We start from the raw sequence: 141,422 nt of genomic DNA, 5'->3' as shown, positions 1-141,422 counted from the left end.
GCTTTGAGTCATTTAAAAAAAAAAATTTTTTTTTTTAAGATTTTATTTATTTATTTGTCAGAGAGAGAGACAGAACACAAGCAGGGGGAGAGGCAGGCAGAGGGAGAAGCAGACTCCCTGCCGAGCAAGGAGCCCGATGTGGGACTCGATCCCAGGACCCTGGGATCATGACCTGAGCCGAAGGCAGCCGCTTAACCGACTGAGCCACCCAGGCGTCCCTAAAAAAAAATTTTTTAATACAGTTTATTTTTTAGAATAGTTTTAGATTCACAGCCAAATTAAGGCGGGTAATTTCTCATGTAGCCTCTGTCCCCACACATGCACAGCCGCTGCCGTTATCCACACCCCCCACCAGAGGGTACATTTGTGACAACTGATGAGCCTCCATGGACATATCATCATCACCCAAGTCCATGGTTTACGCTAGAGTTCCCTTTGGTGGTGTACATTCTGCGGGTGTGGACAAATAAACGTATGATGACACGCACCCCCCATTACAGTATCATACAGAATAGTTTCACTGCCCTAAAAATCCTCTGTGCCATTCATTTTTTATCCCTCCCTCCAAACCCCTGATAACCATTGATTTTTTTCACTGTCTCTATCGTTTTTCCTTTTCCAGAATGTCACATAGTTGGAATCCTACAATATATAGCCTTTTCAGATTGACTTCTTTCACTTAGTAATATGCATTTGTAGGGGAAGAAAAAGTTATTCCTTGACCCCCGTTAGGGTCCCTGACTGGGTCTGACAATTACACCGACAAAGACAGGTTAACAGGAGAAAGGTAAACAAACTGATTTAAGGTGAGTGTTACCTGACATATGAGCCTTCATCAGGAGATGAAAACTTGTGTGTTTCTATGCTAGGTTTGACGAAAAGTAGGCAGTGAAGTATGCTAGGTTAGGAGTATAAGCTAATTGTAGTAAACTGGGGGAACTCTGCAGGTACTGTTTGTTAGGATACTTCTTGGCACCCTTTGTCTTCAGAGATAAGGATGCTCCTTCCCTCCAGGTATAGGGAGGGCACCTCTCACATGACTGTTTTATGATGTGTTTCAAGGAAGAAGAGCAAGGGACTGTGGAGGTCACAGAGACTTTTCTTGTTTCTGCCATTTTCTCAAACTCCTTCAGCTTAAAATATTCAACATCCCAAGGTGTGCCATATTTTTGGGATAGCATATCCTGAACCCCAAACACATTTAAGTTTCTTCCATGTCTTTTCATGACTGGATAGCTCGTTCCTTTTTAGTGCTGAATAATATCCCATTATCTGGATATACTGTAGTTTATTTATCCGTTCACCCAGTGAAGGACATCTTGGTTGCTTCCAGGTTTTGGCGATTATGAACAAAGCTGCTATAGACATCCCTGCTCTGGAGTTTTGAGGACATAAGTTTTCAACTCTTTCGGGGAAAGACCAAAGAGCACAATTACTGGATCATACGATGAGAGTATTTTTATTTTTGTAAGAAACTGCCAGCTATCTTCCAAAGGGAGTGCATTATGTTGCATTCCCACCAGCAATAATGAGAATTCCTGTTGCTCCCCAGCATTTGGTGTTGTCGCTATTACGGATTTTGGCTGTTCTAACAGATGTGTGTAGCAGTATCTCATTGTTATCTTACCAGAGTAAGACATTTCCTTGATGACGAGAATCTTTTCATGGGCTTATTTACTATCTGTATATCTTCTTTGGTGAAGTGCCGGTTAAGGTTTTGGACCTAGGGGCGCCTGGGTGGCTCAGTCGTTGGGTGTCTGCCTTCGGCTCAGGTCATGATCCCGGAGTCCTGGGATCGAGCCCCGCATCGGGCTCCCTGCTCCGCGGGAGGCCTGCTTCTCCCTCTCCCACTCCCCCTGCTTGTGTTCCCTCTCTCGCTGTGTCTCTCTCTGTCAAATAAATAAATAAATAAATAAATAAATAAATAAATAAATAAAAAAGGTTTTGGACCTATTTTTAAATCGGGTTGTTTGTTTCCTTATCATTGAGTTTTAAGAGCTCTTTGTATATTTTGGACAACAGTCTTTTATCAGATGTGCTTTCAAAAATACTGTCTCCCAGTCTGTGGCTTGTCTTCTCATTCTCTTGACATTGTCTTTCACAGAGTCATTTTATATAGTTTTGTGTTTTACACTTAGGTCCGTGATCAATTTGAGTTAATTTTTATGGAAGGCATAAAGTCTGTGTCTACATTCACTTTTTTGCATGTACATGTCCAGTTGTTCCTGCACCATTTGTTGAAATTGTATCTTGCTCCATTGCATCATCTTTATTCCTTTGTCAAAGATCAGTTGACTAGATTTATGTGGGTCTGTTTATGGGCTCTCTATTCTATTCCATTGATATATATTCACCAATACCACATGATCTTGGGTACTGGAACCTATGGGGACTCCCTTGTATGTGACAGGTCACTTTCCTCTTCTGATTTCCAAATTCTCTCTCTGTCTTTGACTTTTACCTTTTAATTTAAGGGAGTCCCTTAGGCTAATGGTAATGCCTTGTGTCACGTGTCCTCCTTATAATGTGATCTTTCCATAGGTACCAATATGATATTTGTTTTGAATGAGAGCTCTCTAAAAATCCATTTATGTATAAAAATGTTTTCAAATCAAAAGGTCTATTGCCTGGACATCAATACATAGGATCTCCCAAAGGCATACTCATTCCAAATGCAGCACAAACAAGAAAACCTTTTTTTTTTTTTTTTTTTTTTTTAAGATTTTTACTTTTAAGTAATCTCTATACCCAACATGGGGCTCGAACTCACAATCCCAAGATCAGGAGTCACACACTCCACTGACTGAGCCAGGTGTCCAGAAAGCCTTTTCAAGGGAAGACCCAGAAACAACTCTCTAGGTCTAGAGGACATTTTTCCCATGGATGCAGGTAATGTCCCCAGAGCAGTACAGACGATGCAGCCCATGTGATCCAAAAAGGTCACTCCCAGAGACTGTCAAAGAAAGCAAAGAACTTCGTTGTCACACGCAGTAAGGAAACGCCAGTGTCCAACAAAAGTTAGATGTCTTTAAATGCAGACACACTAATCTGCAGTACAGGGAGGCAACGCGAGGATGGGATTTTCCCAGCACTGCCCAGGCAGCGAGGGTTAAAGACAACAAAGGCTTCTTATGGGCTGTGACCCTTTCTCCAGACAAATTCCCTGATTGCTGGCACAGTTGGTGAGGAAGTGTCTCAGATTCCCAGCCTGATAGCTCGTCACCTATGGATGCAGACCCCAACAATCTGCATGCCTGGGGAGGCAGAGGAAACAAGGAAAATATACATTCATGGGATCCAAGCCAAACTCTCAAGACATGAAGTGAGACAGAAAGAGAATTTCATCTCGGTTTTTCCGTTTTTGTTTTTGTTTTTTTTTTTTATTGGTGACCCACAGCAAAGTTTGTCCAAATAGATATCAGTCCGGGGAGAAGTCAACTCACCAATCTGTGAGGCCAACACAAACAAGGGGCTTATAGGACCTGTGTTTATGTTTTATCTTATGATTCTCCCCACTATGACAAATGACACAAAAGACAAAGACAAAGAAAAATTATGTCTGCCCTTGGGAGAGAATCAGATCAATAACAAATAGCAAAAACAGCACAAACCCAAAGAACTATCTCACACAAATATTTTCTCCTATTAATCTAAATTTTGGGTGGGGGAAGGACAAGGAGGAATTCTTACCTTCCTCTCTCAACCAGCCGCCACAAACAGACATGCAGGAGGTTGACATGACAAACGAATTCTTAACCTCTTGCCAGCTTTTATCCATCATTCCAGGATTTCATCTGTAGGTTCCAGAGCCAGTGGGGCATCCCAGGCTTTTACTGGCCCTTCACAGTTGCCAAAACTGTAGGAGAGGAAGAAGGTTTTTCCTCTACCCATCTTAGGTTCACTCGTTGGGACCCTGAAAATGAGACTGAAAAAACAACAACAAAAACAACAAATTAACAAGAGAAAACAAGGGTGCCTGGGTGGCTTAGTTGTTTGAGCATCCAACTCTTGATTTCGGCTCAGGTCATGATCTCAGGGTTGTGAAATCGAGCCCCACATCAGGTTCTGCACTAGGCGTGGAACCTGCTTAAGATTTTCTCTCTCTCGGGCCACCTGAGTAGCTCAGTCAGTTAAGCATCTGCTTTTGGCTCATGTCATGATCCCAGGGTCCTGGGATTGAGCCCTGCATTCGGCTCCCTGCTCTTCGGGGAGTCTGCTTCTCCTTCTCCCTCGGTCCCTCCCTCCCCGCTCCCCTTGTTCTCTCTCTCTCTCTCTTTCAAATAAATAAATAAAATCTTTAAAAAAAAAGATTCTCTCTCTCTCTCTCCCCCTCTGCCCATGTCCCTCCTCCTCCGCTCACACATGTGCTCTCTTTCTCTAAAAATAAACAAATACAATATTTTTAAAAAACAAAAACAAGAGGAAAACAGACAGAAGTTGGTTAACACCTGCATCACACATGCATATAGGTCTTAACAATGAATAACTCAAAGGGCTGGTTAGAACTTGGGCTTCCAAAGCATCTCTACAAAAGAGCGATAAATTATACAGAAGTGACAAAACAAAAGAAAGGGACTTTGAGCTTCTAGAACAGCAAATTATGGGAAAGTAAGCATGTAGGGGAGTAAGATTGGTTATGTAGACTCCTCTGGCCCCATCTCCAGACTGAAAAGACTCTATAGAGTTGTTTGTGTTGGTTACCAATCATCCTGTCCTTCCTGGTGGAGGTGACTGGGGGAAGAGTTTTTCTTGTGTTTGTTTCTTCTCAATTGCCTTTAGCTCAAAATCATCCTTATGCTGGAGTGGCATATTTTGGAGTGGCATACTCTGCTGCCTCTCATCTGTAACTGAAAATGATTAAAAATCCATAAGAATTCAGAAGATTAGGACATTATTAGCAAATCTGACTTAACTGACATATATAGGACACTGCATCCAACGACCACAGAATCTGTATTATTTTCAAGTGCAAATTAAATGTTTACTAAAATCGGTGACAAACTGGGCCATAAAGCAAGTCTCAACATATTTCAAAGTACTGAGATCATATAATATATGTTCTGACTGCAGTGGAATTAAGCTAGAAATCAGTTACACAAGGTAGCTAGAAAAGGCACAAATGTGCAAAAATTAAGCAATATACTTCTAAGTAACTCAAGAGTAAAAGATGAAATCACAAAGAAAAATAAAAAAATCGTTTGAACTGAAGGATAATAAAAATATGACATCAAAATTGTGAGATGCAGCAAAAACTATGAATAGAGTGCAATTTATGGCTTTAAATGCAGGTGCTAGGAAAGAAAAAAAATCCATTATCTAAATATCTTTCCTTAAAAAGCTAGAAAAGAATAACAAATAAAACTCAAAGAAAGGAGAAAAAAGGATAAAGAGAAAAACTAATAAAATAAAAGACAAATTTTGTTTTCTTTGGGAAAAAATAATAAAATGTATGAGCTTTGTTCCAGAGAGAAAGAGAATGCAAATAACCAGTATCAGGATTTGGAAAGAGAATATCATTATAGCATCAACAGACTTCAAGAAAATAGTAAGAGGAAACTATGGAACACCATGCCAACAAATCCAAAACTGGACTAATTCCTAGAAAAGCATTTTACCAAAAAGAGATATAAGAAGAAATAGAAAATCTGAATAGTCTTATAACTAGCTAGGAATTGAATCTGATCTCCGATGCTTCCAAATACTTACTGGAAAAATAATTCTAATCTTTCACAAACTCTCTCAGAGAATAGAAAAGAAAAGAATACTTTTATAACCCACTTTATGAAGTCTACGTAACCTTGATATCAAAAGGACACTACCAGAAAGAAAAATTACAGATAAATCTTTCTCGTGATTATAAATGCAAAATTCTAAGTTTTTAAAATTTTTTACTTTTTGAAAGATTTTATTTATTTATTTGACAGAGAGAGATACAGCGAGAGAGGGAACACAAGAGGGGGGAGTGGGAGAGGGAGAAGCAGACTCCCTGCTGAGCAGGGAGCCCAATTCGGGGCTCAGTCCCAGGACCCTAGGATCATGACGTGAGCCGAAGGCAGATGCTTATAGACTGAGCCACCCAGGCGCCCCCTAATTTTTTTTTAAATAAAATTCTAGCAAACTAATTGGCCAACTGGTATATGTACAACTTCTCAATGTCACTCATCATCAGGGAAACCCAAATCAAAACCACAATGAGATATTCCCTCATACCTGTTAGAATGGTTAAAATCAAAAAGACAAAAGATGTGCTGGCAAGGATGTGGAGAAAAGGGAACTCTTATAAACTGTCAGTGGAATATAAATTGGTGCAGCCACTATGGAAAACAGTATGGCAGTTTCTCAAAAAATTAAAAATAGCACTACCCTACGATGCAGCAATCCCACTTCTGGAGGCATATCCAAAAGAAATGAAATCAGTATCTCAAGGAGGTAACTTCACTTCCACGTTCCTTAAAGCAATATTCACAATTGCCAAAGGATGAAGACAATCTAAATATCTGTCAACAGATGAATGGATAAAGAAAATGTGATATATTAGAATATGATATATTACAATATTATTCAGTCTCAAAAAAGAAGGAAATCTGCCATTTGCTACAATATGAATGAATTTGTAGGATATTATGCTAAATGAAGTAAGCCAGACACAGAAAGAGAAATACTGCATGATCTGACATATATGTGGAATCTAAAATAGTCAAATTAGTAGAAGCAGAGAGGGGCACCTGGCTGGCTCAGTCAGAAGGGCATGCGACTCTTGACCTCAGGGTTGTGAGTTCAAGTCCCATGTTGGGTGTAGAGATTACTTAAAAATAAAAAATCTTGGGGCTCCTGGATGGCTCAGTTTGTTAAGCATCCAACTCTTGACTTTGGTTCAGGTCATGATCTCAAGGTAGTGAGATGGAGCCCTATGTAGGGCTCAGTGCTCAGAGTGGAGTCTGCTTAGGATTCTCTCTCCCTCTGCTCTTCTCCCCACCCCTCTCAAAATAAATAAAATAATTTTTAAAAAATAAAAAATCTTTTTAAAAAGCTTGGAAACAATCCAAATGTGCACAGAAAGTAGAATTATAAATAGGGGCGCCTGGGTGGCTCAGTGGGTTGACCGTCTGCCTTCGGCTCAGGTCATGATCCCAGGGTCCTGGGATCGAGCCCCACATTGGGCTCCCTGCTCTGCAGGAAGCCTGCTTCTCCCTCTCCCACTCCCCCTGCTTGTGTTCCCTCTCTCGCTGTGTCTCTCTCTGTCAAAAGAATAAATAAAATCTTAAAAAAAAAAAGAATTATAAGTAAGTTGTGGTGTAGTCCTCTAATGAAGTAAGGCAGCCATAAAAGTGAAAGAACCTTTGCTACACCAACATGGAAGGTTGTTGTAAATACAACGCTGAGTGAAAGAAGCCAGTCACAGAAAAAAACTCAGGGAGTGTGTAATTCAATTTCTACAGAGTTCAAAATTTGGCAAGATTAATTATATTGTTTAGGGATAAAAGCTCATGTGGTAAAATTCCAAAAGAAAATCAAGGAAGCTCTCCTTGTGGGAAGAAGTAGGGAAATGACATTGTGTAAGATGGGCTTCCGGGGTCCTGACATATGGTATTTCCCGGCTTGAGTTGTGGTTACATGGGTGTTCACTTTGTGATAAATCACTGAGTTAAATGTGTGTGTTTTGTGTACTTTTCTGCATGCATGTTATACTTTTCAATAAAAATGTTTTAAGAAGAGTATTTATTAGGGGGCACCTGGGTGGCTTAGTCAGTTAAGTGTCCAACTCTTGATTTCGGCTCAGGTCATGATCTCAGGGTGGTGAGATCAAGCCCCACATCAGGCTCCACGCTCAGGACAGAGTCTGCTTGAGATTCTCACTCTCTCCCTCTCCCTCTGCTCCTCCCCCCCGCTTGCGCATTCTCTCTCTCTCTCTCAAAAGAAAAAGAAAAGAGTATTTATTAGCAAGGAAACATTCTTGAAGTATCAGACAGTGAAAAAAGTTTACAAAACTATACAGCATCGTCTTAATTTTACTATATGAATATATATTTACACATGTTTATATAAATGAAATGATCTGGAATGATAGACACCATAGTAAAATGGTAGTTATCCCAGGATACAATGATGAGTGTTTTTTGTTTCTGTCTGTGTATTTTCTAATCTTTCTGTAATAAGCCTTTATTGCTTTTATAATAAGAAATAAAGTCATTTTGTAGTATCAGCCCGGGAATAAACTAACAGATCAATAGAACAGAACACAAAACTGAGGAGGAGATTCACTAGATATAAGAATTCGATGTGTGATAAAGGTACGATGTTGAATCAGTGGGGAAAAGATGGGTAACTCAATACATTACATTAGTTCAACTGGCTAACAGTTTGGAAGATAAAGTTGAGTCCTCATACCAGATGCTAAAAAAACCCCTACGTTACTTAAGTGCAAACAAAACACTTTTAATCATACGAAGTAAAAACATGAAAATTTTAGAAGAAAATCTAAGCAAATGGCTCCATAATCTTGGAGTGGAGAAGACCTTTCTAGGCTAGTATCAAAGTTGGCAGGTGTTGAGGAAAAGGTGGGCAGATTTGACAGTATAAAAATATACAAACACTATATATATATACACATGTATGTATATGCTTTAAAACACCCTAAGTTCAAAATAATAACAGCTGCAAAATACCTAGGAATAAACTTAACAAGAAATGTGAAATTCCTATGTGACAAAAACTATACAACTTTACTGGAGGACATAAAAGCAGCTCAGGGAAAATGAAAGCTCGGTAGAAGGAGTGGGATTTATTCACGGAGCTTTGTTCATGTTTAGAGAGGGAGCGAGCATCTAAATGTTCGTGAATAGATTAAGCCTTTTGACGACATGGTGTGTGGTGGTTAAAAAGAATGTGTCAGCTCTGCGGGTACTTTTCCGTGCAGGGCAGATTACTCTGCCACTTCCTCTCCACACACCCCAAGCCTGGAGGAGGAGTTGCTACGCTTTGATCAGATCCTGTCTAGCAGGGGATGAGGTCACTGTGTTAAATGGACACGGCCATGCGTGCTATTCCCTAGGCTGCCCTCCATGCTCACCGACCTCGTGGGCTGGTAGCATCACAGAACTAGAACTAGAACTAGAACAGCATCACAGTTAGGAACACAGATTTGAGACTGTCCACGTTCAAATCCAGATTCTACATCTAGCCAGCTGTGTGACCGTTGATGAGTTACTTAACCACTCTGTTCCTCAGTTTTCTTCTCTGGAAAACATTATCATCCTAAAATACAATCATGTCGTGTTTGCTTTCCAGAGCTCTCGGGAGGATTAAGAGTTAGTATATAAGAAGCAGGCTCAAAGCTGTGCCTGGCGCAGGGTAACTCTGTGAGTTGCTATCATCATTACAATGGAATCCAAGAGACTCCGAAAAACCCCTGCTCAGGCAGAGCTCCAGCCTGGACAGCCGGCTACGCTACCACCTCTTCTGAGAGGGAACCAGGAAACTGGAGAAGCCCCCTCTCACACCCCCAGCCTGTGGCCGCCGAGCAACGCTGGCTAACTGGCCTCCTGCTCACTAATTGCAGGAACACGGACCTGCTCGAAGATGGAAGCACCAGGATGCGCGTTGGGTGCCGGTTTTCAAACCCAGGCCTCTCCAGTTTCAGGCATTTGCTCAGCCAGTAATGAAATGAATGGTGCTTTGATCCCCATCTGGCTGCTAAGCCACATACATGAGCTCCCTTGGGAACCTCTCTGGTGATGGATGGGCAAGTGCGGCCTTCCGGGGTTTCCTGGCTCAGGGCCATGAACCCCACCTTGCCTGTGGGGCCTTCACAACCCCACCTCCACCCCACTCGGGGCTCACGCGGAAAGACACCCATCACGTTGTTAGAACCATGTGTCTAATACAATTCTTGCTTAAAACATACATAAAAATGCATTTTCAAACTCTAGGGGGGTGTATGTCGAACAGCTCCCAGTCATGCTGTTGGGCTGGTCTTCTGAAGCGGGCGTGTGGGTGCGGAGGAAGGGGCGCGAGCAGTGTTTGCTGTAATCATTCGTGTTGCTGGGGTTAGAGCAAGTAAAGGCAACTCTCGCTATGAGGACATAGAGATGTTTTCTCAACAAACATCAACTATTTACAATACAAGTGGCGGACAAAGGGTTACAGCAGTATCTGTAAGTGTGTGTGAATAGAAGTAGTTGAAGAGACTAGAATAAAGCAACAGTGCTTATCCCTAGAGGAGAGCTTAATGGGGTAGTTTAATTTTCTTCTTTATACCCTTTTCCTATATTTTCCAAACATTTAGCAATAAAAATGCATTACACTTTCGAGTCAGAAAAATATGATTTTTTAAATCGGAGGGAAATACCACAATAAAAACAGATAATTAAAGAGGAGCTCAACCAGAAGGCTTAAAAGGTTTGAAAGGACAGAAGGTAAAATGAGGCCATTTAAAGGGGAAAAATAATTGGGAGCCATACAAGTCCAAATAATAAAATAGATGCATTCAAATAATAATAATAATAAAAAAAGAATGAGCTAGGATATTAGAAATCAGTAGTCAGACAGGTGGAAAAGAAACCACGAGAAAGCGGACCAGTGGTGAGTCCCCAGGCAGGGCCTGCAGGGAGGAGACCCTAGCCGAGCATCCCACAGGCTCCCTGGGAGAGAGGCCCCAGGCCCTTGGCATTTTGTGGCCATCTAGCAGCTAGGGCTCCACCTTCTGCGATCCTCCATCCTACCTCAGAGTCATGTGGGCATTTGTCCTAACACTCCCAGGGCTGCAAACCCCGTGAGGGCCGGTGCTGGGCTCCACCTGCTTCAGTCTCCCCGGGACCCATAACTCCCTCGTTGCTTGCCCTGCCCACCCCACGGCTGCCAGGCCCCGCGCCCTTGGCTTTCTCAGGGCCGGCCTGCAGGGGAGCCCACCGGGCAGCCTGGCCCAGTCACCTCACAAGGCTGAGCCTCGGCTCCCAACCACTCCTTGGGAGATATTGGGGCACGGATTAATCAGATGTTGGCAAAGTACCTAGCACACAGTGGGTGCTTAGCAAATGCTTAGGGAGTAAGTGATTGAGTGGCATCCCAACCCCCAGGTGGTAAGACAGAAAATCAAAATTACAGCCTGCCCAGGGTCCCTGCAGACGCCGCTCTCCCCTCCCCAAAGACAGACCCCTCATAGCAGCAGCGTCCTCGGCCTGCCCGTTGAAGAAGGCCCCATGCTGCTCCATGCCAATCCCAGGTCCACCAAGGAGACTCATGGTGCAAGATAGAATGGGCTTCTGCGGGTACAGGAGGGTGCCCTGAGGCTGTCAGGGAGTCCTCAGCAGTCCCCTTCCTCACCCAGACCGTGGTCCCCCTGCCTGAGCGTACCCCACGAGCTTCTGTACAGCCCACAGCCTCTAACCAGCCCCACGGGGGCCCAGAGTTGCTGGCTGGGGATGCATGTGTGGTCATCAGCTAATGATGAGCCTACGTCACAAATAAGCCCTTAAGCTGAGAGCTGTGGTCAGCCCAGGGCAGGCCACTGCTGGTGAGAGCAATGGAGGCTGTCAGGGCACAAGGACAGCACTTCTCAAGCTGTCCTGTGTACGTGAATCACTTGTGAAAATGCAAATTCTGATTCCTAGGGCTGGGGGGGGGGGGGGCAGAGCCTGAGATCCGCATTTCTAACAAGTTCCCAGCCAGTGCTGCTGGGCCAGGAATCACACTGTGAGTGGCAGGCCTCTGGACAGTGCCTTCATGGCCATGAAATCATTAAACACGGAGGGACCCCAGAGACCATGCTTTCCTGTTTCCCATTAAGGCCAGAAATCCTTCCTGCCGCAGGTCCGATGGCGGGACGGTGCCCAGCATGTACCAGGTGCTAAATGAATGTTAGTTGGCCTGAAATAAAATTATGTCCAGGAACAGGAAGCTCTTCTGGTGGAGCAGCTCTCTCGTGGGTAGAAAGCTCCTTCTCTGGATGCAGCGGGGCTCCCCGAAACTGCCACCCCCTGGCCTCAGCGCACCCCAGGTCACTTCACACAGTGCTGAGGCTGAGCAAAATGTTTGCAAGCTACAAAGCGACCAACGAGCAAACAAAAGAGATTGACTCCAAAGACTAAAAATAGCACGATCACAATAAATGTTTGCCTGCAAAATGTAACCTTCGTCAAACAGGCAAGTGTAATGTGACTCTCATGTAGTTAGATTTAAGGGATATTGAATTGTGGGTGCAGGTGCATTTTATTATGTTTCATGTGACCTGGGGTGGCATGTTTCTGACCCTCAAAGATCTTAGGTGGCCCTGTACCAACTTCCTCAAGCTCTCTCCCCCCTTAGAAGTCAGCAGTGGGGGCCTCTCTGCATTACTGCCCCTCCAAGCTAAGTCAATCCCACAGGCTGCATGAGGGGGAACACACCTCAAAAGCAGCTCAGAATGCTTCTAATCTTCTGTCAAAAATAACAGTGGAATCAACATCTTTTTTTTTTTTTTTTTTTTTTTGCATAAAGGCTTTTTAATAGTTAGGATGATTTCACTGGCATAAAGACTCAGAGAAGATGAGCATCACTAAAATCTCTTTCACCTAGACCAATCAGCTACCAATCCCATCAATCCTTTCTTTTTACTGTCTCTTGAATCCATCTAATCTTTCGAGTTCACTGGTTATTTATTTGTGAAGATTTATCCATTTACTTTAGCAAAAGAGAACAAGAGTAGGGGGAGGGGCAGAGAGAGAGCTCCACACTGAGCGTGGAGCCTACATGGGACTCAGTCCCTGAAATCAAAGTCGGACACTCAACCGACTGAGCCTCCCAGGTGACCCTCAGGTTCACTATTTAAATTTATGTTGTCAGGATTTCTTGGTCAGATTTAGGCCATTGCCTCCTACCTGGCCTCCTTTATGCTTGGATTGCCTTCCTCCAGTTTACCTTCCATGTTTCTGCTAGAGTATTCTTCCTAAGATTAAATTAGAGGGAATCACTCTCTCATAGAAAATCTTCAATGCCTTCTCATTGCCTCTGGAGCAGAGCCCTAATTCCTTAGACTGGCTCACAAGGCCCTTAATGCCTGGACCCTACCTTCCCATCCGGTGCCCAGGGCACATTGCCTAATCTCCCCATCCTACTTATGCTGAGCCAGTTATGGCCCCTCCCCCACAAAGAGAGGCCATGCTATTTCTTGCCTCCATGTATTCGTGCACACACTAATCCCTCTGCCTGGGATCCCCTTTCCAGATGCTCTTCGCAGAAAATACAACTCTCACTTCAAGCTCAGTACACATCTGAGGAGGGAGGGAGGGAATGATGAATATGGATGCAAACATTCTGAAACACTGACAAGCACATGGATGGGTTATGGGAAAGCAGAGGCTTGGAATCCCCTAATGTAAGAGCTGCAGGGAAGGTGGCTCTGGAGACTATCTTGTCCAGTCTCTTCACTTCATGGGTAGGAAACCTAGGACAGAGAAGGGCACTGACTAGTGTCCAACATCCCCAAAAACTGGTGGCAAATCTGGGACGAGAACCCAGGACTCCTAATTCCAGACCAGCCATTTCTCCACACCACTGCCCAGCTGCAAAATGCTCTTTTTGATGGCCTTTTATTCTTTGAAAATTTCTGTTCCTCAATTATCTACCCTGAGTAGCCTATCCCACTCAGTGCCTTAGTCCTTTTCAATAAAATGCCTGAGCCACATGTTCATTTATGTAAAAGATGATTAGAGCTGTAATCCTCAAATCTGGAGCAACAGAATCACCTTGTGTGGAGGCTTACTAAAAGTACAGTTTTCCAGAACCCTACCCAGATCTACTATATCAAAAACTCTAGGAAGAGCCCCAGAAATATGTATTTTGTTTAAAGCTTCCAAAAGAGCCAAGAAACTGATAACACTGGGTGCCTCTGGAGAGGAGAACTGGAGAGTGGGAGACAAAAATGGAAGGACCTCATGTACTTTTAAAATTCTGAACCATGTGAATGTATTTCTTTCAATATATTGTATAATTTTTTAAAGGAAAGAAATAGAATAACCAGACAGAAGATCAATAAGTAAATGCATGACCTGAATGATACTACAGACTAATTGGACCTAACAGATATATGCAGAACACCCAACAACAACAGAATGTATATTCTTCTCAAGTACGTACAAAACAAGATAAACCACATTTTAGGCCACAAAACAGTCTTAACAAATTTAAATGATTGAAATCATAGAAGGTATCTTTTCCCAATAACAATGGAAGGCACTAGAAATCAATAGCAGAAGGAAAATGAAAATCCACAAATTCATGGAAATTAAAGAACATGGCCGTTAAATCACCTATGAGCCAAAGAATAAATTATAAGAGAAATTAGAAAATACCTTAAGACAAATGAAAACAAAAACACAGCATACCAAATCTTATGAGATGCAGCGAAAGCAGGGGGAACGTTATAGCTGTAAACGCTTATATTTAAAAAAAAAAAAAAAAGAAAAGAAAAAAGAAAGGTCTCAAATCAACAACCTAACTTCATACCTCAAGCAACTAGAAAAAGAAGAACGAACTAAAACCAAGCTAGCAGAGGAAGGAAATAATAAGATTAGAGCAGAGATAAACAAAATAGAGAATAGAAAAAAACAATAGAAAAAAATCAACAAAATTAAAAGTTGGTTTTTGAAAAGATAAACAAAGTTGACAAACACTTAGCTGGATTAACTAAGAAAAAAAGAGAGAAGACTCAAATAATTAAAATCAGAAATGGAAGAGGAGAGCTTAAACTGATTTTACAGACATAAAAACTATTGTAAGAGAATATTGTGAACAATTGTACATCAACAAATTGGTTAACCTAGAGGAAATGGATAAATTTCTAAAAATACACACCTATCAACACTGGATCATGAACATCTGGTCTGACTACAGGCCCCACCCACCAAAGAAAGCTTCTCAGGGGATGGGGCACCTGGTTGGCTCAGTCAGTTTGGCGTCTGGCTGTTGATTTTGGCTCAGGTCATGATCTCAGGGTCATGGGACTGAGCCCCACATCAGGCTTTGTGCCCAGAACAGAGTCTGCTTGAGATTCTCTCTCCCTTTGCCCCTCCCCCCACAAGCACAAGCATATGCTCTCTTGCTCTCTCTCTCTCTCAAATAAATAGATAAATCTTTGAAAGCTTCTCAGGGGACAACAAAGGGAGAGTGCCTTGCAGTTTGGTGCCACCCAGCTCGGGCAAATGCCTGTTCTGACCCAACATAAGCTCAAGGCAGACCCAGACTGACCTATTAACAACATGGGGACCAAACACTGTCCAAAACAGGCAAAAAGAACCACTGCAGGTGACTGGACTGAAGGCAAATGTGGCTCAGCCACAAAGGTAGGGTGCACATAACACAACTAGGAGACACGCCTGAAGAACGAGGGTCTAGTGAACAGGGGACATTGCACTTCAGGGCACTATAGGACCTCTTCTTTATAAGGCCACCACTTTCAAGAGCAGGAGATGTAGCTGACTTTCCTATTGCACAGAAACAGACACTGAGAGTTAGACAAAATGAGGGGACAGAGGAATATGTCCCAAATGAAAGAACAAGACAAAATCACAGCAAGAGAGCTAAATAAAACAGAGACAAGTAATTTGCCTGATAGAGAATTTTAAGTAATGATCATCCAGATACTCACTGGACTTGAGAAAAGAGTGAAGGATTTCAGTGAGATCCTGAACAAAGAAATAGAAAACATTTTTAAAAATTAGAGATGAAGAACTCAATAACTAAAATTAAGTTAGGCTAGAGGAAGCATAAGAATGGATCAGTGACCTGGAAGACAGAGTAATGGAAAGCAATCAAGCTGAACAGGAGAAAAAAAAAAAAAAAAAAAAAACGATAAAAAATAAGAATAGATTTAGGGAACTCAGTGACACTATCAAGTGTAATAACATTCCCCTTATAGGCATCCCAGAAGGAGAAGAGAGAGAAAAGGGGGCAGAAAATTCATTTGAAGAAATAATAACAGAAAACTTTCTGAACTAGGGAAGAAAACAGAAATCCAGATCCAGGAGGCACAGAGACCCTCCCCCACCCCCAACAAAATCAACCCAAGAAGATCCACACCAAGACACGTAGTAATTAAAATGGCAAAAAGTAGTGTAAAGAGAGAATTTTAAAAGGAGTAACAGAAAACAGTTACACACAAGGGAAATCCCATGAGGCTAACAGTTGATTTTTCACCAGAAATTTTGCAGGCCAGAAGACAGTGGCATGACATATTCACAGTACTGAAAGGAAAAAACAAAAACAAAAACAAAAACAAAACAAAACAAAACAAAAACCCTGCAATCAAAAATTCTCTATTCAGTAAGACTATCATTCAGATAAAGAGAAGAGAAAAAGAGTTTCCCAGATGAACAAAAGTTAAAGGAATTCTTCACCACTAAACCAGCCTTACAGGAAATGTTAAAGGGGACCCTTGGAGTGGAAAGGAAAGACCATAAACAGGAGTAAGAAGAGTAGGGAGCACAAAAGCAGTAAAATTAAGTATATCTATAAAAATCAATCAAGAGACTCACAGAATAAAAAGATGTAAACTATCACACCATATATGTAAAACATGAAGGGGAGAGGAGTAGAAATTTAGTGCTTTTAGAATGGGTTCAAGCTGAAGCGACCATCCACTTAATATGGATGGCTATATGCAGAAGATGTTACATACAAACCTAATGCTAACTACAAATCAAAAACGTGATAGATATGCAAAACATAAAGAGAAAGGAATCCAAGTCTATCACTAAGGAAAGCCAGCAAACCATGAGAGAAGAGAGCAAGAGAAGAAAGGAACAGAGAAGAACTCCAAAAAATGATTAACAAAAGTAACAAAATGGCAATAAATACATATCTATTAAAAATTATTAGGAATATAAATGGACTAGGGCGCCTGGGTGGCTCAGTTGGTTGAGTGACTGCCTTTGGCTCAGGTCATGATCCTGGAGTCCCGGGATCGAGTCCCACATCGGGGTCCCTGCTCGGCGGGGAGTCTGGTTCTCCCTCTGCCCTTCCCCCCTCTCATGCTCTCTCTCTCTCTAATAAATAAATAAATAAATCTTAAAAAAAAAAAAAAAGGAATATAAATGGACTAAACACTCCAATCAAAACACATAGAGTTACAAAATGAAGAAAAAAAGCAAGAGTCACTGCCAGGAAGCTGGCACGGTAGTAGGACCCTAAACTCACCTCCTCCCATGGATACAACTAGATAACACTCACATCAGTGCAAATAACCCAGAAAATGACCTGAAGACTGGCAAAACAAACTCCACAACTAAATGTAGAAAAGAGGCCACATTGAAGAAGGTAGGCAGGGCAGGGATGCGGTGAAGAGAGCTAAGCCCTGTGGGTCTGACCAGAGGAGAGAAGGAGCCATGGGTGCAGAGAGGGGTGAGAAACTATCACACCAGGGAGCTTGTACAGGGAAGACAAATCCACATAGCATTTAGTGCTGAAAATCAGAGGGGCCAAATTTGGTTAAGTTCTTTCAGCCAGTGAGACATAAAGCCTGGAACTTCAAAAATGAGCAGGTTTGGCTCTGGGAGAGCCCAGAGAGAGATAGGAAGCTGAGTCCCCACCCTTAAAGAGAAAGCACAACAAACAGCCTGCAGAGATACGGCATAGAAGCAGCAGTTTGAAAAATGCCTGGAGCATACAGGAGAGAGAGTTGGTTACTAATCTCAGAGTTCCCTGAGGGACTTCAGGGACAAAGGAGTTGGCAGGCGCCATTTCCCCTGCCTCTCAGCATAAACACACAACCACCTCCAGGAAACAGTGCAGCCAGGCATTCACCACCTAACTTGCTGACACTGTGCCCCTACCCCTTTAACCAGACCTGCCTCAGTCCCAGGTCGGCAGGTCTCCTTCTCTGAAAGGCAGGTGCAAACCTTGCCAACACTGCATCTCCCAACCTCCTGAGGAAGACAACCGCATCTTGTTAAAACTACACCACCCACCCTCCCATGAGCAATTCAAGGAGCAACCATGGCCACCCTGGACTCCCCAGTGGCTTTGCATCCCCTGTGGAAAAGAACCAGTGCCACCTTATTAAAAATGCCTGCTCCGCCATTACTTGTAAGAGCAAGAGATGTAGCTGACTTTCCTAACACAGAGAAACAGACACAGAGAGTTAGGCAAAATGAGGAGACACAGGACTATGTCCCAAATGAAAGAACGGGACAAAAATGACAGCCAGAGACTTAAGCAAAATGGAGATAAATAATATGCCTGAAAGAGAATTTAAAGTAATGATCATAGGGGCACCTGGATGGGTCAGTCAGTTAAGGGTCTGCCTTCAGCTCAAGTCATGATCCCGGGGTCCTGGGATCAAGCCCTGCATCAGGCATCAGGCTCCCTGCTCAGCAGGAAGTCTGCTTCTCCTTCTCTCTCTCTGCCCCTCTCCCCTCTGGTGTGCTCTCTCTCTCTCTCTCGAATAAATCAGTAACGCAGCACTGGTCCACATTTAGTTGTGGAGTTTGTTCTGCCCGCCTGAAGTAGAACTCCGAACAAAATCAATCCAAGGAGGCCCACACCAAGACACATAGTAATTAAAATGGCAAAAAGTAAGAGACCCGGCTGGCTCAGTCCATAGAACATGGAACTCTTGATCTTCGGGTTGTGAGTTTGAGCCCCATGTTGGGTGTACAGATTACGTAAAAATAAATTTTTTAAAAAAGAAAGGGAAAAGTAGTGCTAAAGAAAAAGAAAACAATTACATACAAGGGAAACCCCATAAGGGCATCAGCAGATGTTTCAGCAGAAACTTCACAGGCCAGAAGGGAGTGGCATGATACATTCACAGCGCTGAAAGGGAAAAATCTGCAGCCAAGGAAACTATGCAGCAAGGCTACCATTCAGAGTAGGAGAGATATGGGGTTTCTCAGACAAACAAAAACTAAAGGAGTCCATGACCACTAAACCAGCCCTGCAAAAATATTAAAGAGGGCTCTTTGAGTGGGAAGAAAAACCGTAAGTGAGAGTAAAAAAGTTGGAAGCACAAAAGCAGCAAAAAAAAAAAGTATATCTGTAAAAATGTCAAGGGACTCACAAAAGGATGTAAAGTATGTCACCACATGCCTCAAATGTAGAAGGGGAGGTGAGGAGTAAAGAATGTGTTCAAACTTAAGTGACCATCAACTTAATATAGACAGCTACATGCAGAAGAGCTTATATACAAACCTAATGGTAACCACAAATCAAAAACCAGAAATAGATATGCAAAGAATAAAGAGAAAGGAATCTAAATATATCACTGGAGAAAGCCAATAAACCATGAAAGAGCAAGAGAAGAAAGGATCAGAGAAAATCTACAAAAACAACCAAAAAATAAGTAATAAAATAGCAATAAATACATATCTATCAATAATTACTTTGAACGTAAATGGACTAAACACTCCAATCAAAAGACATAGGGTGAAAATGAATGAATGAATGAATGAATGAATGAATGAATAAATAAATAAATAAATAAGACATAGGGTGACAGAGTGCATAAAAAAATAAGACCCATCTATATACTGCCTACAAGAGACTCATTTCAGACTGAAAGACACCTGCAGATTGAAAGTGAGGGGATGGAGAAACATTTACCATGCAAATAGATGTCAAAAGAAAGCTGGGTTAGCAGTACTGATATAGAACAAAAGAGACTTTTTTTTATTAACATATAATGTCTTATTTGTATCAGGGGTACAGGTCTGTGATTCATCAGTCTTACACAATTCACAGCACACACCATAGCACATACCCTCCCCAGTGTCCATCACCCAGCCACATCATCCCTCCCAAGCCCCTCCACTCCAGCAACCCTCGGTTTGTTTCCTGAGATTAAGAGTCTCTTATGGTTTGTCTCCCTCTCTGGTTTCATCTTGTTTCATTTTTCCCTCCCTTCCCCTATGATCCTCTGTCTTGTTTCTCAAATTCCTCATATCAGTGAGATCATATGATAATTGTCTTTCTCTGATTGACTTATTTCACTTAGCATAATACCCTCTAGTTCCATCCATGTCATTGCAAATGGCAAGATTTCATTTTTGATGACTGCATAGTATTCCATTGTGTATATATACCATAGTATTCCATTGTATATATATACATCTTCTTTATCCATTCATCTCTTGATGGACATCTTGGCTCTTTCCATAGTTTGGCTATTGTGGACATTGCTGCTATAAACATTGGGGGGTACATGCCCCTTCAGATCACTACATTTGTATCTTTGGGGTAAATACCCAGTAGTGTAATTGCTGGGTCATAGGGTAGCCCTATTTTCAACTTTTTGAGGAACCTCCATACCGTTTTCCAGAGTGGCTGCACCAGCTTGCATTCCCACCAACAGTGTAGGAGGGTTCCCCTTTCTCCACATCCCTGCCAACATCTGTCATTTCCTGACTTGTTAATTTTAGCCATTCTGACTGGTGTGAAGTGGTATCTCATTGAGGTTTTGATTTGGATTTCCCTGATGCCGAGTGATGCTGAGCACTTTCTCATGTATCTGTTGGCCATTTGGATTTCTTCTTTGCAGAAATGTCTGTTCATGCCGTCTGCCCATTTCTTGATTGGATTAGTTGTTATTTGGGTGTTGAGTTTGATAAGTTCTTTATAGATTTTGGATACTAGCCCTTTATCTGGTATGCCATTTGCAAATATCTTCTCCCATTCTGTCAGTTGTCTTTTGGTTTTGTTGACTGTTTCCTTTGCTGTGCAGAAGATTTTTATCATGATGAAGTCCCAATAGTTCATTTTTGCCCTTGCTTCCCTCGCCTTTGGCGATGTTTCTAGGAAGATGTTGCTGCGGCTAAGGTCGAAGAGGTTGCTTCCTGTGTTCTCCTCTAGGATTTTGATGGATTCCTGTCTCACATTTAGGTCTTTCATCCATTTTGAGTCTATTTTTGTGTGTGGTGTAAGGAAATGGTCCAGTTTCATTCTTCTGCATGTGGCTGTCCAATTTTCCCAACACCATTTGTTGAAGAGACTGTCTTTTTTCCATTGGACATTCTTTCCTGCTTTGTTGAAGATTAGTTGACCATAGAGTTGAGGGTCCATTTCTGGGCTCTCTATTCTGTTCCATTAATCTTTGTGTCTGTTTTTGTGCCAGTACCATACTGTCTTGATGATGACAGCTTTGTAATAGAGCTTGAAGTCCGGAGTTGTGATGCCACCAGCTTTGCTTTGCTTTTTCAACATTCCTCTGGCTATCCAGGGTCTTTTCTGGTTCCATACAAATTTTAGGATTATTTGTTCCATTTCTTTGAAAAAAGTGGATGGTATTTTGATAGGGATTGCATTAAATGTATAGATTTCTCTAGGTAGCATAGACATTTTCACAATATTTGTTCTTCCAATCCATGAGCATGGAACGTTTTTCCATTTCTTTGTGTCTTCCTCATTTCTTTCATGAGTATTCTGTAGTTTTCTGAGTACAGATTCTTTGCCTCTTTCGTTAGATTTATTCCTAGGGATCTTATGGTTTTGGGTGCAATTGTAAATGGGATTGACTCCTTAATTTCTCTTTCTTCTGTCTTGTTGTTGGTGTATAGAAATGCCACTGATTTCTGTGCACTGATTTTATATCCTGCCACTTTACTGAATTCCTGTATGAGTTCTAGCAGTTTGGGGGTGGAGTCTTTGGGTTTTCCACAGAGAGTATCATGTCATCTGCAAAGAGTGAGAGTTTGACTTATTCTTTGCCAATTCAGATGCCTTTTATTTGTTTGTTGTCTGATTGTTGAGGCTAGGACTTCTAGTACTATGTTGAACCACAGTGGTGATAGTGGACATCCCTTCCGTGTTACTGACCTTAGGGTCAGTAACTCAGTTTTTAAGTTTAAGCCTTACAGACTTAGGGTCACTTTCTCAGTTTTTCCCCCATTGAGAATGATATTTGCTGTGGGTTTTTCATAGATGGCTTTTATGATACTGAGATATGTACCCTCTATCCCTACACTCTGAAGAGTTTTAATCAAGAAAGGATGCTGTACTTTGTCAAACGCTTTTTCTGCATCTATTGAGAGGATCATATGGTTCTTGTTCTCTCTTTTATTAATGTATTATATCAAATTGATTGATTTGCGGATATTGAACCAAACTTGCAGCCCAGGATTAAATCCCACTTGGTCATGGTGAATAATTCTTTTAATGTGCTGTTGGATCCTACTGGCTAGTATTTTGGTGAGAATTTTTGCATCCATGTTCATCAGGGATATTGGTCTGTAATTCTTTTTGATGGGGTCTTTGTCTGGTTTTGGGATCAAGATAATGCTGGCCTCATAAAATGAGTTTGGAAGTTTTCCTTCCATTTCTATTTTTTGGAACAGTTTCAGAAAAATAGCTATTAATTCTTCTTTAAATGTTTGGTAGAATTCCCCTGGGAAGCCATCTGGCCCTGGACTCTTGTTTGTTGGGAGATTTTTGATGACTGCTTCAATTTCCTTACTGGTCATGGGTCTATTCAGGTTTTCTATCTCTTTCTGGTTCAGTTTTGGTAGTTTATACATCTCTAGGAATGCATCCATTTCTTCCAGATTGTCTAATTTACTGGCATATAGTTGCTTATAGTATGTTCTTATAATTGTATTTCTTTGGTGTTGTGATCTCTCCTCTTTCATTAATGATTTTATTAATTTGGGTCCTTTCTCTTTTCTTTTTGTAAGTCTGGCCAGGGGTTTCTCAATCTTATTGATTCTTTCAAAGAACCAGCTCCTAGTTCCGTTGATCTGTTCTACTGTTCTTTTGGTTTCTATTTCATTGATTTCTGCTCTGATCTTTATTATTTCTCTTCTCCTGCTGGGTTTAGGCTTTATTTGCTGTTCTTTCTCCAGCTCCTTTAGGTGTAGGGTTAGGTGGTGTATTTGAGACCTTTCTTGTTTCTTGAGAAAGGCTTGTATTGCTATATACTTTCCTCTTAGGACCGCCTTTACTGCATTCCAAAGATTTTGAACAGTTGTGTTTTCATTTTCATTTGTTTCCACGAATTTTTTTAATTCTTCTTTAATTTCCTGGTTGACCCATTCATTCTTTAGTAGGATGCTCTTTAGCCTCCATGTATTTGAGTTCTTTCCAACTTTCCTCTTGTGATTGAGTTCTAGTTTCAAAGCATTGTGGTCTGAAAATATGCAGGCAATGATCCTAATCTTTGGGAACTGGTTGAGACCTGATTTGTGACCTAGCATATGATCTAATCTGGAGAATGTTCCATGGGCACTAGAGAAGAATGTGTATTCTGTTGCTTTGGGATGGAATGTTCTGAATATATGTGAAGTCCATCTGGTCCAGTGTGTTATTTAAAGTCTTTATTTCCTTGTTGGGCCTTTTGCTTAGATGATCTGTCCATTTCAGTGAGGGGGGTGTTAATGTCCCCTACAATTATTGCATTATTGTCAATGTGTTTCTTTGATTTTGTTATTAATTGGCTTACATAATTGGATACTCCCATGTTAGGGGCATAGATATTTAAAATTGTTAGATCTTCTTGTTAGATAGACCCTGTAAGTATGATACAGTGTCCTTCCTCATCTCTTATTATAGTCTTTGGTTTAAAATCTAAATTGTCTCATATAAGGATTGCCACCCCAGCTTTCTTTTGATGTCCGTTAGCATGGTAAATGGTTTTCCACCCCCTCACTTTCAATCTGGGGGTGTGTTTGGGTCTAAAATGAGTTCCTTGCAGACAGCATATTGATGGGTCCTGTTTTTTTATCCAATCTGATACCCTGTGTCTTTTGATTGCAGCATTTAGCCCATTTACATTCAGGGTAACTATTGAAAGATATGGGGAATTTAGTGCCATTGTATTGCCTATAAGGTGACTGTTACTGTATACTGTCTCTGTTCCTTTCTGGTCTATGTTACTTTTAGGCTCTCTCTTTGCTTAGAGGACCCCCTTCAATATTTCTTGTAGGGCTGGTTTGGTGTTTGCAAATTCTTTTAGTTTTTGTTTGTCCTGGAAGCTTTTTATCTCTCCTTCTATTTTCAATGACAGCCTAGCTGGATATAGTATTCTTGGCTGCATATTTTTCTTGTTTAGTGCTCTGAATATATCATGCGTCCTTTCTGGCCTGCCAGGTCTCTGTGGATAGGCCTGCTGCCAATCTAATGTTTCTACCATTGTAGGTTACAGACCTCTTGTCCCAGGCTGCTTTCAGGATTTTCTCTTTGTCTCTGAGATTTGTGAGTTTTACTATTAGATATTGGGGTGTTGACCTATTTTTATTGATTTTGAGGGGGGTTCTCTGTGCCTCCTGGATATTGATGCCTGTTTCCTTCCCCAAATTAGGGAAGTTCTCTGCTATAATTTGCTCCAATATACCTTCTGCCCCTCTCTCTCTTTCTTCTTCTTCTGGGATCCCAATTATTCTAATATTGTTTCATCTTATGGTATCACTTATCTCTCAAATTCTCCCCTCGTGATCCAGTAGTTTTTTCTCTCTCTTTTTCTCAGCTTCTTTATTCTCCATCATTTGGTCTTCTATATCACGAATTCTCTCTTCTGCCTCATTTATCCTAGCAGTTAGAGCCTCCATTTTTGATTGCACCTTATTAATAGCCTTTTTGATTTCTACTTGGTTAGACTTTAGTTCTTTTATTTCTCCAGAGAGGGATTCTCTAGTATCCTCTATGCTTTTTTCAAGCCCAGCTATTATCTTTATAATTGTCATTCTGAACTCTACTTCCGACACCTTACTAATGTCTGTATTGATTAGGTTCTTGGCAGTCTGTACGGCCTCTTGTTCTTTTTTTTTTTTTAGGTGAGTTTTTCCATTTTGTCATTTTGTCCAGAGAAGAATAGATGAATGAGAGAACAAAATGCTAAAAGGGTAACAACAACCCCAGAAAAACATACACTAAACAAATCAGAAGAGATCTGACACCGGGGGGGAAGAAAAGGGAAAAAAAAAAAAAAAAAGAATATGATCAGGCTGGTGAATAGAACAGAGCCACACACTAGATTTTGGGTGTATTTTGGTCTGTTAGAAGAAATTGCCTCCCAAAATTTTAAAGAAAGAAAAACTTATACATATACAAAAATAAGGGTAAATACGATGAAGGGATGGAATATGACGGTAAAGATGAAAATTTTAAAAGATTTTTAAAAGGGAATTGATAAGTTGGTTGAAAAAGGAAAGAAGGGGCGCCTGGGTGGCTCAGTTGGTTAAGCGACTGCCTTCGGCTCAGGTCATGATCCTGGAGTCCTGGGATCAAGTCCCACATCGGGCTCCCTGCTCAGCAGGGAGTCTGCTTCTCCCTCTGACCCTCCCCCCTCTCATGCTCTCTGTATCTCATTCTCTCTCTCAAATAAATAAATAAAATCTTTAAAAAAAAAAAAAAAAAAAAAAAGAAAAAGGAAAGAAGAAAAATTAAAAAAAAAAAAAAAGGAGAGAACGTGATCCAGCGGGAAGGCGGGAGACTAGAACAAAGCTATACACTAGATATAGGGTATATTTTGGTCTGTTAGAAGAAACTGTATCCCAAAATTTTAAAGAGAGAAAAACTTATATATAATAAGGTTAACTACAATGAAGGGATAGAATGACTATAAAAATGAAAATTTAAAAAGATTTTTAAGAAAGGAATTGAGGGGCACCTGGGTGGCTCAGTCGTTAAGCATCTGCCTTCGGCTCAGGTCATGATCCCAGGGTCCTGGGATCGAGCCCCGCACTGGGCTCCCTGCTCAGCAGGAAGCCTGCTTCTCCCTCTCCTCCTGCTTGTGTTCCCGCTCTCGCTGTGTCTCTCTCTGTCAAATAAATAAAATTTTTAAAAAAAAATAATAAAATAAAATAAAGGAATTGATAAGATTTTGTTTGAAAAAGGGAAGAAGAAAAATTCAAAAAAAATAGAAAAAAAAAATAAAGAAAATTTTAAAAAATTAACTTCGAAAGACTAAAGAATCATGGTAAAAAAGCCATGGATTCTATGTGCAGTATTCCCCTAGCGCTGGAGTTCTGCCGTTCTCATTGATCGGTAAACTTGGTCTTGGCTGGCTGTTCTCGCTGATCTTCTGGGGGAGGGGCCTGTTGCCGTGGTTCCCAAATGTCTTTGCCGGAGGCGGGATTGCCCCGCCCTTGCAGGTCCGGGCTAAGTAATCTGCTCGGGTTTGCTCTCCGGAGCTTTTGTTCCCTGCAAGCTTTCCGTACAGCTTTGGAGGCAGAGAGTGAAAATGGCGGCCTCCCAGTCTCCGCCCCGGCGGAGCCGAGAACTCGGGGTCCCGCTCCTCAGCGAGCCCCCAGAGAAAAGCAGTCAGTCACTCCCGTCTCCCCGGTCTCCGGCCGCACTCCGCGCTCACCCGGCCTGTGACCGAGCGTCTCTATCTCTGGCACCCGACCCCGTGTGGAGTCTCCAAACCCAGCAGATCCCCGCGGTGCGCTCCCGCACCTCTCCTCCCGGGGGAAGAAGGTGAGTCTCCCCGGATCTGCCGCTTGTTGGGTCCCTGCTGGAGGAGCAGTGGCCCGACTGTGCCGCGGATCACGGTTTATGGCAACCCCGAGCTGAGAGCCCGCGCCTGGGCTCCGTCTCTGCAGCTGGCTTCCCTGCTCCGATACCTGGGAGCTCTGCCGCACTCAGGCACCCCTGTTCTTTCTGTGACCCCGAGGGTCCTGAGACCACACTGTCCCACGAGGGTTCCACCCCCCGCTTAGCCACCGGAGTGACGTCCCTCAGCGGAGCCGACTTCTAAAAGTTCCGACTTTGTGCTCCGCGGCTCTATCACTTGCCAGAAGCGGCCGACGGAGGCCCCTCCCCCGCCGTCTATCCTCCCGAATATCGCCTCGGATTCACTTCTCCGCACGTCCTACCTTCCAGAAAGTGGTCGCTTTTCTGTTCAGAGAGTTGTTGCTCTTCTTTTCTTCGATCTCCTGTTGAGTTTGTCAGTGTTCAGAATGGTTTGACTCCCTATCCAGCTGAATTCCTGAGACCAGACGAAATCCAGGTCTCCTACTCCTCTGCCATCTTGCTCCTCCCCCTACCCAAAATAAATTTTAAAAGGAAGACTGTCACAAGAGACAAGGAGGCCACTAATAATAAAGGGGACAATTCAACAAGAGAATATAACAATTGTAAATGTTTATGTACCCAACATGGAAGCACCCAAATACATAAAGCAGTTCATCACAAACATAAAGGGACTAATTTACAGTATTACAATAATAGTAGGGGACTTTACCACCCCACTTACATCAATGGACTAAATCCATCTAAACAGCAAATCAACAAGGAAACAGTGGCTCTGAAGGATACAGTGGACCAGATGGATTTCAAAGATGTATTCAGAAATTCCATCTAAAACGGCAGAATACACATTCTTTTCAAGTGCACCTGGAACATTCTCCAGAATAGATCACAGATTAGGCCACAAAACTAGTCTCAACAAATTCAAGAAGATTGAAGTCATACCTTGCATCTTTTCTGACCACAACGCTATGAAATTAGAAATCAACCACAAAAAAAATCTGGAAAGACCACAAATACATAGAAGTTAAATAACATGCTATTAAACAATGAATGGGTCAAAGGAGAAATCAAAAGTTATATAGAAACAAATGAAAATGAAAACACAACCGTCCAAAATCTTTGGGATGCAGCAAAACAGTTCTAAGAGGGAATTTTTAGCAATACAGGCCTACCTCAAGAAGCAAGAAAAATCTCAAGTAAACAACCTAATCTTACACCTAAAGAAGCTAGAAAAAGAAGAACAAACAAAACCCAACACCAGCAGAAGGAAGGAAATAAAGATTAGAACAGAAGCAAATGATATATAAACTTAAAAAGAAAATAAAAGGCAATACAATGAAACTAGAAGTTGGTTCTTTGAAAAGATCAACAAAACTGATAAACCTCTAGCCAGATTCATCAAAAGAGAGAGAGAGGACTCAAATAAATAGAATCACAAATAAAAGAAGAGAAATAACAACCACACAAGAAATACAAACAATTATAAAAGAATTTTATGAAAATTACATGCCAACAAATTGGACAACCAAGAAGATATGGATAAATTCCTAGAAACATGTAACTTCCTAAAACTGAATCGAGAAGAAATAGAAAATTTCAATAGACTGATTATACCAACAATAAAATTGAATCAGTAGTCAAAAAACCCCCAAGAAAAGTCCAGGGCCAGACGGATTCACAGACAAATTCTAACAAACATTTAGAGTTAATACCTTTTCTTCTCAAACTACTCCAAAAAATAAAAGAGGAAGAGAAGTTTTCAAATTCATTCTATGAGGCCAACATTACCCTGACACCAGAGCCAGATAAAGACATTACCATAAAAGAGAACCACAGGCCAATATCTCTGATGAACAAAGATACAAAAATTCTCCACAATATATTAGCAAACTAAATCCAACAATACATTTAAAAAATCTTTCACCACAATAAGTAGGATTTATTCCAAAGATGCAGGGGTGGTTCAATATTTAGAAATCAATCAACATGATACATCACATCAAGAGAAAGGATAAAAAAAAATATGATCATTTCAGTAGATGCAGAAAAAGCATTTGACAAAGTACAGCATCCATTCATGATAAAAACCCTCAACAAAATAGGTTTACAGGAAACATACCTCAACATAATAAAGGCCATATATGAAAAACCCACAGCTAACATCACACTCAATGGTGAAAAACTGAGAGCTTTTCCCCTAAATCAGGAACAAGACAAGGATATCCATTTCATCATATTATTCAACACAGTCCTGGAAGTTCTAGTAGTAACAATCAGACAAGAAAAGGGAATAAAAGGCATCCAAATTGATAAGAAAGAAGTAAAACTTTTGCTATTTGTAGATGGCATGATACTCCATACAGGAAACCCTAAAGATTCCACCAAAAAACCACTAGAACTGATACATGAATTCAGTAAGGTCACAAGATACAAAATTAATATACAGAAATCTGTTGCATTTCTATACACTAACAATAAAGTAACAGAAAGAGAAACTAAGAAAACAATCTCATTTACAACTGCACCAAAAATAATAAAACACCTAGGAATAAACTCAACTAGGTAGGTGAAAGACCTGTACTCCAAAAACTATAAAACGTTGATGAACAAAATAGAAGAGGATGCAAATGGGAAGATAGTCTATGCTTGTGGATTGGGAGAACCAATAATATTAAAAATATCTGGGGTGCCTTGGTGGCTCAGTCATTAAGCGTCTGCCTTCGGCTCAGGTCACGATCCCAGAGTCCTGGGATCGAGCCCCACATCAGGCTCTCTGCTCAGCAGGAAGCCTGTTTCTCCCTCTCCCACTTCCCCTGCTTGTGTTCCCTCTCTCACTGTCTCTCTCTCGCTGTCAAAATAAATAAATAAAATATTTTTTTAAAAAATCTATTATCCAGGGGCACCTGGGTGGCTCAGTCAGTTAAGCGGCTGCCTTCAGCTCAGGTCGTGGTCCCAGGGTCCTGGGATCGAGCCCCGCATCAGGCTCCCTGCTCGGCAGGAACCCTGCTTCTCCCTCTCCCACCCCCCTGCTTGTGTTCCCTCTCTTGCTGTGTCTCTCTCTGTCAGATAAATAAATAAAATATTTTTTAAAAAAAATCTATTATCCAAAGCCATTTACACATTTAATGTAATCCCTATCAAAATACCACCAGCCTTTTTCACAGAACTAGAACAAACAATCCTAAAACTTGTAGGGAACCACAAAAGACCCCAAATAGCTAAAGTAATCTTGGAAAAGAAGAACAAAACTGAAGGTATCACAATCCCAGATTTCAAGATACACTACAAAGCTGTAGTAATAAAAGCAGCATGGTACCAGCATGAAGATAAACACATAGATCAATAGAACAGAATAGAGAGCCCAGAAATAAACCTACCCACGATTATATGGCTAATCAATCTTTGACAAAGAAGGCAAGAATAACCAATGGGAAAAAGACAGTCTTTTCAACAAATGGTGTTGGGAGAATGGACAGCTACATGCAAAAGAATGAAAATGGACCTCTTTCTTACACCATACACAAAAATAAACTCAAAATGGATTAGAGCCCTAAATATAAGACTTGGAACCATAAAAAATCCTAGAAGAGTGCATAGGCAGTAATTTCTCTGACAATAGCCATAGCGACATTTTTCTAGATATGCCTATTAAGGCAAAGGAAACAAAAGCAAAAATAAACTATTGTAACTTCATCAAAATAAAAAGTTTCTGCAGTGAAGGAACAATCAACAGAGCTAAAAGACAACCTACTGAATAGGAGGAGACATTAGCAAATGACATATCCAATAGGGGTTAGTATACAAAATATATGAAGAATTTATACAACTCAACACAAATAATAATGATAATGATAATCCAATTAAAAATGGGCAGAAGACATGAACAGACATTTCCCTAAAGAAGACATGCAGATGACCAACAGACACATGAAAAGATGCTCAACATCACTCATCATCAGGGAAATGCAAATCAAAACCACAATGAGATATCACCTCGCACCTGTAAGAATGGCTAAAATCAACAACATAAGAAACAACAAATGTTGGTGAAGACGTGGAGAAAAAGGAGCCATGTTGGTGGGAATGCAAACTGGTGGAGCCACTGTGGAAAACACTATGGAGGTGCCTCAAAAAATTAAAAATAAAATTACCATATGATCCAGTAATTCCACTACTGGGCATTTTCCCAAAGAATATGAAAACACTAATTTGAAAAGATATATGCACCCCTATGTTTGTTGTAGCATTTTTCTACAATAGCCAAATTATGGAAGCAGCCCAAGTGTCCATTGATAGATGAATGGATAAAGAAGATGTGGTATATATACACGACAGAATATTATTCAGCCATAAAAATGAATGAAATCTTGCCATTTGCAATGACATGAGTGGGTCTGGAGGGTATAACGCTAAGTGAAATAAGTCAGAGAAAGAAAAATAACATATGATTTCACTCATATGTGGAATTTAAGAAACAAAGAACAAAGAAAAAAAGAGAAAAACAAAAAAAAGCTAGGCTGTTAAATACAGAGAACAAACTGGTCATTACCAGAGGGGAGATGAGTAGGGGGATGGGTGAAATAGATGAAGGGGATTAACAATACAGTTATGGTGGGGCACCTGGGTGGCTCAGTCAGTTAGGCAGCAGACTCTTGATTTCGGCTCAGGTCATGATCTCAGGGTCCTGAGATCGAACCCCGCATCACACTCTCTACTCAGCAGTGAGTTTGCTCGGGGATTCTCCCTCTCCTTCTGCCCCTCCATCTGTTCATGCTATTTCTCTCTCTCTCTCTCTCAAATGAATAAACAAATCTTAAAAAAAAAAAAAAAGAATACAGTTATGGTGATGAGCACTGAGTAATGTATAGAATTGTTGAATCACTATATTGTACATCTGACAAAGAAAAGAAACAAAAAGAAAAAAGAAAGAGAAAGAAGAAAGAAAGAAAGAAAGAAAGTCTAAGGAGTACAATGTGTGGCATGGTGAGTATAATACTATATTGCATATATAAAAGTTGCTGAAAGAATAGATCTTAAAAATCCTCATTGCAAGAAAAAAAATGTGTAACCAGGTATGGTGACAGATGCTAACTAGACTTTGTGTGGTGATCATTTTGCAATTATGCAAATAGAATCATTATGTTGTACACCTGAAATTAATAATATGTTATATGTCAATTGAACTTCAATAAAAGAAAATCTGAACAGACCTATAAGCAGTAAGAAGTTTGAACTAATAATAAAAAACCACCCAACAATGAAAAGCTCAGGACTAGATGACTTCACTGGAGAATTCTACCAAATATTTAAAATAGTATTAACACCAATCCTCCTCGAAATCTTCCAACAAAGTTGAAGAGGAAGGAACATTCTTAAACTTGTTTTATGAGGCCAGAATTACCCTAATATTGATTCCAAAATCCTCAACAAAATACTGGCAGACCAAATTCAACCACATTAAAAAGATTATACACCATGACAAAAGTAGAATTTATTCCTGGAATGCAAAGATGGTCCAACATACAAAAATTACACAAGTAGGAGTGCCTGGGTGACGCAGTTGGTTGAGCAGCCAACTCATTGTTTCCACTCAGGTTGTGATCTCAGGGTCATGGGATCAAGCCCCCCATGGGACTCCATGCTCAGCATGGAATCTGCTTGGGATTCTCTCTCCCTCTCCTGCCCCTCCTGCTTGTGCTCTCTCTCTTTCTCTCTAAAATAATTTAATTTTTAAAAAATCACACCAGTAAATGGAGACATCCTATGATCATGGATCAGAAAACTGCATATTGTTCAGAAGTCATTACTACCCAAAGTGCTCTACAGATTCAACACGATCCCTATCAAAATACCAGTGACTTTCTTTTTTTTTTTTTTGCAGAAATTAAAGAAAAAAAAATCCATCCTAAAATTTACTTGGGCTCTCTAGCAACACTGGATAGCCATGTATGGTCAAACGATCTCCAACAAGCATGCCAAGACCACTCGATGGGAAAAGGACCATTTCTTCAACAAATGGTGCTAGGAAAACTGGTTATCCACATGCAAAAATAAATAAATAAAGTTGGATCCTTACTTTATACCATATACAATAATTAATTTAAAATTGAAAAAAATAAAATAAAATAAATAAAATCAATTAAAGACCTAAACGAGAGACCCAAAAGTATAAATCTTCTTGAAGAAATAATCGGGGAAGAGCTTCAAGACGTTCAATTTTGCAATGATTTCTTGGATATGACACCAAAATTACAGGCAGCAAAAGCAAAAACAGACTAATGATATTATCACCTCACACCCATTAAAAACCAGAGAATAACAAGTGTCAGCAAGAATGTGGAGGAATTGGAACCCTGTGCACTGGTGGTGGGATCGCAAAATGGTGCAACAGCCAAGAAAAAACAGTATGGCAGTTCCTCAAAATATGAAACATAGAAGAACTGTATGATCCAGCTATCCCACTTTGGGGTAAAGACTCAAAAGAACTGAAAGCAAGGACTCAAACAGATATTTGCATGCTCATGTTCATGGCAGCATTATTCACAATAGCCAAAAGATGGAAGCACCCCAAATGTCCATCAGTGGATGAGGGAATAAACAAAATGTGGTTGGGGCGTCTGGGTGGCTCAGTCAGTTAAACGTCTGGTTTCAGCTCAGGTCATGATCCCAGGGTCTTGGGATCGAGTCCCGGCATCTTTCTCCTTGCTCTGTAGGGAGGCTGCTTCTCCCTCTGCCCCTCCCCCCTGCTCATGCACGCTCTTTCTCTCTCTCTCTCTCAAATAAAGAAATAAAATCTTTTTAAAAATGTGGTTTACAAATATGTGTATGTATGTATGTATATACACTATATGATAGAATGTTATTCAGCCTTAAAAATGGAAGGAAATCTTGTCACACGCTGAACACGGATGAACCTCAAGGACCTCATGCCAAGTGATAGAAGCCACACGCTGAACACGGATGAACCTCGAGGACCTCATGCTAAGTGATAGAAGCCAGTCACAAAAAGATAAATATTGTATGATTCCGCTTATATTGAGTATCTAAAGTAGTCAAATTCATAGAGACAAAAGTTAAAGGGTGATTGCCAGGGGCTGGGGCAAGCAGGAAATGGGGAGTTTTTGTTTAATGTGTACAGTGCTGGTTTTGCAAGATAAAAAAGTTCAAAAGATCTGTTGCACAATGATGTGAATGTACTCAACACTACAGCATTGTACCCTTAAAGATGGTTAAGGTGGATGGGGCGCCTGGGTGGCTCGGTCGTTAAGTGTCTGCCTTTGGCTCAGGTCATGATCCCAGGGTCCTGGGATCGAGCCCCGCATCGGGCTCCCTGCTCTGTGGGAAGCCTGCTTCTCCCTCCCCCACCCCCCCGTTTGTGTTCCCTCTGTCGCTGTGTCTCTCTCTGTCAAATAAATAAATGAAATCTTAAAAAAAAAAAAAAAAAAAGATGGTTAAGGTGGTAAAGTTTATGTTATGTGCTTCTACCACTAAAAGAAAACATTTTAAGCCATGAAAAAGAAAAATGGACTTTCTCAGGTGAGCCCCAGCCTTGCAAACTACTGGCCCAAAGTGACCCTGCATGGCTTCTGGAAAGAAGAGCAGCATTGAGCTGGGCTGTGAAAGACAGAGACGTCTTGGCTGGGCAAAGAGGTGGGGGCATATTAAAAAGGAACGGATTAGTTCAGAAGCAGCATCATTATCACTGCAAACATTTATCATAATGCCTACTGTGCACCAGGCGTGTGGTTCACAGGTGTTCTCTCACGTAATCCATATACCAGTGACTCTATGGGGGGGGGGGCACTACCAGGGCCATTTTACAGAAGAGAAAGCAGGTGGCAGTTTGGGAGGAGCGAGCGAGGGCACCAGTCTGCCCTAGGGGAACGGTTGCACATAGAGACGACACAGATCGGAAGGGAGGAAGCAGATCGTCAAAGGTCTTGACACCAGACAGAGACATCACATGATGTCATGGACCTGGGGAGTCATTGCAGGTCCTGGAGCAGAAGCACATGATTCGAGGGGTGTCTTCAGCAGGTGAATCTGAAAGCAGTGTGCGGGGAAGACCAGGCTGTGCCCTGCGCTAGATGGAAACCCAATCAGTGCAAAACGAGTGACAAACGCGTAACAAGAAGATGAGCAAAGTTGGGGTGCAAGGTTGAGGTCAAGTGCTCCAGCCTCTATCTCCCCCGCCCTCAACACTCCTGGGCCTCTCCTTTGAATGACTCGTATCCCAGGGGCTGCAGGTCTCCTGGTACCTGCCCTGCTCTGGGTGAGCAGGACCAGATGGGACCGGACCGGGTGTGGGGGCACCTCCCATCCCTGCGGGCGCCCTCTGCTGGAGGCGCCTGGCCGGGCAGGTGTCTGCCGGCCAGTCTGGGCACTGAGCCTCTCCGGCTTTTCATTTCTTACTAGAATGATGGGATGTCTTTTGGAGCCTCGGTGATATTAATTGCAGCCTAAGGTTTCACAGAGGACAGTGTTCTTTGTCCCATTGGCCTCTGGCCTCCAGACACCCCACCTCCACCTCCCAGGCCAAAAGGATTGAGTTCTCAAGGATTCTGGACTCCCTCCTCCTTCTGCTGCTCATCCTTAGGACGGCCTAGCAGGCAGAACCCTGGAGCTCTTAGTGGGAGATGCTGGAGAATCCTAGAAATCGATCTAAAATTGGACACAGGGTGTAGGGACCTGCAGATTTGATCTGTTCTCCTGGACCCGGAGCCTCTGCCGCCCCCATTGTTTCGCCAGATCCTGGGTCCGGCCAAGAAGCATATGAGCTTCGTATTTATCGGAGGGGGAGGTACTGGGGCAGCGCGGTATGTCTTGCTCGTGGCATCGTTCAATCCAGATGTCAGTTAAGATAAGAAAAATAACCCAGAACCCTGGAACACACGGGGTCTCCATGACCAATACAAGATTTACTCGGTGAATGTAGATTACGGCAAACTGAAGAAAGAAGGTCCAGACTTCTAAACGAAATGTTTCTCTATAAAGCTGCTTAGGATGGAGGTCTTGCAGAAGTCATCCATGTAGTTTTCCTCTTTATCCAGGAAAGATTTCCCCTCTCAATGCATGAAATCATGTCGGCGTATTGTGTTGGGGTTTACACTGCTGAATAAATCTCTGAAACTTGAAAAAACAAAAATAAAATTCGACACGGATGACTGTGATTGGACGATAGATTCCTGCTCCAGTAAAGAAAGGCAATAACGTCTACTGTGACAGGCCTCTTCCAAGAAGGGCCTCAGCCACACGGGAGGAGCACCGTAATGGACTCAAGCATGGGGATGTGGGGTTTGCAAACCGCCTTCAACAGCACACTCCTGGAACCCTGCCTACTTGGCCTTCCTGGCATCTCTCTGCAGACTCCCAAGGCCGTGGCTCCAAGCCCTGGCTAATATCCCCTCCGACTGTGAGAGTCCCTACTCTGCCATTCTAAGTTAATCAAGTAGTATTAAGTGAAGGAAGACAAGTACATTTGAAAATCAGATTTCCCCCTTGGAAGGTTGAGTGTTCATTTCTGATTTAACCCAGGCTGGATTCAGGGGTTCCTGAGTTTCTGACTTGTTTCTCCTCTTTGGGTAATAAAACAAAACTCATGGAGATGAAAAAAGTACCAGGAACCATGCTAAGCGCTTTACACACGTTTCTCTTTCTGTCTTCACAGTAACACTCTCATCCCCATGAATAAAGGGAGACTGGAAAGTTCATAAGGGATCTGCCCATTGTCTCTCGGCTGGAGGCCAGGATTCAGGTTTAGGCCTGTCTGACACCTAAGTAGCTAGCCTGCCTCCCGTCTACCCCCTCAGCCCCTGCCGCATTTAACAGCCCACCCCCAGCCACCTCCTCAGCAAGAACCCAGCCCAAGCCAAATTCTGTGTTGCTGCCCTCCCCAGCCGGTCCCCACCATACCCATCCTCCAGGGCATGAAACAGACATAGAAAAAGTATGTTCAGGGGCACCTGGGTGGCTCAGTTGGTTAAGTGTCCGACTCTTGGATTTCGGCTCAGGACATGATCTCAGGGTTCTAAGTGTCAGGCTCTCTCCCTCTCTCTGACCCTCCCCCCTCCCTCTCTAAAAAAAAAAGAAAGAAATGAAAAGAAAAAGAAAAAGTATATTCAATATGTTTAATGTGCACTAGAAAATGGCAGAACCCAAACCATAGACTATTTAGTCCATCTGGGACCATAAGAGGATTCTAGGGAATTTGAAAAGTGTGTCCACGTTCCACATTCCAATCCCCACATCCATCCTGTGAAAGAGACAAGTGTCAATACCCTCATCCCACAGAGCGAACATGAGGCTCAGAGAAGCTGTGACCCACGCAAGGTCACACAGTTAAGGAAACCATCTCAGCCAGAGCCAAAGTGACGCAGGTTTCCAGAGGAAGAGGCACAGGGGGACCCAGCTCTCCAGCACCCGGGCCCGGGCTCCTGGCATTGGCGGGCAGAGAGCAGCAGCCTGCAGAAAGATCTCCAGACAGCGTCATCTCACTAGCTCTTCCTCCCTCGCACGTGCTGCTTTCTCATTATCCTTCCTCCTTTTGCTTCTCTTCCTTGTCTCTCATCGCAAGTTACATCCCTTGTCTAAGGAATACTTAATTCCGCTTAAATAAAGATACCAGCAGCCTCTTTGCTGTGCTCACATAATTATGGACCATCACTTGCATAGTCAGCCTCTGGACACGCACACTACTACTTACTGAGCTTTAAACAATATGCCAGGCAGGTGCGCACGCTAGCTCATCGCATCCTCACAGGCTTCTGAGAGAGGGTTCCACTTGCCCATTTTACAGATGGGGTAATGGAGGCTCAGAAAAGTCACTCATAGCTTATTCAAGGTCACACAGCTCGTAAGTGACTGAGCCAGACTTGAACTTAACTCATCCTTAAAGCTAAAGTCCAGATTCTTTACCCCATGGCTCCTGCTGGGGAGTAGCCAAACCATAGCCGCTGCCTGCCTTCTCCATCTTTAGAAACTTTCCAGTTAACAGTATGCTTCATTCAACATGCTCATAGGTGAGACCAGGCTTGGAGACACCTAATGATAATAAGAATCATGATTTCCCCTCATGTATTGGCTGCTTACTTCAGACATTGTGCGTTGCCCCACAAATCAGGTGGATACTGCTATCCCCATTTTACAGATGGGATAACTGAGGCTCAGTAACTTGCCACGGGCACACAGCTTGCGAGCAGTGAGATGAGATTGTGGACCCAGATCTGGCTGATGGCTTTAACCACATGTCTCCCCTCCTAACAGTCAGGTTTACTATTCTTCCAAAGATGGCACAAATTCTCTCCGCCTCCTGAGAAGGGGCAGGAGAGGCCAATCTGGTCAGTTTGGATCAAGAGACTCAAAACTCCCTGAATTCATGTCTCCTTGGTTCTGCCCGTGGGCTGGCTGCCTTTCCCTGCAGGAGAACTACTCTGGGCTTCAGGACGGATGCCAGAGGACAGCCAGTGTCTGCTGGAGCCCTGGGGACATATGTCACTTGCCTATTTGCAGGTACAGAGGAGCTAAAGCTCAGAATATTCAAAAACAGTTCCTTTTCTTTCAGCTAGACACGTATGCACTCCTCACCCTGCAAAGAGAGGGAGAAGAGTAGTGTATTGCAGTCGACAGTGGGGGATCGGTGAATCCACCATGAGGCTCACTAACGCGGAAGAGATGACTGGGCATCAGAGAGAGAGGGAAACAGTGAGGCCCCTTTTGGTTACCAAGTGACAGAAAACCCAACCCAAACCGGTTTAAGCAAAGTGGATTTAGTGGTTCATAGAGCAAAAGCCCCCAGTGTAGGTGGAGGTTCAACTGCAGCCTGTCAGACGATCAAAGGCTGACTCCAAGACCCAGCTTCTCAGCTCTGCTCTCCTCCATGTTGGCTTTACTTTCCTGTCATGGAAAGATGGTAACCACAGCTCCAAACCTCTTACCATCTCAGGAAAAGGGAAACGGTAGTCCAACAAGTCAAACAACCAAGAGAGCTTCCCTGGCTCTAGCTGGCCTGACTCGGCTCAGCACGGACACAGGGAAACGTGCTGTGTTGATTGGCTGGGCCTGGGCACGGGCCACCCTTGGGTGAGGACAACACCCACCCAGGCTTGGACTTAGAGTGGTGGAGGGGTGGTGAAAAATCATGAGAAGCAGGATGGAGGGGTTGGAGGTGGTGGTGTTGGATGTCACAAAGAATGAGAGAGAAAAAGAGGGTGGGGGGAGGAAGGAAGACAGGAAAGAAGGGAGGGAGGGAAGAAGAAAAGAAAGGAAGGCAAAAGTCTACTTGCGGTGAACAAATTCACAAACAGATCCACAATTTTTTGGTTACAGAGATATGCCAAATAGCTTCCAGACAGATTATGCTCCAAAAATTCATTTGTAAATCAGTTTCGAACTCAGCACATTTTTACCCACGTGAGGAGAGGGGAGGGGGAAATTTTTTATTGTCAACTCCCCCAACATTGTAAACCTAACATTGTAAAATGTAATCCATAATATAGTAGAAATGCTTGGCTATTTGCAATGAAAAATAGGAAGCAAAGCTTACAACAGTGGGTGATAAATAAAAAAGATTTTGGATCTGAAACCTTGTCGTTATTTGCTATGAGTGCTGATGCCTGAGAAAAAGCACACTAATTAATGAGAACGAGCTAGCAGATGGAGACTCCAGTGAGAATCTGAAGGGGGCTTCCGCACCTTCCAAGGACTCAGGAGGTTGACAGCAGGGCTCCCCGTTATGTTGAATTTCCCCTCACGTGTTATGGTTTTTCTTTTTCTTGACATAGGTACATCAAGGAGATCATTCGTCTTACATCTTTTTTACAGGTGTGTCTGGAAGATGTGAGCCTTCGCAACCCCACCGTGATTTGGGTCATTCGGGGCCCACAAGTGGAATCCAAAGGAGATGGTCCCATAATCCAGGAGTTGGTTCCGCAGCACCTGGGCAAGAGGTGGTAAGGGGCGGGGCAGGGGAGGTGTTGGGCTGGAGGAGACCTGTCTGCAGGGGTGAGGCTGGACCTGCAGAAGAATGACCTGAGCTTGTGGGAGGGAATAGACCGGAGAGGTGCTAGTCTCGGCCTCAGGTGCATTCAAACCCATGCGTCGCTCACACTCAGGCTTTCCCCTCTCTGACCATCTAGAAGTATGGGGACAGCACCCCAGCTGAGCCTACGCAGAGCCCCATCCCACCCCTGCCCATTGGCCAGGGAAGGTGATTCTCTGCTGCTTCTGTGTTCTCTGGGAGCAAACCGATTATACATACCTCCCTCTCCTTTTCCCTGTGGTCTCTCCACAGTGGCTACCGGGCCACAGAATTTCTTTGCCTAAAACGCAAATCCGATCCCATAATTTGTAACTCCCAAAAACCTTTCAAGTTTGCCGGGGCCTACAGCAGCATTTCTTATAGCCTTCCGTATGTGCCTTAGAACCCTCATTCTTGGCTCAAATAAGTTTAAGAAACCCTCTATAGCATATACATTCTTAGAGAACCCCAATACAAAATGACAAGTTAAGGGCTCCAAGCAGTCTTTCAGTAGAGTACCTGTTTTGATTTTTGACTCCATCAGTCCTTCACCTGATTAGGCACAGAAGCCCTTTTTATGCATTGTCATTTAACAAACACACTTTGGAAATCACTGGCTTAAAAGATAAAGCCCAGATACCCCAACAAGGCTTCCAAGACCCTTGCATTCAGGCCACGACCCCTTTTCCCAGCCTCACCGCCCGGGGTTCTCCCACAGATGCACCCTGCTTCCCCCATCCTGACCACACACACAGGTGCTTCGTGCTTTCATTTCTCCATATTCTTGTTCATGTTATTCCTCCTTCCTTCCCTTTTCCCCAGTGAAGCAGTCATTCCCAGAACCCCATTCAGATGATTATCCTGTTCATATAAATGACCAACGTTTCCTGAGCGCTTTCTATGTGCCAGGAACACTCTATTCAGCTGTCTGCACCCGGGCTCCCAAGCTTCAGAGCTCAAGCAAGATGCTAACAATGTTGCCTTCTATGTTTTGATTTCCCCTTCCACCTGGCCCCACAGCCCCTTGTACCAATGCACCCCTCTGTCCTCATGGTTATCCTAGACCTCCTCTGCCTGGCTTGGGTCTCCAATCAAGTTCCCCTTACCACCTTCTTCCCTCTGAGAAAAGAGCTTTGCAGCATCTAGTTGACAAGGATAATTGAAACCCCGGGTTCATTCATTGGTTCATTCATTCTACAAAGATTGACTGAGCACTGGGGGCTTTAAGAAAGACATGGTCCCCACCCTCACAGAGCCACAGGCCAGGGGGAGACAGACAGGAAACACAGTGTTATGAACAAATCAATATTTGCTAGCGCATAAAGTGTTGCCAAGAAGTTGAGGGAGTGGGGGTAGGACCTATGGGAGGGACTTAAGAGGGACTTCACCTGGTCTGGGGAGTCCAGGGAGGGCTTCCTGGAGGAGACAAAGGCCCACAGGAGATGGGACAGCCTATGAAGGACAGAGGCGGGGGAGCTGAGGTGCATTTAGGGGCTGCAGCAAGCACAGCAGGCCAGGGTGGCTTTGGAAGAGGCTGGTGAGCAACAGGCAGGGTCCCTGGACTCTCCCTAAAGACTCGGCACAGTGATGGAGTCGGCAGGCTTGGGTGTGAATCCTGACTGGGCCATTTAGCCACCAGGAGCCCTGGGCTGAGTTTCTTAACCTCTCTCTGTCTCTTTTTCTGTCTGCAAAATGTTGCATCTTCTCCAACACTTAGCTAGATTTAATAAGCACTTAATACTTGCGGGGCATGTTCTGAGCACCGTACATGATAGAACTAATTTGATCCTCACAATAACCCAATGAGGTAAGGTATTATCCCCACTTAGCCGATGATGAAACTCGGCGCTAAATGAACTTGTTGAAGGTGACCCAGCCAGCTGGAGGTGATGGTGCCTACCTAACAGGGTTTCGAGAGCTGCAGGAGATAAAGCACAGTGCCTGGCACGCAGTGGCTGCTTAGTAAATTTCGTTTTTTATTTTGATTTATCCTAAGAGCAATAGAAATCCATTAAAAGGGTTTAAGTTGGACACCTGGGTGGCTCAGTCAGTTAAGCATCTGCCTTCGGCTCAGGTCATGATCTCAGGATCCTGGGATGGAGTCCAGCATCAGGCTCCCTGCTCAGCGGGGAGTCAGCTTCCCCCTCTGCCGGCCCCACTCCCCCCCGCTCGTGCTCTCTCTCTCTCGGCACACACGCGCACAAAAATAAATAAATAAACTTTAAAAATAAATAAAAATGTTTAAGTCAGTAAGAGGATATTTCTTAAATAGGTCAGAGGGGTCCAGAGTGGATGCAGAGAGAGCGACCAGAGGCTATCACAGGGGAGACACATCCTGGCAGCTGGACCAGGCCCGTGGGAGAGGAGAGGCTGAGGAGTGCCTGAGAAGTATTTCCATGGTGAAATCGATTGCCTCAGGGATTAATGGGCGTCGGGGGTGAAAGAAGGAGTGGCAGGGAGTGGTTGACCCTGGATGGACAGTGGTGCCATTGACAGGAGCCCAATGTGGGGACAGGTTTGGCATGAAGATCAGAAGGGGATGAGGAGCTCTGTTTTGGACAAGTGACATGTAAAGAGACCATGTAAGTGGAGACGGCCCACAGCCACAAGACGTACAAGTTCATATCCATGAACCACTTCGCGATGATGAGAGGTCAGGCCTTTGGAGAATGATAAACCAGCCATCATTTGCCAGCTAGCAAGCCTTTTACTGCGCCTGACCTCATGCTGAGCACCTCGCTGGCTCTCCCACTGAACCCTCCCCCCCACCACCCTTGGAGCTCTGTTCTTTTTTTTTAAGATTTTATTTATTCATTTGAGAGAGAGAGCGCGAGCGAGTGAGCGAGCAAGAGAGCACAAGCGGCAAAGGGAGAGGGAGAAGCAGACTCCCCCATGAGCAGAGAGCCTGATGGGGCTCGATCCCAGGACCCTGGGATCATGACCAGAGCCGAAGGCAGATGCTTCACCAGCTGAGCCACCCAGGTGCCCTGGAATTCTGTTCTTATCCTCAATGCAGGAAAGTAAAAAATGAGTTCAGGAAGGTTCACTTACTTCCTTCAAGTCAAGTAGGTAGTAGGTAGAGCTGGGATTTAAACCCAAGTTGTCCAGATCCAGAGGGGTGAGCTGTCCACGGTCGCACAGTGGAGACACGGGGTCCACACAGTGTAAGCGACACTGGGGATCTAAACAGCGGAAGAGAACGTCCCTGTGCCCAAGGGTTTCCACTCTGCTCCAAGAGCTTTAAGTAGGGAGCCCAGCACAGGGCTTGAACTCAAGACCCTGAAATCAAGACCTGAGCTGAGAACAAGAGTTGGATGCTCAACCGACTGAGCCACCCAGGGGCCCCAGCTCCATGAGCTTTAAAATCTCTTTATCAGTCCTGCCCACCTCTTCTGTTGGTTTCCTCCCAGCTCTGGGAAGCCCTAATGCCAACCTTTCCCCATGCTCTGGTGCTCAGGCCCCAGCAAAGAACTCAATTTTGTCTGAGCCTGGCCATCCCACCAGATCTCCTTCTCCCCACACTAGGTCCTGTCGCAGAAAGGGCAGGCGGGCGGGGTCGGGGCAGGACAGAGCCACCTACTCTGCCGGAGGGCAATGGGCGGCCAGCGCTGGCAAAATCTCCAGCTAGGAGGATTTGGGCAGGGGCCCCCTTCTCCTGTGGGCTCCCCTAAGATGCCCACTTCCCAAGATGGAGCTGGTCCTGGAGCCCAGAAGGGAAGCTGAAATCAGAACCCTCCGTGCTAGCTTCCACTCTGGATTTATTTAAATGACTGTGAGTGTGAACATTTTCTTATAGTTTTGTTTTCTGGTTATTTTCTCCTGAGTGACCTGACTTATAGTATCTTTTGATCATTTATCTGTTGGGATTTTACAGCTTAAAAAAAAAAATCGTTTATACATGCGGTTTATATAATTTTTAAAGACGGCTTTTAAAATATTTAAAAATGTTTAACACAGTCTGCCTTTCGGTTTTTGTCGCCACTTTATCTTTTAAAATTATACAAGTGAACATGGGCATATTCTTGATGTAAAAAATGTAAAATCTTATGCTTCAAATAAAGCCAGTGTCCCCTTCGGCCCACTGTCTTCTCCAGTCCACTCCGCACCCCAAATGCTAGTACATCAATTTGTGTATGCCCCTTCTCACCACTTTCTAGACATTTATACACATGGCATATTCACACACAAATAGATAGCTTTGTTTTGTGTACATTTTTCTTCCTTATGTGAACATTATCCTAAATGCAACTTGATTTCTTCACTTAACAGATCTTGGAGATAATTTTTGTTTTCTTAGCATAGTAAGGTTTGATTTATTTACATCACCAAAAATGTTCTTTTGTCTTTTGATTAACTCCACTGAGTCTAAGCTTAAAAAGTCATTTCTAGGGGCACCTGGCTGGCTCAGTCGGTGGAGCAGGCGACTCTTGATCTCGGGGTTGTGAGTTCGAGCCCCAAGTTGGGTGTAGGGATTACTTAAAAATAAAATCTTGGGGCGCCTGGGTGGCTCAGTCGGTTAGGTGTCTGACTCTTGATTTTGGCTCAGGTCCTGACCTCAGGGTTGTGAGATCGAGGCTGTGACCAACCACCGGATCTGCACCCAGCAGAGAGTCTGCTTCTCTCCCTCTCCCTCTGCCCTTCCCCCCGTTCACGCTCATGCTCTCTCTCTCAAATAAATAAATCTTTTAAAGAAATAAATTAAAAATGAATAAAATCTTTTTTAAAAAAGTCATTTCTTCTCCAGCTGTTTGAAACTGTCTATTTTCTTTTCCTCACAACTTTTTAATGGTTTGACCTATTATTATTATTATTAAGTCAGAATAGAACCTATTTGCTGTATTGTTATGTAAGGTAAGGGTAGAATATGTTTCCCCTAAATTGCTAGCAGTTAGCCCAAAATAATTTTTTTTTAAATTTTTTTATTGTTATGTTAATCCCCATACATTACATCATTAGTTTTAGATATAGTGTTCCATGATTCATTGTTTGTGCATAACACCCAGTGCTCCATGCAGAACGTGCCCTCCTCAATACCCATCACCAGGCTAACCCATCCTCCCACCCCCCTCCCCTCTAGAACCCTCAGTTTGTTTTTCAGAGTCCATCGTCTCTCATGGTTCTTTTTTTTTTTTTTTTTTTTTTTCAGGTTTTAAAACTTTTTATTGCATATTTTTTTTTTTAACTTTTTTTGTCTCTCATGGTTCTTCTCCCCCTCCGATTTCCCCCCCTTCATTCTTCCCCTCCTGCTACATTCTTCTTCTTCTTTTTTTCTTTCTTAACATATATTGCATTATTTGTTTCAGAGGTACAGATCTGAGATTCAACAGTCTTGCACAATTCACAGCGCTTACCAGAACACATACCCTCCCCAGTGTCCATCACCCAGTCACCCCATCCCTCCCACCCCACCCCCCACTCCAGCAACCCTCAGTTTGTTTCCTGAGATTAAGAATTCCTCATATCAGTGAGGTCATATGATACATGTCTTTCTCTGTTTGACTTATTTCGCTCAGCATAATACCCTCCAGTTCCATCCACGTCGTTGCAAATGGCAAGATCTTATTCCTTTTGATGGCTTAGCCCAAAATAATTTTTAAAATAACCCCCTTTTCCCCATGATAGTACTTGATTACATGTTAAATTAGTATGTGGATCATTGTCTGATTTTGAGTTACCTATTTTTTTTTAAGATTTTATTTATTTATTTGACAGAGAGAGAGAGAGCACAAGCAGGGGGAGCTACAGAGGAAGAAGGAGAAGCAGGTGCCCTGCTGAGCAGGCAGCCGGATGTGAGATTCAACCCCAGGACCCTGGGATCATGATCTGAGCCGAAGGCAGACGCTTAACCGACTGAGCCTCCCAGGCAGGTGACCCTTGAGTTACCTATTTTAATCTATTAAAATAACTGTACATCATTTAAATAAAAACTAGACACAAAAAAATTTTAAAATAGGGGCGCCTAGGTGGCTCAGTCAGTTGAACGTCTGACTCTTGAGTTCAGCTCAGGTTGTGATCTCAGGGTTATGAGATCCAGCCCCACGTTGGGCTCTGTGCTGGGCATGGAGCGTGCTTAAGATCCTCTCTCTCGGGCGCCTGGGTGGCTCAGCTGGTTAAGCGACTGCCTTCGGCTCAGGTCATGATCCTGGAGTCCCAGGATCGAGTCCCGCATCGGGCTCCCTGCCCAGCGGGGAGTCTGCTTCTCCCTCTGGCCCTCCCCCTCTCATGTGCTCTCTCTCTCTCTCTCAAATAAATAAATAAAATCTTTAAAAAAAAAAAAAAAAAAAAGGGCGCCTGGGTGGCTCAGTTGGTTAAGCGACTGCCTTCGGCTCAGGTCATGATCCTGGAGTCCCGGGATCGAGTCCCACATCGGGCTCCCTGCTCAGCAGGGAGTCTGCTTCTCCCTCTGACCCTCCTCCCTCTCATGCTCTCTGTCTCTCATTCTCTCTCTCGCAAATAAATAAAATCTTAAAAAAAAAAAAAAAAAAAGATCCTCTCTCTCCCTCCCCCTCAGTCCCTTTCTCCCCCTCAACTCCTGCACAGTCTCTCTTGCCCTCCCTCTCTAAAATTTAATTAATTAAAATAAGATGAATAAAAAATAAAATAACTGTACATCTTTGCCCTAATACCACACAATTTTAAATATTATAATTTCCCAGTATTTTTTTTATTATTTTTTAAAGATTTTATTTATTTATTTGACAGGGAGAAAGACAGCGAGAGAGGGAACACAAGCAGGGGGAGTGGGAGGGGGAGAAGCAGACTTCCCGCGGAGCAGGGAGCCCGATGCGGGGCTCGATCCCAGGACCCTGGGATCATGACCTGAGCCGAAGGCAGACGCTTAACGACTGAGCCACCCAGGGCCCCCCCCAGTATGTTTTATATACAGATCAGTTCCCTCCATCCTTATTCTTACTTTACAAAATTTTCTTTGAAATTCTGTTTATATTGCTAAATGAATTTTATAATCTTTTTTGTAAAAGTCTGAAAAAGAGTCACATTTGGATTTGCATTAAGCCTGTAAATTCATTTGACCTTTCCACCTGTCCATTATTTAACCTTTACCTCAGGCATATGGTGGGTCTCTCCTTATTCAAGTCTTCTCTTAGGGGAAAAAAAAAAAAGGCAGTTTTCTTCATAGAGAAACTGCTATATTCTGGTTTAATTTCTAGAACATGGGGTTACTCATGCCTCAAAACTTTCGAAGACATCCACTGTCTCCCCAGTACAACCCTCTGGGCTGATAACTTTGGGCGAAAGTGTTCTTGATCTCTTCCTTAAATTCTTCCTCAATTCATTTATTCACTACATTAGTATTTATTTCAAGCGGCCTGTGTGTGTCAGCTCTGTGTGGTAGGTATACAACAGCAAGCCAAGCGGTTTTCTTACGATGATCTCAAAATAAAACGTTTAATTAAAAAAACCACAATTATGTCAAAATAAAAAGTTAAATTAAAAAAAAAAAACACAACAAATTCTCTCTTCTCAGGAAGTTCCTATTCCAGTGGGGAGAGAAGAAGGGAAACAAGTAAGCAATTAGGCATATGTCATATCAGATGGTGTGAAGCGCTGCGGGGGAAAATGGAAACGGGGGTGGGGGCGCGGGGCTTTGGAAAGTTGGTTGGGGAAGTCTCTCTGTCCAGGGTGCTTTTGAGCAGAAACCGAAGGAGGTACTTTAGATTTTCTGCTTTTGATTCTGTCACACAGGGATACTTCTCTATTTTCTTTTTCCCAGAAAATAACCTTTTTCATTGGAGTTTTCAAATTTGTCAGCAATGTCACATAATATCCTTTTAGATTTTTATTTTTAAAGTCTCTCTGTTTCTGTTATTCCCACCATTTCACCTTGTGTTTGTTTCTGCTTTCTTTTCTTCATTACGTTTGTCCATTGTATTATTTAGACCTCATTTTCACAAAAAGAACCAACTCAAAGGCACATGCATTAACTGGACTATGTTCCATTTTCTTAATTTATTCTTTTCTGCTTTTTGCCTGATCTCTTCCTTCCTTATCTTTCTTTTTTTCTTAAGATTTTATTTATTTGAGAGAGAGAGTATGTGCATGCATAAGCAGGGGGGAGGGGCAGAGGCAGACGGAGAAGCAGGCTCCCCACCGAGCAAGGAGCCCAGTGCCAACTTGATCCCAGGACCCCAGGATCATGACCTGAGCCGAAAGCAGATGCTTAACCAACTGAGCCACCCAGGCGCTCTTCCTTCCTTATCTTTACTTGGGGTTTTGTTTTCTGATATTTCTAAATTTGTGTAGTGAATATTTTGTTTAACTTTTTCTGAGTTTAATAGTAGAATCATCTTAAAAACCAAACAAATTTTGGAGGCAACTGGGTGGCTCAGTTGGTTGAGGTTCTGACTCTTGATTTCGTCTCAGGTCATGATCTCAGGGTCATGAGATCGAGTCCTTCATCGGGCTCTGTGCTCAGCAGAGTTTGCTTGTCTCTCTCCCTCTGCTCCTCGCCCCCAGTAAACAAACAAACAAACAAATAAATAAAGCTAAATAAGTTTTTGAGTAGAACTTTGCACATACACTGTTGGTTTTCATAGATTTGGTTCTTCTTTGTGTTATTTTCCAAATTAACTCTTTATCCTTCATTTTCTCCTTTATCTAAAAGCTATTTTGGAGAATTTTAAATAGCCAATTAACATTCATTTCTAGATTTAGCGTATTGTCAACAAAGGATGTGATCCCTATGAGGTTTGTATTTCAAATTTATTGGGATTTTCTTTATGGTCGAAAATTCCACTTTTAAAATTATTTTGTGAATCCTGAAAAATAGGCTGAGTATAACTCACAGGCCCAAGCCAACAGTCAAAATATCTTCAGGAACTGGGGGAAAAGAGCAAAACGTGAACAGGAAGTAAGCTTCAAAGGGGAAGTGATTTTGATACCAAGAGGACAAAGAACTGGCTTTTTCCAGTAACAACCGAAGGCCAGGCTCTGTGCGAGGCCCTTTGCGTGTATTGTCTCATTCAGCAGTGAGGTAGGATGCCTCAGAGCGGGAAACTGCAGCGGAAGGAACTTCCTAAAGTCTGTTCCCCTGCTCAAAGCATGTCCCCCCTTGTTTGGCTGAGCAGATTCCCGCTTTTCTTTCAAGACTCATTTTAAACGTCACCACTTCTAGGAAAACTCCCCAAAGATGAGAGCTGGGTCCACCTCTTGTGCTCTTTGTGTAAGTCATCACTAGCCTTACACGTGTCACCCTTGGTTGCCTGGGAGACCCTTGAGGGTGGCCGGCACGTTGTGGGTTCCCAGTAAATGTTTGTTGATGAAGCGAAGATTAAAGGCAAAAGAAGGAGACCAAAAAGAGAATTCCTGTCTGAAGATAAGGCACCGCAAAGCTGTCACCTTTTAGTACCTACCCCTCCCCTGTCCCTGCCGAGCAGGTGATGCTTGGGGGTTTATAGGTAATCATATTGACATTAAAAGCTCGTTCCATTTGCAGACTGTTTTGCTGTCTACGCAGCATTCTCTTGCAGGCATTATCTCGTCTGATCTCCACAAACGTAGGTTGCCCTAAGCCCATTTTCTAGGCAGTGAAGCATTCAGAGACTGAGTCCGGCCAAGGTCACACAGCTGATAAGCTGCCACAGCCAAGAGCTCCTCGGATTCCATTTGTTGCCACGTTCAAACTTGAACTCAGGTCCTTCCTGACCTTAAAGCAGACACACACATACAACAAACACCCAAACACACAAGCACACCTTGCTGCCTTGGTGAAGACTATCAATTCCCCTCCTGTCCTGCTCATCATCATGGCTTCACAATGGAGTCTTTCTTTTCCAGACAATATGTTTAATTGATGCCTTAAAGGAAATTCATGAGAGTGATCCCTGATGTCACAGGCTTATCTGTTCATCTGTTCTTAGGAACAGTAAACATTTGCTGAGCCCCTGTTACGAACAGAGCGCCAAGTCCTCAGCAGGCCCTGGACACTGTGACCCAGGGGTAGGCTGAGGAGGACAACTTGGAAGGACCTTCAGGGCAGCCCTGCTCGCAGTCCACCCACCACACCCAGGCCTGCCTCCTCCTCCCCCAGCCTAGCAGTTCCCACCCCGCGCCCTCTTTATCTCCCTTCATAAAAAGCCCCATTCTCCTTTTGCACAATACACTTTCACAATAGATAGTCTATTCAACCCAGAGCCCAAATCATCAGCAACCAAAACGCTGGTTCCTCTTTCCTCCTAGGTCTTCAAACATTTCCAAGGGAGGAAAAATAATTGCATTCTGCAGAATTCACTTGCTGTTTGCTTGACTGTTTTCTCCTATGGAGTGGAAGCTCCTTGAAGGCCTGGCCTGTGTCTTTTCACCGTTGACTGTGGCGGGGGTAAGAAGCCTAGATCTCGCTCTCCAAATATCTGTTATTGTTTAAAAATAGTGTCATCAACATAGAAATTTGTCAAATACACTAAGAGTCAAAGAAGGAAATAAAAATCGCCTATAATTCCCACAAACAGAAGGAATTTTTTAACTTGTTTGTATTTCCTTCCCAGTATTTTATATGTGTTTTTTGGGATAAATAAGTATGCATACATAAAATCGTACAAAAATATAATCCTGACGCATATGCAATTTTGTATCTTGCTCAGGATGTTACAAACATTTCCCAGGTCATTAAATATTCTTCAAAAACATGGTTTTTAGAGGTGCCTCGGTGGCTCAGTCGGTTAAGCATCCGACTCTTGGTTTCAGCTCAGGTCATGATCTCAAGGTTGTGGGATCAAGCGCCGCATTGGGCTCCATGCTTAGTGGGGAGTCTGCTTGAGATTCTCTCCCTCTCCCTCTCTCCCCACCCATGCTTTCTAAATTAATTAGTTAATTAATTAAATCTTTTTTTAAAAAAAACATGGTTTTTAATAGCTATATAGTATTACATCAAATGTGCTTGCCCTAACTTCTTTAAAAATTTCCTCATTGTTTAGGTTATTTCCTTCTCTTTTTTTTTTTGTTGTAATTTTTGCCAACATAAATAATACTTTGATAAACATCCTTCACATGCATTTTTGTCCACCTTGCTAATTCTCTCAGATTTCTAGAATGAAAGTTACTGAATCAAAGTAACTTTTAAACTTCTCTTGATCTCTAGTATCAACCAATTTTCCAGGCTTTGTACCAATGAGCCCTCCCATAGCAATACATGTCATCATTGTGGCTTTTATGTACTTACTTGTTTTTAACTGTTTGGTGACACTGGCAGTTTCCTGTTATGGTCAATGGTCTGTGTTTCTCTGCGCATATTTTTATTCTTATATTTATGCAAATAAGTCCTGTTAAGTTACATGATGGGAATGAACTCATGCAAATATGCACTCTTGGTCACAAGGACGGGGTCAGAGGAGGTGGATTATCTGATGCACCCTGTCATTACTCCTTGAAAAATAATCCTCAGATGTCAGATGTTTGCCCCATCTATCCACACAGACTTTCGATTTTCTTTGGGTTTGCCCTGGAATCCCTGGTTATTCCTAAATTGTGGCTATACTTCTGAGGATTTTGAGTCATTGCCCATCTTCTGTGGGACCCCAGTCACTAACCTAGTTCTTGGTCCCCTGCCACTGGGCCAGTCCTTCAGGGGCCCCAGACCCACCTCTGCTTTCCACAGCTCCTTTTAGTTCAACCCTGGGGTCCGACACCTTCCACTGGCTGGATTCCAGTTGGGAGGTTTGATACTAAAAATTGAATATTAAATATTGCAAAGAGACTGGTGATACTTTTTTAAATGTCTGTTTGATTTTGTCAATGAAAGAAACGGATTTTAGGGCACCTGAGTGGCTCAGTCGGTTAAGCGTCTGCCTTCAGCTCAGGTCACGATCCCAGGGCCTGGGATCAAGGCCCGCATTGGGCTCCCTGCTCAGTGGGGAGTCTGTTTCTCCCTCTCCTCCCTGCTCATGCTCTCTTTCTCAAATAAATAAATAAAATCTTAAAAAAAAAAAGGAAAGAAACAGATTTCAATATTCACCTGCTAATCTCCAAACAGTTACTCTGGCGAACACATCAATTGAAACAGTGAAGAGCTGTGTTTCATCCCTTTTCTCAGCTTACAAAATTCCTCAGATTTTCAGAGATGGATACGAACCTTCTGGAAGGCCTATGGCATGCATGCATCCTCCCTCAAGGAGACCATGAGGATGAGTACACCTCATATTAACAAACCCTCCTTCCCATTTCAGCTCTAGGCCGGCAACTATGGCATGCCCGGGAGAGGCCTCCGTTTGCTGCTTCTGCATCACAACGGCGGATTTCTCCCTCTCTCGTGTGAATCTGGAGGCTTCCTTCCTGGTTTGGGGCAGGTCAGGGAATTTGGCTCAACAGTGCTGGGGTCTGACTGTGTGTCTAGGCTCTTGCTGGGAGCTCCTGACACTCACGTAGGCTTTACAATTTATGAAATGCAGCGTCGTGTGGGCCATGTCATACATTACTGCTTTTATTCCTCCCAGCTCCCCCCAGAAGTGGACACTCCTGAAGTTTAAAGGAGTGTCAGAGAAGGAAGTGGGTCACCTGCCCCGACCGGTCGTCACCGGGAGGCAATCTGTGAAAAAAAAAAAAAACACCACAGGGAGGTACATGGAGGGAACAGTTGCTCTAAAACAAAGGAGAAAACAGGCATGCCGGAAAGGAACTCCCAACTGGAAACTCTGGCTTCAAAGTCTGGTTCAGCCACACCGCAGCTGTGGCCTTGGGAAGTTTGTTTTAACGTCTCTGTGCATCAGTCTCCTCCTAGGTAAAATGATGACCAGAATACGACGTCCACCTGGCACTCAGGTGCTTTATGTTTATCGGCGCGGGTCCATAAAAGTGGAAAACTGGAAACATCCCGCAGTGCAACAATTTGTTTAAACAAATGGAGATGCACGCACACCATGGAATAGTATCATTCGTGAGTGATAATGTGGATGTTTATACACAGGGAAGGATATTTATGGCCTATTACTGGGTTGAAGTGGTTGTAATTCAGTAGGCATAGTGCTTTGTCATTTTTGTTAATTTTGTAAAAATACCGTATTTACACGTATCATCATTCATCTGTTTAACAAGATTTACTTTGCACAGTTTCACCATGATGGGCATTTACATGTGGATATGTGGGTATAAAATGTCCAAGGATCTACACCAAAATATAATGTCTCTACAGGGGGTTCTTTTTCTATTGGGCTGAGCTGGTTTTCAAATTCTTTCACAATGAACTTGTGTCATAAAGAAATAATAGAGGTATAAAATGTTTACAATGCAGGAACTGGAACACCGGGGTCTGCCTCTATCCAGGGGGGCATTTTGCTGGTGCCAAGTTCATCGGCAGGTTACTTGGGGAATGAGGAACCCAAGCAAAGGCCTGAGAGGTTTTAAGAGATTTCATTCGGGCTCTGGAGGAGTCAATAATCTCTTTTTCTCCCTCTCTCCCCCTCGGTGTGAACGTCTGTGTCTACTTCTCTCCACTGAGCAAACACAGCCAGGTGTCTGCTCCTAGGGGCCCTCCTGGATTTTATGAGGCCCCCTCTCTTCTGATTTCTATTTGTTCTTCAGGCAGGCTACAACTCCACTGATCAGGCCAGGCCTCTGGAACTCCGGTCTGCACATTCCAGTCATGTTCGGGAGAGGACACCCTGGACATCCTGATCAGACACCGGTGTTGCCCCAATCCGTCACCCACCGGGACACGGGCCATCTTTGAAGGAATGCTTCTTCCCCAGAGAGCACATCACGTTTCTGACATGGTGAGTCATTTTGGTTTCAACCCAGAATGTAATGTCCCTTCCAGGTTGGACGGGCACCTCCCTGTCAGTCACTCCCTGATTTATAATAATGAATAAAAGTTACCATATATTGGAACTTCCGTCCCAGATCCTGTGCTGGGCACGGGCTCTGGTAAGACTCAAAGGAACTCTGTGAGTGAGGGGCTTTCATCCTCATTGTTCAGATGAGAAAACTTGGGTCAACTTGCCCAGGGATATGCAGCAAGTTAAGCCTGGGCCGTTAAACAGAAGACCCTGTCGCTGCAGCCCACGGGTCTTCTTAACCCCAATTTAGGAGTGAGCAAACTGAGTCTAGGTTATTCCCTGAGGCTGCTATCACCCAAGTTCATGAAGCTAGCAAGTGGGAGAAGCTAAAATGTGCTGTATCTCGCTGATCCTGGCCCCCCCTCCCTGACTTACGCCCTGACACCCTCCCCACCGGCCCCTCCCTGACTTGTGTGCTTGGCGGTCCTCACTCCCACTCCCCCGTTGTACTCCACACTGCAGCAAACACTTGTGGCAATTCCAAGAACCTGTAAGAATGTTCTCTCTTGCCCTGGGGCCTCTGGACAGGCTGTACCTTCCCATGCATTTGCCTGGCACAGGCCTACTCATTTAGATGTCACCTCCTCCAGAAAGCCACCCCTGAGCACTCCAGTCCAAGTACCCTTTTAGGTGCTTCCTTGGTTCATCCTGGCGTGTATCACATGGCATCGTGGTTGCCTGTCTTCTCGCCACTTCCCCTCCCCTGCAGGGCTGCGAAGCCTAAGCGAGGGCCATGTGCGCCGATGGTGAGGTCCTCAGCATCCAGCACGGTGGTGGGCACAGAGAAGGTAGTCAGTAAGCATCTGTTAAATGAATGCCTGATTATCAGCTGTGTTCTGCTTTGTTTGGAGAATACAGCTTAGGTGCACTAAGTGGGAGGATATAAAATGACAGCAACGTGGCTTCCTGTCTATCCTATTAAGAGGGCATAGTGGGCGAGTGCTCCGGGGTCATCCCGGGCTCAGTGCTCTCGTGTGAAAACCACGGTGTCCTCCTTGCTAAAGCAAAGTCTCAGGCTACTGTTTTCTCACTCCCAGGCAGAAACAAACCATGTTCTGAGTGACTGGAGTCATTGCTCACAACACCAGGAGCTGGTTTAGGGTGGAGCGAGGGGCAGTGGCCTTGGGGCTCCAGTCTCTAAAGGCCCAGGCCTCTGGGCTGGGGGGAGGGGTGAAGAGTGGCAGGTCCTGTCCCCGGGAGGCTGCAGTCACTGGGGGAGAGACAATGGGGCTCAGCATCTGCTCCTCGCTGGGAGAAGGGACCCTCCAGTGAAAAGCCAGGGAGAGCAGGGAAGTGTGGGAGGAATTGATGAGGAGAAGGGGTGGAGCCAAGGAGAAGCAGCCGGGAGGAAGGAAGAGAAGGGGAAGGAAGAGAAGAGGGAGGGGTGAGGATTCCGGCTTTCCTTCCTCTCGGTGACCCGGTCCTGGGCGGCAGCCTGCTCTGGCATTGTTTCCTGCGGAAACTCTCGAGGCCCACGAAGACCTCACGTTTCTCCCCACAACCGCTAGCAGCAGCCCCCCGTCCAAGGGTCAGGCATCCAGCAGGTGCTCAATACTCACTTGGGAAAATGAGAAACGGGGCCAACTTTGCTCTGGGAACTTTTCCCTCGTCTTCTCCCCACTTCTCCGGAGAAGCTGAGGGCAGAGCAGGTCTTGGGAGCACGCCCAGGCGCCCCATGAATAATTGACCCTTCCTGGCGGCTCTGCCCGGCTCAGTCCGAGGACTCGCGACCGGCCCAGCGTCGGAGTTGAGAAGCGGCTCCGAGCGGCCGGCGTTCCGGAGGCTGGAGGCCGAAGGTCCGGCCTGCCCGGGAGCGGGGTCTGGGGCGGGGGGGGAGGGGGGGCCAGGCTGTGCCAAAGCCCGCGACCCCGCGGGGAGGCGCCTGGGGCCTGACCCCCCGCGCCGCGAACGGCCACGCCTCGGCGCCCCCCAGCCGTGCGCCCGGGGAGGGGGGGGCCGGGGCCCAGGCCCAGAGATCGGAGAGCCCACGGGGGGGCCGATCCCAGCGCCGCCTCCGAGCCCCTTCCCACCCCGGCCCGGGCGCTCGCAGCCCGCGCCGCTCCCTCGAGCCTGGCCGTCCAGGGCTCTGCAAACAGCTGTTTAAAGGCTCTTTTACAGTTCAGTGCTCTGCGGGGATGTTTGTTCCAAGCCCATCTGCCTACTTTAAAAATACATAAGTAAAGAACACACCCAGCTTTCCACCCCTGGCTGGGGAGGGGCGGACTCGGCGGCCCCCGCCCGCACTTCGGAAGGAACCGGCACCCAGCCGCCGCCGCGGCCCCCGCCCCCACCCCCACCCCCACCGACCCTCCTCTCGGGAGGACGCCCCGGGCTTCCCAGGGGGGAGGGGGCGCGCAGCCCCCGGGCCCCCTTTGTGCGGGGCCGGGCCCCCCATTTCCATGCGAGGTTCTGGCGCTCCCCCTCTCCCCCGCTTCAGTTAATCTTTGTTCCCCTTTTCTGCTGAGAGGAGAAAAAAAAAAAAAAAAGAGAAAGAAAGAAAAGGAGGAAAAAAGGCGTGACTTGATTTTCAAACGAAACTCCCACAGCAAACAAAACCCTTTTAGAGAAATAAGAAAGGAGGAAGAAGGAAGAAAAGAGGGAAGAAAAAAAAAGGAGAAAGAAAACCCTCCAGGCTTTCAATTTGAGTGGGAGAGTTGAACCGAAAGAAAGAGAAAGAAAGGAAGAAAAATCCTCTCTGCGGTAGAAAGAGAAAAGAAAACTTGGGCTGACAAGAGGGGGGTGCTGGGGGGGGTGGAAGGAAGTGAGAAAACAAAAGAGAGATAAAAGGGCTGCTTTTCTGTCTCTCTTCCTCTGCGAGCTGGGTTAGGAGGAGCTGTTTTGCATCCCTTCACGTCAGCCCTGCCTCATTCCCTTCTTCCAGGGAGGGAGAGAGAGCGAGCGAGCGAGAGAGCGAGCAGGAGAGAGAGAGAGAGCGAGAGAGGAGAGGGAGAGAGAGAGGAGGGAGAGAGAGGGAGAGAAAGAGAGGAGCCGGAGGGAGGGCGGCAGGAGCAGGCGGCGGGCGCGCGTGGAGGCGGGCGGCGGGCGCGCAGCAGCAGCCCGGGCGGTGGGCAGCCAGGAGCCCCCCGGCCCGGCCCCGGCCCCGGCCCGCCGAGGGCCCCAGCGCAGGAGCCGCGCCCGGAGCAGGGTGAGTGTCCCGCGCGGCCCCCGGCCCCCGGCCCCGCAGCCCCGGGCGGCGCGCCGGCGGGGGCGCGGGGGGCGCGGGGGTGGGTCGAGGCGGCCGCGGCCGACCCGCCCCCCGCCTCTCCCCGGGGACGGCCGCGCGCAGGCCCGCGCCGCGCTGCAAACATGTCGTCTTTTCCTTTCACTTCCACATTCCCTCATGCCGGGGAGCTGGAGGGAGAGAGGGAGAGCCGGGGAAAGAGGGAGAGATGGCGTCTGGGGGGGGGGGAGGGGAAGGAGGGAGGGAGCGAGCGAAAGAGGGCGAGAGCGAGGAGAGCGCGCGAATGAGAGGAGAGAGAGAGGGAGAGAGAAGCAGAAATGAAAGGAAAGCGCCGCGGTGGCGGCGGCGGCGGCGGAGCGGGAGGCCGGGGAGGCGGCGGCGGCGGCGGCGGCTCCCGGGCCCGCACGTGGGTGTCCCGGCGCCCCGCGCGCTCCCCCCACACCCGGCCCGGGACTCAAAGTTTCACCCCCTCGCCGCGCCGCCCCGCCCCTGCGGCTGCCCACAAACTTTATTCTCCGGGTGGGGGGGGTGGTTGCTGCGCGTCCCCGCCGTCCCGGGTGGGGGGGGGGGAGGGCCGAGCGCGCCGGCGCGGAGGAGTGGGGGTAATCGGGGGCGCCCCGGAGGGCAGCCGGCGGCCGCACGCCGTGCGCTGCTGGACCCCGGCCCGGCCGGCGTCGGGGCGCCCCGGGCGGGGGACCTGTTGAAGGCGCTCGCCGGCTGGCGGGGTCCCCACGGCCTGTCCCCAGGCTCCCTAGTCTCACTTCCCCTTCCTCGTCGCCCCTCTCTCTGTCTCCTCGCGGTCATTTTCCTAATTGGACGGAGCTGTGGGGTGTGATCGCCGGCGTCAGACCAGGGGGGCCAGGAGGCTGCCGGGTGGGCGCGGGGACCCGGGGACCGACGGGGCAGCCCCTGCAGGCGCGCGGATCCCACAGATCCGGCCCTGGTGCCACCGTCCCCCTAACTGCGGACTTGCTAACTGGTGCGTATCGGGTTTTTTTCCAACTTGCCTTTTAAGATGACTTTTATGGTCGCTGCAACTGCTTCCCTCCAGTCTGAGCTGTAGTTTGGGAAGATTTAAGAGGCCAGGGAGGTGCTGGCGTGGGTTTTAACGAACCCGAAACGGTCCTTGGTGTATCTCTAAGCTCTGCGTCGGTTGGGGCAAAGGCAGAGCCGTAGTGGGTGCGTTTTCACAGGGACACTGCGAGGTGCTCGTCCTTCCCAGTCTGAGCGGTGCAGCGAACGACCATCCTGGTGGCCCTTTGAGCTGCAGGCTGAGCGCCCTAACTGCTAAGAACACCCTGAGCGCCTTTATTTCTGTGCAAAGTGGAAACTCCTAGCCGTTGTCGACCTGGAGGGGACGTAATCGGTTCCCGTGGGCGCCTGGGAAATTCACAGAAATTCCCCCACAGGTGTGCAGAGCAGGACTTTGCACCCTTGGGGGTCACCCAGCCAACTTTGAAGCTACTCTTTGAGTTCTGCCTTTGTACACGTGTAAGCAAAAACAGTCAAAGTTCATTTCTCCCAAGTAGAGGGCCCCTGGGCCTGCATCCCTGTTGTGCTCTTATCTGGGGGCCTTCAAAGGACCGAGTCTTATGGGAGAAGGGAAGAAAACCACGCCTAATTGCCATTAGACGTTAGAAAGTGTATTTTTCGTGTTTGTGATCAAGCCATGGGCCTGTCCAGTTTTGGTTTTTTGAGACCTAGTATGATTGTACCTTTCTTGTTTGTTTTAAAGTGAATATTGTTTTCTAGAGCTTTCTTGGTGGTTTTGTCAACTGGCCCATGGGCCACCTGTCACCCTGGACCAAGCACCTGCCTGACCCCTAATTGGTGGCCTATAGCTCTAGCTGCATTCGTGCTCCCGAAACCTGCAGGATCTGGCTTTCTCACACGAGGGCACTGGAAATAGAGCTGCTTTCTTTTGAGTAGGGGGAGCTGGACATTTGGGTCACATTTTCTTTCCTGCAGTCTCGCCTGGTTGCCCGCCTGTCTGTGGAGGGAGATGCAATGAGTTGAAGTGAGGGCAGGTGCTCACTCTTCTCCAGGTAGATTCTTAGGTGGGTCCTTGTCCTGTGGTGTGTGGCCAGCAGGCCATTTGTTCCGTACTTGGGTCACTTCCATTCCAACCAAGCATTTCCTACCAAGGAGACTTATTTTAGTCTCGCTGTCTAGAGACAAGGAGACAGACAAGGTCTGGAAGGGTTCTTGAGTTGAAGGAAGGGAGACTAATGGGTCCACCAGAGATTTTGCACTACTTCTATTTTAGGTTTGCCTTGTAGCCCAGAGATATTTCTGTCGGAGTCTGCTTAAAAAGTTCAAGTTTGAAGTTTGAAGGGAGTAAATAAACAAAGGAGAAGTCAAGTGTGTCTCGGAGGATGCTCCCCACAGGCTTCTCATCTGGCTTGCTCACCACCGGGTGCCAGGCCTGGGGCTCATGTTGCTCAATGAAGGAATCTCTGAATCTGCTGAGTCTCATGTTAATGATGGTTGATCTCAACCCTTAGACTTCAAAGCTGGAAGACACCTTAGAGATTGTCTAAGAGAAACCGAGGCACGAGAAAAGCTCCATGCCTGGGGCCACACTCTGCTGACAGAGCCAGCATTTGAACGTGAGCTTTCAGAGTCCATTTCCAGTGCTCTTCAACACAAGGCCAGGGCCTCTCTTCCTGCTGCGGGTCCCGAATCAGGCTCTGTCCAAAGAGTGTGGCTCTGAGAATAAAGAAGCCATGGGCATCTGCTACCTGCAGGGGACAGGTAATCGGAGCGCCTTATTGCCCGGGTGTGTTACACACATACTGTTCTGGAGGATTTGACAGGCCAGCTGCTAGGGGGAACCAGGACCAAAGGCCTCCCCATTCCGTGGGGCAGCATTTTAATCATGGGGATATTCCCAAGTCACACTCAGCACTTTTGGATCTGGCATGCTTTCTTCATGCTTTGTACTTGTGTGCAATTTATTTAGGATTGGTCTGCGGAGAAGAATGGGTGTGTAAGGAAGAGCCAGAGACCCGAACTGATGTCTGTTCATGGGTCAGATCTCCTACTAGAATGTTAGCTCGTGAGGGTAGAAAGTCTTTGTTCATTGCTCAGCCCCTGTGCCCACGTGGTGGGCCCTCGATAATTCTTGGTGAGTAAGTGTCCTGGGCATTGGGAGAAAGACCTCCCTCCCAGAAGGAACCCGTGAGTGACACACAGAGGCGGGGATGGGAAGGTGATTGATGGGACCTGCAGAGTTTTGCAGTGAGTCATGGCTTCAAACAAGCTCTAGACAGGTAAGGCAGGAGCAGCTGGGAAGAGTCGATCCTAAATAGATGGAGCCACGGGTAGAGATTGTGCAAAACAATAGAGAGATCTCAAATTGCGCTGGATAGAGGGAGAATAGTAATAATCATGTATCTGGGGCCAGGCTTGTACTATGTGTGTGTATCATGTCCCTTAGTATTGCCATTTGGCAGATGGGGAAACTAGAGCACAGTGGAGTGTAGTCACTTGCTGAGGGACACAGAGCTGATCCCTGAACCTGGGCTGTCTGGCTTCAGACTTTGCCTCCCTAGAGCTGAGCACTCAGAGCTTTGGAGTTCCTCAAAAAGATGGCAGCAGAAAAACTCAAAAAGAAACAGTTGGTTGGCAGTTGCGTGAGGCTGGTCAGGGGCGTGCCCCCCGCTCCCGATGCCAGAGGCCGCACAGTGCTCAAAGACCGTTTACCCAAGGAAGATTCGAAGGGAATGCTTCTTTGGGAGGCCTAACCATTCCCCAAGTAGAGTGGCTAGTACAGATCCGGGCCTATTTTGCACTTGATAAACATTTAGGAGACGTTTTTCTCTTGAAGTATGCTTTTCAACTTAAATTTTAGTTGGTATGTATTTGAAACTGCTGGGAATTCTAAAGCTAAAAGTAATCACTGTTGGCCTTGAGGCCTCCAGAAGGTGTTTTCCACGGGTGTAAACCTTCCCTTTCTACTTGAGGATGCTGGTCCAGGCTATTCCAGAGCACAACAGCTCCCCTTTTATGGACAGTGTGATTTGCCAGTCTCTGTGCTGGGCCCGACCTCATGGAGCTTGTAGTCTCCGTGGGAGACAGACACTGAACTAATAATTACACAAATACTCTTTAATTACAGTTGTTATAAACGCTTCAAAGGGAAAAGTACAGAGGCCATGGGAGCTGATAATCAGGGAGGATGGAGGGGAAGAGAGGCTTTCCTGAAGAAAGGGCATTTAAACAGCCACAGGAAGGGTGGGTGAAGAGGCTTTAGCCAGGGTGGGATAGTCCATTAACCTTGATGTAAACCCTTCCTACTCTAAGTGGTCCGAGCACCCGCAGCATCAGCATCTCGGCCCGGGAGCCTGCTAGAAATGCAGAAACTGCATTTTCACACAACTCACCTGCACGGTAAAGTCTGAGAAATGCCGAAGGAGTCCAAGTACTGAACCAGGAGGTTCTCAGCTTGGCTGTGAATGAGTGGGGTGGCCACTGGGGAAGTCACTTCTCTGGTTAATGAGGGAATTAGATCATTTCATGAGTTCCTTCTGGCTTCTGTCATCTTTGGCTTTTGCTGGTTTGCGCTGTTTCCAAGCTTATTAAGAGTGAGGGCCCGGGCGTCTGCAGCATCCACCTCTGTGGGGCCTTGGGTGGGGGGCCCAGCAGGCGCGGGGTCCGTGCAGTGGCCTGGCTTCAGTAGATGCTGCACAGCGGCCCGACCATCAAGAGCTTTGGGGAAGGATCAGAATAATTTGCAAAGAGTTGTAGAGCTTTGTTGCACACAGAGAGATTGTCTTAAGGTGACCCAGGGAGGATTTGGCCTGAATCGAGAGCAAAACGGGCAAGGGTCAGAAGGGCTTTGGGGAAGAAAGGTGTAACATTTCTGCCAAAAGCGGAACCTGAAACAGGGTTATTGCTCAATAGTCCATTGCTTGTGAACATGAGACTTGAAGCATTGCCACAGAGTTTCGTGCCTGAGATCCTCACATCAGTGTGGAGAGGACCAGAGGGCTGAGAGCGGTCCTTGAGCCTTGCAGTATGGGGCGCGGGGAGGCGAGGGGGTACTTGAGTTGCACGTGCAGCTGTGCAGAGGATTATGGGGATGTGTGTGCACTTTGCTGGGGAGAGGACCCATAGCTCTCGCCAGCCTCAAAGGGGTCTGTGGCTTCCCCAAACTATAGGACAGATGCCTTTCTGAACTAATCTCACCCCACTCTCTTATGACACAGCACTTACTATGGACCAGGCACCATTGTAAGCACTTTCCATATTATCTGGTCATTTAGGTTGAATAACTTTCCGGAGGTCAAGTGTCAGAACCCGGCCTGGCGCCGGATGGGTGGGCCCCAGGGGCGTCCCTGCTCACAAAGCCTCACTTCGTTAACAGGGCAGGTGGGAGTCGGGGAGAACTCCTTTGGTAGAACAGAAATGGAAATTACAGAGGCCCCTACGATTACAAGTTAAGTGTCTCCCAGTTAGTTGCTCATGCATAAAACAGAAAGGTTTTCCCCAAGGAAACAGGTTACACATTGCACCAGGTTGCCGGGCTAGCCCGTGAGAGCCTGTCACTGTTGGGCCCAACTCATTTTTGTTTGCTCAAAAAAAAAAAAAGAAAAGAAAAGAAAAGAAAAAATTAGAAAACAAGACGGCCGCAGTACTGCAAGCAAAATTTAAAATTCTAGCATTGGGCAGGAGATCCTTGAAGACGTGCACCGTTGAATAAGGGGTGAGGTGGGGGCAAGAGATTGGGGTAGATTCCTAAAGGGGGATTAAAGGATGTGAGAAGCCAAAGCAGGGCCAAAAACGTATGTCGAATCAGCAGCTTCAAAAGGTAAAATGACTGGTTTTTATTACTTACTAATTAATGTGTGTAGCCCGCAGACCCGACCCTTCCCCCATCCCCAAGTGCGTTTACCCCCAAGTATAGAGGCCTTTTGTTTTCTCTTTAATTCATTTCTGTAATATGTGAATTTTTATCAGTATATATTATCTTTATAATATATGTATTTATAAATGGAATAAAAGGACTATTAGAAGTGGGTTGACCTCTAAGGGGGTTTTAATTCTGTCTTCTGCAACCGTCACGGTAAAGGCGTTTCTGATGTTACACCTATGTGCTCTATTGTGTGTATATTTGGGGAGCACTGAGAGAGGTGTTGGAATCGTGAGGATTTTCAATGCAGTCGGAAGCTGAGAATAGGGGATCATGTTGTGGCCAGACTGCTTTCCCTTTCTTCCTTCTGTGTCCCCAGGGTGTAATAAGTAGGGGATCAAAATCCGGTAAGAATGATCACCACAGAAATCAGGAATGTCCACGCTCCAGATTTACACGGGAAACTAACTTCTGTGATGACTCTTGGTTACGTGTGGTTTGTCTTCTGGGTCATGTCTGAACGCCATCCATGACGCCGTCTTGTTCCCAGTAGGGCAGCCATGGAATGGGCTATCCTGTGTGCATTCGGTAAAAAACAAGCGCCAAACCTCAGTGGTGGTTTTGTGCACCATATCACAACGTCCTCACAAGGACCACATCCACGCCGGCCTCTTGAAAAGCATCAGGTACCCTTAGGAGGCTGGTGGTGCTGGTAGGCTAACCCCACCCTGTGATGTTTGATCCTGGGGCCCCCGGAGCTTACATGCCTCACCTCCCGTCACTAGCCACAGACCACGAGTTCACTGTGGACTTACCATTACCTGAAAGCAGGTCCCCATTGAAATTCAGAATTCTTCCCATCCCCCACCACTGCACAGCCGCTCCTAGAAACACTCCTGCCCCAAGCTGGGAAGCCTATGCCTACCACTGGGGGAGCATGCCTACCATCAGTCCCAGCCCTAGATCCCCTGTATCCTGCCCCCAGCTGCCTCCCTAGGCCTGAGCATCCCACATCCTCCTCTGGCCCCGCCTCTCCCCAACTCCCATATCACTCTCTCCCCAACTCCCATATCACTCTCTCCCCCCTAAGACTTTCAGAGAAGAGTTCACCCTTTCTGTCCCTGCTTCTTCTCTCCCTTCTTCTCTCTAGCTCTGAAACAGCAGAGTATTTCACTCCCCATTCCTACCTGTGTTTGCAGAGGCTTCTGGCCCACCCTCTGATCACACCTGGCAGTCCGTTTGGGGGCCTCTACTTACCTGACTTCTCCGTGGCAGATACTGTTATGGACGGTGTTGGCTTGTCCCTGTGGGCCCTCTTCCTACCTCTCTGATCCTACTGTTTTCTGCCATTCCCTCCTCTCCTAGCTACACTTTGGTGCCTCAGCCAGGGTTCTCTGCTGCCCGTTTCCCTTCCATGTCTCTGGTTTCAGACTCTCGTCCTATGTCCCTGTCTCTGTGTATCCTGTAAACAGTCCAGAGCTGGGTTGACATTGGTTATGGTTCTAGATATATATGGATTTCTTTCTACCATCTTATTTTGTGCTTTCTGTTTCTTCTTTTTCTGATTCTTTGTCCACTCTTTAATTTTTTAAAGACTTTATTTTTCAGTAGTCTCTACATCCATCATGGGGCTCACACCCACCACCCCAAGATCAAGTGTCGCACACTCCACTGACTGACTGAGCCATCCAGGTGCCCCTGGTCATTTTTTTAAATTGATTAAAAGGTTTTTTTTTTCTTTTCTTTCCTTCGTTTTTTTTTCTCTACTGCTTTGCAGCTTACACACTCTGTTTCTATTCTTTGGATGCATGCAGACCGCGGAAGTTACTTGCTGTCTGTATCTTTTCTCAAATAATGCAAGGACCTTGGAAAGCTTTATATAAAGTCACCGTTGTGACACATTCAGTTGTCACACAGTGGTTTAGATGCATCTTATTTCTCTCTTCAGTTCCACAAATCAGGCATTTATTTATTTATTTATTTAAAGAGAGGGAGAGGGGAGGGGCAAAAGGAGAGGGAGCACACTCCACACCCAGCACAGAACCCGACGTGGGGCTCGATCTCACGACCCTGAGATCATGACCTGACCTGAAATCAAAGAGTCAGATGCTTGGGCGCCTGGGTGGCTCAGTCACTTAAGCGACTGCCTTCGACTCAGGTCATGATCCAGGAGGCCTGCTTCTCCCTCTGACCCTCTCCCCTCTCCTGCTGTTTCTCTCTCTCTCTCTTTCTCTCAAATAAATAAATAAATAAATAAAATCTAAAAAAAAAAAAAAAAAAGTCAGACGCTTAACTGACTGAGCCACTCAGGTGCCCCAGGCATTTATTTTTAATGTCCTATGCAGTTAACCTTTGCTTTGATTTTCCACCTATTTTCCATTTTGTTTACTGATTTCTCCTTGCATCGAAGACCTACTTTTCTATGATCAGAACAGCATGTGGTGAAGATCTTTTAGTCATAAACTTTCCAGTTTCTGTTTGGCTAAAATTGTATGTCATCCTTATTGTTAAAGTATTGTTTTAGTGGGTATAAAACATTAGCTTGATGGTTATTTTCTCTGAGTATTTAAAGATCGTATTCCAGAGGAGCCTGGGTGGCTCAGTCGGTTGAGCATCCAACTCTTGATTTCAGCTCAGGTCGTGATCTCAGGGTCCTGAGATTTGGCTCCAGGCTCAGCACGGAGCCTGCTTGTCCCTCCGCTCTCCCCCTGCTTGTACACGAGCTCTCTCTCTTTCTCCAAAATAAATAAATAAAATCTTTTTTAAAATAAAATAAATAAAGATAGTATTCCATTGTCTTCTGGCCAGTTATTGATGTTGAGAAATTAGTAGCACAATTATTGTTCTTCTCAAGTAATATCTTCTGCCTGGTTGTTCTTGGGGGGGGTGTGCATGTGTGTGTGTGCGTGTGTGTGAGTGTGCGTGCACGCACACATGCACACTCATTTGTATGTTTTGCAGTTCATTATTATTTACTTAGGAGTGGATTTGAATTTATTCGGCTAAGGATTCATTGGACTTCCTGAAACCAAAGATTGGTGACTTTTATCAGTTCTAGAGGATTTTTAGTGGTTATCTCTTAGAATATTGTCTCTCCATCATTATCTCTCTCTGGTCTCTCTTTTGGGAACTCCAATTAGATGTATGGTAGATCTTACCCTATCCTTTATGTTTCTTAACTTCCATTTCATTTTCAGTCTTCTGGTTTTTTGTAATGTTTTCTGGATAATATCTTACTTGTTTTCCAGCTCACTAATTCTCTCTTTAGTTATCTCTAATCTTCTGTTTAGTCCTTCCACAGAAGTATTTTTAGTATCAATATTAACTCACAAATTTTAATATATTGGATATGTTTTCACTACACTTATTATTTTTGATGCTCATCCTTTGAGTTTTTAACCTGGATGATTATATTTTTTATTTCTGTTTCTATTTTATCCTTTTCCGAGGATGCATAGTGGTTTGTGTTTTTTTTAATAATCTCTTAATTCCTTACTTGTGTTTTTAATTCCCCATTTTTTATTAATCACATTAAACATACTTATTTTTGGATTCTGTATCCAATAATTCCAGTCCCTGAAGTGTTTGCAGAAATAGTTCTGTCATATGATGCTTCTGCTCATTCCCACTCTTGAGGGCTTGCTACCTATGTGTTTGATGATTTTTGGTTTTGTTTTTAAGATTTATTTATTTGAGAGAGAGAGAGAGAGAGAGAGAGTGAGCACTCATGAGGGAGGGAGGAGCAGAGGGAGAGGGAGAGAGAATCCTCAAGCAGACTCCCTGCTGAGCAAGGAGCCCAAGGCGAGGCTCCATCTCAAGACCCTGAGATCATGACCTGAGCCAAAATCAAGAGTCACATGCTTAACCAAGTGAGCCACAAGGTGCCCCTGCATGTGTTCCATGATTTTTGATTGTGAATTTATGTTTGTTAGAATTCTGTGAGAATTCTTTGAAGTATGGGATGAGAGTACATTCTTCCACAGAAGACATGTTGCTTTCTGCCAGACACCTGAAGGCCCATCAGATGGGTCCATTTATTTGTTATTCTTAGTGTGCCATTTTGAGGGCCTGGCAATGACCACAGATCCTCAGAGGAGCCTTTTTTTTTTTGAAAGTCCACCCACAGCTAACATGAAGCCAGATTACTTCCTTCCTGACTATATAGGACCAGATACTCCACTTAGTCTCATTGTTCCCCTATTGCCAAATACTTTCTCTCCATATTTGGACAAAGTCCTGGTCATGCCAGGCCCAATTAAAAATTATGTATCTTCTAAAAAAATAAAATAAAATACAAATAAAGGCTATGTATCTTCTGAGCCTTCCCCATGCCATCCCTTGCAGAATTGACCTGTTCTTCCACATCCATCGGCCACTGTTGCCTTACCTCTTAGTCTGTAGGTGTGTACGTCTAGACCCCACATTGGATTCTGAGCTTCTTGAAAGCTCAGAGCTGTGTCATTTATTTCTAGAGCCCCAGTGCCTGATTCACTGTTGGGCATAGTAGTTGCTTAATAGATACCTATTGATTGAGCAGAATTTATGGCAAAATCAATTCTTCTCTTCTTCTTGGATAGTAATTAAAAAAAAAAAAGTCCAAGCTCAAGCCTTCCCTATAATCTTAGACAAGTCCAGTTCACCTTTTTGGACCTCAGTGTCCTTGCTGTAAAATGAAGGGATGCTTCTGAGATCTACACTTGTTCTAAGATGCTGAGATTCAGCACAGTTTGCATGATTGTCAGTCACGATAACATGGATCAACTCTTGGCTCACAGATGGAATGAAGGGATGTGAGGGCCATGGAGAGAAAGAGAATGATTTGAGGCAGCTGAGCAGGATTTGGAAGAGAAAAAGAGAAGGGACTCAGAGGTAAATTAAAGGTAATTTGATATGAAATAAAGATAGCATTTTTTAAAATTTGTGACGAGATGACAACTTGATGACTTTCTAAAAAAATGAACCAATTATAACACAATAAATTTCAGATGGCTTAAAGATGGTAAATATAAAAAAAATGAACCCAGGAAATACTAGGACTTAAAACCCAGAAGCCATAAAAGAAAAGATTGATGTAATTAGACACAAGTAAAAAATTTCTGTGTGGCTAAAATCATCATAAATGGAATCAGAAGAGTCTCCTAGTTCTCAAAACTGGAGAACATTTTTGCAACATAGATCATAGAAAGAGCTGGTTTCCTTAATATCTAAAGAGCTCCTGCAAATCATTAAGAAAAAGACGGTCAGCTCAACTATTTTTATGTTTTATTTCATCTTTTTTTCAAGTAGCTCTAGGCCCAACGTAGGGCTCGAACTCATGACTCCGAGATCAAGAGTCTCAGGCTTCACTAATGGAGCCTAATAATTCCAGTCCCTGAAGTGTTTGCAGGTATAGTTCTGTTATACGATGCTTCTGCTCATTCCCACTCTTGAGGGCTTGCTTCCTATGTGCTTCATGATTTTTGTTTTTGTTTTTAAGATTTAAAATAGGCTAAGAACATGGACAGTTCACAGAAAAGGAAATACAAATGGTTCTTAACCTTGTAAGAACATGTTCAGCCCACTACTAATTAGAGAGATGCAAGTTAACTCTACTCTGGAGAAGTCACAGTAGGAACAGATACTCTCATAATTGTCGATAGAGTGCACGTTGTATAGTGAGGTTTTTGATGATGTTTATTAAAATCCAAAGTGCACAAGCAATTCCAGTTCTGGGAATTTTTCTCACAGGTATGTGGCATAATATGCAAAATGAGCATTTTTCAAGATAGTTCATTGCATCATTGCTTGTAAAAGCAAAAAAAAGAAAGAAAGAAAGAAAGAAAAGAAAACCTTAATGTCCACCAGGAGGGAACTGGTAAATAAATTGTCCTATGATCATACAATGCCATTCTGGGCAGCTGTAAAAAAAGAATGTGAAAGCTCCCTGTGTGTCCATGTGGTCGGTCGATGTGGTCCTGGTCACTGAGATGTTTTCTTAAGTGACAGAGGACAGGACAGAATGTCTGGCTATGCAATAGCTCTGCAAGGTTACTTTTTCTACATTTTGAATTTTATGCCTTATGTGCATATCCTACCTAACAAAAAATAAATAAATAAAAGGGGGTATTTTTTAAAGAAGGAAGTTAGGGTGGGAAGAAGAATCTCACCTTTGCTCTGCATTTTCACACAGGGCATCTTAGTTACTCCCCTCAGCAACCCCCAGTGAGGTTACCATTTTTATAGACTGAGAAACTGAAGCTGAAATGACTTGCTCAAGTTCATGGAGAGAGCCTTGGAACCTCGCATTGAATCCAGTTACCACTCCAGAACCATTGGGCTTCTGTCCGTAGATAAGTATTTTTTTTCCTTGTTTTCTTCCCTTATTTTTTTTTTTTTTTAAGATTTTATTTATTTATTTGACAGAGAGAGACACAGTGAGAGAGGGAACACAAGCAGGGGGAGTGGGAGAGGGAGAAGCAGGCTTCCCGCGGAGCAGGGAGTCCGATGCGGGGCTCGATCCCAGGACCCCGGGATCACTACCTGAGCCGAAGGCAGACGCTTAACGACTGAGCCACCCAGGCGCCCCTCTTCCCTCATTTTTAACTGACATCCCATTGGTCAAAGACCAGCGGTTGTACACCATGGCCAAAGGCCCACCCCTCCCAAGGGAGTGAGTGTAAGTTCTGTCCCACCTCCCCCAGCTGGCTTGCTGGCTCACAAATGCCTATGGGGCAAAGCTCAGGCGGTAGGTGGTAGAGCCAGCCCAGAGCCCAGCCAGCCACATCAGACACAATGAGGAGGATTAGGGATGGGCTTTGCAGTCCTACCTTTGAAGTTCCCAGCTTTTATCAGAGTGTCTGAACCTTAACATTATTTCAAGGGAGCTTTTATTACTGTCTGTGAACTGGCCTCAGGTAGGTACCAGCTGCTGCCAGGTGCAGGGAACACTTCCTGGTGCCCGAAGCGGGGGCTTTGACTTTGTTATATGGTGGAGAAGTTTCTAGGGCTAAAGGCACTTGGTACGTAGAAGATTCTGGAAGAATAATTTTCTGTTTCTATTTTTCTATCCAGAGGTGCAATTGGATGGCATCCCTTTAATTAAAGGGAAGGAAAAGTGCTTGCTTGCTTTCTTCTTTTCTTTTCTTTTCTTTTTTTTTTTTTTTTGTCTCACAAAAACACCTCCTATGCTGTTTTCAAAGTAGAGTATTGACGGCTTCTTTTTTGTCAAGGAGAAATGCTGTAGGAGAACAAAGCTAAAGGTGTTGGCCATATATAATACGAGACTGTAATTTATAGGTACAGCTTCACCCGGGGGAAGAATTTGATGTCTTTAAGAGATACAAAATCATCCAGCACCACCTGTCCTCGTGTGTGGCATCGTATTTATTTTCCGAGTTGGAGTCATCATTTCTTAAGAAAGAGGCAGAGTCCTTTGGGGCTGAGGAATGCTAATGGGGGTAAGAAGTCTTCAGGATCGTGGGCCTGAGCCGGCATGTCCAACTCCCTGTCGCAGTGCTACTTGGCATCTTTACAAGGGATGCATCCTAATGACCCACCCTGTCCATTTTTGTTTGTCTGGCTGGTGGATGTGAAAGTGCCTTGAACGCCACAGAGCTGTCCCCGTGTAAAGTTTGTACCCAGCCATTTGCTGAATGCCTGAACTGGTAGGAGGCACCCAGTGTATGTTCCTCGAATGAATACATTTTGATATTCGAGGTAGACTTTAAAACTTTTGATCATGAAGAGGACTGGAGAAATTTAGATGTCTGCCATTATTCCTCCTTGGATTTTCCTGACACTTGAGTAATTAAGACCATCCTCTGTGGAATTGTTCCTTCCTTGGGCTCTAGGTCATCGCTGTTAGGCAAAGGCCAGCTTCTGTAAATGGTGTGCTGAGTACTCTTAATACCCTCCCGAGTGTTCCAGTCCATTATCTGCCTATGTTCTAGCTCATTCTCCAGAAAAACTTCTATGTAACATCAGCTAAATTCTTTTGTTCCGGTTACAGAGCTTGTCAGAATTTGTCTTCCAAACCCCAATTTTATTTTATTCTATCTTATTTTATTTATTTATTTATTTATTTTGAGAGAGAGAGAGCATGTGTGTGAGCAGAGGGGAAGGGCAGAGTGAGAGGGAGAGAGAGAATCCCAAGCAGACTCCACTCCCAGAGCAGAACCACCGCCCCCCACCTTTGCTCAATCTCATGACTCTGAGATCATGACCCGAGCTGAAATCAAGAGTTGGACCCTTAACCGACTGAGCCACCCAGGTGCCCCCAAACCCCCATTTTAGAGCTTTTATACTTTGGTTGTAAAAATTGATTCCCTATCACCAGGTAGATTAGCCAGTCTCAGCTTAGGAACTGGCCTTTTTTTTCCCCCTCTCTCTCCTTCTTGAATTTACTGTCTAAAGAGACAGCTATTGTCCCGTCCTCCACGAAGGACAAAAGAAATGTTTGTTTTGCCTTTTTGTACCTTGGCTCGGCTGCTTGCTCTCCTTTTCCTCTCCTAGTGGCAATTATCTGAAGGACCTGGACAGAGAAGTTGGGTTCTGAGTATTCTGGGGGGTTTGGCTCTCTGCTTATGATTCTCACCACAGAGATTTTAATTCGTCTTCGCTGGAAACCACCCCTTAGTTCTTGAAAATATTCTTAGATGGTGTTAAGATGTCTCTCTGTTCAGTTTTATTTTGTTTTTTGTTTGTTTATTTTCCAAATCCGGTTCAGGTTTGAATGTCCAAGGAATGAACAGTCTCTTGGCTCTTGGATCTCTTCCTTTTGTTTTTTAGAAAATAGATTTTATTGATTTTTTTTCTTGTTACAAAGAGATTTATGATTTTTGCAGAAAATTTAGGAAATATAAACAAGCAAAAAGAAGAAAGCAAAACCCTTCTATAATTAAATATTTCAGTATATTATATGCCCTTCCAGCCTATATTTTTTTAATTAAAATGAGATCATACCATGTGTACCTTCATGTTACTTTTTTCTTTCCTTTTTTTTTTTCCTTAACAATTTGTGATTAAAATTTTCATGGAGTTAGATCTCTTCCTCCAAGTCACTATATTATTTTTTTAGTTTTTTTTTTAAGATTTTATTTATTTATTAGAGAGAGAGCACACACAAGCAGGGGGGAGGGGCAGAGGGAGAGGGAGAAGCAGACTCCCCACCAAGCAGGGAACCCTCTGTGGGGCTCAATCCCAGGACCCCCGGACCATGACCTCACTGAGGGCACACGCTTAACCAACTGAGCCACCCAGGTGCCCCTAATTTTTTTTTAGTTTTAATTCCAGTAGAGTTAATATACAGTGCTGCATTAGTTTCAGATGTGAAGTATAGTGATTCAACACTCCCGTACACCTCCTGAGCTCATCGCCCCCAGCTCACTTTAAAGGGCTGCATAATATTCTTTCAAACAGAAGGACCATAATACTGTTAAGCAACCCTCCTGCATTTCCAGTATTTCCTCTTTTTCTGTCTTGTAAGGAACGCTGCGGTGAACATCCTTGGGTATTTTTGCCCACAGCCTTGATTAGTCCTTGGGATCCATTTCTAGAAGGGAATCCCTGTGCCGAGGACACATTCTAAAGGCTCTTGATTCAGATGGTTAAACGGCCCTCCAGAAAGGTTATATCGTATTTTTTACTCCTTTTGGGTAAATCCAAAGTCCTTTTCTTTTAAACCCTAGCTGTGTGTTTCTCAGACATCACTTTTTCTAAACATTGAGCAGCTGCTGGTAGAGAGTCAGTGGCCGGGGAGAGGCCTGAGCTGAGCTGTGAGAGAGAACGTCCCATCCTTGCCCCTTGGCTTGCAGTGCGACTCAAGGGCTGAGTCTCCTCTGACTGCAGGCAACTGGGCAGGCCTTTGGCTCCCCAGGGAAACCTCAAGGTGCCCATCCTTAGAATGCCCGGGACAGTGCTGGCTTTGAGGGCTCCAGAGTCTCTCGGGGAACTTTGACAGTCTTTCTTCCAAGAGGATGCTCATAGAGCAAACATCCCACCCCAACGCCAGAGACCAAGGCTCCCGACCTGGGTTGGGGTTTGGGGTTGCGGGTCAGGGGGATTTTCTGTCGCCCCTCCCCACCCCAGGTCGGCGGGGTAGTGCATCTGCCCAGACCTTCAGCCCCGCCAGCTTGACTCCTCCACCCACCACCACTGCCTTGGCCAGGGCGGGAGGGGGACAGGAGGGAGGCTTGATGGAATGACTGAGGAAGTAACAGTTGCTGAGGCTAAATTGGGCCTTCCTGTTCCAGCTCCACACTCGGTCTTCCTCCTTTTCGGCTCTCTTCCTCGTGCATGTCAGCATGTTCTTTATGGTAGTTTTGGTTGGCGTGGCCTCTGAGGACCTTCCCTGCTTCTTAGCTTCCCTCTTTCCTCTTCTCCAACCGGGGACACCTAGGCTGGTGCCCACCTCCCAGATCTGACACATCCAAGCATGTCACCGCTCTTTCCCCGCACCCGCTCTGCTCTGGTTCCCGGCCCCCCTTCACCCTCCTTTCCCAGGCCTGGTGGGAAGGCCGCAGGGGCTCCTGGAGGCCCAGGCTGCTCCTCTCCTACCCGGAAACACAGCATGCCAGCTACTGCCCATTGGGTTCCAAAAAACAAAAACACAAAACCCAGCCCCCTGAGATGAGGGACGGACGTTTCAGTTTCTCCAAGCCTGTGCTGGAAATGAGAGGTGCGGGCTGGGAGACGGAGGCTGGGGATTTCCCCTGGGGTGGGCTTTGTTTAAAATTTAATATGCTCTTCCTTTCCCTCGATGCACCAGCGACGGCTTCTAGCGCCTTTGTCATTGTAGCCCCGTTATCTGTCTGGTGGATGAGATCTCTTATCTGCCCGGTCCTGCCTTGCGTCGCTGAATGGCCCATTGCCATCCCACCCACCCCCCATTTGTGACACGTTGGCTGGATCCCTTTCTGCCACCTTACATAGAATGAAACTTGTCCCTTTGCTTCTTAGCCAGTTAAGACCTGGGGAAGATGAGGGTCCACTTTTAATGGTGTTGGACCCACCAAAGGCACAAGTAGTGGGCAACTTTAGTGTCCTGTTAGAGGGGGTGTGGAACCCCGTCCTTAGCAGTGGGGAGAGTGCTGGGTCCCAGGGTGGAGGGGTCCTAGCTCCGGGTAGCCTGAGACAGGGTCACCAGGGTCATGGGTTTGCTCTCCTGGGTGTTCCAGCTTCTGCCCTGGCACCTTCTTGGCCCTTGGGAACTCTGTAGGACAGAAACCGTTTTCAATATGGGAACAGGGAGCTGCTCTTTTCCCCACAAGCTCCCCACAGAAGTGGGCTCTGAGACACAGGGGAGGACATCCCTTTAAGCCATAGGACTCAGGTTCACAGGAACCATGGCTTTGCATCTTGGCTCACCATCTCCCAGCCCCAATGAGGCATAGCCTTCCCGACCAAGCCTTGGTTTCATGGCCTGTGAAATGGGTTTATGAGCCTACTTTTTATAGCTGTGCTCTCTGCGGGGTAACACATGGTTATCATTATTACCTGCGTACCACAGGGCTGTCAAGTCAATTCAGGATGGAAGAGCCATCCTGACTTCTCTTTTCTCTTACAAATCTCCTTACTCATCTCTTTATTCCTTTATTAGAGCAGCAAACATTTGCCAAGTACCTACCATGTGCCAGACTCTGTGACATAAAGGGAAATGACAGGGCTTTTGTCCCCAGTGAGCCCTCAGCCAGAAGGAATATTGGATATGCAAACAAGAGCACAGGAAGTTAGGAATATGGTGGGGGCAGGGATGTATGCAGAGAAGACTGCCTGGTGGAGGTGGTCTTTAGGGGAGTCTCAGCAGGCAAGGGGAGCAGGAGCATTCCATTGGGTACTGAAACATGCCAAGGCAGGAAGAACCGGCACATTTGAAGACTCAGTGGTGGTTTGGTGTGGATGGGAGGTAGGATGTGTAGGTGAGATGGTAGAAGAAGGGGCTGGAGGTGTAGGGAGGGGCTGATCTGGGAATGTGTCCAAAGACTTGGACTTAATCCAGAGGCTAGGCAGAGCCCCCATGGGCTCTGAGCGAAGAAGCAACATGACAGATCACTGCCATAAACCAGGGGACTTGGGACTTGTGTTGTTGTTAACTCCATGTGGGGAAATCCCCCTGGAAATGTTGATCTGAGAGTGGAGAAACCCCTCAGAGGAATAAGTATAGCACTTGTGCTTGAATTCCTTCTCATTTCACCTAAAATTTCAGCTTTGCACCAGTTGTTTACAGATAATTTACAAAAGTGTATTTTCTATGCTTGATTGTATTTCTTAAAACTCACCAAGAAATAATCCCAAGTGAAATTTTTCCACCAGGGTGTGTTCCTAATACATATTTATAGTTACCAAATTGACTTGAGAATGTAGGAAGATCTTTTGAAATGTTGCATGAGTGCATGAGATCTTCAGGCTGGGTTTCCCTGAAGCTTGGCAAGAGAAAGAGAAAGAAAACCAGTGTTCGTTGAGCACCTGCTCGGGCCAATCAGAAGGCTAGACTCTTTTTAGTCAATAACCAGTCAATAACCAGAAACAGTATTCCGGACTCATTTTAGAGGCAGAGAAGCAGGTTCACGAAGGTGGCCACTTTCCCACGGCCTTGTCCCTGTAAGGGATGGTAGGGGGATTTGAACCCAGGTATGACTTGAGTCCAGAGTTCATACTCCATCCATTGAACCACTCTGCCACCCAACCCCTAGGACACACCAGAACAGTAAATAAAGCAGGAGACACAGAGGTGGGCCAGATGAGCCACTGGAGAGCCTGCTAACTTCTAGATAAAAATTAGACCGAAAACACGAGTTCACTCCCATTCTCCCTCTGTAAGTTCTTCTGCTGGCGGACGTGCTGAGAACACCCTTTCCAAAGGGTATTGGCTCCAGGTCCTTGGCTGCATTCTGATTTGGGCGTTTCAACCTGCTGTGTAGACACTACACAGGGCAGAGGGCAGGAAGTTGGGGCCTGCAGGCGGCATCAGGCTTAAACATAGACGTGCTTGAAGGTCACTGCTCAGAACATCCAAGGTGGTGGGCAGAACTCTGCCCGGACGTAGGAAGCCAGAGGGACAGCAAGGGCGGCTGGGGGTGGGGGCGCAGGGTTTATAGAGAAAGGATGGCTGTGGCTCTTTTCCCTGGCGGCAGTCACGAGACCTCCCACACCCCTTACCTGAGCTATACCCAGGTAGTGAGCGTCCCCCAGAGACAAGACACCGCTGGGAGCTGGGCACACACCCACATCTCTCTGCCCACCGCTGCACTGCTTTTGGCCCTTGCTGTCTTTGCTTGGCCACCTTAATATGTTCCCCTCGGGGAAGGGCACCTCCGTCAGGATTGTCTTCCTCGGCCTTCTAAGTGTCTCCTCCCTATGACGCAGGTGGCCCCAGACTACCCACCAGACTGGGCAGGGGCTCTTTGGAAGCCAGTCGAGACATCTGAGGGTCCTCCTGTCTCCCCTTCCTCCCCAACATGCTTTTCTCCCTCCTTCCTGCCACTGTCTTCCGGTGCAGAGGGTGCGGGTCAGTGGGGATGGAGGGCAGGGAAACAGGAGAAAGTCTTTCCCCGTGTGAGGGACTCCTGGTAATGGTAATGAACGTTGAGAGGGGGAGTCAGCCCAGGTGGCTGGCCGGGCTGTGCGGTGCGCTCACTGGCTCGTGGTTCTGAACGGATGGGTCTCCCAGGAACTCCTGAACTACCTCTCCGCTCCCTGTCACACACCCCCTTCTCCCTCTCTCATCCTTTCTTGCCCCTGCCGCCTCTCCTTCAGCTTCCCTCCCTGCTTCCTTCTCAGGGTGGGCAGTCATGGAGCAGGCTTCTGGATCTCTCTGTATCTTTCCGTCTCCAGAGCTGCTGGTACTGGGGGGGAGCCACAGGAGCTGGTGGTACCTCCAAGGGGACCGTCAGCCACCTTTTCCATTTGCAAGGGCCCAGATGGGGGCTTTGGCCAGAGTTGCTCCAAGTTCAGCTCTAGCAGTTGGAAATGTGGTTTTTTGGGGTAGGCCTTAGAGATCATGTAGGAAGGGAGAAAATAAAAGCCCACATGGGTCGGTTGTAGTAGTTGGATTCTGCTTTTTCCTTTGAGGGACAAGTCCACCATCACAGTAATGAGGGCATGCTCGTTTGCGAGTGGGGAACACGGAGGATGAGGGTGACTCTCCTGGGTGCCTCCTGCGAATGAACGTCCTCCAGAGGGGACCTCCAGCACCAGAGTGACAGTGGCTCCCTCACAAGGGTCACCATCTTCAGCTGTCATTGCCGGTTAGGGTCCAAGTCCAAGCATTGCTCAGGTACTTCTTCGTAACTTCCTTAACTCTGGCCAGGGGGCGATTTGCAAAAACAGTTTCAGCCGCAGAGCATTTCTCTTACCAAAGCTTAGGCGAATTAGCATTCAGAGAAATCTTATTATTAAAAGAGTAAATCTTACGCTTCTATAGAAAATTTGAAATACAGGACAATTTAAAAATACAGGAAAGTGTCAGGGTGCCCGAGTGGCTGAGTCGGTTGAGCGTCTGACTCTTGATCTCAGCTCAGGTCTCAATCTCAGGGTCGTGAGTTTAAGCCCTGTGCTGGGCTCCACGCTACTTTAAAAAAAAGAAGAAGAAAAATACGGGAAAGTAAAAATTGCCCATAATCTCCTCAAAGTAGAAGTTACCAACACTGTTCAGTGCCTTTATATATTTGGTCACAGCCTTCAGTGCACATAAGTAAACATACTGTATTTTAAACATGGTTACAAGCACATTGAACTCTGTATCCTCTTTCTCTTTCGTTTGACGTAACATTATGGCAAGCAAGAACTTTTGAAAAGCACTTGGGCTTTGCAAGCGAGCATATGCTTTGCAGACATTTCTGTCAGCCACCAGTAACCAACTGTAAGAACTCACGTTCCACCCACAACAGAAATTGTGCCAGTCAGGGAGTCCTTTGATCACCATGCAGTAAACGTAGCCAAAATAATTGTAAATTTAAACGGACTAAAACTAAAACCCAACCACTTGAAAAATTTTAAAACCCTCTCCAAAATTGCTATGTGGTCAAGGAAGGAATAAAGAATATAGTGACAAATATTTAGAAAGCCTTGAAAACCAGAATGCCACGTAACTAAACCTCTGGGAGACAGCTGCCGCTATTCTCATGGACTTAAATGCGTTTATTAGAAGAAGGGAGACAGAAAAAGAGAATAAACCAAGAATTAGCCTGAGATCTTAGAAAAAAAAGAATAAAAAACAGCCCCTAAGGAAAATGGGGAGGAAAAAAAGAGTAAAGCCAGAAATAAATGAATTAGAAAACAGAAACACAGTAAAATTAGCAAATATATCCAAGAGCTGATTCTGTTTTTAAACAAACAATACATTAGACTAACCTCTGGCAAATCTACTTGAGAAAGAAGAGAAAAAAATAATAGGAACAAGAAAGGGAACATCGCAATAGAGACATTTTAAGAAATAAAATGTAGGCACGATCAACTTAAGTTTGAAAATCTCAATTAGATGAAGGCTCTTCTGAAAATATATATGTTGTTAATTGAGAAAAAAAATTTGTGATTGTTATCAAAGCACTGCCCCCTTTACCCAAAGAAGACACCGGTCCCAAGTGTTTTTGCTAGGTAATTATTTCAAATTTGATAATACTGATAATATTAAGCTAGTCCATGGCTTAGCACAAGATTGATGGAATGATCCAATTCATTCTACAAAGCAAAATAAGCCTGATATTAATCATGGCACAGAGGATGGAAATGTTATGTTGGAAATAGAATTCAATAATGTATTAAACAAGTCATCTACCATAACCCAGTGGGGGCAATTGTCAATATCAGGAAAGCTTAATATAGTAACTACGTCATGCTAATGGGTTAAAGAAGTAAAACTGGATTGATTCCAATATATGCAGGGGAAAATTGATTAAAATCGAACAACCATTTCTACCTAATCAATACACCAAAAAAGGAATAGAAGGGCGCATTTGTAACGTGATGAAGAATATCTATTTCAAACCAATAGCCAATGTTGTAATTAACCATGAAACACTAGAAGCGTTCCTGTTCAAACCAGTAACAAAGTTAGGAGGCCTGCCGTCATATTCACTGTCCTAGCCTTGCTTTTAAAATCCTCAATAATACTGAAACAGAAATATATACTAAAGAAGAAGTAAACGTTCCATATATTCAGTTTATTCTATACCAAATCTTGGGCTAAAGGTCGGTTTCCAAAGTTTAGAAATAAAAAAGTCATCAAAAACCCAACAGATTTGACTACATTAAAAAAAAAAAAAATTGTAACTGCTCTGTGAATTCTACGAAACATTTGAGAACCTGGGGAAAAGATTTTATTATAAGATACCCTAAAGGGTTAATATTTTGATGCTACTAAGACCATATATACATTTGTTTTTAAAAATCGAGGTTTAGGGGTGCCCAAGTGGTGCAGTTGGTTAAGCGTCCGACTCTTGGTTTTGGCTCAGGTCCTGATCTCAGAGTCATGAGATCAGGCCCCTCGTCGGACTCCACGCTCAGTGCAGAGTCGGCTTAAGACTCTCTCTCCCTCTCCCTCTGCCCCTCCCCACCTCAAATAAATATAAATCTTTTTTTAATCAAGATTGAAACTTGAAGAGAAAGTGAACAGACAATAAAATTAGCAAGGAAATACCCACCCAAAGAAATGCTGGATGGTATGCTCTATGAGGTCAGAGAGCATCACAGATATTGTACTATTATTACTTGTTCAAATAAATGAATGCAATGCAAGTTTTTTAAGTATTATATGGCTTTTTACCTTCTAAAAAATTTTTTTTAATATTTTATTTATTTATTTGACAGAGACACAGCGAGAGAGGGAACACAAGCAGGGGGAATGGGAGAGGGAGAAGCAGGCTTCCCGCTGAGCAGGGAGCCCGATGCGGGGCTCAATCCCAGGACCCCGGGATCATGACCTGAGCCGAAGGCAGGCGCTTAACGACTGAGCCACCTAGGTGCCCTACCTTTTAAATTTAAAGCAGGAGTTTTCACCAAGGTTTTATAACGAAAAATTGCAATTATATAGAAATGAAAGAACAGTACAGTAAATACTCGTACACTCGTGATTAGCTATTACAGTGATGTTTGCTGCCGTATTTGCTTCATCGGTACATGTATATGGGTTTTTTTTTCCTGAACCATTTTGAAGTAAGTTGCAGAATACATACACTCCTCTGAATTACTTCAGTTGTGAGTCCTAAATTTCCCAGAATTTAGCTATCTGTGCGGAGGATTGGGGAAGCTCCTGTGCCGTCCTCCAAGGGGTGTCTCTGCAGATTGTCCTAGCCTTTGAGAAGGCATTCAGGAGTCACAGTGACGATCTTCTGGTATTTAAGAGAACAGAAAGTGCATATTTACTGTCAGCCCCTGTGCTGGGGGTTTTACTGAGGGTCTCCAGTTTAATCCTCTTCATAACCATATGAAGGAAGTGTTGTGCCAATTTGAGGGGAAACCAAAGTTCAAAGAGGTTAAGTGACTTGTCCAGGTTCACACAGTGGCATTATTCAACCCAGGCTCATCTGACACCATCGAATTATACATCTGCCTCTTCCCTTTATCTTCTCTCTGCATGAATGCATGAAGGCATTTTGTGGGCCGTACGGACAAATGGGAAGAAATCTGAGTGTCTTTCGGTGCGAGCGTGGCCAGGCAGATGGTGGTCTGTGTGTTAGTGTGGACGTGCTGTGTTTATGAACATAGACTATTGATTATGAACGTACAACATGGAAAATCGCTTGGTCGTCCAGGTAAGGGGAAATGAGCAGGACACCAGGTTGTTGGTGCCGCGATCAACATCTGTGAAAACCACATGCTTGGGGAGGCCCAGGAAGAAATACACAAGAAGGGGCTGGGTTAGGGTGAGGAGTATTAATTTTTTTTTTTTTTTTCTCTTCCATCCTTTTCAAACTCTTTGCAGTGGGTAGTTTTCTTAATTTTATAATAGAAATTTTTAATCAGAAAAAGAAATTTGTACCCACTTTACAGTTTTGTAAGTTCATGGCAGGGGAAGGCTCTGCCCTGTTTATTGCTGTTCTTGTATTTTCCAGTGCCCAGCACCCTGCCTGGCATATTATGGACATAGTAAGTGTGCTGGACAGGTGCCCACTGGGAAACCTCTGAGGGCCCGGAACGTGTTTGCAGAGAGTTTCTGCCAGCTGGTCTTCCCAAGAGCAGGCACAGGCCAGGTGTATGTCATGGGGTGGCCTATTTGCAGGGTGGTGAGCTCTCCTGTCCAACCAGAAAGGGCCCCCACCAAGGCGGAGGGGCCATTTGGGCCATTCAGCCTCACCAGGGCATTTAGTGCTAATATCCACGCGGAATAAACAAGCTCCAGTCAGACAGAAACAGATTTTATGTCATTCTCAGGCTTTCAAAATTGAGAGTCACGGTTATATGGACAGTTACTGTATATTTACTGAGTGCTCCCCGGAGGGCAGGCTAAGTGCGTTTACAAAGCAATCCTCTCCTTTCGTTTTCACAACAACTATGGAAGGATTCGCAACTACATTAGCTCCATTTTATAGGTCAGGAAACTGAGTTACCGAGGAATGAGGCATGAGCTCCAGGGCAGGCCTTAGTTTTGCCAAGAACTTAACCTTGAGCAAACCGCAAGCCTTCTGGGCTTTAATTGCCTCGTTGATGAAGAACAGCCACTGACGTTAGTTGAGTGTTTACTATGTGCCAGGCTCAGCTGAGGGAGAATGAGAGGCCGCCTTCAGCAAACAAACGGGATTTAGGCCGCTGGCATCTCTACGCTAGGGACTCACGCAGCACTTGCCCTCGTGCACTAAACCCAGTTGGTCTTTTTGGTTTGGGCTTGTTTTACTTGCCCCAGGCCAAAGCTTCTGAGGATCCTGGTGGCGCCCCGTAATTCCGGGTTCTCACGCAGCAGGGCCATCTTCAGTGGCCGAGTCCTTCATTATTCCCTGCTTGGGAGCTTGTTAAAATGCAGTTCCCTTGGGACGCCTGGGTGGCTCAGTCGGTTAAGTGTCTGCCTTCGGCTCAGGTCATGATCTGAGTCTCGCATCAGGCTCCTTGCTTGGCGGGGAGCCTGCTTCTCCCTCTGCTTGCTTCTCCCCCAGCTTGTGCTCTCTCTGACAAATAAATAAATAAAATCTTAAAAAAAAAAAAAATGCAGTTCCCTGTGTCCAGCCCCAAATCCGCTGGATCCAGCCCAATCCACTGGATCCAGGCAGGGCCCGAGAGACTGCATCTTAAAGTAACATCAGGTGTTTCCTAGCCGCCAGTCTTGTTTACAGCCAACATAGGCCAACCCTCAACTGTTACAGTGGCCTTGTCCTTCTGAGATTAAACCGGCAGATGCTTGGGCTCCTATAAACCAGAGCCCTTTTCCATCTGGAGGAACCCAGCAAAGCAATGAACGTGGCTAAGGATTGCAAATTTTGTACTGACTGAACACTTGTGAATTTCCCATTGACAGAACATTCTCTTCAAACCTCAGCTCCATGAAGCTCAGCGGGCCATGTGCAGTTGAATGTAAATTCCAAGAACACTTAAGAAACTTAAATGTTTTTGTTTTGTTTTTTGTTTTTCTGTTTTAAAGAGAGAGGAGAGGCAGGTGAGATGACCTTCAGAAGGGCAAATTTGAGGCTCTCTCACCTAGCAGTGTAGTGTTCACCTAAGGGGAAAGATACACATCTACATTTAATTTCTTTTTTTTTGAGGATTTTATTTATTTGAGGGTGCTTGGGTGGCTCAGTCGTTAAGCTTCTGCCTTTGGCTCAGGTCATGATCCCAGGGTCCTGGGATCGAGTCCCACATTGGACTCCTTGCTTAGTGGGGAGTCCAGTTCTCCCTATCCGTCTGCCCCTGCTTGTGTCCCCTCTCTCGCTGTGTCTCTCTCTGTCAAATAAATAAAATCTTAAAAATATATATATATTTTATTTGAGAGAGAGAGAGAGAGAGCATGGGCGGGAGGGGCAGAGGGAGAGGGAGAAGCAGACTCCCTGCTGAGCAAGGAGCCCAGCACAGGGCTCCATCCCAGGACCCTGAGATCATGACCTGAGCTGAAAGCAGACGCTTAACTGTCTGAGCCACCCAGGCGCCCCTACATTTAATTTCTTAAACGTGTAAGCACTGTCATACCTTCTTGGGCCAGAGCCACACAAAAGGATGGGCCATGGGCCGATGGTGCTGTTCTGCACAGCGTCACCCAGCCCAGAGGAATTGAGAACGAGCTATAGCAACTTATACTGCAGGCAACCTGCCGGGACAGCATCCGAGGGCGTGACCTGCAGCCGCACCTCGAGCCGGGCATGGACCCGTGTGGGCATCACGCACCTCCTGCCTCAGTCTCGGGGCCAGGACCTGTCCCGTTAGTTCTCGTTCTTCCTGGGAGCCCCACAGGCCAGTTCGTGCAGAAGGCGGTCGGCTGCCACACCAGCTGGCAACTCCATTGTGAGCCCTTCTGCTTGTCCCCAAAGATTCATGGAAGCCTGGTCCGGGAGCCGGGGGTGGGGGTTGGGGGGCACGGAGATTGGTTGGTCCGGGACGGAGCGAGGTGGTTTAAGAGCTGGCCCTTGGAGTCCTTGTTGCGGGCCTGGCTAGCAGTTGTGACTTCGGCCCCGCTGGCTTTCCTTCTCTGAGTCTCGGTGTTTAGGAAACGGGCAGTGACAGTCCCTCCTGGAAGGGCTTCCGAGGGAGATAAAAATGAGATGATGCTGGGGGTCTCTGCACTTGGGAAAGGGAGGGTTCTTTGTGCTGTTTTGTCTGTGTTATTTGAAAAAAAATGGATTGCATTGTGGGTCTCCAGGAAGTTGCCAGTTATCCTCCCAGTTTCTGAATTCCTGTGTATGTGTCCGTGTGTGTGTGTGTGTGTGTGTGTGTTTTCTGTGCCCTTGGTGCGGGGAAACAGTCTTCGGTTTCCTGCTGATTAATCCAGTTCCTGAGGGCCCTTCCCTGGCAGAGAGGAGGGCCCGGCCTCCCGCCTCACTGCCTCACTCTCCTGGCCCCTTCTAAGAGGCCCGCCTGCCCTCCCGCCACCCTAGGGCCCAGGACGCCCTTTGCAGGCCTGGTGAGCCCGGCTTTGTTCTGGCCGTAGGTGGGCCTCCTGGGTTCCAGCTGAATTGCGTTTTGCCTGCAGGTGTGTTTCCTTTGCCCACCTGGCACCTGTGGGGACTTGGGCTTCTTCCCATCGCCCCCAGGTTGGGGCCAGGAGGTTTTGATCATCTGAACTGCAAGCCCTTGGAAATGAGGCTGTTGGGGTCCTCTGCCCCTTCAGAGCGGGAGGCTGATGTCCGTGGCTCCCGAAAGGCACCAGACCCCAGGATCTCCCTGCTGGTAGGGAGGGAGTCTGGAGAGTATGCCTTTGGTCTTCAGAAGGAAAGTTCTGGCAGAGGGGAAAGGCCAGTGTGTTGGGATTGGGGGTCCCTGGCCTGCGCCTTGGCCCTTGAGTGAAGGACCAGCAGAGAAGGGGAGTGCAGCTCGGGAGGGGGCTGGGCTCGGGTCGGGCCTGCGGTCGCCGTGTTGGCCTGGATCCGCCTGGCCACTTCATTTAGAGACTTGGTGACTGCACAGTGGTCCCGTGAACGGTGTGGGGGCCACACGTGAATCCGTGGTCTTGTCCCCAAGCCCCGCAGCTCTCTGTCTGCAGCGTGCGGGTGATGAGCTGAGCCTCCCTTCTTGGAGCCCGCAGCAACCACAGACGGGGCGTCTCCACTCTTCGCCCAGCTGTTCCTGGATGTGGACCCTCAGCGCCAGTGAACTGCGGAAGGCAGGTCTCCAGGACTGGGCGGGTGTGCAGCCTGGCTTTGGGGCCTGAGGACCACCCGTGCGTCCTACACCGAGGGATGGGGTCAGAACCATCTTGGGCCCGGTGTGCGGCGGACCCTCAGAGCCCCTGGAACGACGCCGTGCTACAGCGCACACACAGCTCCTCACGCTTCATCTGAGTCAGGCCCGCCTGCTGGCTGAGTCAACAAGGCCAGGATGCGTATTTGGTTAGCAAACAGGGAGCAGCAACTGGAGCTGGCCCACCGCCTTCCTGCTCTGGCCTTTCTAGCAAAAATGACCTCTGGAAAGGTCAGCCAGGACCGGCTACATGATTTGGTGTTGCAAAATGAAAATGAGGGCCCCTGGTCTGAAAATTAGGAAGAACTTCAAGATGGCTAGAGCAGAGCGTGGTGGAACCAAGCACAGACCCTCCTAAGCCTGGTGCCGCAAGGGGGGGTACTGCACCCTGCGGTCAGCATTTCCCAGCCTTATGGATTTCTGAGGCTTCCGGGGCGGCCAAATTGGGCTTCTTTTTGGAAGAAGAGGGACTTAGCCTCCACACCAGCTGTGAGTTCCCCACCCTGTCCCACGGGCAGCTTTTCTCAAGGGTTGGAGTGACTTCCACTTCTCCTTTCTCTCCTCTACCCTGTTTCCCCCTTCCTTGGTAAACTCACAAACGTTGGACCCTCCCTCCCACTCCTCCTCCTCCTTTCTTTCCTCCCCTCCTTCTGTGCTGCCCTCCCCCTCGCTCCAGCTCTGTTTCCCTCTTCCTTTCCCATTGCTTTCATCTGGAGGGGAAAACCCTTCCCGTGTTTGCTGGGTGACATTTCCCGCCATTCATTTGGTGCTGTTTGATTTTAACGTCCCTCTGAATGAGCAAGAATGCTCCTTGGATTTCCAGAGCCTCTCTCTGAAGTGGCTCAAGTGAGCACCTTCCCCCACCGAGGGACGTCCCTTCAGTGGCCTCTGGCTCCGTCCAGATGGTCTCTGCCCATTGGGAGCCTGGAATGAATTCTCATTGTTAGCATTTGTCACTCACCATGTCCTGCCCACATTCAGCTGTCAGCCCTACTGGCCACAGTGGAAAGAAAGCATGCTCTATTCTTCCTTGTGACACCACTCATGCCCCGGTGACAAACCTGGCCCTGCTTCCCAAAGATGGAGGTTTCGAGGCTTCCGCGGAGGCCCGAGAGCGGGGGGTGGGGACTGTGGAGGAGATAACAGATAAGCCCAGTGGGATGCTGTCCTGGCCCGCCTTCACCATGGCCATACTGTAACCAGAAGGACTGGATCACAACAGTCCCTTGCCTAAAACCATCCTCTGGCTTCCTGATGCCTGAGCATGGCATCCGGACGCTCGTGCGGCCTTCAAGGCCCTGGGCTCCCGGAGAAGTAGGCAGCCCGCGGTTGCTGAAGTGACCGTTGAGACCCACCTTTGGGGAGGTGGAGAGGGGAGGGGGCCTGCCCAGGAAGGGATGGCTCCTCTGGAGGATGGGCGGGAGGAGGGGCAGCAGGACACAGAGAACGTCTGCCTGTCTCGGCTCCACCCTGGTGCACCTTCCAATCACGCAAGGGCTTTGAAAATTACCAGAGCCTCTGGGGATGGGCCCATCCTGGGCGTTTTCATTTGCTCCCCCAGGGCGGCAAGTCCAGGCATCCCCTGGGAGCACTTGAGGAAGATGGCCTCAGTGAGAACGCACTGGCACTTTTCTCTGGTGATGATGGGAAGGCTGCTTTGCAAACTCAATCCACCCGGAGCCTCTGGCCACAATGAGCTAAGGGAGCACTAAGCAGGGATGGGGTCCCTAGAGAGCCAGCTGGCAGGGCCCATGTTCAGAAAGGGAAACTGAGGCCTCCTTGCCAGGGGACATCACCACTGGGTAGCAGAGCCTGGGGTTTCCAGCCTTCGCCACCACCTGGCTAGGATGGAATGAGGGCTGAGCTAGTACGTTCCAGTCCAAATGATCTCCAACGGGCACTTCATGGTTCTGGCTGTTAGAGCATCTTCAGCACTGTGATCCCCACGGTCTGGATCCTTTTCTCTGACCTTCAGACTTGGGGTACCAGGATCTGGGCTTCTGTCCTCAAAGAACTCAGAATCCAGGGGGCTGATGGGCCCAGGCATAAAGTATTGAAATCTGGACACACGGGAGATGGGCTTGAGGAGGAAGAGATGAGCTCCTCCAGGGGCCGACCTGAGAGGAAGCTGTGCCCAGGTGTTGACTTCCCCTGGGCCCTCCGGCGGCAGGGCGGGGGCCAGCTGTGGCCGAGGCTGGCCGTGAGCGCACCGTCCAGGTATTTCCTGTGTGTGCCGCGCAGATCAGATCGGGGAGCACAGCATGACCCCCGTCCTCATCACGGGCACATGGAGTCTGCGTTGGGTAGGTTGGGTAACAAACCAAAGATGGGCCCAACAAACGCAAAAAACAAGTCACAATTCGCCTGCAGGGTCTGTTTCCTCATTACTTTGTATTTTGAGAATGTCGAGCCTAACCGAAAAGCTAAGAACCTTCATCTAGGTTCACCACTTGTTAACGTTTTGCTACGTTTGCTTTATCTCGCTCTCTTCACATGGTTTTGCTGAATCATTTGAAAGTGAGTTACGGGCAGCATGATACTTCACCCCTCAATACCTCGGCAGGTGTCTTTTAGGAGCAAGAACTTTCCCCTTGTAGCGGCAATGCTGTCATCATGCCTTAAAAAATGACCATTATTCAATAATATATAATATAATGTATATAATCATATGATATTCCCCAGTTGTCCTCCGAATGTGTTTTTTAGGTTCTTTTCCTGATCCAAAAAGGCTCAGGTGTTGCGTTTGGTTGTTATGTTTCTTTAGCTTCTTTTAATCTAGAACAGTCCCCCTGCTTTGTGTGTGTGTGGTGGCTTTGAAGAGCCCAGGCAGGCCAGCTGTCTTGTAGAATGGATTCTGGCTTTGTCTTTGATTGAGCCCGTACAAGTTAAGTTTGCATGGTTTTCAAACTCGCCTGATAATTGCTTCATTGTGTCCAAAAAAGTCCGAAGGCAGAGGGTATCTCCTTTGTCCCCTACCCTTGTACGAGTCATGGGATGTCCTGTCCAGCCACCAGAAAAAGAGGTGGCGTTAGTAACATTACGTTATATTTATAAAATGTTTCAGCTGACTGTGAAGATTATTTCACTTAATCCGCACCAAGCTTGGCCCGATTGGGCCGGCGTTCTCTAGTCACTGAGTGGATGGGGTTCTGAGAGATTGAGTTCATGCCCAGGTCCCCACGGTGAGCAGAGCTGGCCCAGAGCCCAGCCCTTCTGACCCACACTGGGGCTTCCCATGCCCCCTGCACTGAGGTGGCAGCTGGGAGACCGGGTAAGTTACAAGGTCATGTCACCGAACCTCAGCCCTGGCCCCAGCACCTGCGTCCCCGAGTGCTAAACAGAACACTGGATATACTCTAATAGGATCGAACCTGTCTTTTTTTTTTTTTTTTTTTTTTAAGATTTTATTTATTTATTTGATAGAGAATGAGAGACAGAGAGCATGAGAGGGAGGAGGGTCAGAGGGAGAAGCATACTCCCTGCCGAGCAGGGAGCCCGATGCGGGACTCGATCCCGGGACTCCAGGATCATGACCTGAGCCGAAGGCAGTCGCTTAACCAACTGAGCCACCCAGGCGCCCAGGATCGAACCTGTCTTGACAGTCAGGAGCTTAGGGACTGAACTGAGGTATGGAGGTGCTGGAGTTGCCCTCCCCACCTTGGCTGGCCCCACACTGCCATCTGGTAGGTTTGCATCCCGCACCCTCACTGTCCCAGTCTCCGGCAGGGGCACCCCAGCCAGCTTCCTGCTGGTCCTTCTCATCTGTGGCCTGCATCTGCCCGTCTAGGAAGCCAGACACACAAGCTTGTTAGAACTGAGTCCAGGGGCGCCTGGGTGGCTCAGCCGGTGAAGCGTCTGCCTTCGGCTCAGGTCATGATCCCAGGGTCCTGGGATCGAGCCCCTCGTCGGGCTCTCTGCTCAGCGGGGAGTCTGCTTCTCCCTCTCCCTCTCCCCCTGCTCCGCTTGCTTGTGCTCTGTGTGTCAAATAAATAAAATCTAAAAAAAAAAAGAACTGAGTCCAGAGGCTGCAAGGGAGGGGCATTGTCCGTGGAGGGAAGAGTGAGTGTAACTGCAAAGACCCCTCTTGGAGGCACCCTCAGTCCGATTAACTTCTGGGCTTTCTGAGCTATGTGGTACTCTCCACCGGTCCCTGGTTTTGGGGTAAGTGAGGTTGCCAGAGAAGGGACTTCTGGACAAGTGGGGTGTTGCTGTCACATGTTTCAAGTTTAAAAGGCCTAGAAAAGACCGTAACGTACAGTGGAGTGGCTGGTGGGAACGGTCAGCGTGAGCCTGTGAGTGCCAGAGCGCGAGGGCACTTTGGACGTGGTGGACTCGATGCTGAGGATCCGGGGGAGCTCAGCTCCTCAGGGGTCCTGGGGCTCAGGCCGGCGTGCCCCGACCACCACCCTCCCTGCAGGTAGATCACGCTGCCTTTGCCCAAGTGAGCTGTATTCACACGCACCCCAGTTTTCCTGAGGATCTAGGCCCCTGCTAGAGAGCAGCACCCCAGTCTCTGGATCTCCTCGTCCCCCAGGGCAGGGTCCCTATTGCTCCGGATCTTGTTGTTAAAGCTACATACCAATATCCTCCAGGTTTTTTTCCCCAAGGTACTCTTCCCCCCATTCTGTTCTGTCTAATTGTGTTACGTTGGGCAGGAGCCCACTGAATCGTGCTCTTTCTCGAAGAAATTTCTGTTCTCATAAACGTATAAGTATGGTGCCCTTTCTGTTTCTCGGCTGAGTACTCCAGAAAGATCCCAGTTTGACTTAACAGTGCGTCCTTTGCCAAGCCATTTTGCTTGTTTGCTTGCTTTTTGTTTTGTTTTTTTTTATCAAACTAATCCATATGCATCCTTCGTTTTTTTTTAAAGATTTTAGTTATTTGACAGAGAGAGAGAGTACAAGCAGGGGGAGCAGCATAGGGAGAGGGAGAAGCAGACTCCCCGCTGAGCTCGATCCCAGGACCCTGAGATCATGACCTGAACTGAAGGCAGCTGCTTAACCGACTGAGCCACCAGGCGCCTCATATGCATCTTTTTTCATGTCAGCCAGTACTGAAGGCCTGGTCAGGAGAAAGCAGCAGGCCCCGCCCGCCTTCTTGCCTACGCCAGCCCTCTAGATCCATAAACGATTTTCTCAATTCTTTTTATTTCTCCTCTGTTATTCACCTCCATATTTTGAAACAATATGTTTATCCTATCACTTCTCCATTTAGCAATTTTGGACATTATCTGTTGCCGCCATATTCTTGCCCTTCCTGCTAATATTATTCTATCACAATTTGGGGTTAAACTCACAATGCTAATACGGCTCATCGCCGAGCCTAGTACTGAGCTACATTTCTTCTTTAAAAAGAGTTCATTATTTTTCTCAGCAGCTTAGTTTTCTGGGTCTATTTCTGATTCTTCCCAATACACCAAAGGATCGAGAAAACATCTATCTGATGTTTTATCTATAGTTCATTGATCAATTCCATTGTTTTTTCCTAGACACTGGGGTATCCCACCGGTGAAATTCTATAAAGCTTTCTCAAAACAAATGAAAATCTAGTTCGTTTTAACGGATTAAAGTAACTCCGTGCCCTCTCCTCTGCAAAGGTTTCCCTGACCCCTCCTCCCAGCCTCCCCGAGGCTGCCCCTCCTCCAGGGCCCCCGCAGCCCCCTCACACTAAATTGTAATCCCCTGTTTCTTTGCCTGTGCCACCCCACACCCTGAGTGTGAGTTTTCGAGGGCAAGCCTTGGTCTTCTTGTTCACTGCATTCTCTAGGAATGCACAAGAGCTGGCTGGCAAATAGTAGGCACTCAATAAATATTTGTTGGAATTCACATTTGTTGGATTGAAAGGCAAGAGTAATTGTATGCTCCTGGTGGTGCAGGGAAATTTCCGACCCTGCGCTTCTTTGCATTTTCCATGTGCCTGATCTCTCGGCTTCCTTGTTGGGTTTGGAGGCCTTTCTGGGCCCGTTCCAACTTAACAGCCCTTCCCAGATGAAGCTAGCAAAGGCAGGGTTTCCTTTCCCAGCTCGGTGGTGCACCCCACCCCCACCCCCGACTAGATTGGCCTCAAGCGTGTCGGGGCCTCCGATTGGTCCTTGTCACTTTCTAATCCCAGCCCATGCCACTGAGCTCGGCACAGACTGATTGCTCAATAGAGGAGTGAGGGTGAGACTCGCTCAGTCAATCAATCAATAAACCAATCAGTCTTCCTGCACCCAGCCTCTCTGTTCCCAGGCATTTCTCATTACCCAGCGTCTGGATGATCAGAAGGAAAAAGGAACCTCTGCATAAAGGTGACCCCATTTCGGGTTTCATCATGACTCGCTGAGTATTGAAAGACAAGGAGAGCGAGACCAGGAAAGACAAAGAAAGGGGTACCAGGGACATTCACCCATGGTCTCAGAGGGACATCCTGGGAGCCATTTGGTCACTAGACTGAGGGCTGTGTGCGGGTAGGCAGGGTCCTGTGCGCTGTGTGACTCGGAGCTTAGCACCAGGCTGAGCACACAGGAGATACGTCATGACTGACGTCTGATTGCAGGGAGGAACGAGGGACCTGGGGTCCTTGGGGCACCCACATATCTTGCAGTCTTTTGGTCTTGGCTAACTCAGGAAAGTGCTGATCTGTGAGGAGGCCACAGAGGCCCCTCCCTTGTAAGCACAGTGATCCGTAATGAAAAGGACCCACCTCTCACCCTCCCAGCCTGAGCAGTCCCTGCAGAGGACTTGCCCCCATCCCAGAGCCACTAGAATGTCATTCATTCCACAAGTACCATGTGCCCAGCCGCCCCACTCAAACCCTCCTCCTTGGCCCTCCTGCCTGGGCGCTCAGCTCTCCGCCAGGGCAGGACAACCACGAGGGCCAAGCCGCCCACGGAGACCAGGCCTCTGCCAGCGTCACAGCCTGGGGCCCTCTCCGCCTTGGCTCACCCAGGTCCCTGAAATAAAGCTGATGGTCGCAGGCCTGTGCCCCCCCCCCCCCGCTCCCCGAGAGGGAGCACCACTCTTGCGGGTGTAGTGAGTTTCCGGGGAAGCCTTTCAAACCGCTCTTTGATGCTTCTCCGGTGGAACTGAATTTATTTTTTGTATTTTTAGGAATTAACTTGCAGTTCTCAGCCTCTCCCTCCCTCCCTCCCTTTCTCCCCAGAAAGGGGAGAAGGAAAAATGAAGAAAAGGGTCTGCATTGTCACTGTGATTGGCACGAGTGTGAATGAGGGGTCACAGCCTCGGCTGCTCCTTTTCAAGTGCTCCCCTCTCCCCTGCACGCCGAATTCACGCCGAACACTCTTCCTTTCAAAGCTCCCGGCTTTCTCTCCCGCTTTGTCTCTCCGCTCTCCTTCCCTTCCCGCTCTGCCTTTCATTCTGAGCCCTGCCCGGCTCCCTCGGGGACCACTCTCCTCCCGCTCTCCTTCCCCCCTTCTTCCTCTTCTATTCAGTTCTTTTTGCCTCTTTCTTTCTTCTTTTTTCTTTTTCTTTTTGAATAGTGCTTCTGTTTTCAAGGGATGGAACGCACAGAGAAGTCGGTTTATTTGAGCAGGGAGAATGTGAATGTGTTCATTTTCCTCCGTTGCTCTAAATGTGTAAAAGGAAAAAAAAAAAAAAAACCCCGCCGTGTGGGACATGGTTTCCTCCAGGCTCCCACTTTGAGAGGGAAGGGTGTTTGGAAAGGGGCTCCGCCAGACCAGAGGGAGCTGCTCACAGGCAGCCGGTTCTCGCCAGGAAGGCCCGCATCGGGCAACAGGGATGGTTGGCTCAAGGGCCGGTCCTGCCGCCCGCAGGATTCAGACATGGCCCTGGGGACCGGCTCCCTCTCTGCCTGGCCCTAGGGTGGGCCTCGATGTGAGGGTCAAGGTCCGAGGTGGATGCAGATCCCCCCCACCCACCCAAACCTCCCTCCTCTGTGAGAGCCTGGCTTTCCTGCAAGGGACGCGGCACGTGGGCTGAGCGTGAGGAAGAAGGCCGGGTCCGCACCCACTGCCACAGTTGTCTGGCGTGGCCCCAGCCCCTGGGGGCGGCAGGTCCTGCATCGGCTGGCCCTGGAGCCCTGCAGAGGGGCCTGAAAACCTGGAACAGCAGAAAGGAGGACCCTGAGAGAGGCCGATGGCTCCCAGGAGGCGAGCCCTCCTTGGAGTTTAGACGGATGGTTAACAGAAGGTTCAACACCTAGGAAACGCCGCGGGGTGGGGAATAGAGGCATCGTTCTGGTGACATCAGCACAGAGGGGAGAGTCTGAGGAAGCCCTGGTAAGACGGGCCAGCAGAGCCCACCGGGAGGAAGAAGCAGAGCTAGAGGGAAGCCGTGAGTGGCCTGGAGCCCGGGGAAGATGGGGGAGCTGCTGCCAGGTCAGGGAGGAGGCCCGAATCAAAGCCTCTGCGTTTGGAGGCGGTCACCTAGGGTGTCCAGGGGAGGGGACAGAGAGCAGGGGTCCAAGAGGTGGTGGAGGACGTGGGATCTGACCTCCTGTTCAGGGGTAGAGAGAAGGCAAGAATTCGGGCACCGCCAGGGGCTGCAACCAGGGTGTGGTGAAGGCCTCGAGCCTGAGGCCCGAGAGGGAAGGCGAGTGAGTGGATCAGGGTTACCTGAGGAGTGTGGGGGAGGCAGGCCTGGAGGAGAGAGGGGCCAGGTCTGGGAGACCCTTTGGCCCTCCTCAGAGCCCAGGAGGAAGGGCTAGGTCACCTGCGGGGGATACAGGGAGCCCTGGGAAGGAGCCCTGGGGCGTGAGTGGCCTGGGCAGTGCGGAGCGAGGATGCTGGCGTAAGCCACAAGGCCAGAGTGGAGGCCTGGGCTAGTGGGAGGCTCCCAAGGGCAAGCTCTGTGTCTTCCTGCTGCCACACCCAGCACAGCTGGTCCAGGGTAGGTGCTTCGTAAACATTTGTTGAGGTGTGAACTGAATTTGTCCTTAGCAGATGTGGGATGGTTACAGCACGGCACGCAGTCGAGTGCTAGGTAGAATGGAAAGCCCCATACCGAGTGGGCCCCGGCCCCTACCCGCTGAGGGCACAAGGTATTGAGGGAAAGGGGCAGTCTCCTACCCAAAGAAGACTGCGACAGGGTTCCGGCCACATCTGTGGAGGAAGGTAGAGGGACAAGTCAGCACCAGACATGGAGGGTGGCAGGAGCCGGAATAGGTGGTGACCAAGCCAGACAGCAGGACGGGTAGGGACAGAGAGCAGCCTCATCTGTGGCCACTGGGGTCCAGGTGGAGGAAGAGCTTCTGGGGAGGTGGATCTGAGCTACCCCCCACCCCCACCCTGAAGGGTCCTTTGCTCAGGAAACCGGGCCTCGAGCACGGACTGTGTGTCCTCACTCTGGGTCTGGGGCTCTGGACGAAGTGGACTATGGGTAAAGGTAGCAGGGAATGCGGTTGTCTGGGCAAGTTTGGGATTTGGACCCCAGGGAAGGGTGGAGAAGGCTGCGGAGCCAGTGTGGACCGGGCCGGAGAGCTCTGAGACTGGGAACAGGCGAGAAGGCCACCGCTGCTCTGCCTGGGCCCCACCTGCTTCTCAAGACACCTGCTGGCAAAACTGGAGGTTGCAAGAGTTAGGGGTGCTGGCTGCCCGGCAGGTTTTTCCAGTTTGGGCCAGAACATCTCCTTACACCCCATGAAGGCGCCCACAGCCACCGTGGCCTGAAGATGAAAGGGGGGGCAGCTCCCAGCAGAGGGGTGGAGGGTCTGCATCTGTGGAAAGGCTTTTAGAGGTAGGCGTGTGTCCTGGGCCCTAGCCACCAGGGTGGCAGAGGTGCTGGTGGTCAGTCCCCCTCGGAGAACTGGCATCAAGGAGCGCCACTCCTCCAGGAACTAGCGCTATGGCCCCAGCAAGGTGCCCAGTGCTAATAATAGCAGCAAACAGGCGTGCCAGGTGCCTCTGGGAGCCCTTTGCATTTTTCAGCTTGTAAGGCAGGTGCTCTCCGTACCACCCCACGTTAGTAGAGAGAAATAGTCACGCCTCTGGGAGTGAAGAGGGGCAGGACTGAACTTAGGCCTTCGCAAACCAGTCTGGCTCTAAACCAGTGCTTCTACTTTTTTTTTTTTTTTAAAGATTTTATTTATTTATTTGAGAGAGGGAGAAGCAGACTCCCTGCCGAGCAGGGAGCCCGATGCGGGACTCGGTCCAGGGACTCCAGGATCATGACCTGAGCCGATGGCAGTCGCTTAACCAACTGAGCCACCCAGGCGCCCCCAGTGCTTCTACTTTTAAAAACTACTCTTATTCGTGATCCTTACAGAACAACACCTTATCAGCCTGCCTGGATGTCCTAGCAATTTCACGTAGCTGTAAAAGTTTCTAAATGCCACCTGCTTGGGGGCACCTGGGTGGCCCAGGAGGTTAAGTGTCCAACTCTTCATTTCAGCTCAGGTCATGATCTCGGGGTGGTGAGATCGAGCCCGCTTCGGGCTCCATGGTCAGTAGGGAGTCCGCTTGAGATTCTCTCCCTCTCCCTCTGCCCCTCCCCCCACTCGCTCCCATATGCTCTCTCTCAAATAAGTAAATAAATCTTAAAAAAACACAAAAAACCCTAAATGCTATCCGCTTGCATCAGTATGGAAGCAGTCCCAGGGAGCACTGCTCTAAAGATGTTCTTAATCTTTCTGTGCCTCAGTTTCCTTATGTGTAGGACGGGAGGGTGATGGTCCTAGTACCAAGCACACAGACAGGTCAGTACTAAGTTCGGTAATGCCCTTCGAGCAGGCGCGGCCGGCACTGTAGCTCCCAGGACAGCCAGCCAGTCGGCTGACATCGGGATCCTCACCCCCCGATCTGTGGGGCGGGAATAGGCCCTGCCCAGATCGGCCACCAGCAGAGAGGACCCCGCAGCAGTGGCCAGACCGGGGAGCCGGGGAGGGCTGTGCTGCATGAGCGGACCTGTTCCCTCCCCCGCCCGGCCTCGCTCTCGGAGTCCCGGAAGAGCCTGTGTTTGTCCTGCACTTGGCACCCAGATCCGGGGGCGTTTGGAGGAGGGGCTCTGCGGAGCCTCCCGGAGGCAGGTCCCCGGCTGCAGTGCAGGGAGGAGGGTGACCCTTGCCCCCTGACCTGTGCATGTGTCCGGGAATGTGGCTTTCTCACTAGAAGCTTCCTGGGCATTTTTGTTTCAGGGAATCTGGGCCAGCACGTTGGTGGGGGGGAGGGGGGGGTCCTCATTCTCAGCGTCTCCCCTTCACCTTGTGACCCATCAGGGCTGTGTTTGCTGACGGTGAGTCATCCCAGCTCTGAGAGACTTAGCAGGTGTCCAGGGGTCCCAGAAATCGACTACTCGCGTGAGGACAGTTGGGTTTTGTGATTTGTTTAGGAATTTGGTCTTTGGGGCTGCCTTGATGGGTTGTAAAGTTTCAGAAAAGAGACGATGTCGGGCACCTATGAGGAGGGCTTCCACATCCGGCCAGGAAAGGCTTTCCTGCCTCTCCGAGGACTCTCCAAGGGCTCCACTCTGGGCCTGGGGCCCGAGGGACCCTCGCGGCCCACAAGCACTGGGGTCGGGAACGCCGGTCCCCAGACAAGCCAGGGGCTCCTGTGCAGGCTGAGAACTAAACTAGAACCTTCCATAAGGTCAGGTTCGTTTCCAGCCTCTCTCCCCGTGCACCCGATTTGGCTACTTTCTCTCCTTCACAATAGCAGATGCTTTTTCCAAGTGGTCGTGCTCATTCATGGGAGTGGTAAGAGCATATTTTTAGTAGTAATAAGTACATGCCAGATATTGTCGGGTCCTTGGTGATTCACATTGTGTGTGCACATATATTGTAGTGGTGAAACCAAAAAAAAATCACCATTTACCAAACGCCAGCCCGCATGCCAGGTACTTTCACTCCGGGATCTTATTTAATCTTCTCTACCATTCTGTAGGGCGGGCAGCTGGTATCCCCATTTTACAGTTGAGCAAACTGAGGCTCTGAGAGTTGAAGCAAGTCACCCAAGGCCATTCAGCCAGGCAGTGGCCGGGCTGACTCTACATCCCCGCAGGATAGTGGGGAGGAAGCCTTCAAGTTGGACCACAGTCACCTCTGCTGAAGGCCAGATATTTATGATTGTCATGTCCATTAAAGTCATTTTGGCCCTTGGGTCCCAGCACCACATGCATTTGAATTTTTGTACCTGGGGTCCACGACCCAGAGCTCACCGCTCTGCAGATGAGGCCTCTAGAGCCCCTGAGTGTCGTCCTTTGTGATCTAGATTGAAGAGGAAACCAGATCGCGCTCTGGGCTGAGCTGGCCACCTGCAGGACCTTCTCCTCTGAGTCTGTGGATCCGCCTCCCTGCTGGGGACCTGCCCTTAAGCGCCCCTCCTGGCTCTCCCTCCCAGGCCTCCCTGCCTTCCCGGACTCCCCTCACCTCTTCTCCAGCCTGCAGATGAGGCCCGCCTTGGCCCACGGCATTGGGCATTGGCTCCCGGGATGTACCGACCCAGCAGCCCCCAGCTGGGATGCCCGTCCCGCCTTCCCTGCCAGCCTCCCGCCGACCCTTTTATCTCACAGATGAACTGCGGGTTCCCTCCCCCCCACATGCATTCCTCCCCGGCCAGTCTGCCGGGTCTTTGTGCATATGCACGCGGGCTCCCACCCCTTTCATGGGTCCCGACCCTCACCTCGTCCCTCACCTCGTCCCTCACCTCGTCCCTCGCCTCGCTGCATGAAGGTGACTAAGAATGGATGGATTTGCACGTTGCTCCTGCTTGCCACGGATTATAGCCTGTGTGGACGGCGTACATGTCTGATGTCTGCCTGTGTACGCTGTCAGCCTAAATGTTGGGCCAGCGGTCCCTCCCCCCGGGAGATCCCTGGAGGCTTTACGTGAATGAGAGAGGCTTTTTTTTTTTTTTTTACTCCTCTCCTGGCATAAATCCGTTCTCGAGTTGGGTGTGTGGGTGACTGCAAAATAAATGTTGATCACGGCATGGGCATCAGGAGGCAGCCGCGCCAGGGGCTCTGCCGGGATGGAGGCCCCGGGGTGACTCACACCGGCGGCAGTGGGAAGGAAGGGGAGGGCTCTGGGTCCAGGCCACCCTCCTCCCCCATCCTCGTCCCTTCTCTCTGCCCGCTGCTCTTCTGTCCTCCTTACTTTCCCTCGTCCATCCTCTGCCTCCAGCCGGGCAGGCCCTCTTCAGTCCTTGTGCATCTCTGGGGGTGGGGGCTTCCTAGCCAGGCTCCCCCATCTCGAGGCTTCCCCACCCCTCCACCCGACTCTGTGTCCTGAGCACCAGGGATCATGCTCACTGGGCTTAGTGGGCTCAGTGAAACCTCCTGAGAGCTCTGGAAAATGGGAACCTTTGTCCCCTGTCGCAGAAGAGATGGGCTCACACAAACCGACATGTGAGAGGTGCAGCCTCTGTGGCCTCCCGAAGGGCCACTTGACAAGGAAGAATGTTCCTGACCCCTTACGTTGAAATAGAGGGGGGAAAAGCATCGTTACTTTGTCCTTTTGTGGTTCCCCACACATTTAGGGCTCATTTCCTGCCTGCTATTTTGCTCTTCTGTTTTGTGGTTCTTAGTCTTGTCCTTCTAACCAAATTATGAGGTCCCTGAGAGTGGGGATCTTGGGGTCCCACCAGCAGCCCGCACCAGCCTCGCCCAACAGAGTGGATGGTGATGGGAAGAAGACGAACAGTAGCTCCTAGAAACCTAGTCCTTACTATGCTCCAGCACTGTTATCAAATTCTATCTCCCCGATCTCCTTGCCCTTAAAAGCACGCGCATTTAAGTTAGACCCGAGAAGGAACCCCAACCTCCGCCTTTCTCTGGTGATCTGGTGACTTGGGGCACGTCACCAGATGTCTCTGTAAAGTGGGTCCTGTTATGCGGATCCCACCCCTTATATACATGATCTCATCATCTACAAGCCTGACCTGAAGGAGGAGCTTTAAGGCAGGGCCTTTCCATATCCCTACTCCATTTTACAGATGGGGAAACTGAAGCCCAGGGAGGTTGAAGAAATTGCTCAAGGTCACACAGCTCGTAAGTGGCAAAAATAGGGGTGCAGGCCGGGCCTGCCAGCCTGAGAACCAGGTTCCTCCCCGCTCTGTTCATCTGCAGAGCCAGGGGCTGCCTCTCCCTACTCCCCCATCCCTGTTTGCTGCTTCCTATCTCTTCCTCCTCAGGCCTTGCTCCCGGGGTTCCTGAGGTGCTGAGCCAGCCTCTTGGGGGAGAAGCAGAGCTGTTGTGTCACGGGGGTCTCTGTGGGCTTAGCCGGCCTGGGCGCCGGGACCTGCCACCTCCTATGGCCAGGCCTTGCCTGGGTGGGCCGGGAGCTCCTCCAGCAGAGCCTTTGAGTCCCGGGACTTAGGGAGCCAGTCACAACTTCCACAGAGGCTCACAAGCCTGTGGGGCGCCCAAAGATCCATGGTCCTTTCTTCTCCAGGTGACTTTGGTCTCAGAGGAGAGTAACATCATTTTCTGCCAGGCTATCTGTCCTCTGTCACTCAGACGCTGGGGCCATGGCGACAGTCGGCTTGCTTATAATTTCTGTGGTGAATCTCTTTGTTTCTCCTGTCATTTCTGATCACTCCAGATTGAGCACAGAAATGGAGAAGGCAGGATGGGGGGGGGCTGCGCCAAAGGGGGGGCCTAACCCTGTCCTCCTGGGGACCCAGGAAGAAGGGACATCACAGGGGAAGAACATGATTATAATCAGTTCAAAGCCCACCTTTACCTCTTACTGACTGTGTGGTTTGGACAAGTGACAGCTTTTCCAAGCCTCAGTCTGCCCATCTGTAAAATGAAAATTAAGATGCCCATCTCCATGGGACGGCCTGTATCATGCGCCTGGTCCATCATACAAGTTCAGTAAACAATGGCTGAAAGGAAATGGGCTGGCCACCTTCTATCTGCCTTAAGCTGTGGAGACGCGGAGCTGGTTAGGAGAGTGGACACTTCCTTTTCCCAGAGGCAGTTTAGGATTACGGTGAAGAGTGAATCTTGAAGAATGGATGGATCCACCATCCTGTCTGGAGCGGGAGTGTACCTTGCCTGGTACATGGGCATCCCCCGTGTGCCGCGGCGTGGGGCCTGGGCGGGCGGCTCGGGGCAGTGTGCGCGTGGGCCTTCATGGGCCACACTGAGGAGGGATTCTGGACCTGGCTTATCCCACACTCTAGGTCCTGCCCTTGCTGCGTCCTGAGGGGGCCTCCGGCGTCTCCCCCAGCCCAGCCTCAGGAAAGCAGGGTGCACCCCCTGGAGTGCCTGCCCCCAGTGAGCCCTCACCCGGATACCTCGCAGCTGTCCTCCCCGCCGTGCGTCTGCCTCCTCCCTTCTACAGGTGAGGTCATGGGGAGCCTGCATGGTGGCGGGCAGGGGGCTCATTCGGGGGTGGCCGCAAGAGAATGGTGGCTGGGACTGAACTGGAGAAGCCAAGGCTGGTGAAACGGGGGTTTCTTTTCCCTCCTTCCCTCCTTTTTCTTTTTTCTTAAGCAAGAGGTAAATAAATGTCGCCCTGAGATGACAAGAGAACATTGAAGGAGATAAAAGCGTAGCAAAAGGGAGTGAGAGACCAGAAGCAAAGGACGGAGGGGCATGTGGACCATACCCCACGTGGAGGGGAGAGATGAAAGAGGAAAGAGGAGGTGGGAGCGCAGGACCGAGCGGCAGAGCAGAGGATGGGGTTGCCACGGAAACGAAAGGAGGGGAGCAATGGAGGGAAAGGAAGACAGGATGGAGAAGGCTGAGGTCTCCGGGAGGGCGGGGCCTGGTGAGGAGGAAGGGAAGCCAGGAGGGGCTCCCAGGGCTGACTCCGGCCCTGGCAGGGAAACTGAGGTCAGCAGGGGTAGAAGGCGCAACCCGGAAACCTCATTCCCCGCCCAGAGCTGGCCCGGGCCCTGGGGAGACTCCCCACCCTGCAGGGGCTGCCTCTCTCCAAGCCACCGTTTCCACAACTACACAACGGAAATGGTCCTCCCGACCCCAGAGGGCTGCCCGGAAGCCTAGAAATTGTGTGTGCCCATCACAGGGCTTGACAAAGTTCAAGCCCAGTAAATGCCCCTGTCATTCCTTCATCTGTGATTCTTATCTTCGTCCCATGAACTCGTAAGCCCAAGTTTTTGTTTGTTTTTCCCTGTGACAGGAAGCTGGTGATCTTTGGGTCCCGCAGAGGATAGTTGTTTGAAGGGCAGATGTGCTTTTTGCTTCTGGATTTGGAGGAAAGACGTGGAGTTTTCTGGAAACATGAGGCCTGCTGTCCCTTCTCCTGGGAACAGGCCCTGGTCCTGGAGCTCGAAGAGAGGAAGTCTAGGCTCAAGGGAGGAGGCTGGTTCCCACCTGGGGTTCAGCAAAGGGCCTCTTTTTTTTTCTTTGCACTTGAACATGGGTCTTCTCAAAAGGACAGTCTTCGTTCTGGGTGTGCACTCTGCTGGGAATGAGCTGCGGAAGCACACAGACGTGCTCTTTGCCCTGGCCTTGTCGGCTGTGATCTAACCGGAGTGCCAGACAGCAAGCCAGTAGTTACGTAAAGAGATAGATCATTACGATTTTTAATAAGGTCCAGGAAAGAAAAGTATTGCATGTCTAGCTTCTTAGAACTTGGGGGAGTCAGACCTGATTGGGGTCATGAGGAGAGTCAGGGAAGGCTTCCTGAGGAAGGGCTGCCCCGTTGAAAGGTGAAAGATGAGGAAGAGCATTCCAGGCAGGGGGAACAGCGTATGAAAAGGCTGTGTGCGGGCAGGTCTGTTAAAGATGAAAAAAGCCCACGTGTTTGGGGGATGATAAGGGGACGAGCAGCATGCTGGGAAGCTGCCACATGGGGAGAAACCAATCACGCTCAAGTTCTTCTAAGTCCTTGTTGGAGATGTTTGCACTTGACTGTGGGAGGAGGGCAAGTGGCTGGGGTCCTGAGCAGGGGAGCCAGGACTGTTTTAGCCTTTGAGGTCAAGGGGCAGGTGTGAGGGCCAACTCTTGAGAACTCAAGACACTTCCTGCAGGTTGGTTGAATCCCTTGCTGCCCGATCCCACCGTGCCCTCCCTCGAGGCCCCCAGGCCTTGGAAGGCAGACACCCCGGTGGGAGTGGCCACCATGTTTGTTGACATGGTGGGCAGAAACCTGCCAGGAATCAAGAGCTCTCAGGTTCGTCCCCGTGGTGGGGGGAGGGCTTGGGGCCTCGCTTCCCACATCTCTAAATGATGGCATTGGACAGGAGGGTCCACAGAGTTCCTTCCAGCCCTGCCGATGGGATTCCAAAGCCAGCCTTGAGGGTACACAGCCCAAGTGGCCGCGGTGAAGGGCCTTCAGCAGGGCCACTGTCCCGCTGTGGGAGAACCGAGCTTTCTTCCTTCGTGGTAAAGAAACAGATGCATCTGCCCAGGGAGCCGGTGGGGCATCAGGTGGGAGGCCCCGGGGCCCACAGCTTCTGGGGGCCTGGTGACTTCAGATCAGAGACACCGTATCATTCCCACACCAGCACCAAGGGGAAGCTGCCCTGGGTCCTGTGGGTAGCTCTGCAGGCGGCGTGGCATTTCTCCCATAATTTCTGCATCAGATGCTGGGGTCGTTTTTAGACAGGCTCATTTCTACAAGGATCAGAGACCCACCCACCTGACCTCAGGACAAAGGGGGTTGACGGTCAGCAAGGGATCCCCAGGCTAGAAGCAGGGGCTGGCCCCATCCAGAGAGCAGGGCTCTCCCCAGGCCCCCCTGAAGGTGCCTCAGTCCACCTCGGGCCAGGGCTCTGCTCCTCTGGAGTGTGCGTGGCCTCCTCCTCGGAGAGCCGGGCACAGCCCCCAGCCCGCCTCCCCCACCCCCCATACCTCAGGCTTGCTCAGGAGTTCTGCCCACTCGTGTCCTGGCCTGACTCCATCTCACGGTACACCTGCATGAAGTCCTTGTGCATCGGCTCCTGTGGTTGAGGGTGTGAGGCCTGATGCATAGCCGTGTTTCCCAGAGAGGAACCCGTCTGGCCTAAGCCCACTGGGGCATGGGGAGGAGCAGGCCAAGGTCTGGGTCCAGCTGCCGTGTGCACTGCTATGTGGGGGTGAGCTGTGTGGGGTAGCCCCGCGCTGGGAGTGGGGCAGGTGCCCATGGGGGGGGGAGAGGAAGGAGCCCACGCGGGGTGGGCTGTCACAGCTTCAAAAAGGTAGGGTCAGGGCGCCTGGCTGGCTCAGTCGGAAGAGTGTGGGACACTTGATCTCGGGGTCATGAGGTCGAGCCCCACGTTGGGTGTAGAGATTACTAAAAATAAGTAAACCTAAAAGGAAAGAAAATACCCCCGGAGATTCCAGGCCCAGGCACTGTGCTCTTAATCAAACGAGGCCTTTGGACCCCGTGAAGCCGGGATGTCTGCCCTCGGGAGAGTCTGAGTCTGAGAGGTCACACAGGTACAGTGGGCCCGAGGTTGTGCCTCTCGCCACGGGGACTCCATCCCTCGTTTCCTTGGGTGAAGGGGTCCCTGTGACCTCCCTCACACAGTGGCGGCCCTATGGCAGCCAGGCCCACCTCAGCTCTCAGCTTGTAAAGCAGAGGTGGGGCCCCCAGGATGAGTCTCGGTGCCTGGGGCCTAGGAGATCGAGAAGGGAAGGGCTTTCAGAACAGGCCTGTGGGAGGAACTGGCCCCACCTGTGAGGGCGTCACAGGTGGGAATAGCGCAGAGCTCGTGGGCCCGAGCCCCCGGGGACTCTGCCAGAGCAAAACCCTCTCTGTGAAGCCTGGAGTCCACCCCTGTGGAGGAGGCAGGACTGTCCCAGGGGTGAGGTGGATAAAGACACAGAAGAGCAAAGCGTCTGTGGAACTCTCAGGCAAGGATTCCCACCCGCCCCCCCACCTCCCCGGGTCTCATTCATTCATTCTAGGTGCCTCAGTAGCTATCAGCTCTTTCCTCCCCCTTCCTCTAGCCTGGTGTCTGTCCCCCAGGACACTCCCCTACGGGGCCCACTCTGCTCCCCTACAGTCACTATCCTCTGGGTGGGCCGGCTGGTGGTGAGATGATCATAAACATACAGTTATGAATCAGCGTGATTGTACCAAGTTCTCCAGAGAAGCAGAACCAGTAGGATGTATATATATATACAAAGAGAGAGATTTATTTTAAGGAATTGGCTCACCCAATTGTGGGGGCTGGCAAGTCCGAAATCTGCAGGGCAGACTGGCAGGCTGGCAACGCGGGCAGGATTTCCGTGATTCGGTCTTCAGGCAGAATCCCTTCTTCTCTGGGAAATCTCGGCTGTTCTCCGAAGGCTTCAACCAATTGGCTGAGAGCTGCTGACATTAAGGAGGGCAGTCTGCTTTACTTCAGGTCAGCTGGTTGTAGATGTTAATCACATCCACAGGATAGTTCACAGCAACATCTAGATTAGTGTTTGAGCAAACAGCGGTGCACCATGGCCCAGCCAAGTCTATAGGAAAATTAACCTGAGGCCTCAGGCTGTGGAAGAGGCCCTTGCCCTGCCCACAGGCTAAGGAATGCTTCCCTGGAGGGGGGAATCCGAAAGGATAAGGGGGTATTCACTCAGTGCCGGGGAAGGGCAGGCCTGGCAGAGGAGTCAGCCTGTGCAAAGGCCCTGAGATAGAAGACAGGTTTTGTGTGTGTGTGTACACGTGTGCATGCACACACTGCAGAGAGGCAGGAAGGCTTGATGGAGGATCAGGTGGAGCCTTCTAGCTGGGGACAACACTGAGCAGCCAGCTAAGACGTGAGGACTTTATCCTGCAGGCCATGTGGCTGAGGATAGGCTCCGGGGCCCACAACCTATACTCTAGTCCTTGCCTCACCTTCTCACTGTGTGACCTTGGACCAGTCCCCTCCCTGGGCCTCACTTTCCTTACCTGTAGAAAGAAGTGGCTGGACACAGTGTACGTGTACCTCAGGCTCTTGTGTGGTTTGTGGGTTGGAGGCGCTGTGTTGGTGGCCCAGCCACCCTGACTCCTGGAGGCGGGCTCAGCAAATCTGCCCATAGAGAAAAGGGGAAGCTGAGGCAGAGAGAGACTCGCACACTTCCCCCTTGGCCGCCACACCCCATCCCCACCCGCCCCCGCAGCACTGCCCGCATGCCCCGAGTCCAGGGAGGCCCAGGGCCGAGTCCAGGGAGGCCCAGGGCCAGCAGAAGTGAGACTCTGGCAAGGAGCCCTGAGGTTTGCACAAGACTCCAGCCCTGGCTTTTGCTTCCTCTTCCTTTCTGGGGATTCACCTTGAAGTCTGCAGTGAGGAAGACAGCCGAGGACACAGCGGGCAGTTTTGCTGCGAGTGCTCACAGCCCCGGACAGACCTGCAACTGCCTTTTCCCCTCCCCGGGCCCAGCTGCCCTCCCGCCCCACTCCAGCCTCCGCTTGTCCACACCTGGGGGGGGCAGAGGGCCCAGCCGCACCCCCTGCACGCATGGGCATGCACCCCCCCAAGTGGTGCAGCTGGTGCCGGGGGCAGGAAGGGACCCTGAGCCACATTCCAGAGGGTGCAAATGCCAGACCGAGGAGTGAGACCATCCTCTGTTCTCTACTGGGCCCTGAACTGTCTCCGCAGGGCCCCAGGCCTCAGCCCTGCCCCCACCCGGCCCCAGTGCTGCGCCCCTGCCTCCCCCCGCCCCCCAGATCCCGGTGCTTCCACTGTTAACTGAGCTCGCTCAGGGTGGCTCCTTGAGGGCTGCAACTTTATTTTGCTCTCTACTGTATCCCTACAACCAAGACCAGTACCCAGCACCTCGTGGGTACTCGGGAGCTGTGGCTGAGCCGGTGATTCAGGTGCAGGCCTGGAGACACAGCCTCTGAGCCACCTGGTGGTCCAAGGCCAAGACGAAGGGGCCAAGGGCCAAACCCGCCCTCCCAGCAGAAGCCCGGAGCACCGTGCAGCCTGTGTGGGGGACAGGCCCTGACACCTACTAGACCCTCAAGGATAGTCATTGCAGTAAACGGGTCACGGCGCATGGGGACATCCCAGAGTGGGGTTGGCAGAAGCCCCAGGGCGTTATTCCTATGCTGTCAGTTGTTTCTTGAGAGGATGTCCTGGTGGTAGAATTTACTCAAAGAATAACCTGCTGGTCACTTCCTTCCCAGGGCCCCCAAGGCAGCCCAGGCCTCCCGTGCCTTCCACCCGAGCTCTGCCCTACCGTGTGTGTTCTAGGCCACCCCGAGCTCCCCTGTCCTGCTCTCAGAGCGGGGATGCGTGGAGGGGCTCTCACTGACGGGAAAGGCTCTTCTAGAACAGTGTGGGGGGAGCAGGGGTGCTGCCGCATCTCACAGAGGGGACCCGGGGTGACAGGCAGGTAGGCCAAGGATTAACCTGCCCTCAGCCTTCCAAGAAGCCACGTGTGCTTTTTACAGACAAGGAAACCAAGACCTCGTGTGGTCAGGTGACTCGTCCAGCGTCACACAGCAAGTCACCCCTTAATGCATGTGACAAGAGTGTCGGTGTTGACAGGAACACTTAGAGTATAGCAGTAGGTGAGGTGACAGCGCTCTGGGGGCCAGGGTCCCTGCCCGGGTGGGGAAGGCCTCCTGCTGGGCCTCAGAGGGTAAGGCTTGGGGTGCTCCCCAGGGGGCTGGCCTGGGTGATGCTGGGCCCTGGGAAATAGGGCTGCCCCTCCTACCTCCCCGCCATGGCCTCCCTTCCCCGCACTCCCAGTCCCAGTCTTTAAGCTACAACCAAGCAGCTATTCTATCTCCTCTGTTTTCCTGCCTTTGCCATGTCCTTTCTCTCCACATTGGGAACCCAGGGTGCCCTGGCAGGAGGCTGAGCTGCATCCTGCCCAGATGGATGCCCCTCACCTCCTAGCGAGGCCGTGGAGAGCCCAGGAAGGCCTGAGCTCCCCTTTCTCTGGGACACGGTGGTGAGCTTTGGTTCTGAGCCCCACACGAGGGGGGGCCTTGAGGAGGGGGCGCCTGGCCCACGGTGGTGCACACCTGGCAGGCTCTCCTCCGGGCCTCGAGCTAGGGCATAAAACAGAAGGGCTGTAGCCAGTGGGGCGGAGGGTGCCCAAAAGATGACCCAGGAGGAGGAGAAATAGGGACACTGGGTTGCAGAGTATCCCCACCTTCCCACTCCTCGTTTCCGTGTCTGGTAGATGGAGCACGCATGCAAAACGCAGGTAAATTAGATTCCCTGTCTTCCTTTTCTGAGCCTCTGTCTCAACAAACAGAGCCCATCTGAAACCCACGCGCGCACACGCACACACGTGCAGCCCGCATTGCAGCCCACGTGGCTGCGCCAGCGAACGTGCACTTGCGGCGGGGGGTGGGTGTTCTGCTCGGGCAAGTGTCCGTCCAGCGCACGGGAAGAGCGGGGGTCTGACTGGCCAGGCAGGTACGGGGCTGATGCAGGGTTCCAGCAAGAAGTGCGGTCTGAGTAGAGAGCCGTGGAGGGGCTCTAGCTGCCCTGGAGGGGTCCCCGGACCAGCCGGACAGGGACAGCCCTGAGGCTTCCCAGTTGCAGGTCGCCTGGGGGCCCATGAGCACCTGCTGGCTCCTCGGACCCTGGGCACCACAGGGCAGCACCTGGGAGCCGAGGCTCAGAGCCATGACGCGACCTACCAGGTGGCACAGATTAAAGGAGCAGAGCTAGAGGCATGGGGCCCAGATGGGGCCGGGCTGTAGGGCCCACAAGCCTGGGTGCAGACCCAGCTCTGCCCTGACTGACGGGACACTCGAGCCTGTGACTGAGGCCCTGGGTTCCTGGGCTGTGAAATGGGGTGCATCCCGCCCCCACCCCCCCCATGGGGTTGTTTTTAGGATTAAATGGCTCACCTGGGACCTTGTGAGCACTCGGTAATGGGAAGCTAGCTCTTCTGCCCACATTTAGGGGTAATTGTTGGCTCCCCTGTGTCCCACGCCACGTGGGCACAAACCCCTCATGAGCAAGAACCCCGGGCAGGTCCCCTTTCACACCCAGGCAGAGGCTCCTGTCACAGGAACATTGACTCCAGCCCCAAAGTCAAAACTGCCTGCCTGCCCCCAGGGGAAGGGGACGCCTGGTTGGCCAGGGGCTGGTGTGATCATTAGGAGTGGCCCCTTTCACTCCAAAAGGTCAGTCCTAGCCCTGATGATAAACTGGACGGTGACCCGCCCCACGGGGGCCCACGCCAGACCTGCGCCCCGCTCCCGCGGCTCATCTCCCAGAGGGATGTGGCTTCTTTGCTCCCATTCACTTGAGGTCGCTGGGGGTGGGGGTGGGGGGGAGGTGCCAGCTTTGGGGCCGCGGAGGGGAGGACAGAGAGGGAGCCAACATTTGCACTCGCCACCCCACGAGCAGAGGATGCTATGGGATGTGCCTGAGCGAGAAAAGGGCAAAAGGCGGATTTGAACTCCAAACCCAGGGCCAAGTCCCGACACCGGCTGTGCTGCTGGGGATCAGTTGCTCCCTCCCTGGCCCTGACTTCAGGGAAGTCTAGAAAAAGTGCTGAGCATGTTGTTTGCTCAAACCCACAGCCGGCATGAGGGCTGCCCCTGGGTGCTGTGTCAGACTGGTGGTCTGGGGGGGCGGGGGGGAGAGTGGGAATGTCCCACCTGACCCTCTCACGAGAGCCTGACTTGAAGAATAACAGTTTAATCTTTAGTGTCCGTTTCAAGGAAGCTAAATTCCTGTCTGGGGTATTTTATTTTTAGCCGGCTTCAGGAAGGAGAAGCTCCCCTGGCCTGTGGGGGGAGGGAGATACGAGGCCCAGAGCCGGTTTCCTGAGGAAGGGCCACAGCCCGCCATGTGCCTGACCTTGACCCTGAGGTCAGAGCAGGCCGGGCAGCCAGGAGCCAGCCCAGTAATAGCTTTCCCCCTCCTATGGAGCACTTCTGATGTGCCTGCGCCGAGCCAGGTGGGCCTTGCAAGCAGGCCGAGTGTCCCAGGCCAGAGAGGAGGCCCTCCCACATGCGGGGCACACGCAGTCCCGGGGAGGCCCGGAGAGGGCGCCAGGGCCGAGGGAGGCCCGGTGAGTCCCAGAAACAGGTGCAATTTGAGGGAAGCCTGGGAGGCTGGTGGGAGGAGCCGGGAGCTCGTTGGCGCCGGTGGGAGAATCATATGCAAAGGCCCGTTACACAGACTGCGCCCCTAGGAAGGCAGGCAGCCGGTGCCCCCGGGGTTTGGAGCGGAGCGGGTGGGCGCGTTGGCTTTTTTAGAAAAACCCGTCGGGTCAGAGCGCATGCCTGCGAACCTGGGAGCCGGCTTTCGTATTCGTTTCAGACAGTGCGCTCGAACGTGTTAGCCGTGATCACGGGCCCTTCGACCAGATCACATCCTACATGGAACGCCGGTGTGCAAATCCGAGGAGAGCTGTACTTTTAATCGGCATAAATTTAGATATCTAAATGTGTAATGCTTAGCTAATCCAGAACAATCACCTGTTGTGACCCAGTCATGTAACATCGGGCTTCACAGATAAGCCGCCGAGATGGACCTTGGCACGTAATTTATGTTTGTGTGTTGCCTTGTTTTTGCTATATATATATATATATATAACATTTTTTTTTTAAATTTTCCCCCACCTCACCCCCCTTCCCGGCAATATATATATTTTTTAAAACCCAAAACACCTCACTGTACGGTCTCAAGGTCTGTGCAAAATTAATTACCTTGGGAACAAAGCCAGTGGGGCTACAGAATGGGCCGAAGCGAGGTGTAGATCACGTTTGAGAGTAGATGGGTACTCGAAAATGGATTTATAAAAGAAAGGAATCTTTATTTTTTGCAATTTTTTTTTATTTTTTTAAATTTTTTATTGTTATGTTAATCCCCATACATTACATCATTAGTTTTAGATATAGTGTTCCATGATTCATTGTTTGTGCATAACACCCAGTGCTCCATGCCGAACGTGCCCTCCTCAATACCCATCACCAGGCTAACCCATCCTCCCACCCCCCTCCCCTCTAGAACCCTCAGTTTGTTTTTCAGAGTCCATCGTCTCTCATGGTTCTTCTTATTTTTTGCAATTTTAAATCAGCGTTTTGGAGGAACTCTGGAAGGACATTATGGGGAACATAGTTTGAGAACCGCTGTGGAAATGCCACCTTCCTGTTACGGGAGGGCCGACTGAGGCCGGGGAGGGGGCAGGGCTTGTCCAGGATCCCACAGGGAATGGGGGAAATGGTCAGACACACAGAGGGCGTCCCCGTAATGACAAGTGCGTCCTGTTCCCAAGGCAGGGGGAGAAACGCGCCAGGGACAGATGCACCCCAAATTAGCCAAGCTAATGGCTACGTGCGTGTGTCTATTGTGTGTGCGGCCAGGAACCGGCAGTATTAACGCCCCGTTCTCCCCCTGCAGCGATGCCCTCCTAGCCAGCCGCCGCGGGATGGAGGGCTTCATGGACTCAGGGACACAGACGGATGCCGTGGTGGTGCTGTCCTTGGCTCAGGCCGCCGTGCTGGGCCTGGTCTCGGAAAATGAGCTCTTTGGAGCCACCATAAGCGCCGAAGCCTTCTACCCGGACCTGGGGCCCGAGCTGTCCGCGTCGGCCATGGGGGAGCCCGGGCCCGCAGGCCCCGACGTCTACCAGCTGGCCTGCAGCGGGAGGGCCCTGGAGGAGCCGGCGGAAGAGGAGGTGCTGGAGGTGGAGGCGGCCTTCGAGAAGCACACCCGGCGGAAGACGCGGCCGCCCGTGCGGCTGGTGCCCAAGGTCAAGTTTGAGAAGGTGGAGGAGGAGGAGGAGGAGCAGGAGGTCTACGAGGTGTCCGTGCCCGGTGACGACAAGGATGCCGGCCCCGCGGAGGCCCCCGCCCAGGTGGCCGGCGGTGGCGGCGGCTGCGAGACCCTGGTGCAGAGCAGCGCCGTCAAGATGATCGACCTGAGCGCCTTCAGCCGCAAGCCCCGGACGCTGCGCCACCTGCCCCGAGCCCCGAGGCCGGAGCTGGACGCGGCCCCCTACGACCCCCACTTCCCCGACCCGGCCCGGGACGGCTTCCCGGAGCCCGGCATGGCGCTGCCCGGGCCGGAGGCCCTGCCGTCCGAGTGTGGCTTTGAGCCGGCCCCCCTGGCCCCCCTGAGCGAGCCCGAGGCCGCCACCATGGAGTCCCCGGAGCCCGTGAAGCCGGAGCAGGGCTTCGTGTGGCAGGAGGCGGGCGAGCTGGAGGCCGACGCGGCCGGCTCGACGGCGGAGCGCCACAAGAAGGCCCAGCTCGACCGGCTGGACATCAACGTGCAGATCGACGACTCGTACCTGGTGGAGGCGGGCGACCGCCAGAAGCGCTGGCAGTGCCGCATGTGCGAGAAGTCCTACACGTCCAAGTACAACCTGGTGACGCACATCCTGGGCCACAACGGCATCAAGCCGCACTCGTGCCCGCACTGCAGCAAGCTCTTCAAGCAGCCCAGCCACCTGCAGACGCACCTGCTCACGCACCAGGGCACGCGGCCGCACAAGTGCCAGGTGTGCCACAAGGCCTTCACGCAGACCAGCCACCTCAAGCGCCACATGCTGCTGCACTCGGAGGTCAAGCCCTACAGCTGCCACTTCTGCGGCCGCGGCTTCGCCTACCCCAGCGAGCTCAAGGCGCACGAGGTGAAGCACGAGAGCGGCCGCTGCCACGTGTGCGTCGAGTGCGGCCTGGACTTCTCCACCCTGACGCAGCTCAAGCGCCACCTGGCCTCCCACCAGGGCCCCACCCTCTACCAGTGCCTCGAGTGCGACAAGTCCTTCCACTACCGCAGCCAGCTGCAGAACCACATGCTCAAGCACCAGAACGTGCGGCCCTTCGTGTGCACCGAGTGCGGCATGGAGTTCAGCCAGATCCACCACCTCAAGCAGCACTCCCTCACCCACAAGGTAGGGCTGCCGGCCGCCCTGGGCGGGGGCGGGGCTGCGGGGCGGGGCGGGGCGGGGCCTAGCCCCTGGCGCCTTGCCCCTCCCCCAGGGGCGTGGCCCCAGGCCTGAGGCTCCTCCCTCTCCTCCTGCCCGCCTTTCATCCAGTGCCTCCCAGAGTCCTGCTTCACATCATTTAGGGGGCAATAGAGATGGGACGCAGATGAACCTGTCTTACGTTTATAATTACATATTCATTGGGAGGAGTATTAGAAGAAAATACAATTGAAACTCAGGGTTTTTTTCTTGACAGTAAAACTTACTTTTTTGAAGTTTTTTTTTTTTAATGTTATGTTAATCACCATACATTACATCATTAGTTTTTTGTGTATTTTTTTAAGATTTTATTTTTTTAGGGTGCCTGGGTGGCTCAGTTGGTTAAGCGACTGCCTTCGGCTCAGGTCATGATCCTAGAGTCCCTGGATCGAGTCCCGCATCGGGCTCCCTGCTCAGCAGGGAGTCTGCTTCTCCCTCTGACCCTCCCCCCTCTCATGTGCTCTCTCTCATTCTCTCTCTCTCAAATAAATAAATAAAATCTTTAAAAAAAAAAAAAAAAGATTTTATTTTTTTATTTGACAGGGAGAGACACAGCGAGAGAGGGAACACAAGCAGGGGGAGTGGGAGAGGGAGAAGCAGGCTTCCTGCTGAGCAGGGAACGATGGGGGCTCCATCCCAGGACCCGACGATCACGACCTGAGCCGAAGGCAGACGCTTAACGGCTGAGCCACCCGGGCGCCCCACATCATTAGTTTTCGATGTAGTGTTCCATGATGCATTGTTTGCGTATAACACCCAGTGCTCCATGCATTACATGCCCTCCTTAATACCCATCACCAGGCTAACCCATCCCCCCCCCCAGAACCCTCAGTCTTTTTTGAAGTTTTTGAATGAACTATTGGAGGAACCCCGGCAGGTCCCAGGGAACCCAGTTGAATCACTGAAGCAGCCTACCCTCCGGGAACGCAGAGACCGGGAGGCCACAGGGCGGTGGACGAGCCGGTTAGAAGTAGAGAAGGTTTCCTTTGCTCCTTGTAATTACAAAACTGTATCAAAACCTGGGACTTACCTTTAGGAAAAGCTGGAATATATTTCATTTTTAAAAGGGAGCAGATAGAAGGAAAAATATTTGTTATGGAAAAGGACATAAACTAGGCAGAGCGGTTTGTAGGGATGGAAGGTGGAGCACACTGTCCTTGTCCACTGTGTCCCCGAGATCACTTTGACCCACTGTCCCCCACCGTCCTCTCCCTCCCCTCAGGCCACCAGCCACCCTGCCTTTCAACCACTGTCACCACCCCCTCCCAGAGGCCTTTCTGTCCAAGCAGATGGAATGAGTCCTCGTGGGTCCCACAGCCTCGCTCCGGCACTTAGCCCGCCCCATCGTTTCCACCCCAAATCCAACGAACTTCACGTTTTGCAGCTCAAGGTAGAGAGCTCCCTCGTTCCGTAAAGGCCACCGTAGGGCCACTCGGGGTCCAGCCTGTGCCCTCACCTCCCACAGTGAACGCGGCAGCGAGTCGGGGGGTGATAGCCTACCAGCCCAAGAATCCAGCCTTCCCGGCCCTGGGAACGCCTTCTACTAGAGCAGAGATGATTTGTAGGCTTTTGCAGCTGCTCCCCAGTCAGCTGGTATAGCTGCCCGGAGTGTGATGTTAAGAAGGATTCTGAAGCTGAGTCTGGGCTCAGCCATTAAAGCGGACCGTGCCTTGAGTGAAACCAGATGACCGACCGACTTCGTGTCTGCAGGGAAAAGAGGGGCAACCAAAAGCACATGGGCCCTCTCTGTGCCATTTTTCTCCTCTACTAAAAATCCCTGCGAGTCTGCAAAGTGTTAAAAGAGAAATAATACTGTGAAGAAAAACCGAAAACAAAAATCAAAGGCCGGTAAAATGGAAAACATGCCTGTCATCAGCCTAAATTTGCGCAGCATGCACATCATACGCACTTAGGGAGTCAGCGCCCCGAGGCAGGGCCCCCTGGTGGTCAGACACACCTTCAGTGTGTCAGGTGAGCGTAGAGACGCGCCCGACAGCCCCTGTCTGCCAGCAGAGATGGACACAGGCACCCCATAATACGAAACTCTGTCCCACGTAAGCAGACAGCAGCCGTGCCCGCACCCACACGTCTGTCCCACCGGGGGTCTACTAAATTACTGCCTCGGCAAAGAGATCAGCTCCCAGCCTTTGTCCTGACTTTCCTCCCCAGGCAGTACATGGGACCCCCCAGTGCTCACAACGCCCTGTCCCACTCCGGGGGTCCCCTCCAGACCATGGATAAGCATGTTACGATAAACCAGAGGGTTTGCCCCTGGAATCATTGTCTCCTGGGGCCAAGTGTCCCAAACTCCTCCAATGATAAGAATCATCTGAGGGACTTGTTGAGACTAAAAATTCCTGGGCCTACTGGCCCGGCATCTCCAGGGAGGAATCTCCCAAGAGGCTGTATGTGCCACAAGGTGGTTGGTTCTTATTACCAGGGAAGCTCGGAAAACTCTCAAGGGGTCAAGTGGATGGGCTCCGGAGGTTTGAGAACTCTTGTATTCAGATCCAAGTGTCATTTTTCCTGGAGTGTCCACACTTTTAATCTCAAAGGGGTCCGTGAACCAGAAGGACCACTGAGAGACAACACTGAGGGGAAAAACACATATGTGTGCCCTTGACCTGAGGACAGTCCTCCAGGCTGTGGCTCTCATATTGGCCACAGATCCCTGGTGCCTGGAGTGATGCTGGGCTTGTCATAGGTGCCCAGTAAATGGTTGCTGGATGGATGGATGGATGGATGGATGGATGGATGAACGAACAAATGAATGAACACATTTGCCTTGGTGCGCTGGTACGAACCTAGAGGTACACCTGCCCAGGTGGGCAGGAGACAGCAGGTGTGTGGGTAGGAACTAGAAGGCTTCCTGGAGTCAGTGGCCCTGCCCCAACATTCTCCCAGAGGCTTTCCTCAAGTGGTACCCGTCCGGAACACCCCCAGGAAGTCACTTTCTAGAAGCTGTGCATACATTCAGATACTGTGGCCGCCCCCCCCCCCACACACACACACTTCCGGGAGCTGTGCCCGTCGTGTGGCCTGACCATCACCCCCCCCGCCCCCCCTCCCGCCAGGGCGTGAAGGAGTTCAAGTGCGAGGTGTGCGGCCGGGAGTTCACCCTGCAGGCAAACATGAAGCGGCACATGCTGATCCATACCAGCGTCCGGCCCTACCAGTGCCACATCTGCTTTAAGACCTTCGTGCAGAAGCAGACCCTCAAGACCCACATGATTGTACACTCGCCTGTGAAGCCATTCAAATGCAAGGTACCAGGCTGTCAGGGCCCCCAGGCAGGACGTCCCCACGGGTGGCCCCAGGTCGGCATGACTGCAGCTGCTGACACCCGCCCGGAGCCGGCCCGGCCAGTGCAAGCAGGGGAACCCAGTTCGGCGGTGAAAATGCCCGGGCTCGGTGGGGTGCTGTGGGCCGTGGTGTTCAGAGCCTATACGCTGTTGAGGTTGTATTTTTTGGAAGTTGGGGACGGGGTGAAGGTCCCTGCACAGTCAGAGCGGAAAAGCCCAGGCGTGGGACTCAGTGTGGTCGGAGAGCCCAGCCCTGGGTTTTCGGTAAGTCCAGCTCGGGGAGAGTGGAACAGCGACCAGCAAGAGTTGGCTTGGGTCTCTGGCTCTCGGGCCTCTGGGGCCACCTAGGAAAGGACAGAGTGAGTGCTGTCCATAGCGAATGGGATTCGAGCCCCAGCAGGGAGGTGGGAGCGGGCTGAGGGTTCAGGGAGGGCAGGCTCCCCAAGAGCTCCTGATGCCGAGTTGGTGTGTTCCAGGTGTGTGGGAAGTCCTTCAACCGCATGTACAACCTGCTGGGTCACATGCACCTACACGCGGGCAGCAAGCCCTTCAAGTGCCCCTACTGCTCCAGCAAGTTTAACCTCAAGGGCAACCTGAGCCGGCACATGAAGGTCAAGCACGGTGTCATGGACATCGGCCTAGACAGCCAAGGTGGGTGGGCCACGCACCGCGGACGGCGCGGGAGTGGTCCTGTCACGGCACACTCAGGAGCCTCCTGTCCAGTCAGGGCCGGGGGGAGGCTGGCCAGGCCTGAGACCTCACTGGGGTGGGCTCCGGGCTAGGGGGGAGGTACCCTGGAAGGGGGTCCTGGTGCTGACGACGGGGCATTTATGTTCCTCCGAGGACTTCAGCGGGCTCACGTAAACAGTAAGAAATAAAAATCCTAACTAATATTGCCTTTATTAACTCACGTGCTCCCCACAGTGAGGTTGGCTCTGCTAATTATCCCCATCTTACAGATGCAGAAACTGAAGGCCAGAGAAGTTAGGTAACTCAGGGAAGATCACAGCACCTGGGCATGGGGGGGAGGACAGACACTTTTATGACTAAGACAGTGACATTTAAAAGAAATGGTTGGCTGGGAAAGGAAGTAACAAAAGGGAAAAGGGCGGGCTGGAGAGATGAGGGAAGCCGGGTGAGGTCCCGATCCCAACTGTACCATGGGAGGGTCTGTGGACAGCCCGGGGGAGCTCTGAGCTTCCCAGCGGCCAAGGCAAAAAGTGTAATGTAGTCCGTCACACTCTTCACAGTGCTTGCCAAAGACAGTGTAGGCCACGCACTCAGGGGAGGGGCCTCCCCTCTGCGGTTGGTAGCTTATAACATCCCTAAGTGTGAGCGATATCCTGTGCCCTCCACACTCGTCAGTCGTGGAAGACCGTTAGTCTCTCTTGCCTTATTGAGGGGAGGAGGGACTCAAGAGATTCTCCTGGAAGAAAGAGCTGATGGCACCTCAGGAAGGCTCCCTGAACGGTCTGGAGCTAGTTGACTGTCTGGCATGTCTTGTCAGACAAAGTAGCAGAGGGAACAATACGGGTGAGTTGACCTGCCTGCATGACGTTACTCGCTAGCAGTCAATCAGATATTGGGGGATGGCTGCAGGCACCCTGCTTTGGTTTTGCAGCAGCTAACCAGTGAATGGCCTGGGTTTTCTGGCAGAAACGGGTGTCCTCGGTTTTCCGTTCTTGTCAGCAAGGATGCAACCCCATTAGCTGCATAGAGGTGCTCTCTGCAGCCCCTTCCAACTCAAAATGTGGTACGAGAACCAACAGTATCAGGATCATCTGGGATCTTGCTAGAACTGCTGACTCAGCCCTACCCCACACCTCCTGAATCAGAATCTGCACTTCAAAAAAGATCCCAGGGCGATCTGTTTGCACAGTAGAGTTTTAGAGGCATGGGACTAGAGTGGTGGTTTCAAACTTTGGCATGCATTGGAATCACCTGGAAATCTGTTAAAACAAATGGCAGGGCTCCACCCCTGGGGCATCTGAATCTGTAGGTCTGGGGTAGGGTTGCAGAATTTGCATTTCCAGCAAGTTCTCAGGGGATGCCAAAGCTGCTGATCAGGGACCTCACTTTGAGAACCTTTGATCTGGACTCTAAAGGTCTGGTTCTCAAACTTGGCTACGCATCGAAAGCACCTGGGGAATTTTTAAAATGCTGATGCCTGAGTCTCAGCCCCAGAGAGTCAGATGTAATTGATCTGGCATGTGGCCTAGGAGCAGCACTTTAAAGCACTTTAGATCATTCTATGTGCAGTAGGGTTTGACAGCCACAGTCTAGCAGACCCGCCATGTACCTAACCCACCAGGAGGGACCAGAGCAGAACTTGTCCTTTTGGAAACAGCTGTCCCTGCACACCTTGCTCCCAGGGGGGTGGTGAAGGCACACACGCTCTTTCTGTCTGAGGTCAGTAACCAGGGCTGCAGAGGACTGCTTTCTTCCTGACTGCACCAGATGACAGACAGTAAAGGAGTGATTGGTACTTGAATGGCTGGGACCCAAGCCAATCCGCCTCTCGCATATAACCTTGGTCTGAAAAGCTCGGGCTTCACACTTATGCAGGAGGAAGGCAGCGTACATTCTAGATGGAACCATCTAATAAATTTGGGAGGTGGATCAATGTCCTTGTAAAAAATGGTACACTATTAGCTTGTTTTAATGTTCAGTCAGCTGTATCATTTGAAGGTATGGCACGAGGATTTGAGGAAGAAACAGCCTAGTATCTTTAGGATTTGGAACAGCTAACCTTGTTTTATAAAGTCAGAAAGACTCACAGTTTGTCAGATGCTCTGGGCGTGAGTAATAGACCCCCCCCCCCCAACTCGTTAAACAATAATGAAATAGATTCAGAAAGGACTTGAAATCCAGGCCATCTTCAGAGTTGGCTGAGTCAGCCCCTCAACAATGACACCAGGGTGAGGCTCCCTCCGTCTGTTCACAGCGTTAGCTCTGATTTTCCTCATGGTCACAAGATGGCTGCCATTGTTCTTTAGGGCGGTGTGCTGCTCAGGGCTTGTGCACAGCCAGTGGGAGAGTAAGAGCCTCTTCCCTTTGCTCTATAAAAACCAATGAGAATCGTGTGAATTCAAAGAATTCACAAGCAGACCTGTCATGATTCACTGGCCTGAATTCATTCCTGACCCACTCGTTGGCAAGGGGTAGAATTGCCTTTAGACCCCTGGTTCTTACTGGGGGTGAGTTTGCCCCCTGGGGACATTTGGCCAAGTCTAGAGACGTTTTGGATTGTTGTTCCTGGAGTGACGCCGGTAGAGACCAGGGAAACTGCTAGCCATCCTACCGCGCACATCCTACAGCGCCCCCCACAGGAAAGAATTATGGCCCCAAATGTTAGTAGTGCCAAAACCCTGCCTTAGACTTGTCAGGACCACCCCCTTGACTGGGGTCTGTTTCTCCCCAAAACACATCACTTCTCCTAGGTGCACAGGGGCAGAACACACACTGGGGCTCAGCCACAGTCCTTGCCAGCCAGCTTCCCAGGGTCCCCAGATCATCCCCTGGGCTTCCCTCCCTCCCTCCCTCGGATGGAAGGCAGCCCGGGCCTCCTCTGTGGAGCTTTCCACCTGGCTTTTGTTCTGACGCTAAGAACTTTACAGTAAGATTTCAAATTGATAAAATTACGAGAGGCCTCTTGGAGTTTTTGCCTCATGCATCTCTGTTGACCTACCTTGGGTGTTTGTCCTCGAAGAGCAGCAAGGCCTAAGGAGACCACTGGGCAAAGCCGGTCTAAAGCGCTAAGGCTGGTAGGAAGCCAGAGGTTAGAAAGGGCTCCCTCCCGCCCTTTGAGGCAGAACAGCACAGTGGGCCAAAACAACGCACTTGCTGGGCGCCCTTTGGCAAGTGGATTAACTTCTCTGAACTTCCTTTTGACCTCCTGCACGGGGTTGCCGTGAGCATTCATGGGACGGTGTGTGGGCAGTTCCATAGTTCACGTGCTGAGTGGTGCTGCAGAAACATGACGTATAGCAGCAGGCTTTCATGTGGCCAAGGCGGCCAATGCACAACACTGCAGAGGATGCATAGGAGGGCTGACTTTGGAGGGCAAACAAGAGTTCAAGGCCAGGCCTGCACTGCTCCCCCCACCTCCCCCAACACACACAGCTTTAGCGCTCAGGTCTGGTGACCCCTCTGAGAAGCCACAGGAAGGAAGAGAGGCAGCGGAGAATCCTCTGGAAGCAATGACTAGGAAGTCCTCTCTTGAGAAAGGTCCTCTGCTTCCGTCTGGAAGGGACCAGCTCTTCCCAGGAGGCGGCATCCGGGCCTAACTGTGCCCCTCTCTTGCAGACCCCATGATGGAGCTGACCGGCACTGACCCCTCCGAGCTTGACAGCCAGCAGGAGATGGAGGACTTCGAGAACGCCTACGCCTACGCCGGGGTGGACAGCAGCGCCGAGGCCAGCGTCCTCACCGGACAGGCCATGAAGGAGATGGCCTACTACAACGTGCTATAGCGCAAGCTGGGCCGCCCAGCAGGGGCGGGGAGGGCGTGGGACGTGGGGGGAGACCCCGCTGCTGCGGGCTGCACCTGCCGCGGCCCAGAAGCTACTGCCCCACTGTCCCGAGCCCCCCCCCCCGCCCCCACCGAGTCGTTTGCACCACTAGGGACTTTTCGACCAAATGGAGACTGTACTCCTGGCCTCAGCTGTGAACCAGGCACAGGCCCCAGGCATCTGGGGAAGGAAGGAGAGCACAGAAGGCCCAGCTCTGGGTCTCCTTGGCCTGCTGCTGCGGGAGGGTGGGAGAAATGCTGGTGGGGGCCATCTGGGGCCAGGTCACAAGGGCACAGGTCCTCAGGTCTCTCCAGGCCCGGCAGAGGGGTCCTGGCACTGGAGGAAGACATAACTTGAGCCTGGCCTTGTTTCCGCTCTGGACCGACTCCTGCCTCTAAGGGATGTTTGAGCTCCTGTGCCGGTCAGCACTGCCCGCCCACCCCCAGCCCACCCCCTTCCCTGGGCTGGAAAACGCCCAGGCCCCAGAGCCCCCTTCCCCACCCTGTTCATCAACAGCCAGGCAGGGCCCTCTGCCTTCTACCTCCTGGTGCCTCCCGAGCTCTCCGGGAGCCAGGCATGCATGCAGCCCCGGTCCTGGCCTCAGGAAAGCGGGGTGTAGCCCAGCCCCCAGCTAGTGCCCTCTCCAGCCAACCCCCCGAAGGCCCCCACCTTCCAGCAGTTTGAAAGTGGGTGTCCCTAAAGTGGATTTCAACAGATGTCATCCAGTTCTTTGTTGAACGGGTCACCGCACCAGGGTCCCCCGACGTGAGCAGAGCTGGGACGTGCCTTTCGCTGGGCACACGCTAAGACAGCCGGAAGCCCCTCGAGTGAGGGGCAGGGGACCGAGAGGGGCTGTCCTCAGAGGAGGCCAAGGACCACCTGGGGGGTGGCTGGAGTGTTGTATTATTAACAAGTATCCATGTTGAGGAAGTGGACAGCCAAGAGTCAACAGGTTCCCGTGAAGAGCAACATAGTTAAAAAGAAAATGAAGACCATAGAGAAAAAAAAATTTTTTTGAGCAAAAGGGGTATTTTGAAGGTAATTTATTTTTTTTTTCTTTCCAATTCTGTGTCGCCTATTCTTTTCTGATGGAGATCATTTTCTTTTTCCAAACGGAAGCTCCCTCGTGTGCTGTGCGTGCTTCATGCCTCCCCAACCTCGAGCGGCTGGCCGGGTAGGGCTCAGGCCTGGCCCAGGCGCGGAGGGGCCGGGGCGGGGGGCGGGGGGCGGAGCCGGGCAGGCCCGGGGGGACCCCTGCACCGCCCCTGTGGCCCGTGACTCGCGCAGCGCCACCCACTGCAGGGCCCGCAGCGGCTTGATTCCGCTCAGCCCGCGGCTCGCTGCCTGGCTCGCCTGCTCTCCCGGCCTCTGTCCCCACGCCCCCTCCCGCCCCGGGACCCCAAGACAGGCCCGGGGCACGAAAGGGCACATTCAGGAACGCTAGGGCACCCAGACTCCTGCCCACTCGCCTCCTGAGGCCTCGGTGGGGAGGGGCAGGCAGGGCTGTCCCCAAAGGCGCGAAGGAGGTGAAGCCACCAACTTCAGCCCAGAAACCAGGAAAGGAGGGGTAACAGACGGGGTGGGGGGTGGGGGGGAACCAGCTGGAAATGCAGCCGCCCCCAGAGCTGTATCCTTAGTGAAGGACCAAGCCAGGCTACAGGGTGGCTGTGATCAGGACTGAGGGGAGGACAGGGTGGCCTCGGGATCAGGCAGCCAGGTACCCCTTCCTTCTCTGCTAAAGCTCACTCACGCTAAGAGGCAGCAGACCAGAGGGCTGGGGGCTCACAGGAGCCTTTCCCCTCCAGAACCCCGAGGCGCCCCCCCCGGCCCCCCAGGTGCCCGCCATGATGACCCTCAGGTGGCAGTGACCCCGTCACTGTAGAAGACATTTTCTCCTGCTGAGCAGAAGCCTCACCCCCTGCAAACTACCTCTTCCCACAATGTCTTTCTCCCCTGGTACCAAAAAGAACCCTGTACCTCCTCCTCCTCTTCCTTCCTGCCAGTGCAGTGGCCTTGGTCGTGGAAACCCAAGGGAGAAGGGCTGGCCCCCAGGGTGGGGCTCTCCTTTCCTCCCCCAGCCCCGCCATCAGCGCCGGCCCTCTGCGAGGTTCGATACTTGAACGCCCCCCTGCCCTGTGCCTTGGACCCGGGCAAAGCTAAGAGAAGGAAACAGCACAACTCACACATTTGAGCTGGGGGTGGTCTCCGCAAGGCTCCTGTCCTCACCCCTCCCCCGACCTTTCAAGAGAGGCGCGCACGCGGCCTCTTGGGTGACTTGGAAACTCCTGGACAAATTCCATCCTAACTTATTTTGACGTGTATACAAACCAACTGTTTAGAAATTCCACTTGTGCAAAGCCCTACTGTGTTTTTATGTTCCCGTTTAAAAGAGAAGTTTACTTAGCAATAATTATAAATAAATGAATATTCTTTAGCGAGGTGACTGTGAGTGCTTCTTCCCCTGGTTCTTGACGACTTGGTCCTCACCGTCCCCGGCAAGGGACTCCCAACGAGGCTTCCCAACCCCGCGGGGGCGTCACTCTCCAAGGAGGGGAAGAAACCCAGACCATCCTTTGCATGGGAATGGCCACCTGCAGGGCCAGGCACCTGCGGGGAGCTGCTCCGAGCCCCCCAAGAGGGAAGGGCTCCAGCCCAGGCCCCAGAATTCCCACCAACTGCAGAGAAAAACCGTTTCCCCTGCTGACCCACCAACAGGGCACCAGGACAGAAGCCAGCTCACGATGCCACACTGCCCTTCAGAGGCTGCCAGCCCTTAAGAAGGGGCCGGAAACCTTGAGCTTCGCCCCGGGAGTTGGGCCTAAGCAGAAGCAACACACCAGCTTTTCTTCCTACCGCCCTGGGAGTTCAGCGTGATGAGCGCAGGGAGTAAGTTGTCCCTCGGCCAGATGGAGGCCACCAGAGTGAGCGGTGGCCACAGCCCATCTCCAAGCTCCCGAGGTCCCAACTGTCCAGTCTCAGGAGCCATGAGAGTCCCCCCCCGAAACTGGGTTGCCGAGTATTTACTGTATCACATGAAGATGGTGCAGCTCTTCCCCTGGACATGTAAACACCAAAAGTAGAATGTAATCCCTGCGTAAAAGACAGCCCTTTCAACTGGATCTATTTAGCTTTAAAGCAACTTTGTAATCTTCCTTTTTTGCCAAAGAACAGTGAAGATGAACCCAAGTCTGGGTCCCAGTCCCAGCCCCAGCCCCAGTCCCAGTCCCAGCCCCAAGCCCCCAGCCCCAGGCAGCCATGGACAGGACAGAGGGGCAGCTGCTGTGTGGGATCCACTCTGAAGACCCAGAAAAGGGCAGAGAGAGAGGTCTGGAGATGTTGAGAAGGTTAGAACCAACAAAGCAAAAAACGAGAATCTATGAGAAGTGGTAGCAACCCTGAAACGGACAGGAGGATATAGGACCGGGGTTGTGCTCGGTAATCTCAGGGGGCCCACAGGCCCGCACGCCGGGAGTCCCGGGGCCCGTCGGGCGGCTCCCGTGCAGTTCGGACGCTCCCAGTGCTGCCCACTCCCCTCCCCTCACGGTGGGCCCTGACTGCTGGCGGCCGGGGACCCAGGCCTGCGGCGGCCCAGTCTGTCCCGGGGAGAATCCGCCGGTCCTTGAGGCCCTCTCTCTGGGGCCCTGGCTGCGCGGCCTCCTTCCCTGGGGCACAAACACAGCAGACGGTTTTGTGAAGAACTTTTTAGTAGCTAAATACGGCACAATGTGTTCCAAGGGCAATATAAATTACAGTATGCAAAACACACTGACCGGCTGAGGTAAAACGCGCTGTTCCTGCCTCACGTCACCATGAGGGGAAACACAGAGACTTTTAAAAACATCTCGCTCGTATAAAAAACGTCCCCTAGAAAGGCCTGAGAAGGGGCTCCCCCGCGGCCCGCGGCTTGCTCGGCCCGGCCCGCCCACCACAGCCGCCGGGCCGCGCTGCCGCCCCCACTACTGGCCCAGGGCCTTGTCCAGGTTGTTCTTGATGGTGTCCAGGAAGTCCGACGTGTTCAGGAAGTGCTCGTTCAGCTTCACACTGCCGAGGGAACAGGGCTCGCGTGAGGAGCGCCTCCAGCCGGGCCCTTCCAGGGCAGAGCCCGAGCTCGGGCCCCCCCGAGGGGCTGCCCCCCGACCCCCAGGCCGCGCACCCAGGCTACCGGTCACAGGCTGCCGGGAGCCCACGGCCAAGTTCAGCAGGAACTCGTAGGGAAGGGGATGGCAAGGCCCTGAGTGGCCAGCCCGCTGGCCCCGGGAACGGGGACCAACGCACTGGGCCTCAGCGCTGTGGACCTGTCCCACCTCAGGCCCTTGGCAGCGAAGCGGATCCCAGAGGGGCCCCTAAGGAGCCTCTGGCTTCTTCCCACCCGGCCCCGAGGTCCGCGAAGGCCAGCCCCGCCCTCTGCCCCAGGCCACGCACTTGCTGAGGCCATGGATGCAGCCCGCCAGGTCCTTGGTCATGGCTCCGCTCTCCACAGTCTGGACACACACTTTCTCCAGGGTCTGCGCAAACCTGCAGGCGGCGGGCAGAGTGAGGGCCCAGCTCACAGAGCCCAGCACCTGCCCTGGGCCAGCTCAGGCCCCCCGCCCTCTCGGCTCACCTGATGAGGTCCTGGTTCCCGTCCAGCTTCCCCCGGTGCTCCAGGCCACGTGTCCAGGCAAAGATGCTGGCAATGGGGTTCGTGCTGGTGGGCCGGCCCTGCGGGGCAGGGGGCACAGCGGCATTAGGAGCCGAAGCAGCTGACAAGAGGGCCACCTGGACGCAGCTGCCCACCCCTAGACTGACAAGCCAGACCCACCCTCCCAGTCTTCCGCGCCAGTGTGTTCTAAGCCCCTGGGGTAGATGGGCACGCGACCACAGTCCCTACCACTCACCTTCTGGTGCTCCCGATAATGGCGGGTGACCGTTCCATGAGCAGCCTCAGCCTCGATGGTCTTCCCATCCGGGCAGACCAGCACAGACGTCATCAGGCCAAGGGAGCCAAAGCCTGAAGAGGGGGAAGACTCTCCTTTCAGTGCCAACACCACCCCTCACCCACCTGCCGTCCTGCTCGTGAGCTGCCTCTCAGCTCACAAGCTCCGACTGTGCCTGGGAGGACAGCCACCGTTTCCGGCTTGTCTACCCTTGTCCTGGGTCTCCAGAGCCCAGCACAGGGCAGGGGGCATTCAAAGGTGGCATTCGTCAGCCTGTGAACATATATCTGGGTAGCCACCTAGGCGTTCCAAAAAAGTGAAAAACTTCTATAAGAAAACTACTTGTCTAACGGGCACCTGGGTGGCTCGGCTGGTTAAGTGTCTGCCTTTGGCTCAGATCACAATCCCGGGATCCTGGGATCGAGCCCAGTGTCAGGCTCTCTGCTCAGTGGGAAGCCTGCTTCTCCCTCTCCCTCTACTCATCTCCTCTCCCCCTACCCCGCTTGTACTCTCTCACTTTCTCTCAAATAAATAAATAAAATCTTAAAAAAAAGAAAAGAAAGAAAATTAGTTGTCTAAGACTGTCTGCAGCTGGGGCAGGGGGAGGGGGTCTCTTCTCCATGTTTACCAGACCCTCACGCTCACCAATTCCTTATTACTTAAGGGTAACTTTCATGCCTTTCTCTGGTCTGCTATGGCTTTTCATCTTTCCATCCTAGATGGGAATGGTTCTAGTGAGAGGATCACCACTGCACCTACTGAAATAGAGCCAAAGGTTTTTATAAAACATCAGGACCCTAGGTCTTTTCCTCACAACCTGGGGTGGACTTCATTTTCCTCCGTATCAGGAGCTAGACTTCACCCCATCTCGTGGAACATTGTTTCTCCTCCCTCTCCGTACTTCACATGTTGTCTCCTCTCACCGCCTTTCCTGCTCTCGTTCCCAGCACAAATGGGCGAGTTCTCACAGCTACCTCTCTAATGGCCTCGTCCATGCTCCTGCCGCAATCCAATTTGTCTCACGGGACACTCTAGGGCGTGGGGCTTTGCCACCTTCCCCAATATTCTCCTACATCCAACAGATTTACTGTGCAAAATGAATTCTCTGTTGTTCAAAAAGCACCCAGTTGTGCTCAATCCCATTTTCTTCCTGGAGCCAAACCTGGAGCCACAGTCACTTGGCCCACAGGCAGGAACAACCTCAAAGCTGACACACCTAGCCCTTTAGAACTTGAATTCCTGGGGCGCCTGGGTGGCTCAGTCGTTAAGCGTCTGCCTTCGGCTCAAGTCATGATCTCGGGGTCCTGGGATCAAGCCCCGCATCGGGCTCCCTGCTCCATGGGAAGCCTGCTTCTCCCTCTCCCACTCCCCCTGCTTGTGTTCCCTCTTTCGCTGTGTCTCTCTGTCAAATAAATAAAATCTTTACCAAAAAAAAAAAACTTAAAAAAAAAAAAGAACTTGAATTCCTATGTTCTCCTTTCTCTGTAACAGTAGCCTTAGTAATACACCCGTCCAAACCTAATTTGGGAAGCCTTCCTCACTCAGATGCCAGAGACCTCCTGCCCCCTGCTGTCCACGGGGAACCCTGCAATGAGTCAGCAGGCCACACTAGAGAAGTTTTCTATGAAAAGGGTCTGAAAAATCCCCCAGCCAGAAAAGACCAACAACCCAGCCCCCGGAGAACGGTGCTCCCAGCGTACCCTGCGCCAGGATATCCGACTGCACATCTCCGTCGTAGTTCTTGCAGGCCCACACGAAGCCGCCGGAAGACTTGAGGACCTGAGCCACCATGTCGTCAATGAGCCGGTGCTCGTACCAGATCTTATTCTTGTCAAAGTCGGTCTTATAGTGCCTGGAAGCACAAGGGCCTGTTGTGGGGAGAGGGCGGGAGGCTGACAGGTTGCGGATCTCCCCCCAAGCTCAGGGCTGAGTCAAATGCACTGGGACAGTGACCACCCTGTAGGCTGGGGGCTGGGGGGACAGGCAAGGAAGGCTGTGAAATCCTGAGGGAGCGATAAAGGGAGAGGCTGTTACTTCTCAAAGATCTCCTGGAAGATGTCCTTGAAGCGCCCGTCGTAGGCTTTCAGGATGGTGTTCTTGGTGCTCATGTACAGCGGCCACTTCTTCTGGATGGCATACTGGAAGCAGCTGTGCGCAAAACCCGAGATGGACTGCAGGGAGAGAGAGGTCCCTGGTGTGGGCCCCAGGTACGGCATCCCTTCCCTCCATACCACCCGCCCTGACAGTCTGGGTGAACCCAGCCACCCTGGAGGGAGCAGCTGCTCTTTCTACTGGCCCAGTAGCCCCCTCCCAACTTCTGGGAGGAAGCAGCCCCTCAGTTTTGCCTTGGACAACTACCCTCCCCTCCCCAATTCTTAGACCATATGGCTGGGGTGGGGCTGATTCCCCCGGCCCACCCAGCAGTCTCTAGAGTGGACCCCAAGTCCCGGCTTATCGTCTCCGAGCCCCTCTGTGATTGGCTCAGAGGTGGTCATGTGACCCAGGCCTGCGCTTTTGCCGGAACCCTGTTGACAAAAAGGCTCTTTTCTGATAGGATAACCAAGCTGGCAGGGGACAAGCCTGGGGCTCCTGGTGGCCACTTCCTCACGGCCAGAGAATGAGGCCAACCACAGAACAAATGAAAGCCAAGAGTTGGGAAAGGGGGAAAAAAATGCCTATCCAGTTTGCTTAAGCTAAGCATCCTGACAACTAACGTGCCCCGAAAGGTGTGTCGGGAGAAGACACACAGGAAGTCGGGGTGTCAGAGGAACACAGGAAGTCGGGGTGTAGGAGAAGGAACTCAGGAAGTTGGGGTGTCAGAGAAGGAGCACAGGAATTCGGGGTGTCAGAGAAGGAGCACAGGAAGTCGGGGTGTCGGAGAAGGAACTCAGGAAGTTGGGGTGTCGGAGGAGCACAGGAATTCGGGGTGCGGAGGAGCACAGGAATTCAGGGTGTCGGAGAAGGAGCACAGGAAGTCGGGGTGTCAGAGAAGGAGCACAGGAAGTCGGGGTGTCAGAGAAGGAGCACAGGAATTCAGGGTGTCGGAGAAGGAGCACAGGAAGTCGGGGTGTCGGAGAAGACGCACAGGAAGTCGGGGTGTCGGAGAAGACACACAGGAAGTCGGGGTGTCGGAGAAGGAGCACAGGAAGTCGGGGTGTCGGAGAAGACACACAGGTAGTCGGGGTGTCGGAGAAGACACACAGGTAGTCGGGGTGTCAGAGAAGGAGCACAGGAAGTCGGGGTGTCGGAGAAGACACACAGAAAGTCGGGGTGTCGGAGGAGCACAGGAAGTCGGGGTGTCGGAGAAGGAGCACAGGAAGTCGGGGTGTCGGAGGAGCACAGGAAGTCGGGGTGTCGGAGAAGGAGCACAGCAGGAGCATCTGGCTAAGCAGGAGTCCGCCCGCCCCACTGCACCCCAGGCACACGGCGGGTCCCCCTGAACGCATCCCGATGCATTTGCCCCCAGGCCGCTGTCGCGGGGGCGTCAGAATCGGCAGTCCACAGCGGCCCGAGCGGGGGGCCAGGCTCGGGGAGCCGCGCGCCGGGGCCTCACCTCGTCCGTATTGTACATGCCCATCCCCACGCCGCCGGCGGGGAAGTTGAACACCTCCCACTCCTTGGCGCCACTGCCGTCCTTCGGGGAGAAGACGATCTTGAACGTGCCGGCCCGGTCCACCACAAAGTCCGTGGCCTTGTACTACGGAGACAAGAGCGCGGCTCAGGCCAGGGGGTCCGGGTGAGGGTCCCAGGCCAGTGCAAGCAGCTCCCTCCGGGGCCAACCTGGTCGCCGTGGGCGTGCCTGCCAATGGTGATGGGCTTGGTCCAGCCGGGGACCAGGCGGGGGATGTTTTTGCAGATGATGGGTTCCCGGAAGACGGTCCCCCCGAGGATGTTTCGGATGGTCCCGTTGGGACTCTTCCACATCTTCTTCAGCTTGAACTCTGTGAGGACAGAGACGAAGTGGCCCGGCTGCAGCCCCCACCTTCCAACCAAAATTTGAACCCTAGGCAAGAACGCGCGGCCAGACGGGGGCCCTGGAAATCATCCTGGGGAATGTCTAGAATATGAATGTGTGGGCCGTGGGATCAGATTTCTTGGCTTCAGGGTCTAACTCCACCACCTCTAACTGTGAGTTTTATGCAGGTGGCTTAACCCGAGCTATAAAATGAAATGATTGCTAAGGGTCGCGGTGAGGATTAAATAAACTTCTTCCTAAAGCGGCTCCCACATCATGCTCGGCATGCAGCAGACGTGCTGTTCTCGCCGTGGTACTGCCACGAACCACGGGGTCCAGCCCACATTGCTAAGACAGTGACTCCCTACTTCCTTGTCCACAAAATAGGGATGCATAAATCCCGGGGCTCAGGAGAAATAAAAGAAAACCTGCAAAAAGAGCTTAGCACGGAGATGATTCCAGTAGCCTAAGGTCAGGTTGCACCCGAAAGACGGGAGGAGCTCTGGAGCGTTTGGGAAATGGGCCTTGAATGCCTCCTTCCAGCTCCCTCACACTGCAGGACATAGCAAGAGAGAAAGAGCTCCGCGAGCCCCTAAGCCACCCTTTCTCGAATTTTCCAAACCTGGCCCCTTTGTCCACACACTGGTGCCCTATTTCATGGAACCCTCGAAAGTGGTCCCAGAACCAGGGCCCAGCAGCCAGTCCAAGCCTGGTGAGGGCACCTCTCTGAGACAGAGCTGCAGTGCCAAGTGGGTGGTGAGATCCGAGCAATGCTCCCCAGCGCCCTCTGAGGCTCTGAAGGATACGAGCCTGACACAGAGCACTCTGCTGGCCAGAGGTGGCCCCAAGGTCTCTCCGTAAACCTGCCTGCAGAACAGTCCAGGAGCCCAGAGGGGCAGCCTCCCCCAAGAGGCCGTCTTACTGTGCCTGCATGAGCTTCCTCCTCGCTGTTGCCAACGACCCCTACCCTGGCCAGAGCCGCACAGCACAGCACAAACACCACGGGCCTGGGAACAACACCCCGCCCAGCCTCATCTGCAGGCACCCCTGGGGCTCCCGTCTCCCAGGTTCGTGGCCCAGCCCCCACTGCCCCGGCCCACCCACCTCCGCACCCTCACACCTTCCACACGGGCCTCATCAGGGGTGATCGTGGCACACTTGACGGCCACACTGTACTTCTGGGTGGCCAACGCGGAGTCTATGGTGACCTGGTCATTGGTCTGGTCACGGTGTGGGAGCCCCAGGTCGAAGTACTTGAGCTGGACGTCCACGTGGGGTAGGATGAGCTAGAGACAGATGACCGGGGCAAGGCGTCAGCCCAGATGTCTGTGACTCAGGGGCACGTGTGGGCCATGGCACAGGACGCCCAGTCAGGGAAGGCCAGTGGAGGAAGCGGGCAGCACGGCAGAGGGGTGGGATCAGCCATTCCTCCGCGGGGCCAGGCAGAAGCTGTCAGGATGCAGGGCTCTCTGGAAAGAGGCCAGCAGACCAGGCTGCAGCCCCTCAGAGGGCTCAGCCCCTAGCATGGACCGCGATGGCCCACCAACTCAGCTGAACCCCAACCCCAAGTGCATCTAGATTTCTCTGTACGGTGGGTTCCCTTCTCCTCCCCATTCAGAAGTGGCAATTCTCGACCTTCTTGTGGACACACACACAATACAGGGGTCTTCACATGGACAAGTTCTCCAGGCAGATCCAGACCACAGCGACTTTGGGGAAGCCAAGGAGCCACGCTGGGAGCCCTCCGCCATGACGGCTCGATGGCTGGGACGTATCGCTGTCCGACGACACACCACAGCCACGACTCCAGATAACGTCCCTGAACCGCCCAGGAAAGGTGTGCACGCTGCCCGGCACACCAGCCCTGCTCTTTCCACTCCCTGGAGAACTCACATCGGACTGTGGGGCATCAAGACGGACCCGATACAGGATGGGCCGTGAATGTGCACCCATTCTGGAAAACATGTGGGCTTTGGCACCAGCATGAGACAGACAGCTGAGGCCGGGCCCCTGCCTGATGTCGTGAAAACTATGTGTGGACATGACAGAAAGGTGGATGGCAGGACAGAAAAAGGCTGTTGCTGCCCACCAGGGTGGCGGGTGAGCCCTGGGACCGGACACGGGGCCCAGGAGGCTGTGCGGAGAGCCGCCCGCTTTGGGAGGAACTACCTTCTCCTTGATGAACTGCCAGATGATCCGGGTCATCTCATCGCCGTCCATCTCCACCACCGGCTTCGCCACCTTGATCCTCTTGTCGGCATCTGGAACCGGGCACACAGAGCGCATCACACCTCTGGGGAGGTTCGTGGGGGAGCCCCTCTCCTCCCCGGCCGGACCTGCCCTTCACCAAGGAGGGAGCCCTGTCAGCCAGGGCCCAGCTCCCCATGTTCCGTCCCCCTCAGCAGGAGCAGCTCCCCGGCCACCTGGGGGGCCTGGATCCCCCACTGAGGACGGCCACCTAGGACTGGCCAGAAGGATGCCAGCCTGGCCGGTCAGACCCTCTCCCCTGGAATCTGAAGGCAGAAGAGACCGACACAGGTTACACTGCTTGAAGACAACACATCTACCAGGAGTCACACCTTTCTCAATGGAAAGCGTGGCTTAGGGCATCTGGACTAGAACTCAGAACCCTCAATACGAGCTGGCTCAGGGTAGCCAGTCCCGCCAGAGAAGCATCTAAGGTCCAGGGAGATGGATGAGGACAAGAGGAGCTGGGGGAGGCTCTCCAAGCAAAGTCTGACTCATGAGAAAAACCAACAGTCTGGGAAGTGAATTCCAAAGAAAACTCAGGAAAACGGCCTACCGCATTAAATCAGTGCAGGCTACCTGGAGGGAGCTTGTTGAGCCTCAGCCTGGAGCAGACAGAGGAGGTACCCACGCGCTAGCATGTTCCTCTACGCACAGCCGGGAGGAGACTGCGACTGCAGAGTCGCGCAAGCAGATCTGTGCGACACCTACAGCCGGGCCTCCATCACCAGAAAGTTCACTCGCTGCTGGAACGCAGGCAGGAGGACAGCTGAGAGTGGGGCTCTGTCCCCAGCAGAGCCTCCTCAGCCTCACTCAGGGCCCATGGACTCTTACGTTACGCACAATCCTTATAGATGGAGTGCTGGGTCTTTCACCTCACCAGAGATTAGACAGCAAGTCCGAACAGGGGACCAAGATGCTCACTTAAAAACACCAATGGTCAGAAGAAGTGACCACCGCTAGGTGGACAGCAAGGGACAGAAGTCTGTAAAAAGCAGGCCAAGACTAAAAAAGCATGACCACCTACGCACATGTAAAACAGAAGTGGCCAAAACCCCACAACCCCAAACATATCACTGTCCGACAACACACACCACCACCATGATTCATGCTGACTTCCCCAGCCCGCTGAGAAAAAGGTGAATTATGTGCAGCAAAATGACTCACTTTCCAAAGATGTGCACAGATCTTTTTTAATCTAAAAATAATCTCCCAAGGATATGCAAACAGATTTTTTTTTTTAACCTAAAAAGAATTTGAGAGATTATTTAGGAAGAAAAATGAGACCCAGGGAGTGTGGCTTGTGTCAGAAGTCAGGATAGATCCCAGGTCTCCGGTTCAAGCGCAGCCTCTGGACACCCTCATGGGTCACATGCAGAGAAGCAGAAAGCAAACAGACTCCAAACATTCCATTCCCTACAGAACAAGGTGCACCCAGCTCTACCACCCTTTTCAGGATTCGAAGGGGCCTTTGGACCCAAGTTACAAAATTCCTTTACCTTACCTGGTTGAAAGCTTGAGTATAAAGGGCTTTAGGACCTGCAGAAATTCTACTGGGCTGTTGCAGAGCTAGCTTAGTTTTTAAGAGCATCTCTTAAGCGTTAATGTCATGAGAGCTAATCAAGATTTTTTTTTTTTAACTGTACTGAATCTGCCATAATCATAATCCCTAAGGAGAATTCATTTGGGGCCAGTCCTGAAGGTTTCAGCTTCACCTGGGCTCCACTCAGGTTTTGGGTTTCACACACAGCAACCTGTGGGCTGTGGACACACCTCCTACATGCAGAACTCAATGTCAAGATCACAGCGGGCAGCCCTCCCTGCTCTGCCTGCAGGCGTCAAACCCTCAGAGGACACAGGGCCCACTTACTTACAACCAGGTGCTAAGCACCTCTTCCTGCAACAGAAAAACATAACAGTGCCTGGCCTCAAGGAGTGAGTATGTGAGGGGAAACCTACAGATGGAGAGAGAGGGCAAGCAGGGCTATTAACAGAGTCAGGAGTGGGGCGCCTGGGTGGCTCAGTCGGTTAAGTGTCTGCCTTTGGTTCAGGTCATGATCCCAGGGTCCTGGGATCAAGTCCCGCATCAGGCTCCCTGCCACTCCCCCTGCTTGTGCTCTCACTCTCTTGCTGTCAAATAAATAAATAAAATCTTAAATTAAAAAAAAAAAGTCAGCAGCCATGGGAGCCATAGCAGCAGAGACTTGGGGCGCCTGGCTGGCTCCATCAGGAGAGCATGCAACTCCTGATCTCAAGGTTGTGAGTTCAAGCCCCACACTGGGCATGGAGCCTACTTTAAAAAATAAAATAAAAATTACCAACAATGACAAAATTACAAACTCACAAAAAAACGACCCTGCTCAGACAGGGTTTTTAAAAAATAATATATTGATTGGTGACCAAGGTTTTAAAATCAGGTGATTTCAACAACAATAACAACCAATTAATAAGTGGGCAAAGGACTTGAACAGATATTTCTTCAAAAATGATATATAAATGGCCAAGAAGCCTATGAAAAGTCACCCCATAGCACTAATCATTAGGGAAATGCAAATGAAAATCACCATGAGATACCACCTCACACCCATGAGGATAGCTACTATCAAAAACAAACAAACTAACAACCCCGCCCCCCAACAGAAAACAACAGGTGTTGGTGAGGATGTGGACAAACTGGAACCCTGTGTACCGCTGGTAAGAATGTAAAACGTTGCAGCCACTATGGAAAACAGTGTGATGGTTCCTCAAAAAATTAAAGATAGAAAAAAAATTAAAGATAGAATTGCCATATTGTCCAGGGGCACCCAGGTGGCTCAGTCGGTTAAGCACCCAACTCTTGATTTCCACTCAGGTCATGATCTCAGGGTTGTGAGATGGGAGTGGGGGGTGGAGGGTGAGGGGTGCTCAGGCTCTGCTCTGGGCATGGAGCCTGCTTGGGATTCTCTCTCTCCCTTTCCCTCTGCCCCTCCCCCCTTAAAAAAAAAAGGAGAATTGCCACATGGTCCAGCAATCCCACTTCTAGATATATATCCGAAATAATTAAAAGCAGGGTCTCAAGGAGGTATTTGTACACTCATGTCCATAGCAGAATTATTGACAATAGCCAAGAGGTGGAAGCAAGTCAAGTGTCTATCAAGGAACGAATGGATGAACAAAATGTGGTATGAGCCTTCGAGAGAAGAGGACTCTGGAAACTAATTCAGGAAGGTTAAGAGAAACGTCCCTCCAAAGGTTAAACAATGTTCCTAATTCCAAGTTTCTCCCAAGACTGGGCTCCCCACCACTCAAATGTGAATGGACTTGCTTGGAAGCTAAAAAAAAAGGAAGTGCCGCCATGGTTAGTGACAGCGATGGATCTGGACCTACCTCAATAGCTTTTGCTGCTCAAGTTCTTTTGTTTCAAATTCCACAAAGCCAGTTTCCCCTTGGACGGCCAGTGGACTTACAATGTGGTATTCTTACCCGGACAGCATTACCCCATCCCAAACACTTTCAGTACGGCTGTGATTAACATTTCTGGGAGGTAACTCTTATAATAAATTAGAAGCAATAATAAATATGCAAGGAATTCATAACCATAATGCCTAAGCTTTTCATAATTCCTGTACCTTACCCAGAACGTCAGTAAATTTTAAATGGACTTTTTTTTTTTCCAAAGATTCTATTAATCTATCTGACAGATAGAGAGACAGTGAGAGAGGGAACAGGGGGAGTGGGAGAGGGAGAAGCAGGCTTCCCACTGAGCAGGGAGCCCGATGCAGGTCTCGATCCCAGGACCGACCCTGGGGTCATGACCTGAGCGGAAGGCAGACGTCCAGCGACTGAGCCACCCAGGCGCCCCCAAATGGACTATTTTTTAAATGGGTATATAGAGAGTGGAATATTCAGCCCTAAAAATTAAGAAAATGCTGACACAAGCTATAACAGGGATAAACCTGGAGGACTTATGAGGACTGAAACAGGCTAGGCACAAGAAGAAAACTACGGTCTGATTTTATTTACAGGTGATACCTAGGGTAGTCAAATTCATAAAAAACAAAGTGGAAGGGGGGGTTGCCAGGAGCTGGGGGAGGAGGGGGTGGGGCACTGTTGTTTAATGGGTACAGAGTTTCAGTTTTGCAAGATGATAAAGCTCTGGGGATTGGTTTTACAACAATGTGAAAGTATTAACACTACTGAACTGCACTCTTAAAAATGGTTAAGATGGAAATTTTTATTGTGTGGCTTTTACCACAATACAAAATAAGAAATAAGATTTTTTTTTTTTAGTTTTTAAAAATTTGAACCGGGGCGGGGAAGAACAACCCAGGAGATTTTACATAAAAATACAGTCTCTCTTTTTTTTTTTAAAGATTTTATTTATTTATTTGAGAGAGAGAGAGAGAGAGAGAGGGAACAAGCAGGGGGAGTGGCAGAGGGAGAAGGCAAGGGAGAGGGAGAAGCAGGCTCCCCACTGGGCAGGGAGCCGGACACTGGGATCGATCCCGGAACTCTGGGATCATGACCTGAGCCGAAGGCAGATGCTCAACCCACTGAGCCACCCAGGCGCCCCTCCAGTCTCTTCTTGAAGCATGAGTTGCTTCCCCCACACTGAGCTGGTGCTCACGCACACCTTCTCCTTGATTCCAGGCCTATTATGTACCCTCCAGAGGACCCCCCAAAGACATCAGAGTTGGCGACCTGGTGTGTGGTTCGGCCAATATGGTAAAGACACCGCCGTCGTGTGCCCCTCTCTGGGTGACAAATGATGACAAGCAATCTGAAATCCAAGGAACAGTACATGGGCCTCCCTGACAGCTTCCAAGGGCCAGCCACCATGAAATCTTCAGAAGCCATGTTGCACATGTCCTCTTGGTCACAGTGTGGGATGGAATTATACCAGTCACAGGCGACCCAACAGGCCAATTCTCCTCCTCATCTGGACTGCTAGCACCCAACACCAAGTAAGGATATCAAAACTCGTCCCCAGTTTCGAGATCGGCCTGCTGTTCCAAACTCAAGGCTGAAGGTCTCTCCCAAGACAGCCTCCCCCCAAGAGTAAGCGCTTTGCCACTTTCCCACCCTGGCCACGGGTCAGCAGAGAAGCTGATGGCCCAGCAGAATGTCAGGGGAAGCCCCCAATTCCTGGGAGCTCAAGAAGGCAGGGCAGCGATCTGGAAGAGGCTCTAGCGTTTTCCTTGGTGTCATCCTCCACTCCACTCCCTCACACCCACATCTGCACCATCAAAAAATCCTATTGGCTCTTCCTTCAAAATACATCAGAATCCAGTCCCTTCTCACCACTCCCAGTGCTACCACCCAGGTGCCCGTCGCCATTTCTCTCTCTCTTTCTTTTTCCCCACCATCTCTTGCCAGATTAGGGCTACAAGCCTACCAAGACCCTGAAACCAGAGTGCTACTGTTAAGATGTAAATCAGGCCATACTCTTCTCAAAACCTGCAAAGCTTCCCCTTTCACGCAGAGTAAAGGTCGAAGTCCTCAAAAATGCAAGGCCCCCAGAGGCCTGACCTAATCTGTCACTGCCCCCCCAAGTCTGTGCCAGCCGCAGGCACTCGTCCCTCAAGCAAAGGGACCCCCAGCATGGCCGTGGCACCTGACAACCAAACGGCCTGTGTCCTTCCTTCCCTTAGCGCTTCATTCGAGGTCTTTTCTGGCCACCCCATCCAAACTGCCACGCACACCTGCCTGGCCCCGATCTGTTCCCCTTAGCCAGTGTTCCTTTACTCCATACTAGCCAACTTCAACCTTGTTTTACTGACTGTCCCCGCATTAGAATTTAGGCTCCACGAGGGCAGAAATCTTTGCCTCTTACCCCTGGCTCTGTCCCCAGCACCTTGCCTGAAACACAGGAGAACACAATAGTTGTTGAAGTCACAAGTGAATGTCAAGTCACAGTCAATTTGGTCTATAGTAAGCTGCTGCCCTTCCCTCCCCTCCTGTTGGGATGAAATGTGCTCCCTCCCATCCCCGCCCCCCCACCCCGGGATGCATTGCCACACAGAGACTGGGCGAATTCTCACCAGCAGATTGCACCAGACCATCACAAATGTACACGGGTGGCATCTCTGCCAGGCAATGGGCAACTTGCCCTGGAAAAGCTCACACTTCATACTGTGTTAAAATGTGCAATCCACTGGCATTTTAAACATGCATTTACATTAGTGTAAACTCCAGGGCAGGTCACAGAGCCTAGCTTCCAGTAACCAGAGGGCGGTGTCCAGCACCTCATACCCTGAATGGAACCAGCACAAGAGGCTCCAAGCTCCCATGGAGGATTTGGGGGCTGGGGTAAACCTCTGATGGGGCAGCAGTGGTCTTATCTGATGTGGTTGAAACCAGCTTCAGTGGAGAACACGTTAATAACTCCACCGGTGGGTCTGCAGAACTTTGAACGATCATTAAATAATCTGCCCTGGAATCTAAGAGTTCAGGCAAGTCACCAAGGTCTGAAAAGTTAAGAGGTAGGGTGAGGAAATCAAGAAGTTCCCGGGAGAGGAGTGGAGCTAAGGAAGGCCAGACAAGATCATTCTCCCAGTGAGCGCTTGGGCAGAGGCCACCCTCACTTTCCCAAAGGCCAGCATATCAGAACCACCACCAGCAATCGCTGGAGGCCTAGGAACTGCAAAACTAGAGACATGGGAATTACCGAGCAGCAAAGACACAGGAGTGTTTTAGCCAAAAAAAATATATTCTTTCCTTGTCATCAAGGGGAATGCCAAATATTCTGCCTCCCGCAGCGTTGCCAGGTAACAAACTAGCAGAGGCCACAGTTGTAATCTCTTGTCCAACTCAAATACTACGTATTGGCCCCATTAATAACCCATCTGCTTGGGGAATTCTGGAAGGACCTACGACTGAAAGAACTTTCTTTCTTACCATCAATGCAGAGGAGAAAAGGGGAGACCTGGAGAATGTACCTCTCACTCCATTTTGCTAAAGGAAACTCCGCCATATGGGAAACTCTGTTTTGGGGCCTGTGGGCACTTAGAACCTTGGAGTTGCAGGACTGACCACTTAGAGACAAATCCCATTAGTACAAAAGCAGAAATGCCCCTTTCTTCTTGGCAGGAGACGTGGGGGTGGGGGACCAAGCTCTCCCCCCCTCCTCCCCAATTCTGGCCAGCTGCTCCCACACTCGTTAAAGATTACCTACCCTAACAGTTAAGGCCCGGCTGCCTGGGCCCCACTGCCTCTTTCTCACTGTCCTCACTCACTCTGAGGGGCTGCAGGCCAGGTCAGGAAAGGGGTTTCCGCGGCAACAGGCAAGAGACAGGGCCAAGAGACCTACATTCTCCCTGCCTTTTGTAGCTGGCAATGGAGAGCCTCAGTGCGGGCCAATGCCCACATGCCACAGGGGGCGGGGGAGGGGTTGGTAATGGAGGTTCAGGCTAAATCCTGCTCATTCTGACCCGACTACTGTCTTCTCTCCTAAGCAGGGTGCTAAGGCTACCACAGAAGCAGTGAGGAACTATGCAGGAAAGTGGCATTTTGGTGCGGCTGCCCAGGAGCCCAGTGTCCCAGTCGGGAGAGAGGGCCAGGCCAAGGAGCAGCGCAGGGTGGGCTGGCGAGAAAAGGCAGGTCAGGCCAAGGAGAGGCCCCAGGATGGAGACTTAAGTTAGACCGGGGTGGGGGGGGGGGTAAACAAAAGGTAAAATAAAAAGGACGCTCCTCCAGCTGTCGCGTAAAAGGCTCCAAAAATAGCTGACGCGGGCCTGACAGCGAGGAGGGGTGACAGAGCGCCGGGCGGCAGAGGAAGGGGAAGCGACAGCCTCCTCCCCGCCTTTGTCTGAGCCGGGCCCGCGCCGCGACCATCCCTCTCCCGCGAACACCGGGCCGGCTGCTCCGGCCCCCTCCTCGCTGGCCTGTCCCCCTCCCGGGCCCCCCCCAGCACCCCCTACAGGAATACCTGGGGGCGCGGAGCGGCCCGGAACCCCCGCCCGCGCAGGGCCGCAGGACCTGCCGTGCCAGGGCCACCAGTTGCCACCGTCCTTCAAGTCCCCACCCCTGCGCCTGGCGCGGCCAGAGAGCCTGGGGCCGGGGAGCGCGTCCCCGCGCCCCGGCTCTTTATGTGCCAAGCCCGCCGTCCCCGGCCCCGCGATTGTCCCGACTCGCGCTCCCAGGTCCCCGCCCGGGAGGCCGCCACGTCGCGGTGCCTGGCGCCCGCCCCGCCCGGACCCTGCTCGTGGCACTCACAGTGGCGCCGCGGCTGCTCCTGCAAGTTGGGGCCCGTCGGGGCTGCCGGCGCCCAGGCCGGCGCGCCGGAGCCGGAGACTCTGCAGAGCGAGCGGACGACCCGCAGGTAGCCAGCCATCCCGCCAAGCAGGCGAGCGAACCGAGCGAGGCAGGCGAGATCCCAGCGCCCGTGCTGCTCCGGGCCGCCTGGCTGCGAGCCCCGAGGCCTGCCCGGCGCCCGCGCGCGGGCAGGGGCGGGGCGGGGATGTCGGGGCCGCCACCCGATTGGGCCTCGCCGGAGAGGAGGCGGGGCCGGGGCCTGGCCGGCCTCCTCCGCCCCCCCGCCCCCCCGCGCCAGCCGGACCCCGCCCCAGCGCCCAGAGCGCGCTTCCTTTGGAGCCAAGGGGCTGCTGCTAGAGATCGACAGACCCGCCGGGATGGGCGAGCCGGGGTCTGAGCTGGGGGATTAGGGCAGCTGTTAGCGGGGCTCAACCCCTCTCTCCGGGATGCCCTATTTAAACCTGGGTGTCACTTGCTGACAAATCAGCTTGAACCCCCAAAGTGAGCAAACGCCTGCGCCCTTCGCGTTGGCTGGACTGAAACTCCTTCGCATTAACCAAGTGCGGGTTCCGTGTTCTTGGACTAAGACCACGGGCACGTCGGCTCCTCAAGTTCGCGCTCAGATACTCCCGTCCACACGAGTTGCGTAGACTGATCCGAGTCAAGAGCTGAAATCTCTTCTCCTCTGCTTCTCACCAGGTCAAGCTGCTAATCCTCGAAGTCATTCAGCCTAGCCAGACTCTGTTTTCTCCCGTCCGAAACGGGAATTGTAACAGTAACAGGGCTGCCAGGAGAGGTGGGTGACATAACGCAAGGAAAAGGCTTGGGGCACACCCTCGGCTCAACGGTTGTAGTTGATGCTTATCACGATCCAGACGAGTCCTCATGCAGCCTGCACCGAATGAGTTCAGGATCCACCCTGGCAAACAGTTCCATCTTTGCCTGTTTGCATGCGGAACACAATACTGATTGGTTCTGTCGCAAGCAACCAGTCTCATCGCCCATGTTCTTGAAATGAGACACCAGCTGGGGCTGGGTTTTATTTAGAAAAATCTGACCCCAGCCCCCACTTTCCTGGTCACAGCAACTCACTCCAAATACTAGCAACCTCTTTCTGCCCTGTGTCCCCAGCTCTCCCCTTCATTGCCTCACAGTCAACAGTGCCAGATGGGGCTGGGCCAAGAAAGCAACCTTGAATTACTGACTTCAGTGCTTCCTTCTCCCTGTCCCAACCAGGCAGAGCTACTGCTTTGGCCCTGAGACCCAGTAGACTGGATCCAAGGGGAGGTTGCTTTTGGACGCCCCTCCCCGCCAAAGTCTGAGGTCTCAGTCAAAGGCCTGATCTTAGGCCAGCATGTCCCAGAATGACTCATGATGCCTTTCACTCTGTTCCCAGTCCTCTTGTTCAAAACACAGCTAAAGACCTTGGAAGCCTCTGGTATTGCCTTTATGCCATCCTGGTATTATCAGGCACCTGGGCCTTGGTGTCCATACCTGTCACCTGGGAGAAAGGACCCCCTGAGGATCCTTCTGTTATGGATGTCAGCTACCCATACTACCACTTCTGAAATGGCCATGAAGAAATTGCTGCCCACCCCCAGGGGCTCATCTGTGCCTCTGCATGGTAGACTAGGGTGTCAGAAGCCCTGGTGAGAGGCAGCACTGAAGCCTCGGTGTGTTCCAGAGTCTAGCCATCACCTGCAGAGAGGGTGGGGGCACATATACCCTTTGCAAACCCAGCAGTAGCCCAGGGCAGTGAGGCAACGTCTTCAGGTTAACGTCTTCACTCCCTGCCTCCCAGGGCTCCAGCTCCATGCCCGCCTTCCACATACGTGCCGATTTGGTGAGACAGCTGACATTCGCTCGAAGAGGTCAGGACACTTACTCAATGTCACACCGCTGGGAAGTAGCAGAACTCTAGTTCATACCCATATGCCTGGCTCACCGTCTATTGCTCTTGTAAGAAGAAAGAAGGAGAAAACAGAGTCCCTATCTATTGCACTTGTCTGGAATGCCTGGCAGTGCAAGCTACTGGCCCTGAGAGCCATTTCATAGAACGATGGTGTTTTTTGTTGTTGTTGTTGTTGTTTTTAAGACTTTATTTATTTATTCATGAGAGACAGAGAGAGAGAGAGGCAGAGGCAGAGGCAGAGGGAGAAGCAGGCTCCCCGCAGAGCAGGGAGCCCGATGCGGGACTCGATCCCAGGACGCTGGGATCATGACCTGAGCCGAAGGCAGACGCTTAACCGACTGAGCCACCCAGGCGTCCCTAGAACAATGGTGTTTAAAGGAAAAATGCTCAGATCCTTCAGTTTGGGGTCAGCGGAAGCGGAAACTCCCATCCTTCCATGTTTTTAATCAAACTGCAATTAGTTATTGAGACGAGGTCATCTGCAAGTTCCCTGTGGAGGCACCAAACTCGGTCTCTACCCTTGGGGAACCAGACACTCAGCTGTGTCATCACCACACACCAGGCACGAGAAGAAAGTGTCCCAAGAGGAGCTTAGGTGACGAGCAAAGCACCGAAGTCAAAGACAAAATTACTTCTGTGGGGGGCACCCTGGTTGGTTTAGGGCAGGAATGCCCATGAAGCTGGCTCTTAGGGATAATTACGATCTGGGAGGAGGGTGGACAGGCCTGGCCGTCTGGGAGAGGGAGGGACTCGCACTTCACCCAGGTGGACACTCTAGGGCATTAGTTGCGCGGTGTGTTTGTTGGCAGGGGGTAACATCGGGCAACAGCAGTGAGAGGACGTTGGGGACTAGGGGACCGGGCCTGGGCAGGGGAGGCCAGAGTCCCTGAACCAGGGCCAGGCCTCACACGAGGTCCTGGCAGGACCCTCAAGACTCCAGAGGTGGTGTAGAGATGGAATCAGCAGGAATGGCCCCTGGCTGGACTTGGGCAGGGGGAGGAGTCAGAGTGACTCAGACTTCCATCCCTGGGGTTAGAAAAATAGTCATGCCATTATTAGAAATCAGAAAAGAGGAGAAGAAGGCAGGGTATGGGGGGGCGGTGTTGATAGCAGAGCTATTTATGGTCATTTCTAAATGGATGTCCTGCCAGCAGTCTTTTCCCTCCCCTTCCCAATCACACTACGCTGCACAGCCCTGAGCAGTCACTCCCCAGCCGGCTCTGGGCAGTCGCCTGGAGTCGCTCTCCAAGCGTGACACAGTCAAGTCTGATCGCTTAGAACATTTCCCGGCCTTCACCTCCCTCACCATCCTTCTCTTCTACTATTTCCTCTCCCCAAGAACTCTAAATTTAGCCATTCCCTTAAATAGTCCCTGACTCTGAGCCTTTGCACGGCCCCTTCCTTCCATCAAGTGGACTCTTCCCATCCCCCCCACCACACACCCCGCCCCATCCCCAAGCCCACCTTCTCAAGCCTGCGCTGGGGGTGAGGGGCACACAGCATTCATTTACACCTAAGTCATCACGCAAGGTAAACAACTCCCCAGGCTCCCCCTCCCAATAGAAGAGCACCATATACTACTC

General features: G+C 49.8%; 2 protein-coding genes, 1 long non-coding RNA gene and 1 pseudogene across 7 annotated transcripts; 2 read left to right on the top strand and 2 right to left on the bottom strand.

Moving 5' to 3' along the window:
• Positions 1-33,936: 33,936 nt before the first annotated feature.
• On the top strand, positions 33,937-35,400 carry LOC118521412 (cytochrome c oxidase subunit NDUFA4 pseudogene; annotated as a pseudogene).
• A 16,448-nt stretch (positions 35,401-51,848) lies between these two features.
• On the bottom strand, positions 51,849-55,484 carry LOC118521408 (uncharacterized). Its single transcript, XR_013450255.1, has 3 exons — positions 54,786-55,484; positions 53,849-54,029; positions 51,849-53,238 (listed from the first exon to the last, which is right to left on the bottom strand). It is a non-coding gene; the product is annotated as an uncharacterized LOC118521408 (long non-coding RNA).
• Positions 55,485-55,566: 82 nt separating this feature from the next.
• ZNF710 (zinc finger protein 710) lies at positions 55,567-121,011 on the top strand. Of its 5 annotated transcripts, XM_078078875.1 has the most exons (6): positions 57,143-57,386; positions 99,130-99,290; positions 109,195-110,692; positions 113,839-114,030; positions 114,543-114,717; positions 118,372-121,011. In XM_078078875.1, the coding sequence occupies exons 3-6, from the start codon at positions 109,223-109,225 to the stop codon at positions 118,536-118,538; spliced, it is 2,004 nt and encodes a 667-aa protein (XP_077935001.1). In that variant the 5' UTR covers positions 57,143-57,386; positions 99,130-99,290; positions 109,195-109,222; the 3' UTR covers positions 118,539-121,011. The 5 variants fall into 5 exon arrangements, with proteins under 5 accessions (XP_035925822.1, XP_077935001.1, XP_035925821.1 ...); XM_036069929.2 differs by lacking the exons at positions 57,143-57,386; positions 99,130-99,290 and adding an exon at positions 55,567-56,371; XM_036069928.2 differs by lacking the exon at positions 99,130-99,290.
• A 1,252-nt stretch (positions 121,012-122,263) lies between these two features.
• IDH2 (isocitrate dehydrogenase (NADP(+)) 2) lies at positions 122,264-138,118 on the bottom strand. Its single transcript, XM_036069931.2, has 11 exons — positions 137,889-138,118; positions 129,618-129,709; positions 128,569-128,734; positions 127,274-127,434; positions 127,047-127,190; positions 125,528-125,664; positions 125,194-125,345; positions 123,455-123,567; positions 123,181-123,278; positions 123,000-123,092; positions 122,264-122,618 (listed from the first exon to the last, which is right to left on the bottom strand). Exons 1-11 carry the CDS (start codon positions 138,004-138,006, stop codon positions 122,534-122,536), a joined length of 1,359 nt encoding a protein of 452 aa, XP_035925824.1. The 5' UTR covers positions 138,007-138,118; the 3' UTR covers positions 122,264-122,533.
• Positions 138,119-141,422: the final 3,304 nt, after the last annotated feature.

The sequence above is a fragment of the Halichoerus grypus genome, chromosome 8, assembly GCF_964656455.1.
Source record: "Halichoerus grypus chromosome 8, mHalGry1.hap1.1, whole genome shotgun sequence".
Lineage (NCBI taxonomy): Eukaryota > Metazoa > Chordata > Mammalia > Carnivora > Phocidae > Halichoerus > Halichoerus grypus.
This window is presented reverse-complemented; position numbering and strand designations above follow the sequence as displayed.

What these genes read in the sequence shown, in the direction of transcription:
- ZNF710 (XM_036069929.2), top strand. Translation starts at nt 109,223, where the DNA reads ATGGAGGGCTTCATGGACTCAGGGACACAGACGGATGCCGTGGTGGTG. An exon ending in AGCACTCCCTCACCCACAAG is followed by an intron (nt 110,693 to 113,838) that starts GTAGGGCTGCCG and finishes CCCTCCCGCCAG; the next exon opens with GGCGTGAAGGAGTTCAAGTG. An exon ending in TGAAGCCATTCAAATGCAAG is followed by an intron (nt 114,031 to 114,542) that starts GTACCAGGCTGT and finishes GGTGTGTTCCAG; the next exon opens with GTGTGTGGGAAGTCCTTCAA.
- IDH2 (XM_036069931.2), bottom strand. Translation starts at nt 138,006, where the DNA reads ATGGCTGGCTACCTGCGGGTCGTCCGCTCGCTCTGCAGAGTCTCCGGC. An exon ending in TTCCAGGAGATCTTTGAGAA is followed by an intron (nt 125,346 to 125,527) that starts GTAACAGCCTCT and finishes TTGTGCTTCCAG; the next exon opens with GCACTATAAGACCGACTTTG. An exon ending in ATTATCGGGAGCACCAGAAG is followed by an intron (nt 123,279 to 123,454) that starts GTGAGTGGTAGG and finishes CCTGCCCCGCAG; the next exon opens with GGCCGGCCCACCAGCACGAA.